The sequence below is a fragment of the Pagrus major genome, chromosome 19 (genome assembly GCF_040436345.1).
Source record: "Pagrus major chromosome 19, Pma_NU_1.0".
NCBI lineage: Eukaryota > Metazoa > Chordata > Actinopteri > Spariformes > Sparidae > Pagrus > Pagrus major.
In genome coordinates, this window is record NC_133233.1 from 22,155,291 (window position 1) to 22,295,693 (window position 140,403).

The window sequence follows — 140,403 nt, forward strand, 5'->3', positions numbered from 1 at the left end:
TATTTTTCCTCATAGTGAGGCCAGAAAAAGTGATGATAAAACATAAAGGGACTTCAGAGCATAGTGTCAATCTTTGTTATGTCAAGTCCACGATACAAACTTATAATAATAATAAAATAAAGTTAAGTTCATACCACCAGAGTAAAATGAGGGCATCTTGCAGATCCCATCTAATTGCTGATGCATTACTGGCCTCTAGTGGTGACTGGTGGTATGAGTGTAATGAATTGTGTAAACAGCAATAATGCTGGAATGGAGGCTCTCAGGCAGCATTGTGATGTTAAACTGTAAGTAAATTATATGTCACTTGACAGGGCCAGTGTTTATAGTGTCACTTCAACATTGACTGAAATCAGTGCTAAGGACTGTTGCCTCTAACGAGGGTAATCACCCGACAGATTTTCACTAATTTCCATCAGATAATTACACATTAGAGCCACACGAGACAGGAAATTCGGTATAAATAAGCATCAGTCTCAGACTCAGACCAGCTTCTTCTGCAATCTGTCAGGGTTGGGGGGGTGTGGCGGAGTTGAAAGCAAGTATCTTTGTGAAACTACAAACTGAATAATTCATGTTTCATGTAAGATCAAATGCATACATGGACAAGCTACACAACAAAGACGTGCGTGCAAGTTACAATATGGTGCTGTACATAAACGCTAATTGCATAATTACAGCTGTCTCTCACTTCAATCAATGTTATTGATTGACATATCACAGGAACAGTAATCAAACGTAAACCTGGAGGTCACTTCAGTTGGTGACAAAGAAACACGCCCAGTATGCAAATGAAGACAATCAGTGGTGATTACAGCACAGTAACTTTATTCACGATATACAGATACAACAGAGTGGACTTTTCTTCTGGAGCTCATTTGAAATGCATTTATGTATTCTCATTTCTTCTGGATCGGAGCGTCGTCCCTCTCCGCTGGGAATATTTCAATTTCCTTGATGATCCGATCAGCAATTTTCTTGGTGTTTGCCGAAATCATCCTCCGGGACATCAAATCGAACGGTCCACCTAAAGTGTCAAACAAAGCCTTTATTAAGACGGGTTTCCCCCAGAACACAAATCCTGGTTTTGGCAGCACAATTCACTTATAACCTTCTCACTCAGTAGTTTATAAGACTGTGACCACATCTGATCGACGTACCATCGACATCCAGTAGTATTCCTCCTGCTTCTTTGACGATAACCGCTCCAGCAGCAATGTCCCAGCAGTGGATCCCGATCTCAAAGAAGGCCTCCACCGCCCCACACGCCACCAGACACATGTTGGTGGCAGCAGTCCCAGATCCACGGAGCCTGTTGGGACAGATCGATCGGAGATGAATGAATACAAGGAGGCTGCAGTGACCTACATAACAATTGTAACCAAATAGTTCAAGAGGTTTTCGAGTAGTGACAGCAAAACCAAAGATTGTTACAATTGGCCCTGTTCTCCCCTTCTCTGCCAAGCTAGTTAGCTTTAGCAGGAGTTAAGCTAGCTGTCAACATCAAATGATCAAAACAGATATTTTACATTTACAGATAACAGCTGAAAAAACAGATGTGTTGTCCATTTTAATCAGCTTGTTTAAGAACTTTATTTTGATTATTTACAGCTCATAGTTTGGAAACTCAACTACTGAACTCAATATGATGAGTTAATTTACAGTGTAACACACCCGTAATGTGATTTAAAGTGTGATTTAAAGGTATCAACCACACCATATTGCATTAATTGCAGTGTAGATAGCTGAGATGGTTACTGATTGGGCCACTCTGCTAAAAGTCAGATTCCGGTCTTCTACATTGTTTTGGCTTCGTGGGGCAGCACATGATGAGTTAGCGTACGCGTGTTAAGACCACTTACCCGTGCACTGGGATGCAGAGGATCTTCTGCATGGTGGAGAAGATCTTCTTTACTTTCTCCGGGCTTCTGTCAGTCCCGTGTTCGGAGATGATAATGGACTTCTTGATTTCTGTAGTGACAGGTGTGACAATGACTGTGAAGGTGCACCCTCAAACAAACAAATATGTTTTATGTTATTTCTAGTTTTCATGACTTTTTTTTCCCACTTTCAAACGTGCAGAGTAATATGTCGTCGGACTGTATTACCTTCCACATCGGACACAGTAATCTTATCATCGTCGCAGAAAGCTCCCTTCCCCCTCCTTGCTTTATACATCTTGTCCTCCAAGCAGCTGTACACCACACCAAACTCCAACTGAGAAGACGAAATTCATTCAGCTTTCACATATTGAGAACGGAGAAACTATATTTATTGAACGGAAATCTCTATCTTGTTTGATTTGACATACCTCCTTGTTGACAGCAAAGGCGATCGACACAGCCACGAACGGGAATCTGTAAATACAGAGTAGTTTCATGTACTTCAGATGTTATTACCATAAGAAAGGTACTTTTTCATACCACGTGCATCTATTAGTTGAAATGAAGTATTTAATGATTAAGAAAATATGTTAAAGGACGGTATATTCCCAAGATGAGGATACTCTTCTGGTGGTCTGTTAAATATGAAGATATATTTAGCTGGGGCAAAGTAACAGTTAGCTTAGCCTAGCTTAGCTTAGCATAAATACTGCAAAAAGGGGAAACAGCAAGCCTGGCTTTGTCCAGAGGTAACAAAGTCTGACCGACAAAATAAAAGCACTATTTTGTTTGAACATTTTGAACATCAGAGTCCGGGTAGCTATTTACCCTCTTTTTATGCTAAGCTATGCTAACGGTGTCCTGGCTGCAGCTTCATATTTAGCGACAGTGGTGTTAATCTTCTAATCCAACTCTCTGCAACAAAACTATTAAGTGTATAACCCAAAATGTCAAACTATTGCTTGAGCGCTAGGCTAATGAGTAGGCTACTAGCAGGCCCGCAGAAATCGAGCAATTGTGCTAGCTACGTTGAGCTCATGAGTGAGTTATACCTTCAAACTACTCAGAACTTTGTATCTAACACCCTATTTACACATGTTTTTTAAAAAAGGAATATGTTTTCTGGATTAAAAATGATCCGATCCTGCCTTTATCTTATCACACCTCATATTTTTAATGCGTTCTTGTTATCCTCACTGAGCTCAGATCTCTGTCCTTTGTGAGAAATTTGAGGCAGCTGCATATCAGCCCCAGACTCCCTTAAGAAATCGCAGCGTTTAAGGGGTTATTGAGTTATAGGAAACTTTATAAACTTTGTGAAACAATGTCTGTTAAAAATTCTGAATTATTTGTCCCCTCTTGTAAATTCGGCATGAGTTATACATAAAGTTTTTCTTTTCTTCTCCCACTCTGTGTGCAGATCAGCTGCAAAGATGAGTCGAGCGCAGCTATTTCTTACTGTATATCATTCATTTCTCACCCGCATTCACTTTCATGGCACAGAGCAGACGTTTAATCAGTAGAGCTGCGTTTCTTTCAGCTTTCTCGCTTGCTCACTCTCACTCTCACTTTATCTAGCTAAAAACAAATATATTGTGTACGGGTGCCAGCACATTGTACTGACTGCATTTACATCTTCCTCAGATCCGAGCACAATGCGAGCCTTACTACCTCCTGATCCAATCACTTTCCTTTCAAGATTCATTGCAGTAACATTTATTTTCATCCGGATAACGTGTCTGGATATGGATCACATTTTAGCACCAGTTGTAAACGGGGTGTTAGCGTTTGACTAGATGTGGAAAAATTGTAAAACTTTTCCCTAAACTATGGATTTATGTTATCTGTGACTTTTCTCCGGCTGTGTTAGTAGCCAGGAGAGATATAAAACAGAACAGTGAGAGCTTCTCTCGGCTTATCCCTTAAATTCCTGAATGTCAAGTGATGAAATATTTAATTGAGGGTGAAGAGAAGCTCTTAAAAAGTAAGATCTAAAAGCCATATTCGGTATATTACTGTTTGGAACAAATGGATCTATTACTCGAATGTACTGATCAACAATATGCTGTGCAGATACTGAGAATAATTGGTGCTTTGCTGCAATAAGACACAACAAATGGTCCTTTAGCAATCCTGACATCTTACCCATGCACAAAGTTTGTGGTGCCGTCCACAGGGTCTATGATCCACGTGGGTTTGTCGGTCAAGATGCACGGCTCCCCCTTCGCGACCGACTCCTCTCCAATGAAGCTGCAGCAAAGAATAACCGGTGGACCAATATCACAAATATGACAGGGCAATGTTGTGCCTGCAAACAGTACGGGCACACAGAGATTCATACACCGGTGTGTATCTAGGTGCATGCCTCACCTGTGCGTGCCTTCACCGAATTCCTCCTTAAGAGACCCGATGATGATCTTCTCCACCCTCTCATCGGTCTTGGTGACGAGGTCTACAGTGGAGCTCTTCGTGCAGACCTTTATTTCCTTCTCCCCGGCTTCCCGGATTACCTAAATAAATGGGATATTAAAAGCACATGCTTAAGATGTTGGGGTTAAAAAAGTGCAACACCACAGCAGGAACACATTAAGAGACTTTTTACAGATGGCTCTCACGTACCGCTCCAGCTTTTCTTGCCACTGCAACAGCAAAGTCGTATTCTCTCTTCCACAGGTCTTCTGCCATTTTGTCGGTTACAGAGGAGGGCCTGTAACGTGAGAAAAGCTTGTAAAAGTGCAACAACGACTCATAAATGCATAAATATGAAACAAAATTCTTCAGAAATTGGTAGCATGTGTGAACAGCCTGTCTCTGCAGCCCACAAGACAATACGCCTAAACCTGCATGCTTGGCACACTTCCCTTACAACAGACCGAGTTACGCAACAACTTCCGCAGCTGCCCGTCCATCCTGCGTGAGTCTAAATCACCACCACAGGCCACAGGTTTTTCACTTAATGATTGTGATTAAGAAACAACCGTTGGCAAGGGCGTAGGTTTGACTTCAGAAGTGGTGGGTAGGGCACAAAACTTCAGATGGTCTCTATCAGATACATGCAAGTTCAAGCATGTGAATTCTTTTAAATTGTATTTCATGCATTTTTGTGTTTTACAATTTTGGAAACAGCACATTCTTTTGATATGTGTCATGTCATTTAATGCAATGATTTGCATTTCTGTTTATTACTTTGTTTAACAGTGTTCCTGAGCCCGTGTGGTAACACTCGTTACAATCATGTGTTTCACAAAGTGAATCTCGCCCCATTCTTACTTGAGAACAACTGAGCCTTTCGATGACGCCGCTTTTATAGCCAATCACAATACTGTCACCTGCAACTGTCCCTTTAACTGTGGAAGCATAGATTCACAAAAAACTCTTAAACATGTTGCTTTTGTACTGTTTTCATTTGAGTATATGTCAAAAAGAATTAGCAAATTTTCCCATTCATGTTGTGTTCATCGAGCAGAACGGCCCGTTTCAGATTATAATCATCGATGCATTCATGTGTAAGCATCACTCATGTTGTAGCTGGTACAGGTGGGGCTAATGTTAACGCCTCTTTTAAGGCAGCTTAATACATAATATTTCATTATAATGTATTAGTTGATTTATATTTCATGTTAATAATCCAAATCTGAAAAGTAACTAATAAGTTATCAAACAAATGCAGTTCAGTAAAAAGCACAATATTGGTAGAAGAGTAGAAGTGTTAAGTAACATGAAATGGAAATACTCAAGTAAAGTACAAGTACTTCAAAATGATCCTTAAGTACAGTAGTTGTAATAGCTGCTTCAGAGAGAATCCACCCTTATAAAGAGTTTTTGATGATAATTTGCACAATAACGATGAAAGAAGTGAGTAATTCTACAAGTATCCATCCTCTGTGATGATAAACAGACATTTAAATGCACATACACTTCATCCATCCACATGTAAAATGAAAGGGAACCCTTACCTTGTTCAGTCAGGTGTGGCTGTCTGTTGTATAGCTCCGAGACACTTTGTGCGCTTCCTTTTGAAAAACTTTAACCTTACGTTGCCTCTATGGTGCGATGAGGCAACCCAAAGAGCTGGCATGACAGAGTGGGAAAAGTACTAGCACCGCCCTCGCGTGTTTCTTCATAGCAACCCAAGAAAAAAACACATTCTGTGCTGATGAGACTTGCAACAACATGATGCCGCATTTACTGCACAGTGAGTGCATGTATGGCTGCATAATGTAAGTGGAATTTTTTGGTGCGTCTTCGTGATTTTCCTGTGCCGAATGAGTAGGTGTCACAGGAAGACACACCCTGCTGTGTATATGTCTGTCACATATGTCCCTGCAGCTGACATGAGTAGTGATTAAATGCTGTCCTGTGCAGCCTACTGTTGATGTCAGCTCATGAAGGTGAAAATCCTACATTTTTTCCTGAGAAATAAGTGTACATTCCTGCTCCTGGCTTAGTTTTCACATGGGATTTGGCATGACAAAACAAAGCTCCTGTCAGTTTTATATTTCCTGACAGTTTCACGGCTATTGAGCTTTTCCCTTTATGTCCTTTTATTGTATTCCACTAGTGGAAAAAAATACCTTGAGAGGTTCCCCCGGTGAGTCAACGCAGATTATGTGTGCACACATGCCTTGTTTCTCACTGCAGCTGCTGGAAGTTGGACAAAGACTCTGAAACGTCCTGATGAAGTGAGTGAAAGCGAAAACGCAGATCTACATGTAGCTGTCATAACTGTTCATGCGTGCAATGAATGAACATTGTTCTCACTTGTAAAAGCATGCAGTGATCACACCCCACTGTAACGTGAGAATCTCCGTGAGAGAATCATCCCAATCAGAAGATATTAAAAAGTCACAGTAATGTGTTAGCGGCTGTTTTGGTCCCAAAATTACATAATTTTTAACTCTCTTTCATTCATATACATGCTGCGCTTCGGTCCTCAGGGAGTATTCTCTGAATCTTCGAGGCACTCCCCTTAAAACAGCAATCATCTGTCTTGCAGGAAGCTGTACCCTGCTGCAAGACAGACTGTTTCTCAAGAAAATTACGTTATGCGTCTTAGATGTACAACCTGAAATGTGGCTCATTCAAGTGCTTGACAAAGGGATCGTGTGACTGAAGAGATAAGCATTTGAAGAAGTTGAATTACAATCTACATCATCTGATATTTTGCCCATGTTAGTAAAAAAAAAAAAGCAGACAGTCTGAGGGTTTTGCAGAGGCTTGTCTAGACATGCTGCTCATAACGGCCACACCTTGCATAACTCGGCTTTATGTACTGTATGTTGAAATACCCTAAACCTATTCGCTATCGCAACAGCAATGACAGGGTGGGTGCCCGAGCAAATGTTTTTTTTAAAAGTCTACCATCGGATCAAAGAAGAGGAAACAATGATAAAGCTGGAAACATCTTCCTGCTATACGAGTCACTGTCTCTGTTGAGCATCAGTGCGGGGGATCATCAAGGGAAAGTCTTGCTGAAAGTTTTGTTTGACCGGAGCAGCAGGAGAGCAGTTGTCACCCCGTCGTCCCTGTTGTGCACTCAATATAAGACGCTCTCTAAAATCTAGAGAGACAGGCTGAGGGAAGTGATAGGACAAGCAAAACAAATACATCAGTCCTGCCGTCTCGCTGGCAGGTCCGTTATGAATAATTTATCCGGGATGACGGATGTTTTGGATGTTTGGTTCCCCCGAATCACAGCTGTAACCGAGGCCTGCCACGACGCCGAAGTTGCTGAAGGTCAACGGTGCACCATGAAAGATGAGCAGGAACTTCAGACAGGTTGTTTCCCGTCTGCAGTCCTTTCATAATCTCACCACCGAGCCCCCTTTGGAGATTTGAGCCTACAGCCACGCTAGCAGCTCTGTGAGGCTGTGCTCGGGCAACAGGCTCGCAATGAATATGTTAACATGCTAAAGTTTAGAAGGTTATGTTTAGTGAGCGCTGTATTAGCTGATAAGCACTAAACACAGCTGAGGTGGATGAGAAAGTCATCACTGTTAGTCATAAAGTATTGAATGAAATGATGATGACGCTGGACTAAAAGTTTGAGAATTATGTATTTAATCCTGACTAGAGACCATGGTGCTGACTGTCACGTTACGTTAGCTAGCCAGTTAGCTAGTGTTTTGGTAACACTGGGTTCAATATAGACACACGTAGTACATAGCATAGACAAGTTCAACAGGAAAGAGGAAAGATGGCTGAGGTTCAAGTGTGTTCAACTGTTATTGGACCACAGAGCGAAAATGGGCAGGACTTTGGAAGGGTCGATTCATCCTGAAGGGAACATGAATGCATGTACCAAATTTTCATTGAATCTATTAATTAGTTGTGACAGTTCACTCAAAAATGTCATCCATCTAGTAGTGCTAGGGGATAATTATGGGAGTTGCCAAAGTCAGTAAGCATCATCCTCTGGTGACAATGAATGTCTGTACTAGATTTCATCGGCAATCCATCTAATAGTTGTGATATTTCAGTCGTAACCAATGTGATGCAACAACTGACAGGCTCATATTGCAATACCTAGAGCCATGAAAACATAAAGACAAGAGTCTCTAAAGAGCCAAAATGAATCAGAAGGAATTAAATGGGTATCAGGTTATGGGTTAAATTATCTTAAAGGGGCTCCGTGTAACAATTTGTACCAATTTACATGTATGAATCACTTTTTGAGCACTAGGAATGAGAATGCCATTAGTTTTGGGACATAAAATAAGGCACTGGACAAATTTTAGATCTGATGCTGGTGCTCTCTGGAAAGTTTAGTAGTCAACAAATGTATTAAAGTTTATCCTGAGGGGATCATGAATGTCTATTCAAAATGCCATAATCCAAACAAAGTCAAGGGATTTGAGCCATTTCACTGAATAAGTGAAAACTTGGCGCTAGATGAAAAGTCAGGGGAGCACCAAAGTCAGTAGGGATCATCCTCTGGGCACCATGAATATACTGAACGTACCAAATTCTTTAGCATTTCATTCAAAAGTCGTTTCAATCAAAAAATGCCAGTAGGCTCCATCCTCTGAGGACCCTGAATAAATGTGAATGCACATTTCATGTCAAACCAACCAATAGGTGTTGAGTAAGTAGTGGTCCGCCCCATTTATCTGACTATTAACCACACAGCTGGTATGGCTGAAATAAAAAAAGAAAAAGAAATGCACGATAATATGATTCAAGCTAGAGGCAGAGCACGAAAAGACATTTGTTGGAGTACAGAAAGAAAACTGCAGTAATTGAAACGGAGAAAAAACAGACTTACTAATAAGTTTCTACAGAGTCTGACTCTCTGGTCTCCAGGGATGCATTTTTTGGATGGAGCAGGAAAGCACAAGCCTTGCCAGTTTTACAGAACAATGCTTGGTACTTCCTCAGTACAGCTACCAGGATGTACAGAACAAATACAGGCTGTGCCATTAAAAAATCAAAAGATGGGGCTCCAACAAAAACGTGCTGAGCAGCCGTCGGTGTGAAGAGTTGACAGAGGTGGACTTGAGCTATCCGACTCTGGAAATCATTCCCAGCACTGGTGATTAGGTCTGAGCCCCCTGCTGCAGACTAACACGGACCATTGATTTCTGCAGAGCGGGGGGGGCGCAGCAGTTTAAGTCCTGGGTTTGCTCGAGTGAAGTGTTTTAAAACCATTTGTTAGTCATCAGCAAACACAAGCTGAGAAAGAAAGAGAGAGACAACGGTCCGTGGAGAGCAAAACTCGAGGCTATTTCATAGAGCACATCAGCCCGGGGGGGCCGGTCCACCGCTGCATGTTCAGTTTCTGCAGCAGTGAATGAAAGGGCAGGGGACATGCAGCAGAGGATTTTACATGGTGTAATGGCTGTGAAAGCTTTTATCTCACCACTAAATCACAACGGTAGCAGTCAGTTGTTTTTTTCTTCTTTCCCAGTGTTTTATGGAGTTTCGGGGACCTGTTTTCTGTTTATTTGGCTTCCTTCGCCGCAAGAGACGCTTTTCTTTCTTCGTATTTTTTTTTTTTACTTTATTGGCTTTATAAGACGGTTTATCATTTTTCTAGGTCAGAGCAAACACGGACGTTTATTTATGTCGGGAACACACGGCTGATTCAGGCCACTGGTCGGGTGTCGTGAGGGTGTTTAGGAGGTTTGCTGGAGATTGAAGACAGAGGATCTAGATAAAAATCAGAGTTCAGATATTATGAGCTGGTACGGCTGCTTTCGTTTCCTCAGCTGTAATCTGTAAGCTGGAGCTGTAATTTTGGAGGAATGATACAGTGACGTAACATTTTTATTGTGTATTGTCCTCTTTAACGTAGAATGTGTAAATTCAGCCACTATGAAAACAAAACATGTTCGCTGTTGGCTGCTCAGCTGCTTAGAGCCGACTAGAGATTCTGGATTAGAGCCAGACCCCTCTGGAGGAATAAACACCCGGAGTCACATCAGAATCTGCTCTGATCCAGAACCGTTCACCGACGAGAGGAGAGCTCAGAGATTACTTTGAAACATTCGGGATTATCTTCACTCCTGTTTATCAACCTGACTGCAGCAATGCACAGAGCTGACATCCGTCTTCGGGTGTTTATGTTCTGTTACGTTGACTGCTGACCGGAGCTGGAGGAAAAAGCGTGTACTGTTGCTCGCTAACGTTAGCTTACAGCTAGTGTAGAGTAAACTGACTGTTTGGGGCGGATAAATACAGGAGCTCCAAGGCATGTGTAATTTTATTTGTTTTCTCGAGACCACAAGCTATTTATGTTATAATCAGATATATCAGATAACAGGATTATTAATCATGAGACTTCATAAGATTCATAAGAGTGGACAATTACATACACACTGCTCTGTGGGGTAAGTTTTGCAGTTTCAAAGCAAACCACATGAACTTTTTATGATTATTTTGCCATTAATAATGTGTACGCCATTCGCTTTTCAGCTTAAATCAGTTGCAACACTGGTTCAGATGCCATGTATGCATACTGGCATGGCACTGCTGGAATGAAATAGACAATAAGTTTTAATAAGAGGGAACGATGTTTTGTTTTCTCGTGATGATGGATTAATTGTCATGTCATTGCGAAATACAAAACTTGTTTTCTCAAGAGAAAATGATCTTATCTCAGTAAAACAACTTGTTTTTTTCCATGATAATGACATAAAAGACTTGTGATCTCGAGAAAACACATATGATTTAACTTATCACAGGAAAACAGAGGAATTAACACTGTATGTTCGACCCATGACTGTTTAGGGCCTCCTTAGATAAACACTGCCTCAGTAGCGCAAATAAACAAATGTTCCTGCTGTCAAACTCACTTCACGGTCGTTCTCTGACTTCCCTGTCCCAGATAGCAACAGGGGAGTAAACTTGTGGATTTCTCTGGGTTCGACCATTGTTGGAAACATTGGGGATAATATATAATGTAAGTACACAACTCAACCAAATATATTACAAAAATCTAGCCCTTTTTCAAAACATTTTTATGCATATTATATCGTTAATTGTCCTGTTTTTGCGTATTCTGTATTTGTACAGGAGGAACAAGTCATGACACTGAGCTATCACATTTAACCAAAGACACGACGATGCTCTGTCAGCATTTTTTCTGCACAAAAATGTTCCAACCCAGGCTTGTCTTCGGTTGCCAGCGATTGTCTTCGGTTTACGAGCACCGCCGACGTGAATGCAGGCTGACACCTGTCTTTGCAGGGCTTTAATGACGAGGAGGCTGGGCACAAGCAGGATATATCTCTCGTAGCCTTTTATTTGCTGCCATCATTACATCATTACAAAAAGCACTTACAGTAATATTAACACACTTTAAACATACTGCTCCTATTTTCAAGAACACAATCAGTCTATTTAAGTCTGGACTTCATAAAGACGCAGATATACAGTGCAGTAGTTATATATACTCAGTGTTCTCCCATTAACTATAGTGCAAACTAGTGATGGCATTGAAATTCATTTTACATATGAAGAAATCTATCTTTAAACTTATACAATTGAACAAAAGTACATGATAAAGTAATATTATTGATCAAAACATGAATGCATTTACACTGTAATAACTGTAGCATAGTGCCGTATAGAGGTATTTTATCTGTGACAGTCTTTGATTGTGATCTGATTGAATTGTCCACGTAAATAAATACAAAACAACTTTAAAAATGGCTTTAGATTGTAAAAACAAGTGTGTACTAAGACATAAAGACTTAATTCTTTCATCAAATAAGTTATAACACAACAGAAAGTCTGAATTTGTGAATGTCTAAGTGTGGAAATACAACAATGACTCACAAAGAAAGCAGAATGAAGGCTGGAAGTCTGAATATTTCAAACGGACCCACTCGTTCTTCAGAGGTAAGTTTATCGTTTTGGTTCTTAAGGCAGAGATGGAATCGTGACCTGTTCGATACGAAAAACAGTTGCACGTTTGAAGAAACTGTTCAGTCGGCCGAGGAGATGACGGGGGGGGGGGGTTTACTAGCCATCTGTGTCGTCCCTGCCGACGTGAAACTCTGTTATCTCCTTCGCGATGCGCTCCGCTATCGCTCTGCTGCTGGCGACGATCAGCCTCCGAGACATCAGATCAAACGGTCCACCTGGATGAAAAGAGAAAATACTAAGTACTGTAATAAAATTGACTTTTTTCAAGTTGCAAGACTGTAAAATTACCATTTTAAATGTGTGTTGTATTAACCTGAATAAACCAGCTGAAGGCCCCAAAATTACTGCTGCTGATGTGGCCCTTTTTCAGAGCATTTCTCTTACATTTTAATCACTGAATCATTGTGCTGACGAATAGAGATTTTTTTTTATTTTACAACTTCACTTGTTTCCAGATGAAATGACCTTTAAATACTTTGTATTAGTTTTGTTTTTTTGCATATTGTTTGCTTCAAATGTCACCGTGAGCAGGCTTACATGTAGTTAAACCCCCAGCAAAGATGATGAAGCATCTGATATGGCATTTGGAAAGTTTCTTCGTGTCTCTGTTGTTGGTATGCACCGACAATGTCACTGACTGATCAGGTAATATAATGGCAAATGTATTATTTAGTGAGCAGTCAAAGAGGTCCCTCACTGCTGAGTAATATGATTTTATTTATTTAAATTGATGCATTCGTTTTCAGATGCTCGCCTGGAAGAACAACTGGTGAGTACCAATTGATTCATAATAGGGTAGAGAGTTATATGCTCAGTTTAAAAGCAGATTTCGAAACTCGTGATCATGCTTATTTTGAAATTGTACACCGTGTGGGATCCGTGATCAAACGGAGCTGAAAGTCACTACAAGAACTCTATACGTGTTTCTTATCCACCTGAAAACTCAGGCCGGTTGGTAAGTCTGTGGCAGCGTTGCCCAAATTCAACATCAAATTTCTCAAACCCTTCTGCTTCCTCTTTCAAGTGCAAAACCACTCGCTGCCCTGCTCCCCCAGCTTTGACAGTGTTTTCACAGGCGTCTGTGAGCAGACAGAGGGATGAAAACCAATAACAAGAATTACTAAGAATAAATAATTCATACGCATTAATAACTCCTCTTGTGTTTGGGATGAAAGCAGCGGTCCGTTCTCGCTGCTTTGCTCTGTAAAGCAATCACCTTCAGCAATCCTGCAGCTCCTCCACAAGTCAATCACCCCGTTGCCCACTTCCCTTCATTTCATCCGGTGACTCAGCGGCCTCTGAAAAGATGCTCTCTGAAGAGCTCACGTTTTCACAGTGACTCACCTGAGATGTCCATGATAACTCCTCCAGCTTCGGTAACTATCACCGCCCCTCCAGCCATGTCCCAGCAGTGGATGCCCATGTGGTAGTAAGCATCGGCCGATCCGCACGCTACCAGACACATGTTGACAGCTGCGCTGCCCGGGGAGCGGATACTGTGGATGAAAATAGAGGTTTACTCAGCACTGGACTGCACGTGACACGGTGCAGACCCCCAAATGGTTTAGTGAGAGTTTAGTGTGTGTTTGTCAGTGTTTTAAGCTGTAATCCTAAAAAACTGTCATGAAATCAGACCGCATTTGTGATGTTTTATGATATTTGGTGTTTAAGTTCTATATTTACCTCTCTAGTTGTTGTATTTCTTGCACTTTATTTTTCAAAAAATTTAGAAATTTACATTTTAGCCTGTTTTTAAGACCGAGGCAGTAGAGATATGGACAGATGGACATCCAACAACGGTCTACAAGCCAGAAATTGTTAAGAACGCACCTGTTTTTCACAGAACATTATGCATATTGTTCTCATATTGTCATAGTCGGTGGTGGTAATGCACCGTAACGCTGGTTGCCACCTGTCAAAAAACTGAAAATAAAAGAAGAACATGCAGCTAGTTTCTACCAGTGTGTGGCAATTACTGTTGCACAAAATCATGTTGAAGGAGATAACAGACAGGAGCAAGACGTCTACCCACAGCGTGAGAAGATGTTGCAATAATGTTTTTATTGTAAATTCTTCTGGCCACGATCGTGTTGTGAAAATCTGATACTGTGACAGCCCGACAGCGAGGTGTACTGTTTCAGTGCGCTGATGTCATTCTTGCCGATGAAGTTTATTGTTTGACTGTGAAATGTCCTGCTTCCGTCACATATCTTTGTCGAGTGTTTGACAACATTTGAAGGATCACTGGACAGAATATGTCTCTTTTTCACCTTCAACTGGCAGAGCACGGATCGCCTTTCATTGTGACGCAGCGACAGTGAAACACAATGTATTGCTTTCCAAAACAGACGGCAGACAACTTTTATTTCTCAAAAGCGTGCTCACAAAACCTGACAGTTGTCATTTTTCAAGCATTCTTCAGTGGCGGATAAAAATGTAATTCTTCAAAGGGAGTAATGGAAACGGGAAGGAGGCTCCGATAGGCTGCACACCTCCGACTCAACATCTTAACTTACAGTGACCTGCTGTTGTGTGGAAACCCACTCACATCACATATTAAGTTCTTAATGAGGACATGACTTTGTTTGGCTGCACTGTAAACAGATACAGTAGCTTTTTGGGTGCATTTCTGTTAAGTAGCTGCTTAAGGATTGTTTGCTGAAGTATTAACGATACTGTTAATGATTACAACTTGTGCATTAGTGTGTATTTACCCGTGCACAGGGATGGTGAGGATGGTCTTGACGTTGGCCAGCATTGTGTTGAAATGCTCAGGATCCTTCTTGAAGCCCATTTCTGTCAGCACCATCGACTGGCTAATATCTTGGATGGAAAACACAAAATGAAGAATGATCACATCTGGATACACAGAATCACAGTAATGAGCACCGTCTGTCTCGGAGGTTTCTCTGTGCAGAGCTGCTGGTACGAGCAGAGAATATTGCTGTCATGTTGCCTCCACCTGGTGGATTTGATGAAAAACTGCACCACTGAAGCCTGATGTGATTATCACTCTTTACCTTCCTGTCCCGACACTTTGATGGGGACTCCGTTGCAGAACGCCCCTTTGCCTTTTCGCGCCGTGTACATCTTTTCCTCGATGCAGCTGTAGACAATCCCGAACTCTATCTGAGGCCGAGAGGCAGCACAGAAAACAGCAGTGAATAATGCGGTGTGGGTGGAGGGCTAAAAATAGAGCAGCCATATAAAGTGAAATCCACTGTGCTACTCATCAGATATTCACTGGGGTTATCGGGGCAATTACTATTTTGATGTTTCTCATAATTACGATGTTACAGTGTCAAGAAAATCTGTGATTCACAAACAAGAAAACGTACCTCTTTCTTCACAGTGAAGCCAATTGAAACAGACACAAATGGGAACCTGCATGAAAAGAAATTAACAATATAAAACATTCATTTAATGAACTCCCTCTAGGTTTAAGCTCAGAGGAATCAATTTCTATTATCAGTTCAGTTTCATCTGCGTTGTCTAATTATCCCTGACAGAGAGGACAATCCAACAGAGAACCTAATTAAAAGATAAAAATAGTTAAGGAGCGACAGAGATAAAAGGAATCCAGTGCCTTATCAGGTTTCTCAATGGGGTAGACAGTATTTCAGTGCACGGTACCTGTGAACGAAGTTGGTGGTACCATCGATAGGGTCGATGATCCAAGTGGGATTGTCTGTAAGGACGCTGGGAGCACCTGCTGCTACCGACTCCTCACCTATGAAGCTTCAGAATCGGACGGAAGAAACAGAAAATAGACAAACAGGATGGGACTGGTTACCTCAGCTGTTAATGCATGATATTAATGCATTTGATACTGTTGACCTGCTGAGTTTACTTTCATTTTTCTGTTAAAGTCGATAATATGTGACATTGAGTATGCTGAGGTCATGCCCTCAGGCGATTTTCTTCGATTTCAGGCATTTGAGCATCCTGGTGGAGGTTTATGCTTTGCAGCTATGCAGCATGATTTTTTAGTTTTAGTCCAACAACAATATATAAATTAACAAATGAAGAATCCTACGGAAGCTGAGAACCACATTCGAGATCAAGACTTAATTATTTCATTAACTCTAGAAAACGAGCTTTGTTGAATTGAGCTAATGAGATAATGAACCCGTTTAAACAAAAGGTTGTTTCTCTTATTACTTTGAATGTTTACCAGAGCTTGGGGCGGCCAGGCCAGCATGCACAGATGGCTTCTTCCCAAGACTAACTGATGGAAACGGAGTACAAATTATTAGGGCTGCATGATGAGGTGGAAAAACCTTATTGTGATTATTTTGGAGATTGTGATATGTTGGAATTACAATTTCTTTTCAACAGAATTTACATTTAACAAAAAACAAAACTAAAATCATGATGATGTGACATCTAAATAGAATAGAATAACTTTATTGTCTAGCTGGGGCAGGAAATGTGTCTCTGGTCCCGGGAGAATACAAACACAAACACGTCCACAAGATTAAAAAGCGAAACAAGAAACACCACATCCATAAAACAAAGATCTCTCAACCGTACAACAGTCGCTGCATTCATACCAATGCTGTTAAGCTTACACTCTCATATCTAAGTTTGCTGTATTGTAGTTGTTTGACCACATTAATTGCATTTGGGATAAAGGAGCCCTTGTAGATCTGTTTGGGTTTGTTCCAAAGAACAAGATGTGTAGGTTATTGTGATAAGTTGTGCAGACTGTACTTCAGAATCTAACTTAAGTTTCTTTTCCAGTTGCCCTCTGCCAACAAGAAGTCTGTTGGTTGTAGTCTACCAGACAGTGACACGTCAGCTTTCAGTTGACCACTTAATGGAAGCCTATCCCTTACAATAATGAGTCATAATGTAAATACTAGGGTTGCACAAGATATTGTTTCAGCATCAACATCGCAATGTACGTATATGCATTTGCAGGGCCTCCCCCAGTCATTCTGGAATGATTAATGATTTCCAAACAGAGCTTTTAAGCATAACTGGTAAAAATTCCTGTATTTTTTAAAACCAAAATATTGCAATCTGATATTGTGCAGCCCTGGTAAAGAGCCTCATATCTAATCACTTGGGAAAACACTTTTAGAACAAAAGTTCATGAAAAGTCCATACGGCTTCCTTTGAAACTCCCAAACTCACCCACAGAGCAGTGTGTATGTCATGGTCTCTGATGGATCTTATGAAGTTATTTTCTTATCATTAATGAGCTTGTTAACTTGAGAAATCTGACTTTTGTTTTCTTGAGATAACGAGATAAATTTAACTGTTATCACGAGAAGAAATAGCTGTCATCTCAAGACAGCGAAACAATTAACTTGTGATCTTGAGAGATACTGGTGTTAAAAGAAATAAATAAGCTCAGCTTCCATAGGATTTAGTATCTCCCCCCCAGAGCTTATTTTAGGGTTGTGTAGTGGAGGCTTTGCAAAAGCATTTTGACCTTCACAATTACAGTTAACTGAGTAATCCAAATTATAAAACACTTTAGATGTTTTACTTTTGGTGTCTACTCCTTTTCTGTTTTGTTTTACAGTTAATGACATCAGTATTTCTAAATTCTTGGCTACAGCTCTGCCAGGATCAGTGATAAGAAAAGGTTGTGATCATTGTTGAAAATACATGTATATTATAACAAACTATTAACTACACTGCCAACAAAATAAGCAAAGTGAAATAAGTGAAATTAAGCATTAAACCTACAAAAGAGAACATTTTGAGAGACTGATTATACACACTGATAAAATATTCTTCCCTTTATAACCTACAGGACTATTAAGCAGTTCATATATCACCTCTCATTTCCACATTTGCTAGCAAGGTACCTGTGAGTCGGGTACTTTTCCTTGATGGAGGATATAATGAGCTGTTCCACTTTCTGGTCTGTCTCGGTCACCAGGTCAACCGGCGAGCTCTTATGCATGATGGCGATGTCCTTCTGGAGCGCCTCGCGGATCATCTGGCAGAAAGACAACGGTCACAAACTCAGCCAGGGGAATTTTTTGGATGACTGACCACATCTGTTACTTTAATTAGCCTGACATATTGTCTGTTATGGTAACATACTGCTGGCAATGACGGGTCAGAGACGATTACGTGAAAGCTCCACAGCCCCACATATCGTTATGTGTTGTCTTTATTACACATTACATAATTTTCTCCTTAAAGCATGCCCAGTTTATACAAAAGACAGGCGCTGGTAGATAACACTGCTCTTCAAACCATACATTGATTTAAATAAAGTGTTAAAGTACATGTATCAAATACAAATACCTTTGAATATAGCTGGATGACAATTTAACTTTCCATACTCAGAAAGAAATAAGGAAACCCAACTGCGGTTCTCTTTTTTTTCTTAAGAAAAGCTTTCTCTTTGCAACAAGAAAAGTCTGTTTAGTCTACTTTTGGTAACACTTTACAGTAACCACAATTAATAAAGAGTAAAAGGGTTTTGTGGTGACCAAAAACAGGTATTTTAAGCCAAACCATGATGTTACCCGAACCCTAACCAAGTGTTTTTTGTGCAGAACATAAGCACGTTTTGACAAGAGAGAAAAAGAAAATTGAACTGAAACATAAGTAAAGTTGCAACATAAAGAAAGCTTACTTTAATCTAACATTATCTGTTTTGCAGAAAAAGGACAAGGCTAACATTTCTTCCGGCGAATAAAAGTGCACAGGGTGTCTTCTGATTTTGAGTTGAAGGTTTGTATTTACCTTCTCCCTTTTGATGCCAATTTCCTGTCAACCTCTGTGAAATACATCCTTTTTCTGACACATATCGGATCCGATCATCAGAACCGATTATAATCAGTGTGTTGTCGGTCTGTTTTAAGCTTTGCAAACCTGCATGTTCATACAACACACCCTCAATTTGGAGCACGACAGACTTGATAGGCGACTCCAGCCATTTCAGGTAATTTGGTATTGAGCTAGCTATAGTATATGTGAAATGAATGTATTTGCATGACTGTAAGTGAATGCAAAGCTATTTCAAAGTTATTTCCTGACCACAGCACTAAAAAAAAGCATGTTACAATGTAGTTACTCACCTTCCCAGCCTGTTTGGTGACCTCCACACAGTGATCCATACATTCTTGCCAAGGATCACTCATGTTGACAGGCAGGAGGTGTCAATTTATTGACAGCTACAATTAAAAACGTTATGTTCCTGTTGAGAGGAAAAGGCGACACTCATTCACAGATTCACATTCACATCCACAAAAGCTTTCCGTCCGCTTCTTGATAGTTTAAGTCAGAGATAAAAACCTGTGAACTGCTGTCTGGACAAACGAGCTAGATTAGCGAGTAAATCTCTTAGCGACCGATGGCTCTTTAGCTAAGTTAGCTCTCTATGCTAGTTAGCTTTCACGGGGAATAAACGGGCCCTGAGCGTAATGGCAGCTACAGCTACACGCATACAATTAAATAAACGGTTTGTAATGTTATAATTGTTATTACTGTCGTTTGTTGTAAGGAAAATTAATAAGCTAAAGCTAGCTCAACCCACCTCTGTAGAGGGCTGGCTTCTCAGTGTTGACTTTTTAGCTACGGGAGGGTGGGACTAACGACAACTCTCGCTCTCATTGGTCAAAGAATGCCGGTAGATAAGAACTCGCCGCTCTCATTGGCTAGAGCGCTGTCATTCATCCGTACAGGAAACGGCATGAAAGTAAAGGAGTGTGATTTACTAAAGTCAACTTTTTTACAGAAAATGGCAGCAACGAAGGATGATTTCCGCAAACGTGAGTGTTTTTATCTCGTTTTAGTTAATTGCCACCCATAAATATTTAGTTTATAACGCTGTAGCTGCCTATTTGACAGGCCATTTATCACATTTATGTTCGACTTTTGTTTACAAAGTTGAGTAAAGTAAGTAAAAACTATATTCAAGTTCAGTTAACTATGTGTTCTTCTTTAAAACAAACACAACAAGACGTAAAGTTAACATAAACGACTTCTAGCTATGGGAGGGTGGGACTAAAGGCAACTCTCGCTCTCATTGGTCAAAGAATGCCGCTGGATGTGAACACTCCGCTCTCATTGGCTACAGCGCTGTCATGTCTCCTTACAGGAAAGAACAGGAAGTGGTTAAGAAAAACTACTTTTTTCAGTACAGGTAAAGGTAGGTGTCTGGTCTGTATGCATGGGTGTAATGGTGTGAGTCTGAATGTATGAAAAACAATCACTGAGTGTCTTTTCTTCTACTTTTTGTATCAGACTGGACAGATCTCACTCTGGACCCAGACACAGCCCACCCTGAGCTCGGCCTCTCTGAAGACTGCACTGAAGCCACATACCTCGAGCATCCTCCGCCGGTCCCCGACCACCCTGACAGGTTCGCCTACTGGGAGGAGGTGCTGTGCTGCCAGCCCCTGGAGGGACGTTGCTACTGGGAGCTGGAGTGGAGAGGGGAGCAGGTTTGCATTGGAGTGTCGTACAAAGGTATAGCCAGGAAAGGTGACGGCAAGGAAACTCGGTTTGGGATGAATCAGCTCTCCTGGAGTTTGGACTGCTCTGTCTTTGGTCACTCTTTCTGGCACAATGATGAGCATACTGACTTAAAAGCAGCTCCGTCTTCGAGGATAGGAGTATTCCTGGATCACGAAGCAGGGACTCTTTCCTTTTACACCATCTCTGAGTCGGTAGATCTCATCCACAGAGTCCAAACCACATTCACAGAGCCTCTCTATGCAGGATTTGAGTTTTATAACTACGGAGACCATATTAAACTTCTTCATCTGAAAAATCTGGAGTGATTAATGGCATAACTAGTTTGTGAAGGTCTGTGCTTGCTAAAATGTTTTGAATCTTTAGTATTTCACCACATCTATGTATGAAAAACAATGTTTCAACAATGTTTTATAACATCAGAACAGAATAAATATAAGTAGATATAAATAAAGATGCAAACACGTACCGCTTCAGGCCAGAAGGTGGCAGCAGCTGCACTGTATTTGATAAAGCATCTGTTGGCTGCCTCCTTGTGAAGGAGGCTACAAGTCAAACATGATGTTGTGTACAGTCTTTTAGCAGGCGGATTCAGGCGTTGTTTGTTGACATTTAGGGATGAAATTGGGATGAGGAAGAGACTCAGATCGTTCGGCGTCTGCAACAGGCTCCTGAAGACCTTCTATCAGTCTGTGGTAGCCAGTGTACTCATCTGTGCTGTGGTGTGGCATTAAGACTGGTGAGGTCAACAGGCTAAACAAGCTGGTGAGGAGGGCTCGCTCCCTGGTTGGACAGGAACTGGACAATCTGGAGATAGTGGCTAAGAGGAGGATGAAGGACAAAATCGAAGCCACCTTGGATAACCCCTCTCACCCTCTCCACGACGAGCTGTGGCAGATTGGCAGCACATTCAGCCATAGCATCACAGCTCCTCTGTACCCACCGCCATCAGACTCTGGCAGCTACAGTCTGTCATCCCGCTGATCACTAATTAAAGCTGGGAACTGCATGAGGCTGCTAAATAACAACATTTAGTGTCCGTTTGTGTGTAATTAAGGTCAAAAGAACACTGCAGCATGGAGCAAATGAGCACTTCAGCTCAACAAGTTAGCCTCAAAGCTATTTTTCCCACATTTTTGATACCTTTCAAGTACATCTCCTGAGGGGGAGAGACAAATAAACGCCTCTGAAGTCAAAAGAGCACCAAAAGTAGGTAATATCTGACCTGTTCTGCCATTTTTATATCATTTCCTCTCATGTTTCAACCAAATAGTGGTTAGTGAACAGTTATTATTGCTGTATAAATACACTGAGATTGTCAGGGTGATGATACCTGTGAGAATAAGACCTACTTCCTCCACTTCCCCAAATTATTTCAGGTTATCTTATTTTGAAATGTTTACATTGCGGGCATCAAACAGTTAAATGTATCAAAAATAAAGAGGAAGTAGTGTTTAGGTAATCACTGTTAAGTTTCCTTTTTAAGTTAATTACTTGTAAACATCCCCTTATGGCAAGTTCTGCTTCCTTGAACAAAACGCATTCTGTACGTTATACAGAAGTTATTATTAAAGTAAATGTGCTCTCTTTAGTATTCAGTCCTTGAGGCCTTTTCTTCGAGGCTGTATTCAGCTGCTTAACCTCAGAGTGTTTAATGTCAATAAAGCCGAGACATTCCTGCGGAGACGCTCTGTCCTCCTGTGCAGAGTGCTAACAGCGCAATTAGCTTTAAAATCAGGAGGGCACCATCTCATCCGCACTCCTACAGATTTAACCTCAGACGGCCTTTATCTCACAGACGAGGTGGCAGGAATTCAAAATGATAAATTCCTTCAGGAGTTAATGAGATGTCTGGCAACAGTCGGGCATAAATTACATCTAATTCCTCTGACCTTGAGTAGTGTATTTTTTTTATACTATATATATCTTAAGACCAAGAAGTATAATGAGAACAGCATTCAGCTGATGACAGTTTGACAGCAATCTTCTGTAGATCTGGTGATAAAGACCATGAGTTGAACGATGGCAGTGTAAAGGTCACTCAGGCCTCCTACGAGTGTTTGCCTCTCTGATGCTCTTCATTGTAGTCGGGCCATTTCACATGAAAAACATTCACGCTTTATCAGAAGCAATCTCAAGTGATCTGTAATCATTATTATTAGAGAAGAGAACAAATGAAGGTTTAAGATCCAGGGTACAACCCCCGCACAGCTGTTACTCACAGATATTATGTCACCTGGTTTGAACCGTTGATTGCAGAAAGCCTCTTTGGCAAATCAGTGATATTTTGAAACCACAAGACGTTAGTGATGAAATGTTTCTTTTCCTCATAACAAGTATACATATATAACAACATAACGCGCTCTGGCGTGTCTTCGTCATCAGAGTCAACTATGGAAACAAAAAGATAAAGCGGCTTTGGAGAGAGGCCTGAGTCCAGGTGGCAGGGTTTACTGGCTGGATACTTTCAAATCTAGTCTGGGCTTGACGGTTTTTCCAACTTACCGACCCCAGCTTTAACTGGGAAGATGACTAAGACTATTCGGCCTTCCTTGCAACTCTGCGAGGCTGTGGTTTTAGCCACAGTGCTGCTTTGAGCTGAATCAGCATGCCAACGTTTGTGGATAAGCATCAGACACAAAGGACAGCTGAGGCAGATGTGAATGTCAGTTGCAGGTATTGCACAAACTAAAGTTTGATCTGATGGTGGAGCTAGATGAAGAGTCAAGAGATCAAGGTTGTTATTAGTCATCCTCTGGTGATCATAATTTATTACATTTTTATTTTACTTTATTTTTGCCAAATTTCGCAGCAAGCCATCCAGCGGCTTTTGAGATATTTCAGAAGTTTGGCCTGCCAAATGTTTCAGGTGAACTTTTTTATTTTATTCATATTCTTTTAATTACTTGAATGTAAATCAGTTTATGCCACTTGATTTTTTTGGGAGATATGTAGGATCCCGTATCATTAACTGGTTTTCATAATCTGAGCATGGTGGGCAGTGTGACACTGGATGTCAGTCAGTTAAGGGAACTTCAGACCCTTGTGCCATTTTTGTGTCATAACACTACAATTCAATAGGTGTTTGCCTTTGGTGCATAGTCCACCATAGAGTTTTAGTTTTGGCCCTCCAAGAGAAAAAAACATGGACACAACTGGTCTAGAACAAACAGAATACGGATAAAAAACCTGTGAACTAAGCTAAAATGTAGTCTGTAACTTATGCAGTAATGGAGAGGCGCTCAAGTCCTCTTTTTCTTAGATAAAAGTATCAAAACTATAATGGAGGAATACTCATCTTTAAGAAAAAATCTTGAAGAAATGAAGAAATATGACATTATTGTTGCATTGACCTGTAAACAATACTTCATCCAGCCAGAGCATCTTTAAAGAGGAACTATGTCACTATGTTTTGCCTGTTGCCTGATGTACTTCTTCACACAATAACATCTGCTAACTTCAACATAATGCTCATTTTCCACCATGCATGTTGCCCTGAGTCCAGTAACACAAACATGTGTTTTCCTCCAGCCCGTCATGGCACAATGTCCCAGAGAACAGACACACACACTCTCTGTGGGGAGATTCTTAATGACACCATAATGGGAGTCATGCGGATCTACTCTTCGTCATCTCATCCGTCCTTTATGAATGTCTCTGTGGGCTGGGAAGGAGCTGTGTTGTGTTTGTCGACCTGTGAAGACTCGGGGCATGACAAGCATTAGCCCCTGAGAGGACATCAGATCACACCACGACGGACAGAATCTGACCCGAGACGCTGCGCTTCAACCCTCTGCACTGAAAATGGTGAGCGTTCACTTTACAAAACTGGGCATGCTTATTCACATATTTTATTAATTGCTCCTCGGAAATGCTAGAAGATATATTGTTTTCTAAAAGGTCGTGTGTCAGAATCTCCTGCAGGGTGTTTGAAAAGTTGCCAGGTTTGACAGCTCCAGACAAAAATATGGGACGTGGGAGGAAGTTTTTGTACGTGGGCCAAGGAAAAATTACATTTCAGCCTAGCACGCAGTGGCAAACAAACTCCTTGTGAGTTCCCATGAAGGCCTAGAATCAAATCCAAAATTAAAAAGAAAACGTGTTGTGCCGTTGATCCACAGTGAGGCGGGCACGTACACAAACGCATCTTTTGAAGTGGTCCAGGTTCTCGCTATCATGAGCTCCCCTAAAACATCTGCGTCCTTTGTAATGATCAGCGTGAGTCTATGTAAGTAACTCCTCCTGACATTCCCACAGTTGTTTCTTTTTGATGTGCCCCTCCCAAATTGTGAAAGATAATGTCCTCTTTCTTCTATCTTTGTGTCCATTTCAAAGGGTTTATTATGCTCCTGCTCCGTCCCGGTCAACTGAGAGCACAGCTCGGGACAACCCCCAACATTAAACACATCGTGGTTGGAAGGTGCTACAGTTACATCACGCTAGTTAACCCCAGCTTGAGGTAATGTGTACTGTGCCATTATTTATACTCATGTGTCATCAACATTTACAGTCCTGACCTTTGATTTTAACAGAAGTGACTTTAGCCTCGAAACGTGAATGACTTGTTTTTGGCTCTCTGGCTCCAGCAGCCTATCAAAGATTGAGTGAATTATGAAGCCAGTGCGGTAACACTAGTTTTGATGCGATGTTGATTGAGTTAAATGAGTCAGGAAGAAGAAAGAAAACTCAGACAAAGAAGGTTACTGTGGTACGAGGGCATGTACCAATGCCCTTTGTATGAAAAGATGAGATATGAGGGTGTATCTCATGGGAACTTTACACAACTTGATTTTAACTCAGCGATATTTGCTTAAGTTCCTTTTGATAGAAGCTTAAAACTGATCAAAGTGTAGTTATAGTTCAGTTTATCACTACCAAATGAGTCATTCAATGGCAACTCATCCAGAATTCAGAACTTTTCCCAGTTCGTCATGGATTTTCTATTGAAAAAAATATGAATTCACTGGCTGTAATATCACATTCAGTGGTTGTATTTCATTTGCACCTCTATATTTGTACTGTGTTGACTTCAAGGTTCTCTGACTTTGTGTGAAACCTGTTGAGCCTGTTTTTCACTGGATTCAGTAAATATTATACCTTGTACAGTAATGGTTTGGTCTGTTGCCTACTAGACGATGTCATCATGTCAAGACAGAATATTAAACTTAAAGAAAACAGCAAATATTCACATTTGACAAGATGAAACAAGACAATTTTAGCATTTAACAATTAATCGATGAGCAAAATAATTGATCTTCTGTCAATCAACTAATCATTTAGTTCACTAATCGCTGCAGCCCTGAAAAACATCAGAGATACATATTTTTAATCTTCATGTGTAGGTATGACTGTGAGGACATCTGGAGTCAGTTCGAAGAGGCGGTCATCCGTCAGTCCTCTTGTAATGTGACCGTGGAGGATTATCATCCCATGTTTTATGCGATGCCACAAACCTGGCCTTGTGATTCGGTGAGCAAGAGCTCCCAAATTCGATTTATGTTCATAATTTGTCACTTTTACCTCTTAAGATGGAAAATCCTTGAGTTAAGCTGCTTTATCACTGCCTTCCCTTCTGCTCAGTTCCTCTTCTGGAGTAGAACAAGGACACTGATGCACAGCTATGCAGCTGTGGTACGTCACTTCTGGACACTGGAGGACACGCTGGTCGGCTACATGTTCAACGACCTCATCTGGTGTGGACAAGAGGAAGACTCCGGTAGATCTTTTCTGGTTCTAACTAGACGGAGACAATTAAAATAACTCAAAAACACTAAAACATGATGATTGTTCTCGTTAATGAATTGCTCCCAAGCTCTTTGGCTTTTTGACATCTTAAAATTAAGCAGCAGAACAATAATTTCATTCCTTTCTGTCCATTTAATTAGCAAATAAAAGCCCTCCAAGGTATTTCTTGAGCCATTGAAAGGGTTCTGCAGTATCTAAATCATTGTAAAAGACTTGCTGTTACTCTCTTTGTTTTTTGTGACCAGATTGGGTAACAAAAGGAAGAGAATTAAACGTACGTATAAAAGGAAAACGTGTAAAAGTATGAATTATTTTGCTATTACTGGCTTGTTTGAGATAAAAGTTCTTAAAGCTGCACGAATCAATTTTTTTTTAAGAATGGAAGTGACCATAAAAGGTGTTGCTCATATTGACTCTGCAGCTCCCCTCATCTTTACAAAGCGTTTTAGCATCTTTCAGTTGATTGTTTCGGTTTTACAATCCATTACAGCAGCAGCAGGCAGCCGTGTTCAGTGAGGAAGCTAACAGAAAAACGTACCTCTTAAGCACCAAATGGCAGACAGACAAAGTTAGCGGCCATCTGGTCGCAGCTACAGAGCCAGGTATCTACCTCGGTAGTTGGTGGAGACCAAAAGCGGAGATTAAAGAGAGTGAATATTGCACTGATTTTGGGCCAGAAATGTGTCTGCTGATGTGTGAATAAGCAACAATTCACCATGTCAACTTAAAAATAAAAAATACTTTAATGTTGTCGTATTACTTGTTTATGTTTTTCCCTAAAGTAGTAAAACAAACAATAAATGCATTGTTAAATTGCTTGAAATAATGAATCTTGACTAAATGACCACTATAATACCAATTTCCTGAACTATTCTTTTAAAATCTTAACATTAACATTCAATGAGAAACACATTTTCTTTCAAATAAAACATCATCACTCAGGCGGCTGCAGCTGTGCTCACAGATATTTAACCTGGACCTCAGGATATTTTCAGCGCAGTGGTAGCGCTGAGTGATTAACCCGCCAAAATGCATGTCAACACATGTTTTCCTAACCCTTTGAAATAGTGTCAAATATTATCAAGGTGACGACACCTCTGCCTCCTTTTAACTGATAGCTGTGAATGTGACACACAGGTTTTGATTTCAGTTCTTGTCCGGAGTGGTCGGCATGCAGAAATCATCCCGTGTATTCCTTGTGGAGGCAAGCTTCCCAAAATGTGAGTTTAATGATAAAAATTCTTGTTCAGCACTCACAGCTGTGTTGTTGTTTATCATTTATATGCAACATACTGTTCCAGAAGCAGCAGTGGAATATTACGCTCATGTGATATTCTTCACCTCTTTGTTAGTTTGCAGAGATGGCGTGTGGCAACATCACTGTGTTACTGAACGGATCTATCGGCAACGCCTTCAATAGAAAAAGGTAAGCAAAAAGTACTGACGCAAATATTGAAGAAAGTGGTGTTTATTAAGTATCTGTAAAATAATCTCTTCTTGTATCTTTCAGCATGTTTGGAAGTGTTGAGCTGGACGGTCTGAACCCACACAGGGTGAATTATGTCAACATAAAGGTGGTGGCCAATCTAGAGGGACCCTTTATGTGAGCATTAAAACAGCTGATACTTTGCATTACAATGTTATTTTCATATAATACAGTACCACTTTCCAATTCATCAACCTTTATACAGGGTCTTTATATTGTAACCAGTTACTTACTAACCATTTCATGCCAATTATTTATAGATACAGATTCATAGATCATAAGCAGTGAAAGTGGATAACTTTTGTGTTGCCAGGTTGTGAAAGAAAACCCCTCTGACAGGCTCTGCAACAAGAAAACCATTCTTTTCAGCTCTTTAATCCATCGCAAGTAATATCTATAAACATTTGAAGAGAATCTGAACTGAAATCCATTTATTACCTTATCAACCATAACTGCAAACTGTATGGTTTATTAGTACCTTTAAAACCCACAAATATGTATTACCATGGTAGATAACCATCATTTATGGCTTCACTCTCTTGAAATAACAAGACCATGTTTTGTTGTATGCATGTGTAATGACAATAAAGCTGAATCATTACCAAATAGAAACGATAAACACCTTTCTTTTGCTTTTTACAGAACCTTGCAACCCAAAGCTTTTCTCATTAATGAGCCATTGATTGCCATTAGATACAGCTTATATCCCCATTATAAATGGTGTCTTAAACATTCATAACCACCAATCAAGTGCCTTGTTTTTCTCCTCTTCAGAGAATCATGTGGTCAAGGATCCATTTTAGACCTGATCCAGATCCTCAAGTCCAGAGGTTTCCGCTGGACCTGCACAGACAACGACGAGTAAGTGGCCGTCCTCCATTGAACCTCAAAATAAGATGTTCGTCCATGTCTTCTAGTTCAACACAAAAGGCATTTTGTTGACCTGACGTGGATCTGAGATTTGCTACAGATGTCGTGTATAGCTTTATAATGAACTTCCTGAAAGCACCCCGAGGTAACAGATATAATATTTGTCCACAGGACCTTGATGATCCTTCAGTGCATCCAGAACCCCAAACTGTCTTCCTGCCAAACATGTGCAAACAGCCTGTTGCACAGAAGGAGCCTCACACTTAACTGAATCACCCACAGATTCAGCACGTTTTCTGAAATTGTTCATTTGACGTCTTATTGTCGGTAAAGGTAAACGCTTAATTAAACTGACTGTTCAAAAGATGTCCTGAAGTGAAGTGTTTTCTTTATACCCTGCATAAAAAAGGAAAATCGGATACAAGCATTTGTTATTAACTTGTGAAAATGTAAATTAAAAAGTGTCCATTTTCATTCATATGTGAAAACAGCCAGAAAATGACCTGTTCAAATTATTTTATTTCCACAGGTTAAGATTTTAGTTAACATGTGAAAGTCAATCAGTCACATATTAAAATGTTTATTGCGTCATATAAAAAAAACAGGGGTTAATTGGGGCCCTGCAGCTCATTTTTGCCCCGGACCTCAAAGCTGTTTTATACGTCCATGTCTGAACTACCTGTCTGTGTTTATGGGACCAAAGTTCACAGTGGAGACACTGCAGGTCATGACCGTCTTGTGTAATCTAGATAGATTACAATAAAGTGCAATAATATGTCATATTTTTAATAGTCCACCAGTAAAAAGCAAACAGAAACCGAATCTTACTTATCTCAGACTAACTAGCTTTGCTGTGCTATTGTTTCACATGCTCAGTCTTCATGACTCAGGATAACACACCCATACAGATAAATTGTGCAACTTGACCAGTTTGTTTTCTCAGTGTAACAAAAGATAGATCCTGTATGTATCAAAGTTCATAGTTTGATTTGCACTCAGAACCGTAACATACTTATTACTAAACATGTAATTTGTTTAACGGTATAAGGCAATTAAAGCAGGAGACATCCACCAAATGATATACATGTGTTACTGTATCATTAAGTCATTGTACTTCCTGCAAAACAGAGATGAAGAACCTGTTTACTGGAATGATAAACTATCAGTTTTGATCTTCTTCCTTGAACTCACAGTTCTGCTGCATTTCTCAACATGTTCACCAGCGATAGCTATTAATGACTCTGACCTTTAAATCATTGCTTACAAGCAACTGTCAGCAGCTGATTTACACTTACTTATGCAAACTTCACCCTGCTACTGTAACAGCTCCTAATGATCTATGATAAGCGTACCTACCTGCGTGATACACAAAGGTGAAAGAGTGAACGCAGCCAGATTTAAAGAAAAAAACACATAGTTTGAATGGCCTCCGAGAAGAAAGGCCTTCAGACGTGTTCATACCTGAACCACAAGGGTATTTTTGATCTTTCTGGATGAATGTGGATGAATGACAGTTAATACCCAAGTGCAGCTGAGGACAATTGCAGTAGCTGATGGTTATAATAATAACAATAATAATACATTTTGGATGTGACCTATATTTTACACGTTATATATGAATTTAACTGATTTAGTTCAGCAAAACGATTCAGTATTTCTATACCTGATTTTTATTCTTTATCAAGAGATTTCTTTCTAGTTACATCATGGGATTTTTTTTAAGGAAATGAAATTGCACAAATCAAAAATGAGAAGTAATATATGATAAAGTCATAATATCATAATATATTTTGTAATTTCCTTTTAGGTTATTTTGGGAGGGTGTACAATGGGTTGGAAAGACTTTCTTTCTTTCTATTGACCTTATTAATGATGTATTAACATATAAGCAACTTCAATGCTGTAGGCTATTTGGAGGTGGAGCAAGTTTGAACTACTTCATATACTGCTGGGTTATTAGGTAATTTATAACTATCAAATCATATCATTTGATTGTTTTTATGTCTTATTATGAAACTTTTTTACTTAAAATAACAGCTTCAAAATCATTTTGATGGTACAGTGTGTTGTAACAGGATAATGGTGTCTCAATCACTCTTTTGCAGAGGTAATAGAGTATTTCCACACTTTTGTTGCTACTTTTACTCGAGTAAAATGATCTGAGTTCTTTTTCCACACATATTGATACTGAAGTAAAGTATAGTTATTCTGTTCCACACATATTAATACTGAAGTAAAGTATAGTTATTCTCTTCCACACATATTGATACTGAAGTAAAGTATAGTTACTCTCTTCCACACATATTAATACTGAAGTAAAATATAGTTACTCTCTTCCACACATATTAACACTGAAGTAAAGTATAGTTACTCTCTTCCACACATATTAATACTGAAGTAAAGTATAGTTACTCTCTTCCACACATATTAATACTGAAGTAAAGTATAGTTACTCTCTTCCACACATATTAATACTGTAGTAAAGTATAGTTATACACTGCTGTGTCCCTCTGACGTCACCCCGGCCGCTCCACTGTCTCCTGTCTCATATGAGACTCCTGCTGACTTTGGACACGAGCCAGCGCACGTGTGTGCGCGCGCAGTCGGTGCGCTCCTCCATAAATAGACGTCCGCGAGCGCGAGCGACTTCTCAAGAGTGTCAACAAAAACAGCGGCTTGGCACCAAACTCCCATTTTAATTTCGACCAATTTAAGACGCTGTGAATTTAAATGGACCGCGGTGAGTTTCTTCCTCCGGAGAAGAGACGGAGGAGGAGAGGCTGCCTGGTTTTAAGTGTCGTCGCTGTCCTGATGCTCGTTATTGTCCTCGCTGTCGTCCTGGGACTGACGCTCCGACAGGAACCCAGCTTTAAATCAACGTTTATTGACAGATGTGAGGAGTTTGAGGGGTAAGAGACGTCACTTACAACCGTGTGTGTGGATAATGTCATTTTTTAATGAATGGAGTCAGTGTCAGTGATGAGCAGGACTTCCCTCACACACAACTACGAGACTGACATTAATTAAATTTAGAATAAAATTCAAAATATGTCAAATATTTGGTGCGTTAAGATAGCGTGCAGCCTAGCTTACACTCAATACACCTAGCTTAAAAACAGGTGGTGAGTGTAGCCCACCCATGTAGGTGTATGTACTTTAAGTTACTTTAAGACTTTAAGTTGAGCTGTCGGCTCCTTTTCATCTTTTCGCTGCTGTGCAGCATCCTGTCTGTGTCTTTGAGCACGTAGTGAGAGGGGAGGGGAGGGGAGGGGGGGCTTCCTCGCGGTCAGTACGCGCAGGGTTTCTTGTTGTTTTGCAGTTACAGCCTGTGCCTACTGTTAGTTTTCAAACTGTAAAAAGTGGGGGGGACAAAAACATGATTTTGAAAAGTGGGGGGGGACATGTCCCCCCTGTCCCCAGTGGAAATTGCGCCCTTGCATGTAGGTGTATTTACTCAAGTACGCCTTTGAGGCACTTGTACTTTATTTATTTAAGTACATTTTATGTGTACTTGCACTCCACTACATCTCACAGGCACATATTGTACTTTCTATTCCACTATATTCGTCTGATAGTTAGCTAAAGTTACTTTTCAGATGGCAATATTTATTTCAAATGTTTTTAATGAAAGCTGAATATATTTCTATTATTATTTTTCTTTCTTTCTGTGTTCGTTTCTAACTAGTTAAATAATTGCTTTATAATCTAGCCTATCCTTTTTTTTAAAGGGGCAATATGTAAGAATTTTTTGTTGAAAATATTCACAAAAAAATCTAAAATAAGGCTATCAAAAGACTGATGTTTACATAAATGTTGCAGAAAGTAAAAGTGGAAGTCTCTCGCACAAACAGTATTTGAATAAAAGTATCAAAAGTATTTTTTCTGGCAATAAATGTACTTAAGTATCAAACTTACAAGTAAAAGTAAATTATACATTTCATACAATGGGTTGACTTATTATCAGCCTGGTCAATGTGATGATCTCATATAATATGATGCATTGCTGTAGATTAAACTACCCCAGATAGTAGACAGTACAGAAACAGAAACACCTCTCTGTCTAATACAGTGCAGCTCAACAGTACCACACACTACAGCCTCCAAAATGATAATTTGTTGAATCAACAGCTCTTTAAATGTTGGATTAGACTGCATTCAGCTTGTTGTAGCTGAGTGTGACGTTTACAGACAACCTCAGTGGAACAATTTGAAATGCAGAAGTTGTGATTGAATGAACGGGACTACGTGCGTGTTGGCAAAGCTTTTGCAATCTTGGCAAGAACAACTAGGAATGATTCACGTTTGGGGTAATGAAGCGGGAGGGGTGTAATAAGAGTAAGTGCAGCTCCACATGTGAAAGTAAATTTGATGGTAAAGTTGGAGTCCAGCCGAAGGTTTGGACTGTTTGATACTCCAGGCAGTGATTAAGAGGCTGGCCTCCTCTCCGGACTCTATTTGTAATGCTGTTTCTTAATTGCATGAAGCACTTTATTCTGGATTATTTATTGTTATAAGACAATATTGACTGGACATATAAATTGGACTAAACTGTTCTGTCTGACCAAAAATCTGCTAAAATATAGTGATTATGAACAAAACACGTCAGATCAGAGATACCTTGGTGAAACCACCAGGCTCCCTTGGCAATATTCAATCACCTGCCTGTTATTTAAAACCAAACCCACACCCAGTATCACCAGTTGACCCAAGATCCAGACTGACTAGTTTATTTGCAGCTTGTGAAATCAAGTGACAAAGTCCCTACGTGCTAGTTTGTCAGTAAATAGCAAATAAACTCTAACTCTCTCTCTCTCTCTATATATATATATATATATATATATATATATATATATATATATACATATATATATATACATATATATATATGTATATATATATGTATATATATATACATATATATATACATATATATATGTATATATATATATATATATGTATATATATAATATTTGTCTGCATTATGTATCATAATTAAACCGCTGTAATCTTACTAGAAATATTTTTTGTTAATGTTCAAGCAAGAAATAAATGTCTTGTTTCCCTTTGTTAAATGACAACTATCTGGTGTGTCTGTTTTTCAAACCCAATCTGTCACTAAATTTGGTCCTTTTCCACCAGAATGAGGCTGATCCACATTCCTGAGACTAAGCAGCACTGTCGTCTATTTTTCAGATACAACTGTGAGAAGATATGGGGAGCATTTGAACAAGCCTATGTGGGACGGGACCCCTGTCAAGTTCCCATGGAAGCCTATGACCCTTTCATTGCCGCGACACCTTTCCAACCTGCATGCGGCCGAGTAAACACCGCTCATCACAAGTGTGCACATTATTCACTCCTGACTTCAGGATAATACCTTTAATAATGTGATATAAACTGTTATTTTGGGTCAGATGATGTTCTGGAGCAAAACGAAGGATCTGGTCCACGACTTCACCGAGAAGAAAGATTGTTTTGTCACCCTGGAGGACACTTTGTTGGGACGCGTGGTGAATGATCTGACCTGGTGTGGAAAGGAGGGCAGTAGTGGTAAGACTAGTTATTTAAGTATATATGTAAAGCTTAAGACTGTTTGACATCTTAAAACCTGTTTTCAGTATTTAAGCAAAACACCTTACGTGCCCTTTGGGAGTGTTGCATGCCTCGATAAAGACTTCATAGTAATTACAGATGTCAAGTTCCAGAGGTGTTTTTGTCATGCCTATGGTTACTTTTACACAGCATTATATGAAAGCATGTCTAGTCATGTCAGGCTTTTTTTTTGTTTTTTCTGTCACCAAACAAAAATGAAGGCAGCATGTATGCCAAGGCTGCTAACTCATGTTTCTTATGATTTTAGCTTTAGATTTAGACGGCGCAGGCACATCTGTGCTCACCTGTGGCTGTGCGGCCGGTCTCTGCTGGTTGCCTGACAACCTGACCTTGATGATAAGATGTCAGGAAATTACTTCCTGTAAAAAATGAACTATGTCTTTACACTTTGGGCGGATTAAACACATTAAGCAAACCAAAAATCATTTAATTCTAATTAAGAAAGGGAATAACTGTATTCCCAAAGTGTTGAACTATTCCTTTAACTCCCAGTAACTCCAAAGTGATGGAGATGTTTTTATTTTTCTAAAGATATTTTACCACTGACCGTGTCAGTTTGGGTTGGTGATGTCTTGATGTTTTTGTTTTGTTTCAAGTGAGCAGCTCACTGAAGCAAATTCTGATCAACCACACTGAAAAGGCAAAGTGTTGAACTTTTGTGTGTGTGTCTGTGTGTGTTCTTCCAGAAACATTCACGACCGGCTGCCCAGGATGGACCTACTGTGAGAACAACACTGTTCGCTCATTTTGGAAAAGAGTCTCAGCTGCTGTAAGTGAACAACAAGAATTTGCTGTTTTTTGCCAAAAATGCGACCGTCCTGGGATCAGTGTTTAAAATAATACATAAGTGGAGCATACGGTGAGGCGAGTCTCTCCTGAATATAAGTGATTATGATGGAGAGGAGGGAAGAGAAAAAGGTCACCCGGCCTGGTTCTTCATCAATGAGGCTTTGTGCCGGTCTCCATGGAGCCACATTGCGTAGCTCTCTCCTGAGCGAGCAGAGGCAACCCACACATTCAGAGGAGCCACGGGTTGTTTTGTGCCGGTGCTGAAACACGAAATGAAGTAAAATCAACCGTGAACAGCTTTTAAAACAAACCAGGTGTTATGTATACAGCTGAAGCATGACAACAGAACAAAAACAAGTTCAGACACAGATTGTCATCAGCTTCTGCTGCTTTAAGAAAGTACAGCAGCTATTTAGTTGGTGTAATATGAGGCAAAACTAACCTTTTATCACTCACATTAGGAAGCCTAACACGTAGCAGTGAGGTGAGGCAGCATGCTTCTGCATCCCTGCTGCAAGACGACAACTTCAACCACTGGGGGTCAGCATGAGCAAGATTTTCAGCTGCTGATAAGCTCAAAATCATTCTGAAAATAGTGTAGTACCACAAAGTTAGAGAAATATATAGACAGTACAATAAAGGATGATTTGCTGGCTAAAATGTTATGGTCCAAGACACACAACCCCGACTGGTGGTGTTACTTGACAGAGAAGCAGAAAGGCCTCGGGTTGTTGATATGCCTGGAATGTGTTGCTGTTCACCTACTTATTATCTCCTCTGTGAAATATTTCCCTGCGTAGGAAAATCCTCCAAACAACCTGGTTGTTCAGATAGTAAATCAGTGTGAGGGCGGCATTCGGAAGCAGTTTGCTGAAGTGTTTGTGTAGTGTGTTAGTGAATAACCACTAGGAAAACACCTGGATGACTAATAAAAAGTAAAAGAAGAATTTTCACTGAATTCCTAATCGCAAAATATCTAAAAAAATCTAAAGTGCATTTCCTTGAACGTTTTCCTCTTGTCTTTAGTTTGCAGACGTTGCGTGTGGTGATGTCACAGCGATGCTAAACGGATCCATCGCCACCCCATTCAGTTCTGAAAGGTAAGTTGCTCTACACATTTCTTATTTGTGAGAACAGACAGAGAAGAAATATCTCTTTTCTAATAAGTCACCCAACCATGCATTTTGACGGTGACTGACACACTAAAGTGTTGTTAAAGCGATATTATACAAGCTCAAGAAACCAAAATTAACGGTCCATGTGTTATTGAAAAGTTATGGTTAAAAAAAGGCATCTTTTGATCTCTTTAGTTGAAAAACAGCTGTATGTCATGAATTTAACAGAAAATTGTTCATTTTATTCTGAAGCACAAGTTAATGTCATGAGATATAGTAGCTTAAGTCAGAACAACAACACAGAACTAAAGAAATTATGTCATTACCTGAGAAACCAGCAAATCCTGTGCAAATCAAAGTGTTTGATTACTCAGGTACACTGAACTTAAATAATTAAATCAGACCAGATTCTGTAAATAACTGTAAATAGTATTTACAGTATCTGATCTCTAAGGACGACTGTATTAATGTTTTATTGTCTTTACATGTTCGCTTGTTTGCTCCCAGCTAGTTTATCTGCTAGTATCCACAGTCCCTTGATGACTTGATTTCATGCAGTCTCTCTAAACTGTACTCTCTTCTTTATTTTCATTGTCAGTATTTTTGCGACCATCGAGGTGAAGAGGTTCAACTCCTCCAGGGTGAAAAACCTGAATGTTATTCTGGTCACACAGGAGAACTTTGTGTAAGGTATTCACATTGTACACAAGATTTGTGGAACAATGTTTTCTTGAATGTGATAAATGATCTGTATGTTCTTCATTTTAGTGGTTCAACACCTAAATACACAAACTTCTATTGTGAAAAATGATCCTAAAGTCATGTTTTCTGTGTCGTCTCCAGCACAAACTGCACAAATGCATCTTTGAAGAGCTTACAAAAGGAGCTGGATGAAGGAATCAAATACAACTGCAAGGAGGTGGCTGAGTAAGTCCAGCATGTGTGTGTGAGAGGTCGCGATCATCACGTATGTTTCTGTCCTCACAGTTTGTTGACGGCTTGTTATTCGTCTCTCTGTGCAGAGCTCAGATCAACGAGTGCAGCTCTGATCCACAAAAACCCTGTGGATCCTGTTGGTGAAGACTGTCTGACCTGATGAGACACAACAATAACCAGCTATAAGAGATATTTGTTCAGTTTTTGTAAATGAAATAATGTTTTTATTATGCAGTATGTTGGAAATGTAATAGTTTTTGTACCGGTGGGCCAGTTTGATTTAATGTGAAATGTGTATTTTTTATAAACTGATACATTTTTACAATATGACAGTGCACCTTTCTACCTTTTGATTACTACCTTTTGATTGGGAGGCTTTTTATCAAGTGTAGATGAGTTAAGTGTCACATACTGTAGAATCAAATACCAGTGCTGCTATCTAATAATGTCCATTTCACTCCTGCAATAAACTCTGGGGGCAGAACTTGTAATGTTTTTAAATAAAGTGTTAAAATATGAAGTTAAATTGTGTGAAGTTTTACTTTCATGCAACATGAGACAAAGCAAACATTTTACATAAATCACACAAAACAAAAAGGCATTAAACAAAATTATATACAATTTAATTAAACTTGAGTCATCTAAGACCTGCTGTAGAAACTTTTATATGATAGTGAGTTGAATTTTGACCTTTGATTATGTTTTGTTATGTAACTGTATTAAATATTAAACATGTATTAACTGATAAGCAGTTATCTACCCACACAAGGAAGTCATATTCTCTTAACCAATTTAATTCATTATTGTTTTGAAAACGGATCAGCAGCAATGTTTTATTCAATGAAAAGCACTTTTTAGTGTTTCATATGATTGTATATCATATATCTGCTGTATATAAATAAAATATATATAGATTGTTCTTGGCAGAATTGTAAACAGTGATATGTTTTCTATAAGTAAGACAACAATGGAAATATTGTAATATTGTAGGTGTTTTGCAAAAAATGAAATTATAATAATCTACTTCACCTTACTTGCTAAATACTGTGAAACAAGAATGTTTTCATGTTTGTTGGGGCTGTTCATGAGTCCAGTAACAACAAAGATGCACTGATAATTTGTAGTCTGCAGATTACGCCTGTGGGAAACTCACATCAATGGTAGATGTTCGCAAAACTGAACCCTTTGATCACCCAAAATGTGCACCACACATCCCGTGTCAGCACTTTCATGACCACTTACTGATGAGAAGAAGAAATGCATATCCCTTTTCTATTCTCATGCTATGTCATAAACACACTGACAGTGTCATTTAGTTCAAGTGTGGTTAAAACAACAGGAAAAAACGTTTTGTGAGAGAAGTGCATCATCTGCGTATTCAGTCAGTTTAACTTCACATGAATGTCCTTTGACCTGTTGTGTAATCTGGTCATCAACAACATAAGAAAGTGCAATTAACACAGCTCTATAACAAAGATCAAGGACGAAATCAGGAACTCAGTTGCTATTACATTATGTATTAATCAAATAAATTGACTTCCTCCTCTTTTAACAAGAGAACCACAAGTGAACGATCGATTGCGGACCTGATCCTAATAACTTAGTCAAGAGGTTTCACTGGACTTGTGCAGACAATGACCAACAACCTACCACTCCTTTAATAAAACAGCATGATGCACAGATGATGGGGTATTACAATATTAAAGAATACATATATATATATTAAAAATACAGCTATCAAGCTTCAGTTCTTGATGAAGATCCTTGTTAGATCCTCCTGATGACTCCAAGTCGTCCACTCCAACTTTTGAGCGCTCTTATGCTCAAACAGGCTTTTGTTGTGTTATATACTGTGCAATCATTCAGAAAGTATTCAGAAACCTTCACTGTTATTTGTAAAGCAATGTTGAAAAACTTTTTTTAGTCATTTGTTTTGGATGAGCTTGATTTCCCTTGATTCCTAAGAGATCAGGTGTAAAGTCAGTAAAGTAGATGTTTTTTTACGCGCCCTTAACTGGTTAAATAGTTAATTGTCAGCCTCGGTCTGCCACTGGTGCACAACCTTTGACCACTGGCGAGGAGCCAGTGACAACACTCCTATAAAACCAGGTCTGTGAGATCAAAACTCTCGCCGAGCTCTTGTTCTATAGAAGAAGCTTTAAAATGGATCTTAAAGTGATTGTGGTCATCATATCCCTCCTTCTTGTAGCTGTGGTTTTAATGGCAGTGATGATTCCTCGAACGGGCAAGTTCAGGGCAAAGTTCATGGAGAAATGTAAGAAGTTCCCGGAGAACAGCACGAAGTAAGCATTGTTTTTGCAATGACAAGAATTTTTTTTGTTCATTATAAGCATCTCTTCATGGATGTGTATGCAACAGAATTGGTCTGATTGCCATTTCAACTACTATGCACTTTTTCAGGTGTGAAGAGTTGTTGGCTTCCTTTGAAAAGGCTTATGTAGGGAAGAGGCCATATTACTTTCCTGAGACAGAATATGAGCCAGCCTTCGTTGTGGCCCCCTACACACATCCGGGCGAAAAAGTAAGTATCCGTGATCACATGAATGTCTTTTACACATTAATTATACCAGATTTCCTTAATGAAGAAATACATCTACAATATTATATCGTTTTTTCCTCTCTTTCTATTTCTTTTCACATCAGACAATGCTCTGGAGCGATAGAGGAGGAGAATGGGCCCATAAGTTCACTGAAAATAGAGGTTGTTTATTCACCCTGGAGAACACTTTGTTGGGATATGTGATGGATGGACAGACCTGGTGTGGATTGAAGGGCCTCGAGGGTAAGATATGTCAAACGCTGCAGTAGATAACCTTACAAATGATCAGTCTGGGTCAATAGGCTAGAATTTATCAACTTGTATGCATGAGATACAGCAAAAATTCAGTAATTATGACCATAATAACACAGACACAGGAGTAGCAGCAGTCAATGAACTATATGTGATACACAAAAACATTGGCAATACACCTGCCAAATGAACAGTTGAGGATATGTGAGAACAGTCAGACAGATGGACAGGCTTCTTGCTTTATAGTTAGACGAGGTCTTCTTTGTGAAGCCTGAAGTCTGAAAGCTGTCCAAGTAGACTGAAGCTTCAACAGTAGACTGGACTGGAGTCACATTTTTTAGCAATGTTCTTTGTGTGTATGTTATTTCTAGGAACATACGAGCCATTTTGCCAATGGTGCAGCAATAACACTGTTGATTCATTCTGGACAATAGCCTCTATGAAGGTAAGTGCCCAACAGGATATCAGTGATTTCACCACCAAAAACAGCGCTTAAGTTGACGTGTATAAGAAAACCTAAGTGCACGCAAAACCCTTAATATAATCCAGTATTGATTTACATTCAAATATGTTTTAATCTTTTAAATTGGGATTATTATTTTTTGGGACATGTATACTGTCTGGAGATGTGTTTTAAGTAAGAAGCATTCAAACAGGCTTTAGCGTAACCGTCAAATAATTAATGGCACACAGATAACTGATTTCCCTAAAACCTGCTTTAAAGGAAAGCACTATCAATATATAACACCAGAGTGGTACCAAAATTCCACGCTGATGCGCCTGACAAACGCACCCAGATAAGCCACTCCGCCCAGCGTTGGCATGTTCAGTTAGACCAAAGAAAAACCCCATAACCGGCAGACGTGCCAAATGAAAGCTGGAGGAAGTGTATTGCTTCCTCATTATATTCATTGAAAAATTCACCAGCATGACCAAACATGATCACCAGCCAAGAGGGCATTTGTGCACGTACCTTGTTGCTGATGGCATCTTTAGGAAACTACAGCAGCTAAACAGTCGGTGTGCCATGAGGCAAATCTGAGCAAATCGAGTTGTTTTAGTCGAGCATGTAAATGCAGAGAATAGGTGGTCATGCCTCTCCCAATATATGGAATAGGCTACATAACACTAGCTTCTGTCTGCACGTTTGACTGGGGGCAGGGGGATATCTACTACTTTTATGGTTTTGGCTGAAGTTTACCAATGAATGGATTCAGGGTTCTGATTATGTCTGCTCAATTTTATATGCCCTGGTACTAAACGTACTTACTATTATTTTTAGAGTGTATTATTTGAAATTGCACATGTCTTTAACATTCAAACCATTATATTCTTTTGTCTGTAGTTTGCACGACATGCTACGGGTGCAGTCACAGCGATGCTGGATGGTGATGCACGTGAACCATTCGATCCTAACAGGTAAGCAGCGCTACACTTTCACTCATTATGTTCACGGTTTTATGAAATCTTAAATGATGACAAGAATAATGCATGGCCCTTGTTGTTTTATGTAACAGTCTGTCTGACTTGATGATACTTCTGAATGATGCTCTTCTGTTTTTTGCTGTTAGTTTCTTTGGCCTTGAGACTAAACAACTCCTCCACCCTCGGGTGACGAATCTTGATATTATTCTGGTCACGAACAAAGAGTAAGATTTTGTTTGTTTTTTCCCCCATCTCCACTTTAATTGTTGGTATAGAGTTGTCATGTTTTATCTGTAAAAAGAAGAATAAAAGGATAAGTTTATCCGCTTTGGTTGTTTAACAAGACAAACTTCATACAAGTTAAGTTACACTGATAATAAAGCAATTGTTTTTCTGTATTTCTTTTATTCAGGGGAGTGTGTGAAAAAGCTACATCTCTTCAGGGATTGGAGAAATCCATCACACAACGAAATATTAGTTACTCTTGCACAGAAGTGCCGAGGTAAATTGTCCCAACACAGTCACATGTATGTTTGTTCCTTCTCAACGTTAACTCTTTATTTCATTTCATTGTAGCTCTCACATCCAGACGTGCATAGAAAACAACAAATGTGAAACCTGTTGGTCCAACCCTTCATCCTCCGCATCCCCATAAAATAACTGCTTTTTATTATTTTTTTGTTTACATCATTTATTCATCCATTCATACAAATTATTGATTTTGTTTTTTCCTAATGATACACAGCTGAATTCATGAATAAAGGTGATTTTAGCATTGGATTTTGACTCTCGTGTGTTTTATTGTTCATTGCCACCGTGACCAAGTGAACACGCCCACCTCCGACTCCCCCGTCCCAAATTTCCATTCTCACGTGGTCACTGTTACGTTTCCCCAGAAAACAAAACCTGAAGGACATTCTATCAAAATGATACACGAACGAAAAACATTGGACCCAAAAACAGTCTGATTAGTCATGTTGCTGCTCTGAATCATTTAGAGTGGAAAAAAAATTCAGGTGCTCTCCAGCAAGAGATTCTTTCTGTGAGATTTGTTTAATAATTAGCACTTTAGCAGCAGTTTACACCTCAGAATACAAACCAGGACAAAGAGATATCAAGCAAATGAAGTGTTAGTTGAGGAACGCTCTACAATGTTTAAGCTACGGGTTTTGGTGACCGTTTAACGAGACGACGTCAATTATGAATTTTCACAGTCTGATATTTCATTAGTTTTATGACAAACTTCAACAGGAAAACCCCAATGTAGAGGTGCACAAATCTGCTAAGTATGTCTCATTGTTCTCATTGGTTTAAATTAACACACACACTTTGAATTAAAGTTAAAATTCTACCAGGACTCCTGTGGATGTGACTCAAGTCATTAAAGGGTTTTCATTGGACCTGCACAGACAAGAAAGTAGGCTAGTTGAAAAAACATGTTCATAAAAGAATATAATAATAAAATTATAAAATGAGGATAGTTATTTCTTTATGGCTTGATGATTAAGCTCTTGACCTGATTTTTAGGATAAGGATACTGAAAAATGTTAAAAGTGTATGTATACATTATACGTAACACAATGTTGATTAATTTATCTTTGTGTTAGGATCTGATTGATTTTTATATTTGAGTGTTGACCTTTCAACAGCCACAATTTTATAGATCTCATCACCATCATTTACTTTCTCAAACCTTTTGTACTTTTATTATTATAGGACAGAGGGCAATGTACTAATAATAAATGATGGAGCAGCAAGTAAGACTTTGTTCCTCATTTTGAAAGACCTTGTTTAGTTCTTAAATTTGGTATATTTTAGCTGAATTCTACTTGGCAAGAAAATATATTTCTGGGAAAAATAACTAAACGAACTTCATTAATGGCTGTGCTGCTCTTTTGTGTTTGACAAACTTTGGTAGGAACAAATAACTTGCTGGTTTTAAAGGTGCACTTTGTAGGTTTGGGGAAGAAATTTTAATCAGAAGAGGTTTTTAGTAATGAAATCGCCTTAGGAAGTATAATAAAGTATACATGTGTTCACCGGTGTGTCTTCATGTCTCTAGTTTGCAGATTTAGCCCGTGGTGAAGTCATTGTAATGCTAAATTCGCTATAATGCTAACCGTTAGATCCCGAGAGGTGAGCGCTACACTTCCCCCCTCAACATTTTCATGAAAAATGTGTATTCCCTTCCTACCATTATGTGATTAAAACTTGTAATAATCCTAATTCACTACATTAGATATAACTAATTCTTTTGTTTTTACAGGAACAGTAGTACTTTTGCGAGGACTGAGATACAATTAAATTTTAATATTAAATTAAATATTAAATTTTTATTGATTGATCAGCTCTCTACCATACATGGAAGCCATATTCAACAATTTTGAAAGCTAAGTCACACAGCTTACCATCCCGTTTACCAATTTAATGAATCATTATGTTTAAAACTGGTCAACAAGACCATTGTATTTAGACACTTTTTAATGTTTCATGTCATTGTACATAACATTTGTTTTGATTTAGATTATACATGTATTTGTAAAATATTGATCATTCTTGATTGGCTCTCTGATTATATGCAAACAGTTATCATATGATTTATACAAATAAGAACACAATGGATATACATTTTGTATTATTCTAGATAATGTGCAAAAAATTGAATGAAATGAACACATTGAAAAAATATATTGCTTTTTTTGTTCAGCTTTGTTTAATTTTACAACATCAACATTCAGACGACAAGCATTTTACCGGGAGCTTTATTGTTTGTTGGAGCTTGATATGAATATGCAGCTGGAGCAATGTCAAATGTCGTGATTGCGATAAGTGGTAAGTTTTATAATACTTTGATGGCTGATCCATGACCTTTGAGCCCTGATTTATAGCAGTGAGCTGCTATAAGATATCACAGTGAGTGTTGGATCGTCAATAACACCTCTCATCTTCCTCAAACATTTTAGACTGGAGCATTTTGCCTCTTGTGATTGGCTTTTTCCATGGCTTTACTTGTCCAACAGCAAGTATGCAGGTAAGTCTCTGTCAAATTAAATACTCATCTATTTAAAAAAAATGTAAACATGAAAATGTAAAACAATTAAAACCAGATAGATTTTATCAGGTAAGAAAACAAGATTGTAGTTATTGCACTTTGCCTTTGTATTACCTATACATCTTTTACAGGTAACACAAAAGTTCAGTATCTGCATTTTTAGAGGGTTTTTTTTGTTTTAAGACATGAAAATTACTTTTAAAAGTTTAACTGATGATCTCATTTCTTATTTTGTGTGATTTGACACCCCCCACAGTGTAACACAACTATCGTAAACACAAATCCCAAAGTTATGTGTTGTATGTTGAAGTAAGTATGTATGTAACGCTGTGATCCAACCCTCTCACTGAAGTTACACAGTGCAGAAACAAGTGACAGAGACACCATTCATCCTGTTACAAGAAACTGTACCATCAAAATGATTTTGAAGCTGTTATTTTAAGGTAAAAAAGTTACATAATGTTGCTGGAAAGAATACGTATTTAATAAGATCATAACAGGTGTTCTAATACCTATTTGGCTGTACTGTCACATAACTTCAAAGCCATTTCTCTCCGTTTCATAATTAGCGTACTTACTGTGGTTAAACCTTGGTAGGACAGCATTATTAAAATGTTTTAACTTTTTTTTCCTAATCTAATTAATGTTTTATTCTTGTCTGGTTGTACACTTGCAAGTGTTGAGATAACGACCGCGAGATTGAATACTGAGGTGCACCAGGATGGAATCGTGTTGACCGTAAACTATAATGTGTAAGATTTTCCTCTCATTGTATTGCATCATATTTTTGCCAAATTACTTTTCTTATGATTCTAAATGTTGTACGTAACAATTGTAATTTTGCAGAGAGAGAGGAATTTTGATAAGGGAGAATATTGTGCAGCTGGAGCCCACAGGGCACAACCTTCAGAGCCTGGGCCCCTGCGACGAGGACACAGCCTCTGTACATTGGGCGCAAAGGGCTGCAGATCAGAATCAAACCCACGGCAGATGTGACGAGGAGACAGTGTCTGTACATGGGAATAAGAATAAACGGTGGTGGATCTTGGGTGCAATTAGTTGTATTGTTGTTGTGGTGATCATTGTGCTTGCATGTGTACTGCCAAGCAAAAACCAACAAACGTTCAGCGATCGTTTCATCGGCAAATGTCTCGAGTACAAGAAAGAAAACAACGAGTAAGAGTTTTTCATTTTGTCAGTCCTTTTTTTCAGTTTGTCAGGATGTCAAACTGTGCCTTTAGTCCTACACCTCATCAGTGTCTGATTCGCATTTCAGATTATATGTACTTTTACTTTTCAGAAGCTACTGTCAACATGTATTCGATGTCTTTGAACAAGCCTACATAGGAAAACCAGAATGTAATGTTTCCACGGGAGACTATGATGACTTAATGGCCGAGGTCACCTTCGATCATCCGTGCAACCAAGTAAACATCAAGCTCTTGCATATTATCAACAGAGAAGACTACTTTCATAATGTTAATGTTAATGTAATACATTTAACAACTGTTTCTGGTCAGACAATGCTATGGAGCAAAACTGATGAGCTGGTCCACCAGTACACTGCCAAGGATGAAGATAAAAAGGATTGTTTCACCCTGGAGGACACTCTGTTGGGATACATCCTGAATGACCAGAGATGGTGTGGAAAGGAGGGCAGTAAAGGTAAGATTCATAGATTATAGACAGCATGCTTCACACTCACAGTTAGCCACTGTGTACGTTTGCACCAATCATTTTCACTTTACATTGCATATTGCACTGATATAGTATATTTATATCATACTGTATATCAGCATACTGTATATTGTATATTGAGGTCCTGAGCACCAACCGGTGCAATTACCCCATACCAAGATAATTAAACGCCTCGCTTGGGGCAAACAGAGGGGGCAATCCACTGTTTTCCAGCAGGGAACCGCTGCCTTGGACTCAGAGGTGTTGATCCTCATCCCAGCCGCTTCACACTCAGCTTTCCATAGCTCCAGTGCCTGCTGAAGGTCAAAGACCGTAGAAGCAGAACCACATCATCTGCATAAAGGCTTAAAACACTTTCCTCCCCATGGCTGCATCTTAAGATCCTGTCTATGAATATGACAAACAGGATCGGGGGACATGGGACAACCCTGAAAAGTAAAAATGTGAATATGCTCTCTATGTGCATCTGTGTTTCTTTACTGGAAACATTCACTTATCAGTGCCCAGGACCAAGTGGCTGATGTGAGCGTATTATCAACTAACATGAAGTCGCAAAACTAAAAGTGAATTTGTGTGCGTTTTTCTAGAAACGTTCACTGCTGGCTGCCCAGGACTTGATGACTGTGCGAACGGTGCTGTTCGCTCATTTTGGGACAGAGCCTCTGCTGCAGTGAGTGCCCAACAAAAATAAATGGTTTTGGCAATAAATACAACAGGGCTGGGATCACACGTAGTGCTTAATATGCAACACTGGATCCTACTAAATATGCTTACATCCTTTATCCTATTTGTTCTCATTGTAGTCCAAAAATAAAGTGTGCATGGTTTCACCCTCACGTCATTATGTCTCTAGTTTGCAGAGTACGCCTGTAGAGCAGTAACAGTAATGCTAAACGGATCAGAAGAAAAACCGTTTTATCCCAATAGGTGAGCACTTCACTTCCTTTTTTGTTTTTGAGTGTTTTAATTTAATTCAACATCTTGCTTTCCATCAGTAAATTACACATCTAATGACACAACATGTGAATGTATTTTACAACAGAGATCCATTATTAATATGATTTGTTAAAATCCTTATAAATTATGTTCTTCCATGTTTTTCATAGTACATTTGCAAGGGTTGAGATAAAAAGACTAAAATATCCTAAAGTGACGAAACTGGACGTGATTCTGGTCACCGGAAACAACAATGTGTAAGTAAGATTGACGTTTGTTGTTTCACATCATGTTTTTATCCCAGTACTTTACTTTTAATTATATACGTTGTATGTAGGAATTGTTATTCTTCTGTGCATGTTATATACAGTATGTCACATGTTATCTCTGCTCAGTGAATGTAATGTTGTTTTGGTTTGGTACAAAGCAGGAAAACACAGGAAAACAAACTGGGCTCATAAAAAATTAAAGCTTTTTCCCTGTATTTCTCTGACTTAGGTCCAATTGTGCCACTGATAATTTAAAAATCGACTTACAGAACGCACTGGGTTCAAAAATTGGTTATTCTTGCACTGAAGTATCTGAGTAAGTACAGCATGTGTTAGAGAGAGGAAGTCCTCACTACAACAAAAAACCCCAAAACAGTAGATTAACTTCTTCTTATTTTGTCTCTTGTTGTAGATCTCGGGTCACAGAGTGCTCTTCATCCTCCTCCAGTACAAACGTGGGCTGTGGAGCCTGTTTGTTGAAGTCGTCTGAATAAAACCACACTGATTACACATTCAAATACAATAAGATACAGCAGAAAGCGACTATATAATCATCTGCCTAGTCTTTTCTTAATAAATTCTTTCTGTGTGTCAATGTATGGTCAAATATCACATGTGGAAGGCTGAAATATCGCTCATGCTATCAATGATTATGTTCAACTGGCTTTTATCTCGTGGCTTTTCTTTAAAATAAAATGATAAAATATTGTGTGTGGCCGTTAAATGTGATGGTGATTGTGTGAAATGATGTGGGGGTCGCAGCTTTGGTAAACAAAAAGCACACATCGTGCAGCTGTCTTGCGTTTGCATGGGCAAACATTGACAGGACGTACATCTAGCAGCCATTTACAACCAAGCTCTGTCTGTAGAAGGTTTGTTTTTAACACAAAGAGGCAAAACTTGAAAGCTAATTCTAGATAATAATAAATGTATCTTTATTGGTAAGTTTTAATGAGATTTGTGGGAACTTCTCTTAAACTATGCACCCACAAAACTCCTTAAATGACATGAGAACCATTTTTCTGACATTAATAATGCACTCTTTTCCTTTTTTACTGCTCAACACTTCATTTTTACTTTCTTTTTTGCTTCACGTGAAACCGGAACCTGCGACCTAAGGTTAAAATACAAGGTGTATGCAAATCTACTAAACCACTGAACCACTGAACAGAATAGAAAGTGCTCATAAAAACCAACCCACCTGCTTTTGTTTCTATTTGAAGGTGTAGCCCACAAAATGTCTTATCTGTAAGTGTGTGAAGCGAAGGCGTGTACACGGTGACACAGAAAGGAACTCAGAGAGTCTGAAGCTTTTCGAGTGAGACTGTTGTGGCAGGAAGAAGGAGGCTCAGTAATAACCTCCTCTTTCCTATCTAGTGACTCTGGTGCTGCTGTGTCACACGTACCGTAAACTCGCAGTGTCGGTGCTGGGAAGAGACGGCACAGGTGTCACATGAAGGAGGCCCCCTCTGTAAAACCACAACATGGGGTACTGTGACAAGTACTGTAATGTCGGAAAACGTCGTCACGATTTGAGTCACGGCCGCTGCCACCAGCACCACGGGACTTCTAATAATCTTCAGACAACAGCGAGGTGTTGGTGGTTACAGTGAAACATTCTAAGTCAGTTTTTGAGGGGGCATTTTTGCACATTTGTCTATCGTGGTCTTTGACTTAATGTAAATTTAAACCATTTGTTTTTAATGATTTAGCCCCGTCAAGGACTGTTAATGTAGGTGCTTTACCCCAGACATCCATTATCTGACAAGGACGCGAATGTGAGCGAATCAAGAGCTCAAATGATTTACATAGTTTTGTTCTGTCTGTGCGATCGAGGGGATTTTAGGGAGTGCGGGACTGTACAAAAACATCCATGATATCATTCATGGGTTTTTAAAAAGTCTGGATACCTCTAGGTTTACCACCGGCTTCCAACTAGAGACAGAAAACTGCCAAATATGATTCAAAAATAGTCGTTTTTATGGCTTAAAGTGCAAAATCAAACATTTGGACACCAGCCTCCACTGAAATTAATAGTTTGACCTTTTGGGAAATACACTAAATCACTTTTTTGCCGACAGCTTGATGAGAAGATGGTGCCAGTCTCATGTATCCACCTTATTCCTAGCTCCCGTATGTTGTGCTAATTATTGGCGCGACTTACGTCAGCGCAGTGCAGTCACTTAACCGGAACCGCCATTTTCCACGTTAGCGGGACGCTAATCCTCGTTCTTAGAGTGATCGGTGAAATAAGCGTTCACCCGGGTGTTGTGTTTACGTCACAGCCGATAAATACTCCTGATTTAAGGGATGTAGTAACTGTTGTTGTTAGCGCCACATCTTGAAGCTGTTTCTAGTTGTTAGCTGTAGGCTATTTAACCTTATTTCTGGTCTTTATGCTAAGCTAACTGGTTGATGGAGGTAACTTTATATTAACCATACAGAGATGAGGCGATGATATGAGGTCATAGCCAACATGTGCTTAGCTTAGCTTAGCATAGCCTAGCCTAATACCTGCAATAAGCTAACCTGGCTCGGTACAAAAGGTAAAAATCTACTTACAACTCACTTGTTAGCGCGTTGTAACTCATTTTTTTTAAATCTAGCTAGCTGTGTCACCTTTATTTCAGTCTTTGCACAAAGCTAAGCTAAGCTACCTGTCCTGGTTTTGATTTTTTCACACATCTTATCATCTAACTCTCAGCGAGAAGGCGCATTTTTTCCCCAAAATGTGGGACTTTATCTTTCTAGGAATTTCCTCTCACCTACAGCAGCTACCGGCACAAACCACAGAGAAATGCCACCAACAAACCAAAGGTGGTACCCTCTCGGTGAAACCAGATGTTCTTGGAAAATCAACCGTGAAAAACACCAGAGGTTGAATCGGCAATTCAGTGCAATATTACTGAAGGCCTACGAGGTTAAATTCAGATCATAAATCATTGCATTGATTTGCAACCTGATCCTGCCCGAACACTTCCCTCGCCTGTGATGGGATATCCCAGAATAACCTTCTCAAACCTCCCCGACATCTGCTAAAATTACTGGAGGTGGAAGCTCCAACTTCACCAAAAAAAAAAATCCACGTTCCCAGATGTTAAACTGCAAATAAATCACATTTTCTGTATTTTCAACAGGTTGTGAAAGAAAGAAAATATTGATTTACAGTTTAATATGTGAATAAATATAAAAAATGAGGCTTCAGGTTTCTATAACAGCAGTCCTGGGCCCTGGTGCGTTTACTGGAGGAGGATCAGCAGCGTATTTTCCCCACTCCTCCTTCCCTGAATAAGTCCGCTCTGAGTCAACACCTTTGAGAACAAGCTGTCAGACGATTGAGTAACACGATAAGCCTGCGAGATGTGTGGTTTTCCCATTACCCACATCACGTTATTTGACATCTTCTGGTCGGTGGTGGACACTTTCATCTCTTTTTAGTGGCTCTTCAACGTTTTCTGGCTTCTACTTCTTCTTCTTCTTCTTCTTCTTCTTCTTCTTCTTTGTGAGTTCAGCTCAAACCAGGAAGTCAACACTCAGCAAGTTCACACCACGGCTGTCCGCTGTAAAAAGTGACGCGCTGTAACCTACATTGTGGGAGCTCTGGTTTTATTTTGAAAATCTGACCTTATTTCAGTTTTATGTGATTGAAATTTGATTCTCAATATTTATTTTCTTTGTTTTACATTGAGTCGTATTGAGTAGTCCACTTAACAATGTTTACTTCTGGTTGTTAAGACATAAAAATAGAAATATTAAAAACTGTTAAATTTTATTTTTTATAGTTTTTATTACTTGAGGTCTTATTGTTATAAGTTTATGTGTGTTATGCTTTTGTTTGCATGTAGCATTAGCTTGTGGAAAAGTTATTTTCATTAAATGTGTATTTTTTATTTTAATGTATGACATGTTATTTATTATTATCATTATTATTATTATTATTATTATTATACATTTAACTTCAATCTACATTTTATTTTTATCTCATTGATTTATTAATTTAATTATTTATTTTTGTCTTTAGGTATAATTTTATTGTGATTATTATTATTGCTTTAAGTTTTGTTTGCATATATTATATACAGTATGAACCTTTATATTGCCTATTAGCCTATGAAAGAGTATAAAAAGTTTTTAAATTTTTTTAAAATAAATGTTTATTTTTCATTTTAATATATGACATTTTATTATTATCATTATTAATAATAATAATTTAAATGCTAATTTAATTTACATTTTATTTTTAGCATATATGACCATAAATATTGCATATTAGCCTATAAAAGCCTATCTAAAAAGTCTATTTATAAATGTATATTAAGAGCTGTTTTAGGCTAAATTCCCTTTAAACAATAAAAGCAAGGAAAAGAAATAAAGTATTATCAGCCATGCTGCATTAAACAAAGGAAATACATAGACATACAGCACATCTATATGAATACCAGGTAACCTGTGTGTCATTTCTTGCAGTGTGCTGTCAGATGTTTCTCTTACTCATCGATCCGTCCCATAAACACGTCGATAATTACCGCTCGAGCCGCTGATCGACTCCTTGTACTTTCCTTTCCTTCGCTAAAGCCTCGGGGGCCCGGCGGAGGGAATCCCGGCCGCTGATTGGTCAGCGCTGGTTTTGACACGTCACGAGGGATCCTCGGTATAACTGAGCAGCGGAGCGGGTCTGTCGGTTCAAACCCAGGCGTCTGCGGAGATCAGCACGTGTCGAGGACTGAAGTGAATAACAACATGGTGAGTTTATTTCATCTCACGCAGAAAAGCTCGTCTCTGTGCATTCTGGCTGGTTTGATCCTCAGTGTGCGTGTTTACTGTGAAGCTGTGCAGATGTTTGATGGAGATAATTCACATCCTCTGTGGGTTTGACTCAGATGTCTCATCACCAGCATGTCCAGATGCATGTGTCTGCAGTTTTTGATAAAGATTTCAACAACTTGTGGCTGATTAATTTTCTTTTCGCTCATGTGTCAGCACAATTTAATGTAACTTTTACATTTTTATTTCTGATTTATTGAGATTGGGAATGATAGAAAACAAGTCCAGACTTGAACTGTGGATGTTGTGGTTAATAGTCGACACCTTTACCCCCGAGACCACAAGGTCACCCAGTTACTGTATTTTACACAGTCTGATGATAAAAGTAAGGATGTTAAAGTCCCTACACTGATTTATTTTAATACATTATTATTATTATTTTCATTTTTTGGTATCTTTTTATTTATTTGGGGGTCTTTGGTTTGTTTCTTTATGCTTTATTATATGTTTCACATATTTGTTTATTAATTTAAATTAATATTCATGAATGTATTGTATTGTTAATGGGGTCTGGAACACCAGTTTCCCTTTAAAACGATACAAATTAAACACACAAGGAACTTTTAACTGGTTATGAAACACTCAGTTTATTACTAATGCATGTGTATGACCTATACAAGCCAACAGGACCATTAGTGGGAAGATATTGGCTATTTCCATTGGATGTTGTTTATTTTTATTACCTGTGACCGGGTCAGCTGTATGTTGCTTTTGGCTTATTTATATGAAGACATAACATTGATAACTTTAGGTTTAGCCCAACAAAATTACTATTAACAAGCAACCGAAATCTGTTGGCTGTAGACTTAAAAGTATCCTCCATCCAAGATCTTTACCGCTTTTGACCACAGGGGTCGCCAGAATCGACAAGAAACAAAAGCTCTTCGTAGCTTCTTTAAGTGCTTTTTTCAATGATTGATTGGAGACTGCTCTGTATAATGCGTGTCCTTCTGTGTGTTTTACAGTCCTTACATGAAAACACAATGGACAGACCACCTGTGGAGAGATCACAGGCCGGTGAAACTGACAGAAAACTGACCTACAGACTGTATCCGTCTCTGCCGAACGTAGACAGGTAAGGCACGTCCGTTCATCCGTGTGATTTCCCGATTCTTATAATTTACTTTCTTGGTGCCTTAACGGCGCAATATGAAGGAATTTTAGCTGAAAACATTCAAAAATGACCTAAAACTATCAGCAAATGTGAAGAAATAACAGTTTTGGACGTCTATGTATTGTATTCTACTGAAGTTAGCAGCTAGCTCAGGCTGGAAAACCTCTGGCTAGCTGCACGGCTAACTGAGCTAACAAGTCATGGACATATAAACAGAATACAGTTATATATTGCTGATATGCTGCCCCTGTTTGTTGGGAGTATTCTTACGTATTGCACCTTTAATTAAAGGATATTTACAACAAATGTGAACCTTTGCTAATGCGAGCAAATGTTTTTAGGTATGACATCTGTGTGGCGGACCCCTCCAGTGGAGAACGTCTTCGCACAGCTGCAGTTCATCATCCAGACACTCAGGTACTTATCACAGCTGCAACACTGGAAGATACGTGTGACAGCACAGCCGTCATTCCCCCGCTGTCGGCGTGTGAATCCCTGACCGCAAGGAAATGACCACGTTGTTTTGTTACTGGAAACACTCCAGAGTAAAAAATCCAAAAATATGTAAAGGGAAGTTAGTGAATGCGGTTTGGATTTCATCATCGCCCGTGTGCCACATTTTAATAGTTCCTCTTTTGTTTTTTTTTTCTCTCTCTCTCTTTTTATTTGCTTCAGTCAGAAGCTGCCAGCGCTGACGTCAGACTGAAAGCCCAGATTCTTATCTTGGAGGAGCAAAGACGAGAGGTGAGCGCATTTCAGAACTGAGATTTTACAATCATCCCAAAACACCCGGACCTTTCAGTACTTAAACTCTTTCTTTCTTTTTTACTCAGCTTCTTTCTATTAACGAGAAATGGGCCAAAGAGTACCGAACCATGAAACAGTACTACAAAAATAAGGTGAGAACGGGGAAACAATCGCTATTTTACGCATTGTTTTGTTTGATTGCTTTACTGAAATGTCTTTTGTCTTCCCCTAACGCTCAGGTTCAGGATTTAAAAGCACTACTGCATCACGCTCACTTTGACGAGGAGGCGTGTGAAGACAGAGAAAAGATCACATTCAATAAGAAAGTGAAAGATAAAGAGAGCACACAGGTGAATACATGAAGCCACGTTTTGACCCCAGACATAAATTAAAAGGCATTTTAATGGATTCAATCTGTGAAATGTGTCTAATAATTGAATCCTCTCACAGACCAGAGATGCTGATGTGAGCTCAGAGGTACTAAAAGCTGAAAAGGAGACGAAAGAGCTGCTCGCGCAAAACAGAAGTCTGACCCGAAGGTGGGAGCATCAGCACGAGGAGATCATACGACTGAACAAGGTGAGTCGAGGGAACGAAACGGTTTCCACGTCAGAGCGAGGGACTTTCGAGTGTTTGTTCCCTGCAACAACAGCGGGATAATAGTTGTTTTTCACGTGCTTGTAGGCTCTAGAGGAGGCACTTCAGACTACTCAACCTCTTGACGTGAGCAGTGAAACACTACATGACGTCTGGAAACATCAGGTGAGCTTTGGTCATCATCATACATGTGCATTTTTATATATATTCTTGCAGAGAGGTGTACATTTATGTTAAATAAGAAGGTAGAGGCTGGAGGTGCTTAGCTTAGCTTAGCATAAAGACTAGAAACAGAGGGAAACAGCTAGCCTGGCTCCATCCACAGGTTGGAAAATACACCTGGCAGCACTTTTAAAGCTAAAATGTCTAAAACAACCAGACCTGTGCTGAGTTGTGTACTTAAAATATCTTAAATGTTTTCAAACCCAAAGAAATATGCAGTTTTTTCAAGGTAAAGGCAGAAATTCTTTCACATTTCACTTTTAATACATGAATTTGTAAATGATTTCCGTCTGAGTCATGTCAAATGTCTTTTCATCCACAATGGTGGTTGTTAACAATGAAGACAACAACTCCCATGATGCTATGCCTCATCAGGACATCATCAAACTATGACTTTTGTTTTCATCGTTGTGATTGAGAGACCCCTAGCAACAGAAATTACATACATGGATTTAATTTGTACATAAACCGAATTGTATAAATCACAGGACTATCTCTTGGCCAGGAGCAGTAACCTCCGGACTGGCTCGGCAACTGCTCCCCGCCAAGAAATAGTCCGGCACATAACTCCCTACGAAACAACAAATTACTGCTTTTACACTTTGTTTTTTTGACAGATTAAACAAACAAGATATAAAATGTTAGTTACTGAGCATTTGTTGGTGACAGGTGGCTGTATTTTTTACCTTCAGACAGAGCCAGGCTAGCTGTTTCCCTCTGTTTTCAGTCTTTGTGCTAAGCTAAGCTAACTGTCTGCTTCATATTTAGCACACTGACATGAGAGTGGTATCAATCTTCTCATCTAACTCTTGGAAAGAAAGCAAGGAAGGAGTTTTTCTCAAAATGTTGAACAAACTCCTTATATCGTGTTTCATTGTCGTCCATTTTCAGGCGGAAGTCTACAAGGAAGACTTTCTGAAGGAGCGGAAGGACAGGGAGAAGCTGAAGGAGAAGTATCTGGAGCTGGAGACGAAGTATAGAAAAGTTCACAGTGAGCTACGTGGCCTCAAACCTAAGGTACGACAAACCATATGGAGTTTATGTGTTCATATTCTGCCATGTTTACTAAAATAAATATAGAATGAAGGCATAAAGACTTGACCACTGTGTCTCTGGTTTTTTTCCAGGTGGTTAAGACTCGGCCGCCACAGCCTGCACCTGAATGCACCTGCACGAATCGAGACAAAAGTCCGAACTGGGAGGCCCGCCCAGTTAACCAGCACCACATGCAGCTGGACAGACGATAACAAACTGTGAAAGACAGCCGGCCCCTCACTATTTGTGTGATAATGTATGTTGCACTTTATGGAAATCTCAGATCAGAGTTCATTATTAGGAGGTGTTAAGCTTCTTTATCAGGCGGGACGACATCCAGGAAGTGAGCTCTGTTCTGTTTAAGTCCTCTGCAGGCTCAGCCTCAGGTCGTAATGAGGCCGTTCCACCGGTCCAGGCCCGTTAGGTGACCTGTGTAGAAGAAGCAAACACTTGTGAGCCTGTGGAGGAGGAGGAGAGCAGCAAAGAGTGAAATAAAATACCTATTGCGTGCAAAGTTTGCTATGTGAGCCATTACGAGCTCTTTTTGTGACACAGGTCCTTCGGGAGATATCAATTATTGCCCTGCCCAAACACTATTGACACGGATCACGCTTATCAAAGGTGCAAAATGAATGAGGGATCTTCCTGTTTTCTAGTACCTGTAACCGCAGTGTGCCCACTACAAAAGGAGGATCTGAGATAAAGCAAAGCTGCATCGTAGTGGTGTTGTTGCTTTGACAGAAGTGGCTCCACTGTGCATCGCAGCTGAATGCTGAAACTCAGACACACCTGCATCTGCCAGGAGGAAGAGAAACAACTTCAGTGGCTCTGCAGCAGTTGTGTCTGATTTATTATAAAGCATGTTGACCTTAGTGATACGCACTGTCGCCTGTGTTCATTCAGTATCAGTTCATTTGCACCTGAGGCCTGTCAAAGAGGAAATATAAAGGGTTTCTGGAGAAGAGGAGGAAGTATAAATATATATAACTAGATAGTATATTTTACAGTGTATTTATGAATGTTTGAAGGAATCTCTTGGCACATATTCTATCCTGTTTCTTCTTTATTTATCATGAAAATAAAGCATTGATTGTTCATGTGTGTTGACTCGTGGTCAGTTGAGTAAATGCAGATAAAATGGCGTTGTTGGTCACATCATCCCTCTTGATATCTTAAGCCCAGCAGGGAGGTCCAAGGAGGTAATCACATGTACGTGTCAAACAAGAAGACAGAAAATTATTAGAGATTTTAAGGCACATTATAACACTGGAAACATTGTGCTATCATGGTTTTAGCTTATATACTGTCATGAATTATATCTGGATCATTGTAACAACAGGGTATTCTTTCTGAAAATGACAAAAAAAAGTCCTTATAAGTTAGTGCTAGACTCCTGCAGGCAGTAAAATGCAAAAAACAAACAAATCATGCATAAATACATAAAAGTTTTTGAGAGTTTTGCTGTGAGAACATCCATCCAAACTCTTGATTGGCGCAGGAAGTTCCTGGTTCATTTACAAACTTCCTTCAGTAACACCCAAAAAACCCCTTAAATAAATAATTCCCATATCTGTTGAGAGTGTATCACAATAATTAACATTTTACATGAAGCTCAGCGTGACAATTTCATGGTCTGATGATGGCGATCCCTAATGAGAGACGTTGGGCGCTGCACCCAGGACGCTCAAATTTAACTTTCACACTGATGTTGAGAAGACATGTTGTTTTAAACCTGCAGTAACTGATCTCCCACTTGGGGACACACAGTATCAATGCTTCCCCAGGCTGTCTGCTGTTTGTCATTTGTAAACCAGCTCTTATTTCAACAGCAAACAATTAGTCACTTGGTCGATTAGTCATTTCACACAAGCACACTGTCACTTGATGTTGTCATCAGCAGCCCTGGTGATAAATAACATCGAGGACCTCTGGGGACCTCTAGTGGCAGTAAGAAGCAGGTGCGGCAACTGACTTATCTGGTGTCTCCACCACAACTCAACACTTTTAGTGAACAACTTTGACAAATAATCTCTAGTAAAGACAAACCCAAGTCACATCCAGCACTAGCAATGGTTTTATACAGGAACAAGGAACCTAAAAAAGAAGGAAGGGTCATAACGTCACCGAGTCTCCCTCTGGGGCCAGACTGTGGGGCCCGTTGAAATTAAGCCAAAGGGAGATACATTGAGAAACACACTAAAACCCAACAACTAATTTGTTTGTCGACACTTTGTTCCCTTTTCGGAAATTTTGTAGGAAAGGCTCCTGTTTGCGCTGCTGTTCACGGTGTAGGTGCAGTCTCATCAGTCGGACCTGCCTCGTTGGATCACAATATCATCAGCCCTGTCAATCATTTGGAGGGAAGTCAGTTGTTGACCTACTCTCTGACGCGTGTTCCTCGTCAGAAAGGTCATACGACATAGATATGTTGGGTTTCAGTGTGTTTCCCAATGCGTCTCCCGTTGACTTCAATACAACCGGAACCGCAGTCTGGCCTCAAAGCGTGACTCGTTGACGCGCTGATCCTTCCTTCTTTTTTAGGTTCCTTGTACAGAAACAGGAAATATAACCGCAGGATTAATCACTGTAAACTTTCTTTAATCTACACGATCTTATAGCCAAAGTGCAAAGTTGACAGACAGGTGCAGATTTTTATTCAGCCGACTGAGGAAGCACCTTTGCAACTCACAAACCCACACATTTCAGTCCTTAAAGGTGAATAAAACACTTTACAAATCATCCCTTGATATTCCTCAGTTATACTGCGATGTCTCACAAAGGAGCAGGTTTAAATCCTTGAAGACTGTGTTGAAGTGAGGGTTTTAGTGAAACACTCAGTTGCGGAGGCGGATTTTTTGAAGAAATTTATTGGCACAGTTATAGCAGCAATGTGTTCTTGTCTAATTTTGATCCCGTAACAGTTTGGCAGTAAAAAAGAAACAAATCTTCTGTCTAATGATGACACTTTGAGCTCAGTTGAAGTGATTGTCAGCACAATTGCATAAAGTGCACATGCACACAACATGAAGAAAAAGTGAGACTGAGAAACTGCTTGAGTTGCTGCGTTGGAGCTACATTCCTAGTGGTTTAGTCTGAAGATACTTGCTGTTTATAAATAGATGCAGTAATGTATGATAATGGTTATGTTTTCAGGGCCTTAAGGAGGTGAAAATAAAATATATTACAATGCTTTTAAATGGTAACACAGCTGTACCCAGTGCTCACGTTGTTACATTGTGATGTTGAAGAAAAGGTAAGATACTGAAATACTGCACGTCTCTGCCTTTGTACAGATAAATATGTTAAATACATTCTGTGGAAGTATTTTTCAAAGGACAGCATTAACAGCCACCAAGCGGATTTAAAGAGACAAATTCTGGCCCGTATTGCACACCAGCGCTCAACTCGTTCTGACACATCAGCCGCTCGACTCTGCCAGCTCCATAGCAGGAATATTAGAACATCCACTTGTCAGAGGACCGGTCCAACAGCTTCCCCCCACGTCTCAGTAGAAAGCGGGGTTTGTGTGCTCGATGACGCAGCGCCGGCAGTGGCGTCGAACGAACCGCAGAGCCTCTGGCGACACCTCGCAGTCCTGCACGTTGAGCAGCTGCAGCTCGCAGCAGTTGGCTGCCAGAGCTTTGAGTCCTCTGCCCGTGACGCTCTCGCACGCTCTGAGGCTCACTCGCCTCAGGCCTTGGCAGTACATGGCCAGCTGCTCCAGCCCGCTGTCTGACACCAGCGGGCACTTCCCCACATCCAGAGACTTGAGTTTGGGGCAGCTCCTCGCCAAGTGGCTCAGGCCGTGGTCTGTCAGCCCCTCGCAACCCCTCGCGTTCAAGTAGCGCAGTCTCGGGCAGTAGCGGGCCACGTAGCGCATGCCCACGTCAGTGATGCGGGTGCAGTGGGCCACGCTCAGGTAGCGCAGGCAGCCCTCCAGGCGGGCGACCTCGCGCAGGCCGAAGTCCCCCACCAGGCGGCAGTCACTGAGACTAAGCTCCCTGATCGAAGGGCAGTGGAGAGACAGGTGGCGCAAGGCCTCGTCCGTCAGTCTGGTGCAGCGGCGCAGATACAGATGTGTCAGGCGCGGGCAGTGGGAGGCGATAGTTCGCAAGCCCTCGTCCTCGAGGGAAAAACAATCAGTCATGTCCAGGAAGTGGATGGAGATCTGCTGGCCGTGTAGAGGGGACAGCTGGAGGGAGGCCTCCTGGGTGAGGCTGATGCAGGTCACCTTGGAGCAGCCTGGAGGAAGAGGAAGCAGAGATCATCATCCAGGAGAGTGTTTTCATTTAAAGGACAATGACACAGATTTTTACTTGTTGTAATAATTCTTCTTGTTTCAGGGATGGGGGAAGAAATCTGTAACATTTTGATATAATTACTGTTTTACACATTCATAATAAGTGCTTTTCAGTCACGTCCATATTGCAATGAATCGCGGGTAGTCAAATCTTTGAAGTCAATTAAAGTATGCACCCCAGACGAACTCTCTGGATCTGTGCAGAAAGTCTGCTTGAGGGCCCTCTTGGACTGGATGAACTGTGGGTTTGGACTGAACTCAGCACTCGCAGACTTCCCACAGATGCATCCGCAAAGTCTGCAGGTCTGCGAGAGCCGGGTAGTCATCCAGACATTTGGATACAGCCTCAGATAAATCAAGAGAGACTTTTCCAAAGTAATGTCCTTTTAACAAATATAATATGATTTAGTAATGATATAATTCCCTGTTTGAATTACTGGTTGAGTACAGTGATTTTGGCCGAGCCTAATGTTAATACTTTTGAGGATCTGCCCGTAAGTTTTTCTTAATCTCCAAATCCGAAGCTGATTTCTAACTGAACAGACTGTAACGCACTCGATTAGATGAATTCAGACTACTAAAGCCTGATATTAGCTTCAGATAAAAAACATTTTCATGAGGGATGGACTGTGTATTTACATTAAAAGCACATCAGTGTTCCTGTTTAGAGTCTTCGTGGCAAATGTGAACAGTTTGGTTTTATTGTTTCCTGTTTTATTTTGTAAGGTTCATCTTTGTGTGTCATGTTGTGTTCCTTCCTGTCTTCTCTTTCTGTCCCTCCCTTGTGATTGTCCTGATGTCCTGTGTTCTTTCTGTCTGAGCTTTTCTCAGTTTGCACTTGGTTTAATTTCTTTTTTTTTAATGTTTTGTATTACCTTGTTCTTGGCTCTTCCTTCTGCCTGATTTCTTTTCATTAAAGCTCGCTTGTTGTGCCACCTTTTGTCTACCTGGAGTCTGTGTTTGGGTCCCTTTATGCTACAACTTACTCAGGTTGATTTTATTTTTGAAGGCTAAGCTCCATTATTAATAGCCACTTGAGGGCGCCAGAGTAAAACCTGCTCTATTTGACTCCATGCATGCAATTGTTTGAGTGCAAACAACTCCATGAAAAACCAGAATTGTGGCCATGGAAAGAAATCAAAGGCTGATGTCCTTAGCAGTTAGCAAAATATGACTTTGATTTCATTATTTTGTGCCTTTTAAATAAAAGCCAAAAGGTTTTTAAAAGGCTATTTTTACAACAAAGGCATTTCTTCCTGGTGCTAATGGTGCAGACGCTGCCCTGCCACCGGACTCCTGTCCAAGTCAATGTTATTTGTGTCACTTCCTTAATGAAAGCAGCAGACCGCTCGCCTTACTCACGTTGAGGTAAGTTCTGCTCTCGGCTAAAGAAAGCCTTTCTTCTCCCACATGGGAGCTCAAGGTTGGCAGAGCCTCTCCTCCTCCTCTAATGATTTTACCAGCTTTGGCTGAGAGAGACTGAGATGAGGAATTCTTTGAGGTAAAGCCACACATGTGCCTTAATAAAAGTGAGTCAGCCTGCCATGACATCAAGGTAAGATGGCTTTGATTCCTTGTGACAGAATATGAAAAGTACCTGAGAGGTTCAGGTGTTCCAGGCTGGGGCAGCGGGAGACCACCTCAAACACAGCGTCGTTGGAGATGTTGTAACAGCCGGCGACCTCCAGGCGGCGTAGCTCCGGGCAGCACTGAGCCACCACGTGCAGCCCGCGGTCGGTGAGCCTCTTGCAGCCGTTCACCATCACCGTCTCCAGGGTCAGGCACACGTTCGGGGTGTCCTGGCACAGCCGGTGGGTCAGCACCCTGATGGCTCGGTCGACGTGAAGCAGCTCCCCCGTCAGGCGCACGGTGCTCCACAGCCTCGGGTCCCACGCCAGGTTGTACCACCGCCGACACACCCGTGCGCAGCGGCACAGCTGATTGGTGGAGAGGTGGGAGAAGATCTGCAGGAGAGTGTGGTCGGGGAGGAGGTCGATGGGGGCGTGGTGGTGGCTTTTCGACTGGCGGGAGCGAGTGTGGGTGCCGGGTTGAGGGTGGACCACGGCGACGGTCTCGGCGGGGGCGGAGGAGGAGGAAGAGGAGTTGGTTTCATGGCCGTTGCTGGAGAGGGCGGGTGAGGAGAGGGAGGAGGACTTGGAGGGGAGGATGAGACCGGGGCTGGGAGTGCTCAGAGTCCGTGTGCTGGAGTCCAAACCTGAAGAAAAGGAAAGAAAAGAGAAAAGAAAAGGAGAGAATTAGTGTCTGAAGACCAAAAAAAAAGTTCAGTAATTCACATTTTTTTGGCTTATGACCCTTTAAAACTAAGAAATGTAGAGGTAAAACTATGTAGGTGTGGCTTCTTCAACTGTTTTCTTCTTATTTTCAATCTTTTTCATCATCTTACGACCCATCAGATTTATCTTTTGGGAGGTTCTGACCCTAAAATCTCTTCTCACGCATGCCTTAAACGATTTGACATGCCTACAGTTTTTTAACATGAACTGGTTTAATGTCGTCTGGTTGGAATAAAATCTGTGAAATCACCCTTTTTCTTACTTTTACAAACTTCTGTAGGAGTCATGATTGTAAAATTGCTCTTTTTTTCATTTGCGTCCATTTAAAAAAATAAGTTTTCATAAATCTGAACGTTAGTTTCAACCATGAAGTCTTTTACTTTGAAGTCTCATACTTTTTCACAGCAATAAATAGCGCAGAAATTGAAAATCGGACCTTAACTTTTTGTCTTAGACTGTAGAAACATTTCCAGCATATCATCAAAGCTTCCCAGGAATAAATTTGCAATGAACACTGTGATCTCTCCTTCATGTGACTCACGCACTTTTAATTTCCTACATTACCCTGAATGACTTCTGCCCTCAATGACTGTACTGTGATCTGTGGAGAGAGCAGTTCATGTTGATCCAGTTGGTAAGTTACCATAAACGAAGAGTTTCCGTGAGACATGAGACGGACTGAAGAAATAATGGTCAAAAACTGGAGCCGAGTGGCTGAAATATAAAAAACGTTTAGCCAAAACATATTTCATTAAAGGGAAACTTAAAGGTGCAACATACTTTACTTTTACAAATAGGGGGCAGTATATCGCTAGAGTAACCGCTAACTGCTGCTAACTGTAGCTGCTGTTAGCTAGTTAGCTCAGTGCTAACTTCAGAAGTTATCTCACAATGTCATAACTGTAATTTATTCACATTCTGTTGATAATATTAGTTCATTATATGTAAATACATACACATTGCACCTTTAATGTTCCAGAGGCCAAACTAGGGTCACGTTACAATAACACAGGATCCTCCACTTCCCATAATGCAACCTGCAGCATCTTTTCATTCGACACACCCTGCCTGGTAAATGCCAATATCTTTCGAACTCCTTGCCCTCAGTTCCTAATGCAGGCTTTCTGTGAAAAAAAAACTCAAGTCTCCGAGCCCAAGCTGAGATAACCCTCGGGTTATTTTCTCAAGACTCGTCAAAGCTCCCTTCAGAGCCACAGAAGACATCACACAGCTGTTTTCACAGGCTGACTGGAACTCCCCTCGAAAGACTCCTCCACTGATTGAGCAGAGCACAGATGCAGCAGAACGAGAGGTATGTCTCTTTTATTTCACATAACACCTGGAGCCTACACCACCCACAATGAAATGTGGTTCAGTGAGATTTAAGTGTGTTATGCGAGCACTGGATACTGTAGTCTTGACCTTCTGGCCTCAAGTAAAGATGAGAAGCAGGATACAGAGGTGTGGTAAGCTCGCTTCTTCCAAACTCCAATCCCTGGATTGTTCTCATTTTTAGACTTGTAGTCTTGAGACACAACCAGCTGATTTCAGTGACATTTGCTCTCAACAATCTGCGTACAAATAACACGACTTCACACTTTCAAATTGCGTGCGATGCATACTCCAAACTCCAGTTTCAAACTTTTGTGAAGAGCAGATCTGGGGCCGTAATGATTACAGAAATAAACACATAACGGTCGCAGTTTGATCAGGTTTAGGAAGACATGCCATTACATGCATGGCGCAAGCTAAATATGTTATGTCTGTTTATTTATGGATAAAAGTTAAAACAAGTCAACATCGACTTGTAGTTTCACACGGGACATGAACGACGGCCTCCTGGGTTAAAGTCCTGTGTTTGTTGGACCCATCTATGACCGCCACCCTCCACCCTACTTGGATGTTCTCATTCTTTATTCTACCTGACCGTCACACAACTTAATGGGAATGAATGCTGTCAAGTGCATGCAACATAGGACTCCTGCATGCAAAAAAGTCCCCCTTTAACCAGTAAACTGATGTTGATGCGTTGGAGTCATGGACGAGATGGCTCTGTTCATTGCTATGAGAGCTGCTCGGTGGTGCATGAGGCCAGAGAAGCTTGAGTTCCCGGGTATGGAAAAACTTCTGCATTGCGGGTCCATAGAGACTTCCACAGACCGAGCTGGCTAACTTGGATTGGGATAAATGATTTTATCTTGTGGCTCTTCTAGTCTCTCCAAATTTTATCGAACCGAATTGATCATATAATGACAGTGAAACGAGTCATTTTGTGGGGCTTGTGAGGCTCGTTTTACAGCCGCTTCTTTCACAATGTAAGCTTATGGGAAAAAAAGTCTTTTTGGGCCCCGGTGCGTCATGTGACAATGAAATTACACGGTTTGGCCGCTGTGAAAGTTGGCTTCAAATCCTGGCGCTCTTCATGGGGGCGGGGTTAAATTGGTGGAATGCCCCTTAAAAACACAACATGCGTCGTGGCTGCATTGTGGACGCTGGTCTCCCTTTCTCGACTGTGATTAATTTCTTTCTGTGTGACTCGTCAGTGACGTGTTGCTACATATTTACCGTTGCTGTTTTTGATCCCTGACACTCATTTATTCCATTAATATCCCCCATATTTATGTTGGATATGACATACTGTCACATTACTTTATCCAGTTATTTGTGAGGATAAGAAAAAAGCCAAGAGCAGGGTTCATCGTGATGGTGCCAAAGCCACACCAGCTTTTATCATCAATGCAGAGGAGTTTCCATGGATCCCGTTATCATGTTTTTCGGATGTTGGGGGGAAAAAATGTGTCACATTTATCTTCCAGGCGTTTCGGGCAGCAGTCACAGGGCCTCCTCATCAGATGAACTCTGTATCTTCAAAGAGACCAGCTGAGGACTTTGGTGCTGTGGCTGACAATGTTGCGTTATCCCTGTGTAAACACTGAGGCCCTCCTGACAGATGTGCGCTGATTGCCGCCGCGTCTGAAGACGCAGCTGTGAGAAGCGCTGGCTGGATCCCATCACCGTGGCGTGAGACGGCGGAGCCCTCCGCCTCGTAAGCCGGGGCGTCGGATCTGATTCCCGGGGTCGAGCCATCACACTGGGACACTGAGTGCTCTTCTCTGATGCTATCTGCGCCTCCTCGTCACCCCTCCGGCTCGTCTCGTCCGCTCTCGAGGAGCGCAGTTGGATTGATAGTCATCACTAAAAGCATTTCAAGTAGTCACGAGAATGATGTCACTTACAGATGTCCAACTGTGAGTCCGGGCAAAATATGATCTTTTAAAATCAAGATAATTCTGTTTGTTTGAGACTAACAGTGAGGTGATGATGAGGGAAAGTCGAGAATGAATTCATCTCTGTTTTCAAATTTCTCCAGTGACTTGCCTTCAAACAAAATATAATAATATGAGTCAAAACTATTCTCGAGACAATTATTCAAAAAGCAATAATAGATATATCAGTTTTGATCAAACACTGTTTTCTTAAGCATTCAATATTAAATTGAAATTTGATCAAAATATTTAAGTATTAAAAATCCACTGGACGTAACCACAAAACACCAACTGACCCTTTCCACGACAAGACCTTTTCAAGGAACTCAACAACTTCATCCACCTTTGGACGGCTGAAATCTTCTTCCAGTTTTTAATTCCTGAAATTTCCTGATCTCCTATTAAACAAAAGCCTCGCATGTAGAGTTCATTCAGACTTAAAGAAAGCCTTGATTGTTGCTATCAGTGTGAGGCCCAGGACCTATTGAGGTTGAGTAGGTATTGCCCAACATTGCTGACTTGTAAAGCAGAAGCTGCAACCATATAGAGTTAATTCATCTTGACGTAAGCTCTCGTCGTCTCTGGGATCAACAGAGTTTTATTCTAAACTAATATAAAGACTGAATATTTGAGACACTAATAGTTATGTGATGACAATGAATCATTGTTGTGAAATGTGTTAATCCTTTTGTTCCAAAAAAACTTCACCTCTTACTATTAAACTGTCTTAGACACAATAGACCAAACTCCCTTTTTCAGTGGTTGCTAGTTTGAGGTTCGTAGCCCTAAAATAGTCTTAAAGTGCTTAAGTACTTGATAGATGGAGGTTGAATTAGCAGTGTTGGACATTGGCTGACTGGTTGGACACAAGTTTTGAGCGACTGAAGGTATTTCAGACAGGCAGTAGTTGTCACTAAGCATCAATATCAGGACTTTGGGTGTGAATATCTGGTAATGTTATTGAGGTTTAAACAAAGCAACCCAATTTTCTGTTGTCACAATGCTGTGCTCATGCTCTGGTTAGGTTTAAGCACAAAACCACTTGGCTTAGTGTTTGGAAAGATCATGTTTTGGCTTAAAATACCAGTCTTGTTTGCCACAAACAGCGCTGGAAATTGTCCCGAGGTCTTTTTTAATAATATCCAATGATGTCGCGCATACAAATGTTGAAAACCCAGTCTTGAACTGTGGTCACTGGCTTGGCAACACTATCCCCTCCACCTCTCGATATGCGAGGCGGGTCATAAACATGTAGCATGAACTTTATATTATGCGTAATGTAGAAATGTCAATATTGCATGTATGACATGTACAAATGTGAACATATCAGTGGTTTGCAGGAACATTGCCAACATTTTATCCTGATGACTGGGCTGAACGAAGCTCATTTCCCAGCAGTGAGATGACGAGACAATGGAGGAAGGTTGGTGAGGATAGCTAAAGCAAAACAATGGAAAAAGTCACTCAGCAGGTTTTGTTAAGATATACTAAGCTTGTTGTTGAAACAGACAGAAAGTGTTGGGTCAACTCTGTGGTTATGTTTAGTTTTTCTACCTAACTACTATTCACGTGCTTCCCATAGACTTACACTGATATAACACTGTTTTAACCCACATTTCTAGTCCCAGTCATGCAGACAGAACCATGATTGAACCATGTTGGTTAATGGATGCTTCAGGACCGACAGTCAGCTGCTTCTACACACTGTATGTCAGCATCAGCATGACAAATGGACAGCATCCTGTCATGTCATGTGGATTTGTGTGCAGGGACTGACAGCTGGGCAGTGACAGCATCCTTACGACTGTCCTGCTGGATCTGTATTCCAGACCCTGGCTCGGTTCCGCCTCTGATGACATCCACAGACTCGTCCTCTCGGGAGCATGTCCACAGATTCACGGCTACCTGAAAAAAACGCCCTCTCGTGTGCCTTAAAAGTCCCGCTCGCATCCAAACTTGAGCAAAACAAAGCGTGCTGCTGAGCACGAAGCTGTGCGTGTTAATCAAACTCATTTCACTGAGCTTACAGAGGACGCTGGGATTTAATCATTCTTGTGGGATACAGCTGACCTCAGTTTGGGTTTAGTGCATCACGTTCTCCTGGGTGGTCTGCCTCTGATTAGTTAACCTTTAAATGTGTAGGATTATTTCCTCGAGGTCATCGAGCTTATTTTGGCCTGTGTTCTTCAGCTTCATACAAAGGATTTAATGGTCTGAAGTCATTATAAACACCTCATCTATTTCAAATTTCACACACCTGTCCAAATATGTCGTGACAATAGCGGTGCGGGGCTTTTTATGTTTATTCAAGTACACTGCAAATATTGCGAGATTCCTGAGTTAATACCAAGTGATTGTGGATTTATCATGCCGGGAACCACACACTACGCACCACAGAGCTATACAAACAAGTGGAAATAAGTTTATTTTTGCTGGTTCTATTCAATATTTTCATTAAATAATTAGTATACTAACTAGAAGTAGAGCGCACACCTTCTTCAAGGCCCAACAGTTCCCTTTTTTCATCAAGATCCTGCATCATTCCCTGAGAAATTAAAGAAAATGTTGAAAAATGTCCTATCACGTAATGTTAAATAAAGTAAGATCCTTTATCCGGATCCACACCAACAGTTAATTGGATCTATTCTGAGCCGAGACCCGTCCTCCAGTTTTGTAGAAATCCGTTCTATAGATTTTATGTAATCCTGCCTACAAACCAACAAGCAAACAAAAGTAGGAATTTTGGACTCAGCCAGTAGCTGAGTTTTGGCTTACACTAGTAAAAATGCAAACATAATGCCAACCAAAACAGTGGAAAAAGCTCAGTTATCTCCAACAACAACTTCTCCAACTAGCTAATTAATTACACAAAGATGTCGATGAAGTTGATGTAGGAGGGTTCAACTCTACAAGAACAAGCTGGCTGCAGGCGATTAAACACAGTACACTTTTTTGGCTGTAACTAAGATATTATTTATGTTTGACCAGGTGTTTCCTCAGTCCAGAGGTGTCTTTGTATTTTGCATTACAAATATTTCAGGGAGTGTTACCCTGACTCTCTATAACATTAACGTTACGCTGAAATGCGCTCTCAGGTGCCGATATTTAGCACTGATTAAAAATAAATCTGTACTCAGCTGTATGTAATTCGAGTTCGGTACCCAACCCCACCTGTGACATCGCTAGAAAACGAGTCTTTGTCATGCAAAAATCCCCACATCCAGCAGAAGATCAGATTTTCCACAGGGCCGTGTGCAGACACATTTCTTGAGTCATTAGTTTTAATGGATGAGGGAGGCGTTCCTTTATTGTCCAAGTCCAAACTAATGCATTCAGAAGACAAACTCATCTGCCACCGGCTCAGGAGCAACTTCCAAATGTCGTAATTACATGTGTCACTGATCAGAAGAGTGCTCCAAGCCCGGAGAAACACGGTGCTACTAATTAAACTACAACCACCCCCGTCCCTCCTCTCACTTCCACACAGCTGGTGGGAGAAGTTAAATGAAGACAGCTTTCAGGTTTCTCAGTGGGTTTTGGATACACAGCACCTGGATCTCTTTAAGGACGTGTAAGTGTTATCCGTCTATGTTATCGAGCATCTGTTTACGCAATCATCGCTGAGTATCGATGCTGTACGCACAATAAGAGCTGTCGGACTTCCAGACAATGATTTTATGACCAAAATATTCACTTTTCGTTCAGATTTTCACACTTCATCCCCTCTAGATTGAAATAACTTTTCCACTTGGCATCCGAAGAACCTCGACCAGGTTTTCAGTGTGTGAAGCTTTCTGTCTGATGCATTTGCAACCCACATTGTCTCATTTTCTCAAAAAACAGACAAGGACATGCAGTCTAACACACTGTTTAAAGGCCAACCATGCAGACACAGTCTAAATAGAGAGCTGTGGAGTTAAGACAGAAAAAGTATGAATGCAAAATGTTGCCAGATGAAGTTACTACTGTACCCTCAAGAGGAATAAACAGAATTCATCAGGTGCAGATAGTTTATAATCATTCCTGAGAAGGTTGAAATCCTCAAATCTGGAAGCACATTTTACACTGAAGTGCATCCTCCCCTACTAAATTTCACTTGAATGAAACACTAATACTTCTGGTATAACTCCCATATATAGTTGCACTGTGCATAACTTAAAAAGTAAAACTAGTTTTTCTCAACAAAAACTTGAAACATTCTCATTTATCAACGTCAGCGTTAGGCAGAAAAGTTCACACTTGACCTTAGAAACAGCAGTTTGAAGAAAAACAAGCCTACTGTTACTGTAACTGAGCTTTCAACTGTATCACCATGCAAGTGTCCCTTAGGTTATGATTGTTTAGTCTACTCCAATTTCTAGAGCTGTCCCAAATAACATTTTTAAAGCTCCGAAGCCTCAACTTTGCTGTTATTGTCACTACGAGTCAACATGGAGGCCATTTTCCTTTGACGTCACGCTCAGCGTTGGAAGCTGATGATGTTATGTTGCTGTTTTTTTAGGTTGTAAGTCATATAAACTTGCTGAATCTGACAAATTATCTTTTTTTTTGATTGATCAACAACTGAAAAGATGATGGATAGTGAAAATCGAGAAGGACATCGGGTCGTATTTTGATAACCAGCGTGTGTTTTCACTAATTTACGCCTTTCCTATCGTATTGTGTTACGCTGTCAAACAGCAATGTTAACTCAGAAGTAGTTAATGTTCAAATATGCTGCTTTACCTTGAAGTATGGCCTCTGGATTTTCACAATCATCGTCATTTCAGTCTCTCATCAATCAGGAAGCACTGATTGATAACAATCACAGAGTGTGATGTCAGAGGAAAATGGCCGTCGAGTGTCTATTGAGAGACGAGGACGCGACGGGAGACATCAGCCACTTTCTGTCACGGTGTTGGCCGTAGCAGTCGGGGTTATTTTTATGTTGATGTGTTCATTTCTTGCTCTGTTTATCAGCACCTTTTTTGGTGCAGCTGACGCAGCGTCTCCTTCCTCTGAATGCTGATTTGGACGTCAGTTATCATGGCAACAGTAAAAGCATTCGGGCCAGCCTCATTTCCCAAGGTCAAGAATGAACTTCATGCTTAACTTACAAGCCAACACACATGAGAAGACCACAATCATAAGAGCTACTGAGCTTGCATGTCAACAGATCTATCTCCATGACTCTATCTGCTAATGAGGACCATCTGATACGAGTAAAAGCTCCAGAAGACGCTAATAAGTGCACCTTGAGTTCGGAGCGTGCAGCGCGGAGCAATAAACCCCCTCGGATCTCTCGGTTATGGCTAAATTCTGTATAAGTCAACCAGTGGTGTCATGTTTTATATCTCTGCATCGCTACAAACCTATCATTAACAGAACAAATACCATGCAGCTGTTATACTGCTCTTGAAGGCAGCGTGAGTGCAGATGGTGGAAGATTCAGTTTGGTTAAGGAAATCAAAGGAGAAACAGTGGAACATCTGGTCTTTACGCTGGACAAAGAACAACGGAGCAGTGGTGAAATGAAAGAGAAACTCATGCATTTTGAATGTGCATATAGCCACAGCGAAGCATACTTGGCTGAAATCATTTGCCACTAATACCCAAATCTACGCTGATCCGCAGCAGTGCTGCAGCAGGATCCCATTAACATCAACTTAGCCTTCCTTCTGAGACACATCTGGAACGCGCTTTGAAACCAGAAGTTCAATGTAAATCAATTGAAGTGATCACTGCAAAGACAAGATGCCTCGCGTGATGAGGCGGCGCAGCTGGATGTTCGGAGCGATGTCGCCCTAATGACAAAAACCTGATGAACTTTTTTGAAAAAAGTAGCGCACAAAAACAGATTTCGGGGAGTCATTTGAGGGCCTCTTTAAAGAAAATACGGGCAAGAGGAAAAGAAAGAGGGAAGATAAATTGGCAAAAGAGCTTGCAGACTTTACCAGAGACAGAGACAAGTGCACAGGCAGGGTCAATCCAGACTTTGACGCAGCCTGGTCATAAACTAAAGCTATAGGGATTTTTTTCAGGATCTTGCAGTGCTGTGAAGCTCTGCTAAGACCCACGTCTGGAGCTCGCAGGATTATTACTGCTGCATCTGGCAGAACAGACCAATCCATTACCTCAATGCCATTAGCCCTGTGACATGTTCCTGCTCCGCTCTGCAAGCTTCGCCGTGCTTCCTCCCTGCCAAGACCGTGACAGGGGCGGCGTTGTGCATGCGAGGGAATCAGAGATGCTCATTTCCTAGTCAGGAAATCAAATCCACATCAATACAAGAGGGGCGAAGTGTAAAAAAAAAGTTGAAGTATCAGCTAATGAAAAACAACCAGGCAGCAGGGATTTGACTGAAAGAGAATAAAAAGCACGATTGATTTATCGTCGCTAAACGGTTACGTGCTCCAGTTATTTGAAGGGAAACATCCGACTGAGAGAGAGAACTCCTGGGATAGAAAACATCTGTCTGTCTTGGGTTTTATTGAATACATGGAAGTTGATATTACGGTGCAGTGTGGCGGCTGGGCTATCAGCAAAGCCTTCACTACAGGAAGGTCTTACGTCACTGGACAACCTGAAAGACAATAGGGCCCCGCTGGTTCCTTTACAATGTGCACACTTGGACAGGAAACAGACTCCTTAGCTCCACACAACCCCCAAAAACTACTTCTGGACTGCAGCTATTCTCACACTCACTCAGTCTCGAAGAGTCATCAAGAGTCATTCTTCGCGACACGAACGGTTTCCTCAAGGGAGTTTTCTGCCTCTTTTTAAGCCCTTCTGTCAGCTCAAAAGACACAAACGTCTCCGCGCTCTGCCCTCGTCACTTTATAAATCCTCAGCTGAGGAGGACAGCAGACACTCAGATATCTTAAAGCCAAGATTCACAGGCGTGATCTACTTAAAGGCAGTCCTTCAAAAAATGAACGTTTCAGTGCGACCATTCATCACGGCGCAGATTTTTCCAGGACAGAGATGACAGTTCAGATCCAAAAGCAATTTGGCATCGTGCAGAAAAATTCAAAAGTGATGTCACTTTTTACAGGTTGTTAAATCGCGATGTCAAAGATGGGGCGACACGGTACGAGAATCACGGGCATTGAAATGTCTTTCTGTACACTTTATCCTTTTTGGCAGAAGCGTAAGAGGAGGGCTAGGGCGCGGAGTGACAGTCGTGTTAAATGATTGAGGGTAACGTTGGCTGCACACAGCACGGAGAAGAGCTGCACATCAGACAGGAATGGAAAAGTGAGCTCTGGCCTAAACGGTTGATTTGGTTGTGATGAGGAGCAAATGTAGTGATCTCATGTGGTTGAAGCACCAGAACAAGGGAAGTGCTGGAACTTCTGCGGTTTTAAACTTCTGACCAAAAAAAAAAAAAAGGGTTCACTTTAACTTCAGAAAGAGGTTGTTTTGTCTCAAGTGGTAGAAGTGCTGAAACAGTCTTCAAAAAGATCGTTTGTAAGAAGAAGGTACAAAAACATGACAAAATGCTGATGAAGTATTATTTTATTTTATGTGGTTTGTAATGACTTGAAAGGAGTAGTTTGAAATCTGAGGAAATACACTTAATCATCAGGAGTTGGATGAGGAGTCTGATGCCACTTTCATGCCTTTATGCTAAATATGAAGCTACAACCAGAAGGGGATTCGCTTATATTAGCATAAAACTGGAAGAAGCCAAAACAGCACGGCTCTGTCCAAAGTTTAAAAAGCGCCACGTAAAACCAACCATTTGACATTTTATGGCCAAAGTCCTTTTTGGCAAGTCTTGCTACTCAGGAGCCATCTTGGAAACGTCCACGGGCACAAGACCAGGCCCCTGGTCTTGGAAACTTCACTTCCAATGGTTTTAAAAACAGAATAACCAGTCAAATCTGGAGGTTTAAAATGGTTTTCCCAACAGGTTATACTTCTATTATGCGCGCAAGTGTTATCGCAACAACAACGTCTTCATCCGCCATCTCTGGCTCAACAGATTTTTCTGTTCAAAATGCTTTAAATGGTTTTTCTCCTCTCTTATATCGTCTCCAGTTTGGTTGAGGTATACTGGTGCTGGTAGGTGGGTTTTTTCCAACCTAGCATGTCAGACTAAGCTAGCTGTTTCCCTCTGATTCCAGAATCTATGCTAACGTAACGGACTGGTAGCTGTAGGCTACCTTTATGTTTACTGTGCGAACGTGAGAATGGACACCATTCGGTGATTCTGTATTTTCAGTATTCACCCTGTAAGCTTCACCGCTAAAACATCCAGGCTCCACGTTGGCTATCTAGGACGGGACACGTGTGGTGTTCCTGGATGAGGCCGAGGTTAAACTCTGCACCGTGGCGAAGGCCGAAGGTTTGACAACCAAAATAAATGACTTTTGAGAGCGATCTTTTTCTTCTTCGTATGAAAGGGCCAAAAATTCAAACTCATGCTGGTTGTTTAAAAAACGTGGAGACCCTTTCAAGAACACTGTCTACTTTTTCCCCTTCAATTTCGTGCCATTGCAGCTTCAGCCACAACTGACACTTCCCGGCTTACGTAATGAAACAAACCACAGAATGAAAAAGAAGGGGAGGGGAAGTCCGATGTGTCAGTTCAGCTGGTTCACAACTGTAGTCAAATTGCCACATAAAAGTCCAAAGGCCCAGGTGTATCACAGTAAAAACATCACTCGCCAGCCAACAATCTTAAAGGAAGCGAGCGTGCGTTTCGGCCAGGTGGCGTCTTTCCCAACTCCTGTCAAACGTGCTCCTGTAGCACGACTGAAAAAATGTGACCCTGTTGAAGAAAAATGGCAAACGCATTCAAAACAACAGGGCCGGTTCTTCCTCCCTGAGACAGAGAACGAGAAGACGGAGCAGTAATCAGAGAAGAGTTATGAGATGGAGCTCGCTGAACTGCCTTCACTTCGCTTCCCCTCCTCCTTCGCCTTAACTGCTTTCACTTGTTTTTCTTTTTCTTTTCGCCGCCTTGTTCTGTGCTTTTTCGCTCAGATTTCCTGGCCCTGGGAGCGGTGGAGAGGAAAGGGGAGGAGCGAGGACAGCTGATGGAGAAAATCTGGGGAAAATAGCTTTGGCATTCTTTGCCTCTGTGTTCTCTCTTTACGTAGACAATTTCCAATGAGGTCTTGAAGTAAAGCACTGATATTTCTCATTGCAATTGCTCAAGGCTTGTTGAAAAAAAGTCTTAAAATAACTGCAGGCTGCTGCTTTAACTTAAAATGTTGAAAGGGGACTGCTTTTTCCCAACTTCTTGAGTTGAGCTGTTGACTTCTGTGCATACAAATCAGAACAATCTGTAAACTGTATCCTCTAATCCTCCATAAGATAGTTGATCACCTGCCAAGTATTTCCCTCCAAAAGCAGATGCTTCTTCATCTAAACAGACGTCTCCGCCTGTGTGAGAACCTCGGCAGAACAAATGCAGCGTCGAGTTTCACCAAATCTTCAAAAAAGATAAATTGGTTACACCGCCCTCGTGGTTTTGCCCACAGTTGTACTTGGCTTAAAAGATACACCGCTGTAATGTCACTGACGTATGATAAAAAATTACATGACAACAACTTAAATCTTCTCTCTGCAGCGACACACGCAAACACCCCTCGCAGCAGCCTCTTTCGTATTTGGCACGGCGAGAATCAACAGTGAAACACTATATATCCGCTAAGGTAAACACAAGTAAATGGGTCATCAGCGCGTGAGGTTAGTTTACAGACGGAGTGTGAGGGATTTGTTGCCTTTGGGAGGGCAAAAATATGAACATGTTGGAGACTTTTCTGCGGGCTGTTTAGACTGCACGGCTGACCCTCGCGCCGCCTCCGCAACAGCTAAGTGGGAGTGCTGTACTATGACTGATCGGTTTGAAGAGGGCGTGTTGCTGTAATATAATTATACCGAGGTCTGTCATTCCAAAGATTAGGTTTTTATCAGCCAGAGTACTTGGAAACACCCACGTGGGTGCGCAGAACATTTAATTTGCAAAGACTGTCTCCGCCGTCGAATGAATGTAGTGCAGTAAAAAGTAAAGTATGTAGTGGAGTTGATGTGTGAAGTTGCAAAGCATGGAAATACAAGTACAAGTACCTCAAAATTGCACTTAAGTGCAGAAAGTTCATTAATTCATTAAAAATATCTTCTTTTTTTTACATGATTTGAGTTTATTTACATTTTAAACATCACTGAATGTTATTCCTGGAGTACGACGGTAATGTTTACAAGGCAAAGTCACTACATACACTCAATAATTACTCGCTGGCAACAAAGCTAATGTCAGTAAGATAAATATTTGTACTGGCATCGCAATACAGAGCGAGTGAGGAGCGCGGACATTAGTCAGTGTAAGTATGTCGGAGCCTTCAGTCATTCCTCCTGTTCTCTGTCCTCCTCCCTCTTCCTGAGGTGATTCACTACCTGCAGGCATCCTGCTGCAGGTGGAGGGAGAACGGGCTGAATCTTCTGAACCAGCGGTAGTTTACAAGAATTTGCGTAATTTAAAGATCTGTGGCGAACTATGATAAACAATTACACTACATACAGACTTCTTCATTTGGTTTTTGGCAAGCTACACGCTTATTGGCGCCACTTTGCTGTTAGACATGATTACTGCTGCAGTACCCGCCACACAAAACGCATACAGGTCCTCCTCGGCCGAGCTGTTACGTTAGCTAGCCTCTCGTCTTTGAGTAGATTCGCGCTAATGTTTATGTGTTTATGATTTTGGGTTGAGCTGTCCCTTTAAGTTACTCTTTCAGCACAACAAACCATATAAAAACTTCCAGTCCTCCACATTAAATGACAAAATCCGTCTATTGTCTTTGTTACAAATATTTGGCTACAAAATAAATCAGCTTGATGATGTGACAATGCTCTTTAGTTCTGGGTTTTAGGGAACAATCATGGTTTTGGGTTAAAGTAAATACTTTGTTAAGGTTATGAAACATCGTAGCTCGAGTTAAAATGCAACCTTTTTGACATGCAGGTTTGAAAAGGCAAGATCGTATTGCCATGTTTACATTCTAACATGCTCATCTCTATGTCAGAGATCCCACATGAGGAATTAAAGAAGAAGTAAAAATGCATATAAATCATGACGTGTTTACTGTGTAATCTTTTACTACAGTGTTTTCTAGCGTGGAAAGACTAGACTAAGATTTTCCCCCCTCACTGTTATCACTGTTTCTTTGGTCCTTGGCAGACAGAAAGGAAGTCAGCATGTTCATTGTTCCCACCATTCCCTGTTTCCCAGCTACCTTCCTGGTGCCATTATAAATGGGTGAAGGAGCTGACCCCGAAGCATGGCTGCTTCGACACGATCAACGCCCCTGTGAGTCTGCGTTACATCAGTGGCTAAAGCTTGGCACGGGCTCCAGCTGATATAGGAGGATCAAAACCGGTGTTTTAAGAGTTACGACACGCAGGCCCAACATCTCAGGGTGTTGTCAGTTGAGCTCCTGCCATGTCTGAGCCACATTCCTAAGGTACCCTGAGTTGGGCCGTGCCGAAGCAAACCCTTGAGGCCCAGACAGGGTCACAGTGTAACCCCTGCTGGGAGATACTCAGTTTCATCCCACAGGAAGGATTTACTGTCCAAGACTGTGCCTTTCAGTCTGCAGCTAATAAGCAACTCAACTGGGTCAGGCCACCACAAGCCCGTCTAAATAATAAATGAAAACAGAGACACGTTGAAAAAGTTGCCAGATGACTGCCCGACTCGGTTTGTTTTCGGGAGGAGAATGAGTGTAACTTCCTCATGTTGATTTTGTTGGAATACATGCTGGAAGACAGGGAATGGCCTACTTTTCCATCTGTGCGCTGATATTAGAGCTGGATAATAATTCAATATCATGATTTATTGACTTTAAAGCCGCATTGTGAAGAGTTTTGAGGTGATTATAGCATCTTTTGGATTCTTCTGGTGGCATAAATTTTGAGTTGACGAAAAATGAAACAATTCTGGTTAGAAACGGTGCCGTCTCCAGCCATTCATTCTCACTGGCTCTGGTTTGGATCTCACACACAGAGCTTTTACAGAGAGATTGTGTGTCCCTTTTGAAAGAGGAATTAACAATGTTTCTCTTACAAATGAAAAGTTGAATCCTGAAGCATTAAAGCAAAAATCTTTCTCCATTCAATGCGCTTAAGGGTTTTGCAGATACAACCTTACTTGGTCTGGTTTGACCAGCAGCTCATGGTGGATGATGTTAGCTAACGTTAATTGACTTTAGGTAGATATTTCCTGTGTAGCTGACATTACTGAGGAAGTTCACTGACTCGATACTACTACTACAACTACTACAACCCCTATTTCGTCAACATGGCAGCTTTCTGTTCCGCTTTATGCGCCTAACTTTGGGTCGATTGGAGCATTGCAGCCAAATATAAATTGGTTCCCAGCTGGAACGAAAAGTGGGTCGTACTCTGCAGGTTGTTGTGCATTGAAAACCGATGGAAACACGGGCTGATTGAATCAACCAATCATGTTGTTGCCTATAAACATTAAATCTGTTCTCATTTCTGCTCTTGTCAGCTGTCATTTCAGCACAAAATCGTTCCGACCCTCCTCCACCCCATTCACCTCCAGTTCATCGTTTCCAACGACCAGGTCGAGCTAATCAAAGTCCACCTCAGGGGGTTTCCCAGACCACTCACAGCTTCACCTTCCCTCTTGAAATATAATGGATGTCACGATGGGGCCATGGCAGTAAAAATATTATTTATTCACTCAGAATGAAGTCTCTCCTGACTGAAATCTGATGTAATGCATAAAAGTGGAGCTCTGTTCATTGCACTGAACACCAGTTTGGCTGCTTCAAATGTGATTCTGCATTCATTTTCAGTAACCTGAAGTGCGACACTATTGAGAAACTTTTAGAAAGTCTTTTTTAAAATTGCGATATTGGCTTCTACCTTTTTGCCCCACCATATCTGATAGAGCAATGCACTTAAAGGTGCAATATATGTAAGAATTGGCCACCTGTTGAATTCATACTCTAAACAAATAGGGGGGCGGCATATCAACTGCTTTCTGCTGCTAACAGTGACTGCCATTAGCTTGGTAGCTCAGTTAGCGGTACAGCTAGTGAACCGGAACGGGAGCCTGGAGCACTTAAAGTGTTGTTGGGACGAGGATTTATGTTCTTTCTCCTGCTATCTGCTCATCAATTTCTTTGAAATGTTTCATAAAAAGGTGTTATCTCAAAGACTGTAGATGTAAATATATATGACATAATGACTGTTATGTGTTGCCAGAAAATGTGTTGTCATATGTTGATGTTTGATCTAACAGTGAACTAACTGTATAAATGCAGCAGTGACACGCCTGCATGCATGAGGACACTGTGTAAGACCCTAATATGAATGCTCCCAGTGTGTGGTGGGGGAAACAGCCCAGACTGCTTCCTGATTAGTTTAGTGGACCACAGGATGAGGTGGGCAACAACTGTGTGATCTGCCACTGGTGTGCGAGCACGTGAACGGGGGTGCATGAGTGTGCACTTGTGTATGTGTGCGCGTGTGTGTCTTTTTAAGGAGGGGGGATTTGCCTGTGGCCGTGGCGGTTCCAGACCATGTAATTACTCCCACTTAGCATGGAGAAAAAAATAACAATTTCAGTCATAACACAGGAGGCAAATTATGGTTGGGAAGCCACTGGCCACGGTCTATACTATATATTTCTATCTGCGCAGGTTCTTCTGAGCAGACACATTCAGAACAATTATCAATTTCCCTAAAAATACTCTCCTAAATGCACACATCCGAGTGCGTCAGCATTTCCAGTCGAGTCAAATGAGTGACGGTAATCTGCCTCGCAGAAGCGCGGTACATCTCAATCTATATTTAGTGAGGTTAATCAGTGAATTAACCTCACTCAAACAAACTAATTGACACACGTCTTGCGTGAAACCGAGAGCACATCTGACGTCTCGTGAGGAGCTCGTTCTCCTTCTCTCTCTGAGAAAACACCTTGAAATCTTCGGCTGACTGACGGCTATAAACACAGGCTGGGCCTGCTATTTGTTTTTCTTGTGGGCAGCTCCAAAACCACAAGAATACTACATTCATCACGCCAGAGCAAATTTAAGATTGGTGATGACAATGCAAGGAGAGGGAGCGGGGCGAGTGTATATATGTGTGTGAGCGTGCAAAGCAGCCGGTGAGTCACTGGTCAACTCGGAGAAGGACGGAGAGACCACAACACAAACAGAGTGACCCATAATGTATCTGCGGGGCGTTTCGATAACATTTTGATCAAAATCAGTCAGTCAGTGGTTGCTTCACGTGGTTCTTGGATTTCATCATCTCTGTCTTACTCATATTCTTTAAACATGTCAACCCAAAAATACACTCAAAGCCTGTAAAGCGCTGTGAGATAAATGAGCTGTAAAATGCTTTAAATCTATTACAGATTAGCAAAAACATATTTAAAAAGGTGCTATAAAGCTAATGAAACATAGCCTGCCGTGCTGAAATGCTTAAAGGGGAACTCCACATTACAACTACATTACCCACAATGCAACTATCACTGGAGGCAGTTTATCAGATTACACGCAGCGTCCTCTGGAGCCACACGAGGGTTTATACTACTTTTTCACATGTGCAGTAGTGCTCTCCAAGACCTGTAAACACACTTTAATGTGTAACAACTGGTGGGGTTAGTTAGATGGTTAGTTAGTTAGTTAGTTAGTTAAACTCAGAGGTTACTGGATAATGATCATGGTTAAGCTTGTAGATTCAGTTCAAGAATTTCCTCTGTAAACAAGTTTATTGTAAAAAATAATTGTGAATCATAAAACAGCCACGTTGACACCGTGTCTTTTTTTTTTTTTTATGAATCCATAAAGCAAACTTTGTTTTCCTAGAGAGCACAAGCACCTGTCATCGCCGTACTTTCAAGCTATGAATTTCAGAGATTTTGCTCTGTCCCTTTAAAAAATAAAGGAAACTTCCGCTTTGACAGGATTGTTAAAAGTGTATCATACAGATCCGCATCATGACGACTGCTGACAGGAGGCTTTAAAAGGCATCCGTCAGCTGCAAAGTATTTTTGAACCATTACAGCGAGCATCCAGTTTACACTCGTAACACACACACGCTCCTGACAAAGACGAGCAAAGTCAGTCTGCCAGGTTTTGAGCGATCGCCTGGGCAGAAAAAGGAGGCTGGGGAGGCGAGAGGGAGCCAGAGAGCTGCATGGAGAGGAGTAACAACAGCAGTAGGCGAAGCTCTCTTTCCCCATTTTCACTCCCCACACCTTCTCCAGCTAAAAATCCCTCTCGAGCACATGTACCTCCCCTCTCTGGCAACGCTTTGAGCCTGATACGACCACAGTTTAGATAAGCATTCTTCCACAATGAGAAGCCAGAAGTGTGTGTTTTTTTTCGTTCTTTTTCTTCTCAAACAAAAGCCCCGAAGAAATGCCTTTGGTTTCTGGGTTCTGATGAGGAGCTGTGAGTTTGTTTTCAATTTCGGGTTATCCCAGGAACACACAGGTTTCTCTCCAAAAATAGGCAGCACAGAAAAGTGGATGGTGGGGGGAGAAGAAGAAGAAGACGAGAGGAGGGAGAGAAGAAGAAGGGAGGGGAGTTTGGTTAATGAGCACCAGATGCCTTACCTTCGGTGGTAGCCACATTCTTTGGAGCTTTAGTTGGTGTATGATCTGTGCTCGAACTTATGTCAGAAGAGATGCTTGAGCTCCCTTTACCTGCAGGGGGAACGGGAAGAAAAACAAAACTGCTGAGACACAGTATAGAAACTTTAAGATGACAAACTGCAGGGCGTGATTTACCGGTTTTACCCTTTTCATTTAGGCGACAACGCCTTTTATCCTTAAATCCTGAAGAGCGTCTAGCAGAGATAAGCTGGAATCTCACTTTGATGATGTCTTAAATACAGTAAGAAGGTATGAAGGGTAAAGATATATAAAGCCCATCAGTCTCTGCTTTCATGACTTTTATGCTCCTCAGTTTTGTAGGGACGGTTAGCCTTGGCACACGCACAAAGTCCTTGCTGGTTTGTTTAAGTTAGTGTCCATCTTTCTGATATTTGGAAGAAGAATAAAGTCTCCCGAAATCCTCTTTCAGTGCAGAAAACCCTCCTGCGCTAGATACAAGCAGTCTGTCTTTAGTGAATGATTTGCAATTAAATGTTTCATTCTTCTAAGGTCGTGCAGTTCGTACAACTGCCACATGAAAGTGCTTTTTTATTACGTTTACGTGAATTTACGGCTCCTTACAACCTTGTATTATTAGATTGAGGATTTGGATTCCTACGCAGGCAAACAGGAGAGCTGCATTTCAAAGAGATATCCTCTGAATGTGTGCCTCCGCTGCCAGAGCACGACAGGGCCCGACTGCCATGGTGACTGCAGGCTGCCTGCGGAGTAGTTGTTTATGGCATTTCATTCCTCAGTCAGATCATAAATGCAGCTTTGTGGCTTTCCTGAGACTAAGTATGCGCCTTTCACCCAGCACGACAAGGCCGAAGAGGTACTCTCGAACAGTCGCAGCCACATGCACATCAAGCGCAGCCACCTAAACAGAACCGACAGTTTCCCGAAATAAGCCGTAAATATAAAGGCTTGTGTCGGGAGGGGGAAATGCAGACGGTGACGCCAAACTCAGGCGCACAAAAGACAAATGATTGCGCAGATAGGGCTGGGCGATATGGACTAAAAATGAATATCGTGATAGTTGTAGGCTGTATCGCGATACATGATATATATCTTGATATTTTGAAATATCCTCAAAATGCTGGGACTGGGGGACAAAATCAAATATGACAATACTCTAGCATATTAAATAATATAGATCAATATATCGCCCAGGCTTACACGGATGGAGAGATTATTTTAAACTGATGCAGCTCATATGGTTTGAGTATGAATGACATTTTGTGGTGACATCACTGAGCCGGCACATCTGCTAAGGCTCCTTCAGTCCACAGAAATGACTCAGAAATCCATGAAGAGCTTGCAGATGTCAACCTAAGACCATTTTTCTAATATCTAAGCAGAGCAGACGGCACAAACACAAGTAAGTAAATATATTTCAATGTTAAACTGGTTACAGCATTCCTTCGCAGGGCCGTGTGCTCGACGCATGTGGAGCTGCCAAAAGCCAATTGTTTTTCTGTCTTTCTAGAGAAACAACCTTCACAAAAGCTGCTGCTTCCTGTCTTGTGCTTATATAATGTGTTGGTGTGGAGAGTTGCTGCATAGCTGCGACCAGTGTGTAATTAATTGTGGAGTCACACTTGAAAACAGATGTGGACAGAATGAAATTGCAGAAATCCGCACTTTTAACTAAGATAATGGTGTTTAAACACTTTCAGAACTTTGCAATATTTTCTTTTGTGAAACGACAAAACCTGAATAAATGTAAAATAATGCAAATATTAAAGTTACTTTAAGATTTTTCAGAAGTCGACCGCAGATTTGATCGCTAACACTTTCTCACCAACAGCGATTCAATGTACTTAAATTCTGTAATTACCTCACTTTATAGTAGTTTTCATTGTTAGTGGTGGGGTCCGCCATTCCTTACTGCCTACCTATGTGTATGGGATTCAGCAAAAAACACTTGTGTGCAGAGTGACATCAGATTGTGGTTAGAAAATATCAAAAACTACATTTTTTAAGGAGAAAAATACAAATATTCTCTATTTCCTCCGTCTCAGATATCAGCATTTACTGGTTTCTTCAGTCTTCAGCTCTTTAAAGGTGCAGTGTGTAGGATTTAGGGAGATTTACTGGTAGAAATGGAATATAGTATTCAAAGTTATGTTTGCGTTAGTGTATAATCACCATAAAAATAAGAATTGTTTTGTTTAGGTTCCTCTTCCACAGTCCGCCATGTTTCTACAGTAGCCCAAAACGAAGAGCCAAGAGAGTGGTTATTAAGTTGGTTGCAATCTTCAACCACACCACTAGATGGCACTATATTTTACACACTGGACCTTTAAGCTGAATATTTTTAGGTTTTTAGACAGCACAAAAGACCTTTGAAGACATTAACTTGAGTTGCGTTGGGCATTTCTCACTATTTCCTGTCAATTTATAGACAAAATGGTTAATCAGTTAATTAGCTGGATAATCAATCACGAAAATAATTACATATAGTTAATCATATGTCTAAAAATGAAACAAAAAAGCTAAAAAATAATGTTTGTTTGGCTGCACTGTAATGAGCAGCAAACAGTTGCTCAAACAGCTTCTAGTAACACTGTTGACTCAACCAGGACTGAATTTTTACAACTTTTAGGTGCAATACTTCCAACAACTGGCGAACATCTTTGAGTGTTACGATAGTAAACAGTCTCAAAAATGTGTATTCACCACTAGGAAATCCCGAAAAACCCTTAAGCTGATAATCAATAGCGCCTCCATCTGAAGTTTCACTTCCATCTGCAAAGTTATTCGTAAGAAAATGTATCAAAGCACTTTTGGTTGCTAGAGGCTTACTCCAAAATGTTTTCATGTATCCCTGCACTTAAAACTTAAGCTGCATCACTGCTGATGGTCATTAAAGTGATGTTTTCATGGTTTTAATTGGGAAAGTAAGAAATCAAAGCACAAGTTTGCACTGAGTTTGGAGTGTAATGCTTCATGTTGTACACCAAAGACTTGCAATGAAAGGGAGAATTACAATCTCCATAGCTAAGATCATATTTTTCCCACCTGACTAATGTCTGTTAACCTGAGATATAAGTAAAACGTTGTTGCGAATTCAGCTCAAGAAGAGCTCAAATCTTGTGGTAGAATCTGCTCGTGTACCTCAACAGGCTGGATTCCTAGGTGGAGCAGGTCCACTTGTTATTTTTAACATCATGAGCTCCAATCTTTTCTCTGCAGTTATTGACTTAGGAAGAGAGCACACTGGAATGTTATTTATACAAACATTTCTGCTCTGGAGACAGAAGTAATGCGTTAGGTAGAGTCGGACCAGTTTTTTTCTCTGAATAAGTAATGTTGAAGATTAGAAGTTAGATGAAAAACACAGAGGAGGTTGGGGGGTAATATGAAGGCTAATATTCTCGGTACTGAAGTTGATCCATGCCTATAGCAATGAAGGGGAGTTTGTCATGGTTGGAGATTTTATCAGAATTATGGTATGTGATTCTTCAAAAATGGATTTTGGTTATAATAATATCACAAAAATGCTGTTTATCCTCTGGATTTAAGCCACATTCCAGTGGAGGGAAACACTTCTCTGAATACATCTGGTAGCCTTGTTGCTGTCCCATTACTAATATTGAGGTAACTGGAAAAAATGGTGGTGATTTAACTCGTCTTTAGTTGCTTTCTCCTCATAAATAAGAGAGGAAATCTGGATTCTCACGTTTGCTGTGAACTTCACCAAGTAACTCTGATTCTTCGGCTCTGCCCGAAGATCCAAAGAGGAGCTGTTTCCTTTTCACTAATAAAGCTATTTTGTGTCTTTTCAAGGTCCGACTACCTGTCTTTGTTTACATGAGGATCATATGGCGTTGACCAAATGTGCACAAAATGGCTGCCAGACAACCTAACAACAAAAAGTGGACAAAAATCTCAGGAATGGCTACTTTAGAGATAAGACTGATTACACGTGCCCAAACACTGATGTCCTTTGACCCACCTCCGCTAACCCTGCAGCAATACACCCCACACACAACCTGCCATGAGTTAGGCTACTTGGTGCTGTCTGATGAACTCCCTGCCCTGCCAAGTCAGCTACTTTTGACTAATTGTGTGAGGTGGTGTATGATTTAAATTGACTGCATGGCAGGTCTTAAACATCAGCTCTGCTACTAATTTAAACTGAAGAGGCTGATACTTGGATTTCAGAAAAACATCATCCACACGTCCTTAAAATAAGAGGATTTTTGAATGGAGTCTGGTGTAAGTTCAACTCTACACAGGGGGACAACCCTTACAGTAACAAAGTTAAAAGGTATAGAGGAGATAGTGCTAGTTTTAGGCTAGCTCAGACAAACTCAAAGAAGCTTCAAGAAACTGCTGCATTGTTTTATGTGTTAAGTTGGACACCATTGAGAAACAATCAACTTAACAGTGACACAGTTTGTTAACTTTAACTCTGTTTTATATGAAGAATATTCAGTAAATGTTGCACATCTTTAAAAAGTAATGAAAAGTGGACAATTAGAGTCAAATGTTGCTATCAGCTCTACATCATCCACACATCCTCAAAATTCGAAGATTTTTGAATGGAGTTTGGTGTAAGTTTAACTACACAAAGAGAGACACTTAAAGTAGGAAAATTAAAGATATAGAAGGAATTATGCTAGTTTTAAGCTAGCTCAGTCAAATGTAAGAAGCTTAAGAAACTGCTGCATTGTTTTATGTCAGTTTAGTTGGACATGAATGAGAAACAATCAGCCTAACAGTGACACAGTTTGTTAAATATCACTCTGTGTTATATGAAAAATATACAGTAAACGTGTCACATCTTCAAAAAGTAATGAAAAGTAAGAAATTTAGAGTCAAACGTTGCTATTAGCGCCACATCATCCACACATCCTTAAAATAAGAGATTTTTAAATGGAGTCTGGTGTAGGTTCAACTGTACTCAGAGAGACTACTTAAAAGTAGGAATATAAAAGATATAAAGGGAATTATGCTAGTTTTAAGCTAGCTCAGTCACATGTAAGAAGCTTAAGAAACTGCTACATTGTTTCATGTTGGTTTAGTTGGACATGAATGAGAAACAATCAGCCTAAAGGTGACACAGTTTGTTAAATATCACTCTGTGTCCTTAAAATAAGAGATTTTTAAATGGAGTCTGGTGTAGGTTCAACTGGACTCAAAGAGACTACTTAAAAGTAGGAAAATTAAAGATATAAAGGGAATTATGCTAGTTTTAAGCTAGCTCAGACATTTAAGAAGCTTAAGAAACTGCTACATTGTTTCATGTTGGTTGAGTTGGACACCATTGAGAAACAATTAGCCTCACAGTGCCACAGTCTGATGAGAGAAAACGACTTCCAAGCGGAATTCACATAAAACGTGTATTTAAGGTCGTAATTGGAGCACTTACCCTCGCTTCCATACTGTTTTCCATTGTTCGCACCCATCTTAAAGAATACATAATCTATGCGCAAAGCTCGGTTTATCAAAACACAGTTAAAATCCCAGAGAGAAGTGCAGTCTTTCCATAAAGAAAAAAAAAGCTAGACAGTCGAGAGTTTTTGCGCAGGGCCGTCAGCTCCGACTCCAAATAGTTAATCCAGATGTTGAACAGAGGGAAGAAGAAAAAAAAAAACCTAGAATCCGGACTTCCAGCGGTGCAGACTTTCTATATGTGCACATCCACAGCGTTGAACACACAAACAAACAAACAAACAAACAAACAACAAACAAAAATCCCGGTTCGCTTTTGGAGAGGAAAAGTTTGGTGGAGTGGCCTGTGGATGGTGAGCAGCTGTTTATCAGGCTGAGTGCGGCCAGACGACTGGAGCGAGGACGCGCAGCTCGCAGTCCTCCGGAGCTGGAGCTGGATTTAAAGAGACCGCAGACCAGAGAGGGAGATGTGGAGGTTTAAAAAAAGATAAGGCGAAGAGACTGCAGGCCGAGACTGTGACTCACACACACAATAAAACAATAATAGTCTCCTCTGAGGATGACATATTAGTTACTTCAAAAAGGTAGCACTCCATAATAAGCATCATTAATACATGTTAAATGTATAGTTAATTAAACTTGGCAAATAAATTACACTCAAACTACAAGTGTAAGGAGATAGGAAGAGAGTCTGTGACCATAACTGTAAAAATAAATAGTGAAAAGGCACCCAGATGAACTGATAATCAACACATACACAAGGTCCAACATCTGCGCTGGATTATTCAAATCGATATTATATAATATCATGGGTATATCATGACACCCCCCATCTGGATGGCCTTTATAAAGCTGCAACTGATGTTTATAAACCTCTATATTGCATAAAAATGGTTCACCATGCTATAATTAACTCTAAATTCAGGCCTACCATCTATTAATTATGGTTATTATGTATATAAAGTGTTACAGATTCAGATTACATACAAAGCGATGTATAAATTATGGAAGCGTTAACCATTTCTAATTAAAATGCAACTAATAATTATTTCCATCATGGATTCATCGGCCTCCAGTGATGTTGCATTGTGGGTAATGTAGGCGACATGTTTTGGAAAGGAAGAAGGATGTGTGGAATAAAAATGGTGATATCTCCGCTGCTGTATCAGTCGTGATCATTTGTTTCTAAACCGTCCATAATGAGCGCACAACGCTAGACCTAAACCTGGAGCCTACATTACCCACAATGCAACACAACCTTTAAGTTTGGACTTTTACTTATTATTGCAGCTTTCACTTCAGTAAACGATCCGACTGCTTCTTCTACATTGCTCTAGGGTGAGTCACAACTCCATTTTTTTCCCATCATGCATCTCATTAATATGTAAGTATGACGTCATCACAGGTGTGAGTTTTATAGATTCGTACCGAGCCAATCGGACGCCGAGGACACATAATCTCTCGCATATTCAGGAGGATATAGACGGACTGAAAGAAGAGAACGGTTTAACGGCACATGTCGGAACGTTTCTATGAATAGCAGTCGTACAGGTCATTGGATATCTGACCAGTAACGGCTCGGGACAAACCCAGTTGTCTGCTGCTGACAGGTGACTTCATATTCTGGATACAGGCTGAAATTCCTTTCTAAATGCACACAGATAAAGCCCTAACCTTCACATTATGTCTGTATCCAGCAGAGCTAATCTTAAATTTCAACGTGTAGGACTGTGTCGATCTCCAAGAATGCATCGCGTACTTAAACAATGTTTGATTGGCTCACATGGTACCAATCAACCGGGCTCTTGGCTGTCTGCGAGAGGTCAAATGCCAAACCTCAAAACCTTTACAGCCGGCAGTCTCTGCCACACTGGAATGCAAAGTGAGAAACACGATGAATGTGATATAAACTCAGAAATAAACTCAGAAAAATGAGCAAATTACAAGCTACACACCACTTCTTTCACGGAAATCCTGATTTTATGTGTGAATAAAACCAAAACATTTATTTAATTCTAAAAACCGACACATTTTCAAAAAAAGGCCAACACGTTTATAGCTCGCACAGTCTCAGATCAGCTCTGACACTTGGCCGTTACCGGTCATCCAGTGTGGAAACACACCCACAGGAGCGAACGGGTAAAGGTTGACGGCAGGACTCGTATTTATTTCAGGAAGCAGCTCAGATTTGGCTACGGACATGGCGTAGCAGGAGGAAGCGGAGACACTGAAGCCGTCCTCTGGCACAGACGCGCTCTGGGGCAACGTGGCCGAGGCGCCGCTGGTGTCGTTCACAGTGGTAATCGAGGGAGCCGAGTGGTCATTTTGGGCCTCTGTGGTGGCCGGGCGGAGGGGAGAAAGTGGAGCAGAGGTTATCTCCTCGAGCTTGTTGTGTAATGTCGTCAGGGTCAGAGGGATGGACATGCACCTGAGACACAGTCAGAAGACATTTACATCTTTTAACTATATATTACCCCCTTTAACTGTAGACAGAAGTGGTAGATACGAGTCATGATCCATACCTCGTCATGACAGTGGAGAGGTATTCATCCAGAGAGGGATCCTTTATTCCTGCCCCGAACAAAGTGCAGCTGATCTGATGAGACTCGGATACGTTCACCAGCACTGTGGCAAAAAGACACCAAGTTTCAGTATCATCATCTTAAAATTAAACACCCTATGTTAAAAAAAAGTCCAATCGGATTAATAAAGGCCACTGTTCATACTGAAAATAGGGACGTGTATGATTAGTCGACTAGTCGTTTAAACATTGCTTCCCTCACTAGTCGACACCAGAACTCGTAGTCGGTTTAAGTTATTTAAACCGACTGTCCTTACAATAATGCAATTATGAGGCCAAAGAAAGCAAGTTTTTTCTTGCTTTTAGTTTAAACATCGGGGAAATGAATCGTGAGGAACGTCCCGAACTGAGACGTTGAAGCTCTCAGGCTCTGTCTAACAGTCACACTTGAGCCTCGTTAAATATTCTGTAGTAAGTGCTCACAAACAGCGAGGGAGTCGGTGTCAGGTCGGTGGAAGGTCACAGAAAAGCTGGTCTCAGACTCTGGAAGGACTTCGTAGTGCAGGTCACAAACTGAACCTGAGAGCAGAATGATTACTGACACGTTTTCATTTTTCCCACCTGAGCGCGTCCATTTTTCACAGATTTCCTGATGTTAATAAACTCTCCCACCTGTTCCAGCACCCTGAGGAGCGACACAGCTCCTCAGCAGGGTGTTGATGGCGCACTGATGTCGAAGCAGCTCCAGCAGGGCCGGGACGTGAGCAGGGTGGGTGAAGGGAACGCTGTCCACTACAGTCGCTCTGTGGGCGGACACCTCCCATGCAAATCCAGAGAGCGTATAACTGTGCATCACGCCGCCAGGAAGAGGCTGGACAGAAAAAGCACAGATCCCTTTAACATCACAGTATATCTAAAGGTTTGTCTGATAGTAAGTTGAGCTCAAAACAAGTGTTAAACACACGTACCACTTTAAAAACAGCATCCCGCTCATCCATCGTCTCCTTTTGGCCGTTTGCACTTGAACGCCTCATCAGAAGCTGGGGTAAGGCTGCCCACTGCAGGTCAACATCTGGTATGGTCACATCTAGGAAATCTCAGAGGGAGAGCAAGCGAGCACGTGATTGTGTGATGGTTTTAAACACTTTTCATACAGTTTCTATGTTGAAAAGTTGCCTGACCTGTAATTTGGCTGAGCTTGTTTACAAAAGACTCCATCATCGTGATGGCCGGACGCAGTTTGAGGAGGAAGCAGGCCGGCAGCGTCTCATGCGGCGCCTCACTCAGTGGCAGGAACACGGGACAGCTGCCACAGGACACTAGATTCAACAACGCTGGCACTAGGACTGAAACTATCATCAAAATAGACGGTTGAAAGCAATTAATTTCTTTCGGTTAATTGTTGCAGCTCTATCTGGCGCTGACATTCACTGTGGGATGTTAAACGATCATTATCCCGTTGAGTGAGAGATTAAACAGGATCACGTTACCCCCGGGGATCCAGCTGTGCGGGCTGTGGGAGCACAGATCCTGTCTGAAGCTTGCGAGTCACGTCACTGACACCTACAGTCACCTGGGCTTCCTGGACGACTGTGTCTGTCATTTATTCAAACAACAAGAGCTTTCAGGAAGTTGTTAAAGACTTTATGGGAATATGAATCATGCATCTAAAAAAAAGGTCTATTAGTCTGTGATTTAAGCTGTTTCGAAGGGCTTTGACATCTCACGTAGATCTGAGGTCTTGAGTCCATCAGTCGGGCTGATGTAGAACTGGATGGTCAGAGGGCGATCTGGGATGATAAGTTAAATCATCAAAATGGAGAAAAGATACATGCGTAACTTATGTTTTGGCTTTTCTGTGTCGAGTACCTTCCTTTCCAGCCATCAGACACCCAATCCTGCCGTTGTTGATCGTGTCTACCTGAGGGTCAGAGTCCTTCTGCGCCCTGAAAGCACAAAATCTGGGCTGATTGTATTTGTATCAGAGCCGCAACGAACAAGTGTTTTCATTAATCTGATGTTTATTTTCTGGATTTCTCAATTGTTCAGTTCGTGAAGTTTCCTAAACTGTCAATGAATTAAAGCAATCATCGCAGTTTTGAGGCCTTCCTGACTTCACTTACCTCGGCAGTCGTGATATTTGCTGCAGGTCTTTCCCGAGGCATTGTAGAGACGCAAACAGCTTTAATTTGACTTCACTGAAACAAAAAAACAAAAAATAGCTGAATGACTGCAGGAAGCCCCGCATTTCTTAAAGTCAGAGGATCATTTAGGTACTTGTCTCCGGGGATGTTGTACTGCGTGAAGAGGCCTGCCAACTTCACGGAGAACTCGGCAAAATCTTTTAACCTGTGGCAAGAAAAAAGGAAAATTAGCATTTATCTTCAGGTCATAACTTTAACAGCGCCATCATCTTTATATCTATAGTTGAGGGGGTAAAAGCGCTGCTGGATGGAAGCAAAATGTCAGCATTTAAAATTTACCACGGCTTACCTCAGCAGCTGAAGAAGGGACTCGCTGGGCTGCAAGACAGTTTTTTATTTTACTACCATCATGCAGAGTAAAAAGAGGAGTAGTGTGAACAAGGTGTAGTCCACTCACAGCAGGGGATCCTCCATGCGGGGCCACCTTCACCTCCTCCACCCCGCCACACGGCAACAACACCACCTCCAGGTAGAACAGGTCTGCTGTCAGGTAACACGTGGCCTCGGCGGTGTGGAAGCCCAGTCTAGGGAGGACAGAAGACAATGTGAGCCTCTGCTTATACTATAAAAAAGGAAATTAACCTCTTTAACGAGGCACCTGCTGATTAAAAACCACTGAGAGAGCTGCGATGGCCGACATGACAGCGACAGAAGAACTCTACCGTTGTTGTTTGGCGATCATCTCTAGACGAGACTTCATGGTGTTCATAGAAGTCACTGAAGAAAGAAAGACGGACTTACTCACAGGCAGCGAGAGAACGACGCTAAATACATTTACTCAAATACTGCACGTACTTTAGTTACTTTGCAGCACATGTAAACATTTTTAGACTTTTACTTCTGTTACTTAAGTACTTTCACTGCCAAAGTATGACTTTTGGATACTTTTACAACACAACTTTACAAACAAATCTATTAAAAACACATAGAGAGGGGTTACTATATTGTTTGTTCACCATTAAACACTTGCTGGAGCCTTTCCAGACATCTAACCAGCGGCTCACAGGGTTTGGATTCATCTCTGGATCTGTCCTATTGGGGGACAAAGGGAAGAAAACAATGGGGCGGTTGTAAGACAGTGTCATCCTTGTGTCAACAGTCCCTCCGCCGGGCCCATCCTGCAAGACACAAACTGCATGACGCCACCGCAAAGAGGGGGGTTGATTTGGATGAGGGTCACATTGTTTCACCTGAGTGTTGGAAAACACCTGAGCTGACCTGGATCTACTAAACTCCTCTTCAACGCCACCGCTGGCAGGAAACTGATCCGACCATAGCCCCAGCTGCCTGATCCCTTTGGACCACACATCACTTCAGACCACCAAAGTAAATCGAGTTCATCTGACCCCAGAGACCGACCGCTGCCAAGCTCCACTTTGTAATAATCCACGAGTATTATCTATTCTGCGGCTCCACCCGTGACGAATCTAAAGAAAACTAACACGCCCTCTCGCAGACCCGCCATACGAGTTAGTACAGCAGTGCCACGTACACTTCGCAGCCTTCTTGTCGAGTCTGAAAGGAGTCTGTGTCTGTAAGGCTTTGCGTGTTTGGACTCGCCAAAAAGGTCTGCGAGGTCAGATATCGCAACAGTAAGAGACTGAGGCCAACATATCGGGGTCGCTGTGCCAAAACAGGAGGGCGCTAAATGCACTGGCAACGAAGCCAAGGCCATAAATGCAACAACAAATCCTGAAGTGAAGTGAATCCAAGTCACCATCGATGCACAGACTGCTGATCCGACAACAAAGGCTGGTGTGTTCCAGGAGGGATGAGCTCATTTTCAGTGCATCACCACGCCAGTTCCTGATTTGTAACACATCATCTTGTTGGAGAAACCACCCAGTGACGAGAATGATAACTTTAATTCGAGCATTCGGCACTTTTTTCTGCGTTAAACTAACAAAAAGCAGGGGGATTTTGTGTCGTTGCCATGATTTGCGCTGTAGTAGCCTGATGGAAACAGGAAAAAGGAAATGAAAACTGTAACGGGGGATGAAAATGTGTCTTACCATGCATCTTCGGACGAGTTTAAACGTCTCATTCCAGGTCTTCTCTGCAAATTTCAGGCGCAGGTCAGAGATTATGGACTGTGCCTTCATCCCTGAAGCATAGAGAAGGACAGACATCAATAAATAAACTTATAATTGCATTTGTTTTTCAACTTTAGCCAATTTTAGAGCATATCTTGGCAGCAGACAGGCATTTAATTTAATTGGAGTTAAATAAAGCCACTTGTTTGGTCTTTTATCTTAAAATTAATGTCTTAAATCAACATAACCTGGCGTCTGGAAGTCTATTTCACTCCTGCTGACTTGACAAAGAGCCTCTTCCTGAGCAAACCTGGCAACATTTATGTGGATTAGCCAATTAATCAATTATCTGCATGTCCAACCCCACTGCCCTAATCCTTATTTCACCTAGCAAATATAACAAAGGGATTGTATCATCATCTGTAGCTGTGGGTGTTTTTAAAAGTGAGATGTTTGTAATACTGACACAGAAAAAGTAAAAGTGTGTGCTGTCTGGTTCTCCCAGGCGGGCGGGCGTTGTCAGACGGAGCCAAGCCCACAGGACGCGCAGTCAGTCTGCTGCTAACAGGAGCCTCTGGAGTTAGCTCGGGTAGCTAGCCATGAGCTAACAAGCAAGCTAGCTGAGTCTCTTTTTTTCATTTCGCCACCCTCATACAGCCGCCGCCAAACGTCGTGCCAAGGCGAACACTCGTTAATATACAGGTAGGTGATATATTTAAACGCATGCTGGTGTTTTTAGCTGCCTCTTGTTTGCTCTCTTTTTACGCTGCATCATTTAGTTGTGATTAGCTGCTCGTTATCGCTTGCTAGCCCCTTTTTCGCCCTGTTGTGGCTGCTGCTGCTGCTAGCTGCTGCTGGCTAGCGAGGAGGAGGAAGAGGAGGAGGAGGAAGCTGCTGAGTTTGAAAGGATCGACCGAGCATCTGTTGCTGGGTGTCTGAATTTGAGGATTTGTCATCTCTAAAAACCTACCTTCATTTATTTTTTTAGTGTTAATTAAAAGGCCAAGCTGCTTGCTAAGGGTTAGTTAGCTTGTTAGCCACATCGCCAACCTGCTAGCTTAGTCTACCTGCAGGTTGACATGTCTCCAGCTAACTTGCTATTAAGTTAACGTGATTATTAGTGTGTCGCTGTTCGTGATTTAAACCGTCTGTTTTCACAATGACTAGGTGAAATAGTCTCTTGAATACCGTGTTATTATATTATTGACGTGCCAGTGTTATTAACCTTATTGAGTGGCTAATGTGATGATTAGCAGAGGTACTACTTGTTAAGCGAGTGTGATGACGCATCTAATTACGGCTACACCTGTTTCTGAGGTCACCATTTTAACAATTACACCTGTTGTTAGTGCCTTTTGTTCATTTTCCTGCCACATTGAAGACTTAAACATGTCTAATATCACCTTAAATGTCACATATGGATAGATATGTATATAAAATCTCCTTAAACTATCTTTTAGTAGATATTTTCCTTCTGTATGAGTCTAAATGGTTAAAGTAAAAGGACATTTCCTTCAGTAATAAATCGTATTATTGAATTTCTCTACATGGATCTCTTCCTTTAATTTGTGTAATGACCTATTGGCTGCATTCCCATCTTTATCCCTGATCCCACACACACTTCAGGACATCATGGTATTCCCATAGTCTTCTCTTGGACGACCCCAGTGTGGGAAACTGACCACTAAATCGCTTCGGCATGTGTCACATTTTATCCACCTGCTGTCAAAGTTTGTAAAAATTACGGCCAGATGTTACCCAGAAGCTTTTTTTTAAAAAAAAAAAAAAGATATATGTGTCTTTGGTGAATGGTTTCCACAGGTTGCTCTCTGAGCGAGCGAGTGTCGTGACGTTCAGGAGTTGAGCTTGTTTGTCTGTGTGTTGTTGACTGAATGTGAAAGATGGGAATGACTCACTCGTGGTAGGTTTTGATTTGGCAGTTTGCTCCGAAGATCGAAAGTGAAAACACAATTTATTAGATTGTTGGACTGAAAATCAATATTTGGGACCGATACATTCGTTTGCAACTTAATACTTCCTCTCCGCTACATTTATTTGATACATGTAGTTACTAGTTACTTTGCAGATTGAGATTTTTCAGTGTTTATAGGCTTTTAATTGTGATGTGTAGCCAATCAGATAGTGTCGTGGGCGGGAAACGGTGCGAGAGGATGCTGACTCAAAGCCAAAGTAGCACATTTTAGTTGACATTAGTTTATCTTATCGGCGATCTCACAGAAAAATCACTGATACCCATTGTCAGGGCCAATAATCGGTCTACCCTTCACTTTTCTCACCGACTTTTTCCCTCTTCAAGCTCTTCTGTTCATGCAGATGTCTTAAAGGAAGAAATAGTAGCTGAAAAATGTACAAAAAAAATGTGACATTGCCGAGGAGAGAAGAAACAAAGGAACAATGCTTTGTTAAGGGAAATGTAATCTTTCTGCGGTCACGCAGCTGCAGGGAGGAGTGATCATGAAAAATACTGATTATTGCAGTTTCCAGAGGTCATTAGAGCATTTTATGTTGCTGTAGTCTTAACAAGGTACAGAGTGATCCTCTGCAGTTTCTCCTGGTTTCATTTTATTGCTATGAGGCACAGTCCTGGCTATGCGATCTAACATGGAAAAGGAATCTAGAGCCTCGGAAATGATGATGAAACATCTTTCTTCTCTCTCTGTTTTTTTTTTCTTTCCTCCCCAGGAATTACCGTTCTGCCCTCCGCCGCAGCTGGAAATCCTCAGACTGATTTTTACGGTCTTCATTTCACAATCATCCCCCCTCCACCTTTTGAACTTCCTCCGTCTTACACTCGGATCTCCCGGTGCACAGAGCCATGGCAGCTGCTAAGCCAAAAGGGCAGAACTCTCTAGCCCTCCACAAAGTGATCATGGTGGGCAGCGGAGGCGTGGGGAAGTCGGCCCTCACTCTCCAGTTCATGTATGACGAGGTGAGCGTCTCGCGTCGCGGCGATCGAGCAGGAGTCACAACGAGAGCTGTTCACGTGACCTTATCTCTTCTCCTCCCTTGTAGTTCGTCGAAGACTACGAGCCGACCAAAGCGGACAGTTACAGGAAGAAGGTGGTGCTGGACGGAGAGGAGGTCCAGATCGACATCCTCGACACGGCTGGACAGGAGGACTACGCAGCCATACGGGATAACTACTTCCGCAGCGGCGAGGGTTTCCTCTGCGTGTTTTCCATCACAGAACTGGAATCATTTGCAGCGACGGTAGACTTCAGGTACAGCAGTGCGTAAACATTTCGGAGCATCCTCACAGGAATGTGTTTTCTACAGTTTTACCTCCAGTCACTTTCAGTCTGTTAATAATTCACGGCTGAAGGACATTTCCTGTTTTCGCAGAGAGCAGATCCTGCGAGTGAAGGAGGACGAGAACGTGCCCTTCCTCCTGGTCGGTAACAAATCAGACTTGGACGACCGACGGCAGGTAAGCGCGGACGAGGCGAAGGCGCGTGCCGAGCAGTGGGGCGTGTGCTACGTGGAGACTTCTGCCAAAACCCGTGCCAACGTCGACAAGGTACGCTGGACGAGATAAGATCAGATTCATGTTTTGATATCAAGCAGAGAAAAACACGATCTCCTCACTTTGTTTTTTTTTTTTTTAACCAGGTATTCTTCGACCTGATGAGAGAGATCCGGGCGAGGAAAATGGAGGACAGCAAAGAGAAGAACGGGAAGAAGAAAAGCAAAAGTTTGGCCAAGAGAATTAGAGAGAGATGCTGTATTTTATAGTGGTAAGAGAGAGCAGGATACGCTGCTTGTGTACATATACATTTCTCAGACTTTTGCATTTATTTTGTGCCCATACCTGACCATGACTTTCTGTTCCTGGCTAACAGGACATCTGACCGTCAGCGTCAGGGAGTAGTAAGGTGGCACTCCATACACCATTTATAGCTCTAACTTTTTATGTGCTGACACTCCAAATAATTTATGTACTCTCTCTCTCTCTCTCTCTCTCTCTCTCTCTTACTCTGACCACATTACAGAGTGTAATACATGGATGGTGTTTTTAATTTAGGCCTAAGCTTGACAAAGAGGCTGAGCCCTGAAATGTTCCAAAAACCTTTTCATTGTAAAGTTTGATGTGTATAATATATTCAGACAACTGTGCAGTTCAAGAGAAAAAAGACAAAGGTGTCAGAGCCAAGGTTTGAATGGGGGGGGGGGAGATGTAACTGGAGTCGCCGGTGAGAAGTTTTTAAGTGTAGTGTCAACCCAGAATTCATCAAGTGCCACCGAGGAAATGTGCGACCGCACTGGTGAATCGAATTGAGAAAGATTGTTGCGTTAATTAAGCCGGAGCAGAAATTTGATGCCATTCCTGTTTGTTGTTTTACGTGATGAGGTTATGAACACTTATTTTTTATCTGTGAAGTCAAACTTTTTCCTTCTCCTACCATATCAACCAGTGTAAGACGAGCGCACTAACGTTTCTGTTTTCTTTCCCCCTTTTCGCGTCACTTTGTTGAGTCTTCTTCTCAAAACTGCACAAAAAACCACATTGATCGTTTACCCTGAAATCTGTGAGGGATTTTTTGCAACACTTGAACTTTTTTCAAATCTTAACATTTCAGAAGTTTTTACCTCACTCGGCTAATGACCCTCATTCATTGCCTTTTTTTATTTTGCGACTAAGGAATCCCTGGTGCTCTGATAAAAGGCGATTCTGTGACACTACATCCTTTACGTGCTGTCGTCAGCGCATCCTAACGTTGACAAACGAAACAGCTTCCAGTCGTGTAAAGACTTCTTTTGCCAATTTTTTTTGCTTTTTTTCCTGGCTCAGACTTTTAATCACCAACCTTGTGTTTTTAAACCTACATGTGTTTCTGAATAGGGATTTAAATGGAAATTTAATTAATGGATGGATGAATTTTAAAGCAAAAAAAAATAAAAAATGAATGCAGGCTTGGTAGAAGTGAGATGGTACCTGTCCCCAAAAAAAAAGGTTGCTCTCAGTCACCAAAGAAAAATGCTAGCTAGTACAAACAAGTGCCCACTTATTAATGGAAGTGACAACTTGCTTTAGTGAGCATGAAAAGTCAGCACAGCGAACCGACGGTGGCAAAATGTCGAAGGGAACTTCACTGCGAACGGCCTGAGAAGGAAATGCGAGGGTTTTTTCGAGGGATTTACTAATTCATGTACAGTGCATCACTGTTGCCTCTCTGTCCATAGTGAATGTGAATAATCCTTCCAAGCCCATCCTGTTCGCCTGTAATCTTAGGCTGCCGACGATGTGCAGAGCTTAGAGGTCAGTGACCGTCTGCTTTGTTTACCTTTTGTGCAAGGCTACCCGGTGTTTTTAAAGCTGTAGTAACATCTTACTGGAGTCCCTGGTGTGTTTATTTGATCTTGAAGCAGTGTAAAACAAAAAAAAATTGGCAAAATGAGAACCTGATAACCGACCAAAACACACTGTGAAACCTGCCCCTCTTTTCTCTTAGTTTCCCTTTTCTGACTGAGCCATGCTTTAAGTTTTTAACTACAAAACTTCTAACTTATTTAAAATAACTTATGTTTTTTTTGTTTTATTTTATGAAAGTTTAAAGTCTGACCACCACTCAGAGTGTTGCCACATTTCACTGGGATCCAGTTTAAGTCAGGATAAGTTCCCCCCCACAATGAAAATGTAGTCGTTAACTGCTTCCCCCCATGTTGATGGAAAGTCAAGTGAAGTTTGGTCGTCAACAAAACATTTCTGGAGTTAAACAGCAAAACATCCAAAAAATAAAAACCACACTGGCTCAGTACGGCTCGTCTGATGTAATCCAAGTCTCCAGAACCCCCCGAGGTCCAAAATTGACCTGAAAAGATGTTATTCGCACCCTCGAGGTGTCGTCGAGCTCATGCACCCACTTCAGATGGGCTGCGAGCTAACGCTTTTAGCTTAGCAGCTACAGTGGAGATTTCGGCTCAACAGAGGGTGTAAATAATGTCTTTTTCAGATCACTTTTGGATCTTGGGGGGCTTTCGTATACTTGGATTACTTGGACTAGCTCTACGGGGCCATTTCATGTTTTTTCCAGTTATTTTTTAAAAGTATTAAAACAAGTCCCCATCTGCTTTAGTTGTGTAGAAGAAAGCCGCACCGCTGTTTTGCCGCGAAGCCTCCAAAAACGTTTTATGGACTAACAAACTTCGCCTGGCTTTCCCTCGGCATGACGACGGCTAGATAACGACTACATTTCCATGTTTTTTGGGTGAACTCATCCTCTAACAGAAGAGTAAATGCGTGTACGGCAGCCGCTCACCGAAACCCAACGCTGGAGTCTATGCAAAAATGATCATTGTAATTGCAAAAGAGGACGAGAATATGAAACCTGGAGACGACTCTCGTCAGAGAACTGAGTGCAGTAGAAGCATTTAAGCTAAACATCATGTAAAGATTGTGAACACTTCCTCATTGATCCCCTGAGTTAATACGTGAACACTAAAGAACCCCTGGCATTGATCTACAGGCTTCGTTCGTCATATAGGTCCATGGGTTCATTGTACAGAAATAAAGGAGTTCCCGTGGTATTTCTTGTTAACTGAAAAGCACACAGACGGGAGGGCGAGACGGGGATGTATGACGCAAACCTGAACCCAAAATGTTAGGACGCCACGGCACCGGAGAAGTAGTAGTTTTTCTGGGTTATTTACGTTCTAAGGGCTAACCTCCAGCACGCCGCGCCGCGAAAGTCAACGAGACGGGCGCAGAAAAAACCGACACGCGGCGCAAGAATCACGTTACCTTCCTTCGCTCACAGCCATCGCATTAACCCGCCGCGCGTCTCCGTCGTCGAGGATTTGCAGAAGCTTACTGTACTTAAAGCGACCACCGCAGTGCTTGCTTACTCTTAACACTGGCTTAACACAGTCTGAGTCTTGCTTTTTTTTTCAGAAGCGTATTCATAATAAACTTCTTTTTCTTTTGTCTTCGTCACGTTTTTATTTAAGAGACTTGATGGCCCAAATATTTTCAGCAGGATTTAAAGGGGGGGTGATGCTAAAAAAAAACAAAACAAAACAGATGTTTGTGTGAACGCTATGAGCAAACTGTCCTACCCGGTATTCAGATAACTTGTTTTGCCTTTTTATATAAATGCCCTTGGAATAAAAGAATACAGATATCTATGTGTTTGGATCGGGTGGTTGTATGTATGCCATCGATTTAAACGTTTCCTTCTCGTTTACTTACTTTTGAACATAACCACTAATGTAGCCTATCTGTTTGTGAATGCAAGAGGTGAAGCTTACATTTCAATTCATTTTTTTGTGAGTTATTTGGAAATGGCAAATAAAGTGGATATTACTAATAACATGCTCCAACTGTATCCATGTTTATTGTGTGAAGATGTACGTTCTCGGCTCTGATCGGCAAAAGGAGGGTTTCCTTTGCGATGTTTTGTAGCCTGATTATGATTTTAGTTACTCTTTCCAAGCAGTTTTTACTTTATTATCGAACTTTCTTGCGACTTAACCCCACATTTTCCACGTTCAGGTCGTTTTCCAAGGTGGGATCTGACCGTGCAAAACTGCTGTTGCACTATAGTGTGTGTGCAAACACAGACGGCTTATCTCTGCGTTACACAATCACACTGCTTCTTTGTGCTGCGTATACGGTCCTCCTAATGCATGCTTTACCCCAATGACACGGAGGAGGGCGAGGGGAAGTATTGATTTACCATAGTACAGAGGTGGATGTGTCGTAGCTGCTGTTTCGTAACGGCCAAACTTGAATGTAAAGAAACGCATTTAAGTTTTGACTTCTGGGAACTACTGTTGATTAGAGGGGAGTATTTATATAGCTGACGACAGGCACACAGCTTTTATATAAGCATGTGTTTTTAAATTGAGGATATTGTGTTAAAATACTTGATATATTTGAGTAAAAGTATTAAAGTATCTAATATTAATGTGTATTAATGTACTTTTCTGGCTATAAATGTACTAAAAAATATCAAAAGTACAAGTAAAAGTAACTTATTCATATATTTACATGTATTTGTACTCTACGGGTCAACCGTTTAGTGGAATCTGTTTGTTTTATCCGATTGCAGATGAATAAATAAATACAATTAATTGTCTGTTTGCTCTAACGCAGCACACAATCTGCAAACCAGTCACTCGTGACTCAAATGTAATCGAGTATAAAGTAAAATATTTTCCTCCAGGATGACAAAACGAGCGGTTCTGGTCCGATAAACAAGTTTTAACAACGTTAACGCTGAGGAGCAGAGGAGGGGGGGGTCCACTTATTATAGGAAATGTGTACTAATTGTGTAATATGATTAATAATTACGTTTGAATGACACGACGAGACAAAGCAGCACATTGTGTCAGCGACTCAGAGTGCTTTACCGGGACATTAAATACATTAAAAACAAGTAGGAAGACACAGCGGTGGCAAACAAACTGTCTTCAGCATCGATTTAAAGGCAGTTTTCTGGGAGTTCGTTCCGGATATGTGGAGCATAATAACTGAACGCTGCTTCTCCATGTTCGGTTCTGGATGCGGACCTGTACCTGACGACCTCAGAGGTCCGGATTGGTTCAGGAAGCCAGCGTGAAGATAAATGCACGGACGAGTTTTTCCAAATCCCGCTGAGATATAAATCCTTTTAATCCTTGATATATTCTGAAGGTGATAGGAGGCTGTGACTGTGCACATCCCATCACTGATTTGACACATTTTTAGCAACTTGGTCCCAATAGTTCCTACATGAATGTCTTTTAAAACCATTTTTTTTCAATAAATATATCATGTTGCTTATTCAGAAGAGGACCACACTGAGTTAAAACCCTGCTTGATGTGCAGATGTTCACTCTCTGGTATATTTTGAAGGTAGGGGTTTCCCTTGGCGGTGACGTAACCGCTGAGCTGGATTACGCACACGGGTATCATTGGTTCACACCGACGCACCAGGCCTGTAGTTTGAAAGCTGTCTGGGCCCAGGCGAGTAGCCACATTGCCGAACAAAGTTACAATATTTTGAAATAAACCCGAGGAATTACTGAGCCGTCTCACCCGGAGAGGACGCGCGCTACATCGGGGGCACCATGCGGCGGTGAGAGGGAGCGGCGACCCGGCAGGAGACGCGGAGGCGGACGCGCTTTTTGGGTTTTTTTTTTTTTTTTTTTTTTGAGTAGCATTGTTTTATTGCATCTTGGACCGAGTTGCATTGAACTCCGCGCAAGGAGAAAAGAAAGCTAGCTGGCTAACGGTTGCTAGCGGCGAGCTAGCTACCTAGCAAAACGCGAAGCTAAGCGGCGTGCTATTTCACTTCCTTGTTGCACACCGGAGTGTGATGGCAGGCGAGAAGAAGTTTGCGAGAGGGAGACGGGAGTTTATTACTTCGACTTTAACACTATCCGATTAATGGATGTACACGCTCGCACGAACTGCAACGACTCGGAACAACTGGATCTTACATTTGGAGGCGCTTTGGGCCTGCGCGTTGACCATGAAGTGGAATGTCTAGCCGGACAGTTAGCTATCGGAGGCTAGCTGGCTAACCCGACTAACCATTTAGCTAGCAAAATCTGGGAGATGTCCGTCCTGGAGTACAATGGTTGAGTACCGACTGGGTCTATAACCGAGCAGCATATTGTGGATTTTGTGTAGCGGAATCTGCAGGCACCAAGTGTCATGAACTACCGTCTTGGGGTAACTCACTTTTTCTGGACCCTCATAGCGAGCTAGCTTTGTAATGCTAACGCTAAGCTTGTGATTTAGCTAGCTAGCTGGCTGGCTGGCTGTCTTTTTAATTGTGAATATACGCTGTAGCTAACTAGCCTGTTAACGCAGCTAGCCCCGATGTTTTGTTCCACGACACGGCAAGGAACACGGCTTAGGCAGAGTATATAATATAAGATATTTCTCAAAGTGGCTATAGCATTTAATTTGTAGGTAAATGCCTAATTCGGAGGTGCTTCGCGAAGGTCGGGGACGGAGCCCCTCCGCACAGAGGAATGCTAACAGGCAGGACAGGCGCAGCAAGCCGGGGAGCGGTGCTGCTCAGCGGGACCGACACCGCGAGAAGAGGCGCTCGTCGGCTTCCAGGAGGAAGAGACGCAGGCAGGCCAAGGACAGAAACTTGTGGCAGGGCGGTACAACAGGGGACCCTGACAGTGACCGAAAGAGCACTTTTGAAAAAGAGGCTGAACTTCGGACATTGGTGGAGTACGATGACGTGAGCTCCCAGTCGGAGCGATTTTCTGGGAGCCCCTCTCCCAAACATGACCCCGGTGCTGACCGGCTGTCTGCGGACCGACTCAGCGATGCAGACTTCGGTGAGTTCAATGGACCAGCGTCCCCGGACAGGAGCCAACCGAGAGACCGGGAGGCGGCGAGCAGTGGCAAGGACGAACAAATCAGAGGACCATCTGAGAGGAGCAAGCAGCAGGAGAAGGAGGTGGGCAGGAAGAAGGAGCGCCAGAGCCGCGAGAGGGACTCCTCAAAAGCCAGGAGCGGAGGCAGCCTGGGTGGCTCCAAGAACCACAGAGACACTACAAGGAGCAGTGACAGGAATGGTAAGAGGACGTCTACGTCTCAGTCCTCGCAGTCTGCAGATAAAAGGGATCCCAAAGGGCACAGGAGTAAAACCAGATCTGACAAAGAGCCCCCGTCTGCATACAGAGATGCTCCACAATCTTACAGAGATGACCGCGAAGACCTCAGGGCATACAGGAGAAGTCCTGGTTTCAAATCAGAAAGTCCCTATGGGACGTATAGCTACCAGTCCCCCGGTGGTTACAACCAGCTTATATCTAGAAGAAGTCCAACGTATGGGAGCAAAAGACTCTCTCCCAGTTCCACGTACTACGGTCGGGATGCAGATGTGTACGGGGCATACGGTATGCCGAAGTCACCCAGTTCGTATTCAAGCAACAAAAGAAAGCGATCCCCCACCAGCCCAGCCAACTGGCGCAGGTCCCCGAGTTACGGCCGACACAGCCCCTACGAACAAGGAGAGTTTGGGTCAAGTCCGTATGGAAACCGCAGGAGATCACGGAGTCCGTACAGAAAGTCCTTGAGCCCAAGTCCAGACGTCAGGTGAGTCCTTATCAAGCAGCTAAAAGGATGATGTGGGTTTAAGTTGTCAGCCGTGGTGTGATTGTGTTGTGTTTTTATGGTGGTTTGGAGAAAGGAGACTCTACTTCAGATTTGATGGTGTGTGATCGTGATGAAATATTTATGCACACAAACCTTGCTATCAAATTCAATCAGGCGTCATCCATAGCCTTTGTCCAGACTGTTAAACGAGAGAACGAAAAGACCTGCAGGTGAAATTGTGCAATTTGTGGGATACGTGTAGCAACTTGCCTTTTTAATTTTCTATTCAGGACGAAAGTTAGATATACCAGCAAGTAACCAAAACCCCACATGAACTTTGAAATCTAAAAATGTGTCCGTGTCCTTTTCTCTCCAGGCGATCTGCTCGGTCGCGCAGCAGAAGTCCATATTCATCCACGAGGCATTCGCGTTCTCGCAGCCGTCACCGTCACTCCCGCTCCCGCAGCCGCCCCTCCAGCCTCTCACCGAGCACGCTCACCTTCAAAACCAGTCTCGCGGCTGAACTCAGCAAGCAGAAAAAGGCCAAAGCTGCAGAGGCAGCTGCCAAGGCCAAGAATTCCAGCAACACGTCTACTCCAACCAAGGGTTCCTCATCCACCCACCAACCCAGCCCCAAGTCCAATCACTCAACCAGAAAGGGCCGCCCTCCCTCGCCACCTCAACCGGAGAAAGGTCCCAGAACTCCCACGTCGAGCCAGCCTCAGTCCCCCTCCGACAAGTCGTCCAGGAGGACCACTGACCACCAGACCAGCAGGGACAGAGACGCAAAGGGGAAGGACGACGCTGTACATCGGGATAAAAGGAAAGCACCAGCATCTGGACCGAGCAAAGACAGGGAGCGCGCCGCTGGTCCACTCATCTCAACTCTATCATCCCTCCCATTGCCCCAGACAGTACTCGAGCACATCGACAAAGGAGAAAGGTATGAGTGTGTTCTTGTGCTAATTGACCTAGAATTTACATGCAAGTTTATACTTGATTTAACGACTTACTCACATTCTGTGTGTGTTTTTGCTGCTCTGTCTCCAATCAGCTTGAAGGACAGCTCGCACTCAGGGAAGAAAAAGTCAGATAGAAAGGCTCGACAGCTTCTCACCGACCTGCCTCTGCCCCCTGAACTTCCCGGTGGCACGTCTTCCCCGCACAGCCCACCAGAGGACAAAAAGTCCCAGACGCTTCGCAGAAGACCCAAGTATGCCACCGCACAACTAGAAATATATTTTATTGTCGTCTGCTGTTGTTTTTTCTTCATTCTTCACTGAAATATTTTCATTTCATTCCCAGAATTTGTGGCCCAAGATACGGCGAGATTAAGGAAACTGAGATAGATTGGGGCAAACGATGTGTGGACAAGTTTGAGATCATCGGGATCACAGGAGAAGGCACCTACGGCCAGGTGTACAAAGCTAAAGACAAAGACACCGGTGAGTGTTTTGAAGGTGGACCTCCGTTCATAACTCCTCAGCATTGTTCTTTAGAGGTAAAACACGGGTCGGTGGAGATGATTTCTCTTAATTCTGATGGAAATTGTTCTTTCTTCTGTTTCTCAGCTGAAATGGTGGCACTGAAAAAGGTTCGGCTGGACAACGAAAAGGAGGGCTTCCCCATCACCGCTATTAGAGAGATTAAGATTCTGCGACAACTCAACCACAAGAGCATCATAAACATGAAGGAGATCGTGACCGACAAGGAAGATGCTCTAGATTTCAAGAACGATAAAGGTACGTCGTGTTTTTACTCGCAGTCGCTCCGCGTTTCTGTTTAATGAGTGAACTTTTACGACGATTAAATCTTTGTTCCTCTCGTCTCAGGTGCTTTCTATCTCGTGTTTGAGTACATGGACCACGACCTGATGGGTTTGCTCGAGTCCGGCTTGGTCCATTTCAACGAGAGCCACATCAAGTCGTTCATGCGACAGCTGCTGGAGGGGCTGGATTACTGCCACAAGAAGAACTTTCTGCATCGAGACATCAAGTGCTCTAATATTCTGCTCAATAACAAGTCAGTCATTAGTATTTTTATGTTTTATTACATATTCATACATGTTCCTGCGACGTCATTTAATGTGTGTTTTTCCCTCCTGATCAGAGGTCAAATAAAGCTCGCAGACTTTGGTCTTGCTCGGCTGTATAACTCTGAAGAGAGGTGAACCTTCTATGTTTTCTGCACACACACCTGTTAATCTTTACAGTCATTTTCACTGTTGTGTGCATGTGTGATAATACTAACAAACATACCCCTCTTGTCTTTTTGTTCTCGCGTTCAGTCGTCCGTACACCAATAAAGTGATCACACTGTGGTACCGTCCCCCAGAGTTACTTCTGGGAGAAGAGAGGTACACGCCGGCTATTGACGTGTGGAGCTGCGGGTAAGAGCTCGACTAATATTCACTTCAGTTTACTTACTTCATGTTCTTTTGGAGAATAATACTGATTTTTATCTTGTTTTCTGTCACAGATGCATTCTCGGAGAACTGTTCACAAAGAAACCAATTTTTCAAGCTAATCAGGAGCTCGCCCAGTTGGAGCTCATCAGGTAAGATTACGCTAAAAATGTCTAAAATGTATGTTTAGGTCTGAACTCCTGACTAGTTCTGGTGCCCCAGTCCGAGCCAGACACACAGGACGAGAAGTAGCTTCCACATTTCAAAACGAAAAGAGAAAGCATTACTCATTTTTCCCACTGATCGGCTCGGTCGACCGTAATGCCTCACAGCCATAAGATGTGTTTTGAGTAACAGGCCTCACTTGTTTTGTCATGACTGCTTTTTGTTAGAGGAAGTGCGAAGGTGGTGATTAATTGTGTGGAGGCAGATCGTTCTTTGCTGCGAGCCGTTTCGTGGCATGAAGTGGAAAAAAGAAACAACTGTCTCGTTGTACTTTATATTAGTGTAGGTGAAGGAGGTGAGAAAATACGCTTCAGTAAAAGCTAATGTGATAAACTTAAACACGCCGAGCCAGTTCTCCGGGTGTTGTCAGAAGTGAGTGTGGTTATTATGTAAGAAATCAGTGCTGCTTATTGTGTTGACACATTTGTTCCGTTCTGCTTAAACAAATAATTTTCCGTCTTTCAGCCGAATATGTGGCAGCCCCTGTCCCGCTGTGTGGCCAGATGTCATAAAACTCCCCTTCTTCAACACCATGAAACCAAAGAAACAGTACAGGAGACGCTTACGAGAGGAGTTTGCTTTGTGAGTATATGCCGTCTGATTGAATATTCAAGGGTTGGGCCCTCTAGCAGTGCATTATACCGTAAGATGGATATAACTTTATTGATCCTGTGCCGGACAATTCACTTGTAGCAGCAGCTCAAGAGGGAATACAGACATGATGGATGATTGTACCCTTAATAAACATAATTCTTGTGCTTCTGTCATCCAGCATCCCTCCGTCTGCCCTGGACCTGTTTGACCACATGTTAAACCTGGATCCCAGCAAACGCTGTACAGCTGAGCAAGCTTTAGGCAGCGAGTTCCTCAAGGACGTTGACCCAGACAAGATGCCCCCACCAGAGTATGTTCTGCTTCCTGTTGCGTCAACATATTTATTGGTCAGGATTACAACATTCTTCATGTTTTTCTCACCATGTCGTTTCCATCCCTGCAGTCTTCCACTGTGGCAGGACTGTCACGAGTTGTGGAGTAAGAAGCGGCGGCGACAGAAGCAGATACCGGAGGAGCTGGCAGCCCCCAAGGCGCCGCGTAAAGAGCTGGGCCTTGACGACAGCCGCAGCAACACCCCCCAGGGCTTCCCCGCTCCTGGAGGTCTCAAAGCTCAAAATGCAGCTGCTTCTGCGCTGCTGGGTGAGTTGAACTGCTGTTTGTTTTCATTCGGTGTTGTTTATTAGCTTGAATTGCACTTACCTGAATGAAAGGTGAGACTCACTATGATTTGGGTGTCGTGCAGAGCAGCCAAAACAAGTACAACTTGTCCACTTGATAAACAAGTAGCTCCATGCGTGTTGTTGCTGAAAACACGGATGCAAAATACTGAAATTTGTTTGGACTTTTGGAAACCGTTTCTGAGGTCATAAAAGCTCATTCTTTCATTTACTCAGTTGACTTGACTTGTAGATTAGTCATGAAAAATAAGAACTATGCAAGTTTTTTGTCATGGTGTGTTTAAGTTAATTTCCTTTTTTCTTGACGTTGCACATCCTGAGACGTGACTATTGTATGTGCACACATTGAGATGCTGAAATGAGCAGCCCTAGTACGCAGAGAGCTCAACAGCTATTGTGAAATCCTTGTGATATTATTTTAGGGCCGTAGGGACCACCTCTAGTGCTTTGACAGCACGCTGAACCACACCTTACTCTGTTGGTCCTTGTTTTAGTGATGAATCAGTTTGGTCAGCTGGACCTGTGGTCTAACATGTCCAGCTTGTTTTCATGTACACATGAATCTTGTGGGAGTGCTTGTCATTTTAATTAAAAGGTATTTCAGAGTGTTATAACTTGTTGTGATTTACAGTACATTTTTCTGTGACAAAATAATTTAAACTGGACTGAACTTATAGTTAAGTCAAGTGATAGGCGGGCGGAGTGGCTGAGACAGAGACACCATTCATCCTATCACAAGACACTGTACCATTAAAATGATTTTGAAGCTGATATTTTAAGGGAAAACGGGACATTATGTGTCCCCAGGTTAAGATTGAACCTCCATGCTCAGTATAGTTTTCTGTCTTACAGACCCAAAGGGTCCGAACTCTCAGTTAACCCAGGAGCAGCTGGCGGTCCTCCTAAACTTCCTCGGTCAGCCCACGGGCGCGGTCAACACGGCCCAGTTTGTCCAGTCCATGAGCACAAAGGTCAATCAGGAAACGTTACAGCAGCTCTCCAAAGCCCTCGCTCCCACCGACCCAGCTGAGCCTCCTCCTCCTCAGCCAACACCCGCCAAGCCTCCCCAGCCCGCCGCTCCCGCAGGAGTGCCCCGCACACCCCCGATGCCCAAGCCTCCCTCACCCCCCATGTCTGCGCCTTCGGTTATTCCAGAAGGAGAGGCAGCAGCTGCAACGCAGACAGCCATGACAATGCTGCTGGCTCAGCTCCTCCAGGCTCAGCAGGGTCAGAGGCAGGAACCGAGTGAAGCTGGAGAAGGAGCGGAGAGTACTAACCCTGCAGGAGGAGCACCAGGGGGGCAGCTGCTAGCTCCAGAGGTCAAACAGCCTCCAGAGCCCAGCCCAGTCTCTCCAGGTAAACCCTCACCCTCATTTTTTTTTTTTTTCCTGCTTAATTGTGTTTTTAACAAGTTTTTAACCAAATGTCAATGAGAGGATTGTTTGTCATGAAGTAAAAGAAACGGTCTAATTAGTTTTGAAACAAAGAAAATAATGAAAAATTAATAAATAAATCAGTAAGAGCTGAATATAAAGGTACAATTTCTGTCTTTCAGTGTCTGAAGTAGGTGGAGTGTCGATCCTGCCCCCAGACCAGAGACCACCTGAGCCTCCAGAGCCGCCTCCTCATGCTGACTTGGACTACCGCCAGCCTCCACCTGAGCCCAAGACTGGCCACGCTCCCCCGATTGCATCTGCAGGTGGAGGCGATGGAGGGAGACCGCCAGAGCCAGACTACCCACCTCTCCCTACTGCAGAGGGGCCTGGATACGGGGGAGACTACAGCCACCCACCTCCTCCACCCTTCACCCCTGCAGGGTTCGGGGACGGCTACATGGGCCACATGTTAGGTGGAGGCCTGCCTCCTCACGCTCTGAGAGAAGTGTTCAGCGGACCAGGCCAGGCGGCCGGCTCCTCGTCTGCCGCGGGTGTTCTGGCCCCGGCCCACCCTGACCCCTTCCCTCCAGGCGCCGGGGCCACCGGTTCCAGCAGCATGGTGTTCACCGGGGACAAGGACCACCGTTTTAAGTACAATCACAGCCCTTTACCTGTTGAGGGACAGCCTAACCCCAGTGCTATCCACCTGTACAACCACGCCATGGCTAGAAAGGATGGTGTACCTCCTCCCCCACCCATCCCGGCACCAGGACAACCCTGGGGCTCCCCTTCTCAAGTCGGGGCTCCACCACTACCCCTCGGCTTTGTCCCACACGTGAACTCGACAGCAACAATCAGAGGACGAGGGCTGCCTTTCTGAGAGACTGGAAATATGAAATTGAACAGTTTGTGACAAAAAGGCTCGAGGACTCGGTGTTGAGCCTGGAGCCTCTCAGGCCAGACCAGACAGACCTGGAGATGCACACTCAGTTTGTAATAACTTAAATCTGTGTAAGGCATTGTATCCCTCCTCAGTCTGGAATGTGGAGTATGTCGCAGAAGGACAGCTGAATAACACCGGAGGAGCTTTTCTTGCTCATACCATTTTCATATTTTTTTGTAATCTATTTTGCTGTCTTTTAAATTAAACTTTTACCTTTTTTGAGTGTACATTTATCAGGCCCGGGTAAATTTTAAACCTCTACCTTAGCCTTTCTGTAATTGCTCCAAGGGCAAACTAGTATTAATGTTTTGCACTACTGACTGAAAGTAGGCGGAAACTATTTTAGCTATGAAAGGAAATGGATCATGTGCTCTATCTGCACAATTAGGAATATGACCAGTAATGTAGTGTCCTCTTTTTTTATGGCCCATGATTATGTTGAGACAACGGTGGCTCAGTTGAATGGGTTGATGGCTTAGGTATCAGCACACAGGGAGCTATTTGAGGAAAAAAGGACTGTTAGTTCTGGAGAGACTGGTAGCACTTGGGTGACTGCAGCGAATCTGATCGGACTTCATGCAGAAAGGCTGTTTTCACTTTAAATTCCACATGCCTTTTTGACAATAGGTGTTGTAAAATCACGAGCGAAACAAAAACACACGTAACCCGAGTTCAAAAAGGAAACAATGTCTTTTTTTTTTTTTGTACTAAAATGATTTTGTCCCCCTCCCTCCTCCTTTGGCAAATGTTTATTAAAGAAATGCCAACAACACGTCAGTGTCTGCTTCATTACTACGAGGATTAATCTTCTTTTGTTTCTCATTCCAGCTTCTTAAATGTGAATATTTTCTGTATTTCTTTAGTCGTCTATGACAGTAAGTGAATATGTTTGGGTTGTGGACAAAACAAGATATTTGAGAACGTTATCTTGGGTTTTGGGAAACACTGATCAAAACAGCTAACGATTAATCAAAGAAAATAATTGTTAGTTGCAGCCCCAGATTGTTCCCACATTTTTACACACTCTCAGCTCTGCCATGAGTCCTACCTTTAAGAAGACAGTGCTCAGTTTTGATTGACACTGTCGGAGGTATACATTTAATATTTAGGTTAGGCTCTCTTTCCACCTTTTTGTATTTTGTGTAACTGATTTGCTTAAAGAAAAACACTGTTAAAGTAACATGAATTTGAGCGATAGCATTATTTGTTTCCAAATCTTGTGTAGATTTCACGATAATGTGAATTTGTTTATCAAAAGCAGAAGTAGAATTCATGGCAGAGCTGTCGTACTGGATTGCATTGGATTATTTAATGAAGTGACCACTGGCCAAAAGCAAACACCCACTGTATTGTATTTTTAAGATGCAAAATGTTTCTACACAGAAGACCTGAGAGGCAAGTGAGAAATGATCTGAATTATTTTATATCCTCTGTTTATGAAAAACAAAAGGATGCCAGGATGATTTTTTTGAAATTCTTGAATTGTCTTTTTTCAGTTGCCTTTGCTCAGATTATGGAAAACAAACAATAATTTGGTATCCTACGTATTATATATTATTTAAACAAAATGTTGCTTTGTTTTTTTCTTCTTTCTTCTGTGTAGCCTTGGTATATACTGATATAGATGAGGTGAGGTTGTCAAAAGTTACAATACTTATTTATATGATACCTTGAATTTAAAATATTCGATGGTATCAAACGCTTTAAAAAAATAAATAAAATAAACAGATCTCCAATAACATTTTCAACCCAAGGTGGCAAAGATATTAACATTATTACAAATGTCTTGGTTTGTGTTTTTGGACTATTTCTGTACCAGCATTGTGTGCAGGTTTGATAATTAATAATAATAAAATTATTTTGTGCTCTTGGGACTTCTTTGGTATCAAAAGAGGTACTGAGTATCATTTTTTAAATACTAGTATAGTATCTGAGTAAAAAGGGGCACAATGTAGTTTTGGAGAAGAAATTCAAACTCTCTTTACAATATTAATTATATATTAATATTTTTTTTATAACTGAATAAACAAGCTGTTCTCAGAGGAAAATAAGGTCCCCAGAACAGTTTGAAGCTAGAAAGGTGGCAGGGTCCGCCACATATAAACAGAGTAAAACAGTATGAAACTGTGTTGTCCTTTAAGCTCAGTTTGTTTATTCAGTCATGAAAACAAAGAGTTTGTTTGTTTATTTAGTTTGCTTAGGCATGAAAAAAACCAAATCGGTCAGTTAAGATCTTTCTCTTCTGATTAAAAACTACAAAATGCACCTTTAAAATTCTGGCATAGTGACAACCTCACTTCATAGATCACACCACTGGATGGCAGTGTCATGTCACACATGAACACACTCCCACTTACCTACTGCAGCAGATGAATAGGGTCTCTGATGTAGATTGACATTCAGTGCTGCAACTAGAGGCAGATGTACTCGCTTTAAAGTCTGACTGAAAACCAGCAGACCTTAGCAGCCACGATTTCACCGCTGCTAAATCTTGACACTCTGAGCGTTTACACCATTCAGAAGATGACAAGCTCCTTGAGTAAGTCAGAAGAATGCAAATGGATATGTGTTGGCTGTGTTCGTAGCATGAAAACCTGTTCCTTTTTATATATATATATATTTATAAAAAGACTCTGCCAGGTCTCCCCTGATAAAGAGTCTCAGCAGTGCTAACCTGGCGCAGGAGATAGCAGCACCCATCAAGTTTCAGACAACTAATACGCAACCTCGAACGCCGATACAGAGCAGCGCGACTGTCAGGAAGAAAGAAAATGTTCCACTAGCTGACAGCTCCCAGTGGACTCAGTCTTCAAGCACTTGAACTCGTGCTTTGAAGCTAATGGAAAACAGTTTCTCAGAGATCACATACCAGTCCCCTTCAATGCTCCCTCTTAATACCAACTTTGATATGAGTGTTTCTGGATGTCAGTGGACCTTTTGCTGCTTTCACCTCTATCAAATGAAATGTTGCTCTCAGATAAAGGCATGGAAATGGAAGGATTTTTCCAATGCTGCTGAGCTACAGAGAAAATCTAACTTTAAAGCAAAGAATCTGTCCGTCTGTTTGTCTGTAAATCGCGTATCTCGACAACTGTTCATCAGATCTACTTCACACTCGGCAGGTTTGCCGCTGAGGACCCAGGGAAGCGCAGTACCAAATTTGGTACAATATGGACACGTGGTACAAAAGTGGTATTAGGAGACAGGATGTGCAGGGGCTAGCTGGTTAGCATGCTAACTTTAGTAGACATCTCTGCAACAAAGCACATAGACATTTTTGACATAAAATCAACACTGTTGTTGATGTCACATCATGGCCATATCGAACTACAGGAAAGGAATCTCTGTCCGTGTGTCTGTCTGTGGTTCGCATATCTCAAGAACCGCTTATCCAATCTGCTTCACACTTGGCAGGGTTGTTGCTGAGGACCCAAGGAAGTGCAGTGTTGAATTTAGTGCAATTTCTACATTCCACACTTTCAATATGAATCCATTTTGAATAAACAGTGAGCACCGCTCCGTGCAGCAGTGGGGCCGAGGCCTCACCTCTCTGGCTTCATGACTCTGTAGACTGAAGCTAGCCTCATATGTGATCCCTCTCATGGTGAAGTAGACGTAAACAAAATTGGCTCATTGGTTGTTGTGGTCCAGTTTGGAAAGTACTGATGTAATCATCCATTTCTAATCGTAAAAACATGTTTGATATTATCGTGTCGGCCCCCGATGAGTCTGTTATAACTTTGGGAGTCTTAAGACTGGATCTGTAAACCCCCTCACGCTGCCAGATAATCTGTGTCGAACAGCATGTTTTGAACGGCAAAACCCTGAGACTACACTGACTGTTTTGTAATTTATCTGATTATTACAGATTATTGGCAACGTAACATCATGACATTTCAATACGCTACATTCAGTAAAGAAATTCTGTGACTAGAAAATATTCTGATATTGGGAGTGCACATTTAAATAGACATTTAAGGCTGCCAAACTGCCCTGCTGTACTACACCCCATGACGGACAAACCATCCTGGAGCCACTAATGGAGGCAGCATCGTCCATTGATTGATATTCTACATGCATGAACAAAGAGACACACATCTGTCCTTTGTTTTGCCCGTCGTATCCACATCTGAATTTGCCCCGCGTCACATTGCTGGTGATGAAAAAGTGATTATCTCAGAGGGGTTCCGTTCTGCAAAGCTAATTCAGAACGCGGATGGCAGCTAGTCTGTGATTAATATGGCGTGGATGATGGATTGCTGAAAATTTACGGTAGCTTCAGCGAGACCGGCGACATCATTTTTTTTTTTTTTGAAACAACAGCGAGAGCAAATTTAAAGAGAAGATGAGAAAGAAGGAGACAGGGAAGGTTGGGTAGACAATGGCTTTTTAACCACAGCACCACTTTTCACGTTTTGGTAAATGTGGACTTAATTGAGCTTTTAAAAATACAGAATCTTATTTTTCAATTATGTCACAATGAGGAAAAACAAACCTCCCATCTCCCATTGGATTAAGGGTGAGATATTGCCAAAAATCTAATTTAATTATAACAATCATATCTTCCTTAGTCTATAATCTGAAACTAAGAATAAGAAACTAAGATTTTTTTTTTAAAACCTTCAAAAATGAACTAAAATTAGCAACAAAATGTAAATAAATAACAGTTTTGATGTTGTGTTGCACAAATATCTACTGAAGTTAGCATGCTAACCTGCAAGCCCCGAGCCACTTTGCACCTCAAGAGGTGATAGTCTGATTGTAAATAACACCAGCAGTCCCCTTGGAGCCCCGAGGTCCCAGTCTGGGCAGAGTCAGCTAATAGCCCTTATTCACACGGTGGCCATTTTCCTCCAATGTCACGCTCAGGGTGGGAAACTTCAGTGCTCGTTTGCAGTTTGCAGTCGTGTAAATGTAAGTAATCTGACAAATTGTTGTTATTTTGCAGTTTCTCAATTGATCAGCAACTTAAAAAATTATGTATAATGAAAATGTTGAGGCACATTCGGCCATATTTCAAGGTAAACCAACATATCTGATAACTTTTAGCTGATATTAGCATTCAACCATTCCTAGCTAACATTACCTGTAGATCACTTTCAGGTTTAGGCTGACAAAATTTGCCTTAACGACTTTAAAACTCAGAAATTTACACACATCTTTTTTGTGAAAAACTTACAAAGCCAGGCTGGTTCTCCATGTTCAATTTTTGTACAAAGCTTCAAATTTACCCCCACAAGCATGAGAGAGGTAATCTTCTAACTCTCAGCAACTGTGTAAGGATATTTCCTAAAACAATTCCTTTAATTGAAGCTGCATCATTCAAACGACGGTAAATATTTTAAAATAAGCAAAATCCCCCCAAAAACACTTCTTAAAATAAACTTTTGAGTGATATCTGGCTACAACTGGCAGGACTTAAGACCTTTAAGAGTAGGAAACCGCACCTGGGATGAGGACAAGGTCAGTAGGAATGTTTTCTGCTTCTGCTACTTGTAAACTTGAAATGTCAGACAAAAAGAAAAACAAACGCAGATGGGATTAATATTTTCATGGTGCATGTGGTTGCAAAGAGGGGCGCACAACAACCACACTGACAGGAAAATTGGCATGAAGGGAACAAACAAAAGCGAAACACAAGCCTTCTCATTGCATAATTGGTCACAGCGTGGTCCCTTTTTTGTTCTCTCTCTCACACACTATATTTGTGAAGGCCTGAAATTGTCTCTAATTTCACTCACTAACTAACTAAACCTTTAAAAGGTGCAGTATGTAGTTTTTGGGGAAGAAAAAGAGAAAGCTCTTCATTGACTGATATTTTTTATTCCTAAACAACCTAAATAAACAAACTCTCTTTGTTTTCATGACTGAATAAAATAAATACACAAACTGACCTTAAAAGAAAACACAATTTCCTACTGTTTTACTTTGTTTACATGCGGCGGACCCTGCCACCTTTCTAGCTTCAAACAGTGTTCTGGGAACTTATTTTCCTCTGAGAGCAGCTTGTTTATTCAGTTAAGGAAAAGATAAATATTTCTGAGTTTGTATTATGAAGTATATGCAAAATAAATGTAATGTCTCCAAAACTACATAGTGCTCCTTTAAGTCCTTAAGTAAAAAAAAACAATCATGAGGATCAGCAAAACTCCACAAACACCTAATTTTAACACACATGGCAGGCGTTCACACACACATTTTCACAAGTGTACTTCCCTGCCGAGGCACAGTGTGGTGCTAAAGGTCTGGAGAGAAGTGGACGGAAATGAGAAGCATCTCAATCCATCAACTGGATTTCATAAAACTAGCAAAAAACAGAGAATTACGACCAAGAAACACCTCTCATCCCTAAACCAACGCCTATAAATAAGGCGACACGCCCATTAATAGTGATGTCTGACAAGCGGAGCTGACAAGAGTGAATTCATTCTTGCATGATGCCCTCAGCGGATGAGGGAGGTTTTAACTTCTTTAGCTGCTGGCTGCTGGTTAAAGTGGAATACAGCCAACTTCATTACGATCCACGAGCTTATCACATTTGGATAATCAGAGATTTAGCTGGACTCCAGCTTGTTAACTCATTACTGTTACCAAGGTGGCTTGGGGACAGGAAGAGACACTAACCTGTGTGAATGTGGAGGGGAAATAATTGAGGGTGATTTATTGTTGAATTAACACGCTGACTTTGAATTAACCTTTGAGATTTTGCCGTAACTGAACCATGATGTGACCCGCAGTGCATCACAGCACCCTGGGCCATACCGCTCGCTTGAAGAGGTGAGTCAGCCGAACTAACGGCTGTTTAATGGCCACCGGTCAGACCTTTGTTTTCTTTTCGTCTGTGTGTGTGGAAAGGGAGAAAACACACAGCTGACATTTTTAGATAATGTTTTGTTTACATTTTTTCAGTTTTTCTTCCTGAGTGATTTCCTCCCGGGGGCTGCGTTCAAAGTCGTTAATTAAAATGTGAAATCTAAAAGTAGTGGCAGAGAAACAATAGTCGTGCACTCTTCCACATGCATGCACAGCAGAAACTTTCATCATGGTGTCAGTAATTACGCCGGCTGCACATTACTTAAGCTTAGGTAGAATAGCAACCATTAGCCTTCACTACATTACAGGGTGTTAATCTCTCTTAATGAGCGGTTTCTTTTTTTAAAGCCTCTGTGTAATTTTCGGAGATAGCGATTTACCTAATATTCACCGAATGAGAGAGAGAGGAGAGTTAAGCCTTCAGAGACGATCAATCATGATGGAGTGGTAAAGGGCAGCTCCTCCACCCTGCTGCTGTGTGTCAGGTCTATGTGTTCAGCAGCGAAGTGACACTCTGCAGAACGGGTTACGCTGCGCTGACCTTTATGGTCACACATGGTGGCGAAGACGGCCTCTGGTTAGAGGAAATCACATTACATCACCATCTCCTCAGCTGATATGGATAGCCAGTGGTGGAGGGTTATTTAAGTATATTTCCTCAAGTACAGATTCGAGGTACTTGTACTTTACTTGAGTGTCTTTACTTTATGCTTCTGCTCCACAACATTTCATAAGGGATTTTCAGATGCTTTACATCATTTGATAGCTTTAGGTGCTAGTTAGCTTTGTTGTGAAACGCACCCAAAAGTCATTACTGAGTAAAAGTTAAAGTAATATTTAAACATGATATCTTAAGTGAAAGCCATTTCAACATGGGGTTTTATTTATTATGTGGTATTTTACAGTGTGGTATTAGTACTTTTACCTCAGTAAAGGATCTGAAAACTTCCTCAACAGATGTCAGTAGTCACACTTTCTGTCAAACTGTACGTTGCCTTCCCGCTTTGTCTTAACGAGGAGAATCAGCGACGTCACACACTCGGATGTATTACTTACCATAAGCACGTGTTCATCTCTGTGTTCCTTCTCTTCCAGTGTCAGACGTGGCCTCACCTTCTCCCCTGACATCCCCATTAACTCCACCCATGAAGACAAAGGGCGCTCCAATCATTTACAACAGATATGACCCATAAATGTCACGCTCGGCTTCACTTCACACCTTACCTTTGACATGTAAGGTCAGGCTCCGGTGAGTCATTAAGGAAGTGACTCTGGCCCTGCCAATCTGCGCCGAACGCCTCGACCCCCAGACTTGTTGTGGAAGGGCACATCGGCGCCGAAAGTTGTTAGAGAGCATTCATTCAGAAAGTTCGACTGCGTGAAGCTTAAACACACAAACATCTCTGCAGCTCGGCAGCTGTGCGTTTGCTCCGAGAGCTTATTGCGCTTTACAAATGTAAAGAATATGAATGAATGAGGACGATGCTCTCGTTGAGCTATAAGATGGTGTTTGTATATTTACAGTATCTACGCACAGACACCCTGTGTTAACTGCTTGCAGAGGCTGTCAAAGTTTAAGTGCCCTAAACCTGCAGTCTTTCTAGTGGCCAGCAGGGGGCGAGTCCACTGGTTTCAAAAATAATTCCTAATGTATGTAAGCTTATGAGAGAACGACCCTACTTCTCACTTGATTCATCACCTCAGTAAACAGTTTCCTGATGAGCTCATGGTCTCAATCGCTAGTTTCAAGTCTACTTCAACTTTGCATGATGTTCATTTTGTACATTATGGGCCTATTTAGAGTAAAAGAAGGGTTCTCAGTCAGATCCAATCAGGATTATCCTCCCCATTCCTCCCTTGTGTCCAAATATGGTCAGTCCGGCTTAAAAAACCCCCCACAATGCCAGACTTCAGTCTTCATAACGAAATCCTCCACAGGAATGAGTCCTAAAACCCGGAGAGTTAGCATTTTTGCACTTCTGGGTTCCTCTTCTCAAAGGTCAGTGGGTTTCTTTTGAATGGGTTTTTGGTTAGGTGCCCGAAAAATAGGTCTGTGTTTACGTGTCTTTCACGTTAATAACAAAACAGAGGTTGTTGTCATTACGCTGCACAAGGAGAATTATCTACTCACTAGTCAAACAACATGAAAGTGGTGTTTATTTGCAGGATTAAAACATGTAAGTATCGTAAACTTTCACCAAAGAGTTTATTTTCTGCCGTCCAAAATCCAATCCCGTAGGCTTTTTGTTGAGGGAACCAGGGCGATGCTAATTTCTGGGTTAGTCTACAAAAATATGTGATCTCTGGCAGCTCTTGACTGAATGAACTCAACTTTAGCACAATGTTAGAGTGGTCATAAAGCTACCAAACCGATTTATTAATATAATTTGTACGACATCCAAAGTAAGCTAACACTTGCCGACATTAGCCGCAATAGGCAGCACTGGCATTGGCAAAACTGCTAAGCGTAAAGAATTGAGCAAAGCTGCATGTTAGTGCTTGTGTATTTAACTCTTCATTCATAAAAGGACGACTGTGCTCTTTATTCTTCCAATAAAAACACACTGTAGCTTTAATTTATTCTGTGTTTGCTCTAATTTGGAACACAAAAAGGATAGCCGTGCTCTTTGTCAGCTCACTGAAAGAGCAGAACTCTTTTGTCCGTCGATTTGTCACGACTTTTCTTTGAAGTTTAATCATTAAGCAGCTTTTGTAATTCTTTTTCCTGTTTGTCTGCATGGGGTTTTTATTTCTCTCCACTTCTACACTTCTGAACAAACTTATATTTTTGTTGAGGTGGTTTGTCCCTGAGCTTTGGCTCTGACTGCAGCAGTTACTGTATGGCTGTATGAAAAGAAGCTACAGTAACAGCAGCAGATGTAAGTCTGTGTATTCACCTTGTAATGACGTGTTTTTTTAAAAGGACTATGGTAGATAATGTTCGCAGAGTGGACGGTCAGTAAATCCTCTGCTTTATGTCATGTGAGATCTCGCATCTCCCAGGTGAAACGAAGCCAGGTGATGTGTGACAAAGGGTACAACTGTTTTTATAAAGCAACTTCCCCGCACGTTATGGCTGTCCGAGCCGTGGCAAAAACAATCTCCAGAGACCATTAACGCAAATTGCGTAAGCAAACACAACTGCTTTTCCATAAACGTGGAGAGAAATGTGAAATCAAGTGTGAAATGTGAGAGTCGCAGTCCAGAGAATTATTGTGGCTCAAATTGAAATGGCGTGCGGGGGGGGGCGGGATGGATACAAAACAGGCAACCGCTTTGACGTGCGTAAAAGGTCGATAAGTCAATAAGACATCTTGTTTATGATTCATTGCTTGCACTGTAGATTAAGCCTTGTCAAAATACTGCACAGTCTGCGCTCAGCAGTTCTGTTTGCCGTACTGTAAAGCCTCGACACCGCGCTGGAAGACAGAGCAGATATTTATAGAGGAGTGTGCAGCGCATCTTGTTCTGCAGCTCGTCTCACCACCGCCACGTGCAGAAAACATACCGTTCCCATGTCGAGCTTTAAGTGTTGTTTCAAAATAAATATGCTGCAGATGAACCGCAGACATCTTCCTGAGCAAACAGCCTGTCAGAGAAAAAAACATACCACCTCACGTCTGCAGCGTCTTCCAGGAATTTAAATACATATTGGCTGTTTTTTTATACATTCATCTGTCGTGGTAATTTCTGGAGAACAAAGGACTGAACACAGGAGAGAGCAGTCTTTTCTTTATTCAAACACTTGCAAGAGGACGCCTCGACCATCAACATGAAATGCTCTGACTGAAGGCTTGAAACATCTTCTTGTGGTTTAGTTTTATACATGCACACAACCTAAACTTACACCCACACCTGTAGTTCATACGTCACAAATAAGACAAAGGGGGTTGGTGACATGAGAAACACAAAAACAACTTTGTTCAGGAATAACTCTTTACCCCTGTCCATATAGGAACCACGGTTATGTGTCCCAAATAGCATTCAAGGTCACGTAAAGAACGTCACATGTGCAGTATTTTCCCACCTTACATCCAACAGGTGACACAAAAATAAAGAAAAGAAGTGATATAACTTTGCAGCAACATTTGTGTTTATACTCGTAGAGACATGAAGAGATTTGAAGAGAACAGCAGGATGATTCATGTGGCAAAGCAAATAAATCTGAATAGCTTTCAGTATGAAGCTTCTTTTGGTTGAGCTCTACCACGGATGAATTTTTTGATGAAAGAAGTAAATTTTCATCTTGAATATAATGGTAGCCTTTCTGTTATGTCTTCTTTGTGTGTATTTGAGCAATTTTCTTGAAGGTGTTAAGGCTGGGACTTTGTGACAACGATGCTTATGCGTAACACTTTGCCTCTTTTTCCACTCGCATTTTTTAATAAAAAGAAGAAGAAGAAGGTGGTTCAAGCCTTTCTTACTAAAATTGTATGTTTTTTTATGCTTTACACATTCACACAATAAAGAAAAACTCAAATGATAGTATTGCACTATTATTTTTATGGTCAAAACCACAGCAGCAAAGGCAGATATATATCTGGACTTCTAGGCTGAAGGCTTTGTTATGCTCCGCAAGCCATAGATCCTACAAATCCCATAATGCAACCCGCTGCCTGCACCCACGTTTTTGTTTCCATCTCTCCTCCTCAGCCTGAGCTGTAGCCCAGGATTTCTCGCATCTATTCAAGTGAGACTCAATAAACAGACAGAGGATATTATACAACTGTTTTAACACACTGTGCAGTATTCCCCGTGACTAGTAAATCTACTCTGACGTGAGCTCCTCCGAGGGGCACAATTCCCAGATTTCCCAGTGGAAATAATGAGTCTTGCGCTCATCCCTGTTCCTGAGAGACGAGGATGAATCCGAAAGACAGATTTGTTATCCAATTTGTGCTCACACCTGCAGTCGTCGTAGTGGATATGTTTATTTTCCAAGAGTTAATTGGCGGGTAGACATTTTGCATTTTCTTTAGTCTCGTCAAAGGCCAGACATTTGATGCTGAAAATGCAAAACAAATCCACCTTCACAGAGAACAATGTCTAAAAATGAGGGTTTGGATTCCATTAGTGAAGCGACAGCTCCGACCTCGTTGTGTTTACTTGTGAATCATGCTGCAATAATGGCTTGTAAGTTTAGGTTGCAGGTAAATGATGCCCCTAGGTTGGTTTTTGAACATGGAGGCCCATCTGAAGCAGAATAAACACTCTTACGGTGTCCTTGTTTTAATAAGTCATGGGATATTAACGTGTTTCTTGGTAAAGTTTGTTTGTTTTCCTCCCAGGAGACCAGATTTGACTCGGCATTTGAGCGGTTAACGACATCAGGCATATTGCCAATTTATCTGAAGTTGTGGTGCGGGCTGGCAGTCTGTCGAACTGATGAACGCTCCCTTCTGAATCACAACTATCCTCCTCCGTCGTTAAAACTGTCAAAAATCATTGGTAGCAGCGAGGCTGGAAGGGTGAATGCTGTCTGCCTTTATTACTGGAGCTGTTTTTTTTCTCATGCAAAAAAATAAAAGTCCTCATTTGCATCCTCTGTCACCCGTGGGTTTAAAAAAGTACATTTAAGTGCTCGAGGTTTAACTTTGTGTTGATACTGGCACACAGTTTGCATTCTAGTCCGGGTGATGTGAGCCGAATGTGAGGTGATATGTTCACTTTTCATAAAAGAATGAAACTTGGTACATTTGAGCCATTCATGGCGCCGTGTACTTGCAGCCATAACTGAATCATGTCTCCTGAACCAGACCTGATAACAAAGAATTACATTAAAACAATTAAGGAGGATCTATTGGCAGAAGTATTATTACTTGAAACTAAGATTTGTTTTGCTATCGTTGCCTTAGATTGAGCTTTTTGTATCTACAGAGGGAGCAGGTCCTCTTCCAGTCCGCCATGTTTCTACAAATAGCTTTTTTAGCTGCCACAACAGGGCAGGGTGAGACGAGGGGTGTTCAGTTGGTTGCAATCTGAGACTTGGATATTTAGTGGGTCAGAGGTGATGATGGAGGTGAAATACTTTTGCATGAGTCCTGCATAGTATACCTTTAAACACACAGGTTACTATTTAGGATATGTAGCTTATTTAAAATTTTGGGGGGAAAAATGGCACATTTTACCTCACAACATCCATTTTTTACGAAGCTGATTCTTCTAGTTGCTCAGATCCATAATTTTGCAAAGGTTATGACCTTTTTTATGATTTTTTTCCGCTCTGGTTTGCTCACCACTTTCTCTATGTGCTTGAGTCCAAGATGGACTGAGTAACGTAAACTATATTTCCTTAATTTGTCACATGGTTGCTTTTTTTATGGTTACCTAGATACAAAGGGTGGATCATTTTACTCTGTGGCACGACTTACACGTAGCTACCTATGAAGTTGTCGTGTATTGATGGTGAGGCTTTTCAGGTGTGACTGGGCATCAGCTGAAATACTCTCTTGACTCTTGTTCATGCTGCCTGGAGATTTGCTGTCTGTCGCTGTAGATTCATTGGCTTCTTCTTCAGGCAGAGCTGAAGACTGATCCAGAAACATACCTCTTCGAGATAAGATAACAACTTTTGTTTTACTGCCTAGTTTATAAAAGTTTGTTAGCCATTCTAGATAAAAACTTATTTCTGGGCTGTGAAAAAAAACATCCTTGAAAATCTTATAATATAACAGCTGTGCAGACCCACCTAAGTGCTGTTGTTATTCACGATCTTGTTTTTAATGACGGTAAGATTTAAGTAAATGGCTGGGAGTTTGTTATGTTCCTTAAATATTGGTGGGGTAACAATAACGAGCCCTCGCCAACTCGTAGCCCTGCTTATGAGTCATTTATGACCCTGTGTGGTTTTCTGCTGTAATAGCACTTTGTGTGGAGTGCTGAGATGAGGACAAACTGTATATTTAGTGTTCGGCCCAGTCTCTCGCTGTGTGATTAATGAGCAAGCAGACAGACAACCAGGGTGCATTCTAATCACCCACAAGGACAAAGAGTGATAGAGAGAGACAGAGGCCTCCTTACTAATGGACCAAACAGCCTGTAATCTGCAGGAAATTTAACTCAATCTGTAAAAGGAAAAAAATCCACCCTAATGATCATAAAAATAGCATCAAAAATCTGGATTTAGTCTATTTCTCTGCCATAAGAAGCAATACTGTGGTGTGTGAAATCATTATGAGATAATGTCTTGACCTTCTCTGTTACAGGGCATATCGAACAGCCCATTTACACGAAACATGCTCATTATTATTTCTTTGTTTACTTACCGTGAAATAAAACCTGCCTGAAAACCTGTTTTTTTGTGTGTGAACCCCCCCCCCCCCCAAAAAAGAAAGTAACTAAAGGTCCACTTACTTGTTTGTTTCAATCTCTCAAGGCAGACCAATAACTAAGGTAGTGATGCCTCAAAAAACTCAAAAGTGGACCTTGATTTGAGATTATGTGTCTGTTTTTATTTATTTATTTATTGGTAAAATAATAACACAGATGCACCTTTCTTTTCATTTTACAAATCATTACAATAATATAGAATAATATTTCTTGCCACCTGATAAATACTTGATAAAGTCAAGCCTTCATTTTCCTTTTAGCTCCGTTTTTGGTCTCCACCAACTCTCAAGAAAAATATCACCTACTTTTGTTGGTAAATGCTCAAATTGTTTCCAATGCTAAAAATATAGATTAACGCAGCTTTAATCTTTTTATATATTTTTCAATGTATACTGCTTGCTGTATACTACTCTTGTGCATGCACATTTCCTTTGGGAGGACGACATTTCTATGTTACTTATTTTATCTGACCTTATTCTTCTTCACAAAATGGGACTCGAGCTTGCCAAACAACGGTAAATCACAGACTGTTGTGAGACCTGTCTCCACCACAACATCCCAGATTAATCTGTTGCACCCGACGGACAGATTGTATTCCAAGCCGATGAAGTGCAGGACGAAGAGAGGTGGACTTTGCGTTTACGTCATTGATGCTCGGTCAAGGATGATGATGGACAGTGTTTTCCTGATGTCAACTTTTTAATGTGAGACCATATTATCTTTACAATCTTGTTTACATACCCCTACGCAAATTAAAAACACTTAATCACTTAATATGTAACTTTGCTGATATTTAAATTCCACCTCTGCAGTATTTTCAAGTCAGTTTTGCACAACAGTCAGCGCTGCTTTTCAGGCTTCACTCACTCTCAATGACTCCAACATGCCACAGTAAACAACAACAACTGCCATCAATCACATTTTGCAGAGCTGCATTTAGAAAAGCCAATATCAGGCAAGACATTTTCAAAAAAAGAAACTCTGTTTCAAATTAATGTGCACATTTGGGAGCACAGCGAGAGCCAGAGGCATCTTACTTCCAGTTTCTGCCTCCCTGCTTTCCCCCCAATTTTTTCCTTTTTTTTTTTTTTTTGTGGCTCCAAGATAAATATTCAGCTGTCTGTCACAACCCAGTGAAGCCAACCGGCAAATCAAAAGCAAGATGCTTCCATTAGCTGTAATCTGCAGGATAAATGTAAAATAAAGCATGATGGCATAAAATCGACTCAAAATTGGTGGCCTCTTACCGACTGTGAGGGAAGTCTTCAAAATATTTACTCAAAAGTACAATTTAGGTGCTGGAAAATGTGATGTGATAAAAGTGCAGGGAAACAGTCAAAAGCAAATCAATGTTAGAGGGCACCAAGTGCATGGAAACCCTCCAATCATGCTGAAAGGCTGATTTCATCCTGACATGGAAATATGGTAAAAGCTGAAAATGAGTTTTAATGGTTCAAATTCATAATCTTTAAATACGTTCCCATTATAAAGTTTCTTGGTGGTTTCTAAATCAGCCAAATTAAGACCAATTGAATGACAAACAGATTAGTTCTACACTTTGGTTTTATTAGTTATATTAGAAAGAATAACTCCCCGTCACTCTGATTATTTTCTTATTAAAAACCATTTAAAAAACTTGAAATCAAAACCCTTTCGAGCCAATAAGAGACTTTTGGAGAAAACAGGAGTGATGAGAGACATTCGGAAACTGGAAGCGCACAATGAAAATTGAGTGTCCGTGTGTGGGATGTATTGCCAAAAGTCACCATAGATTTAGGTGATGTATCTGCTGTCACTTTGTGCATTAACGCCGTGACCTTTTCTTCCTATTTCAGAAGCAGTGTGGCCCAAGCTGGTAAGAAAGATGGATACGTAGAGGATGAAATCTGTCACAAGGAAAGAAATTGAACAGGAGGTCGCTCCGCTGCGGCGGTAGCACATATAAACCACCGCAAATAACTCTTGAGATGTGAAACTAGTACCACATGCTATCACACAAAACTGTAATATACTGATATTGCACGAGGAAAATGGACTTGAAGTGATCTGGAGGAAGAAGAGCCGATAAAGGAAGAGAACACGAGGGAAGGGACAAGAAAGTTAGAGCCGAATGAAGATAGAGGAGGAGAAATCGACTTCTTTCTTCATTTGTGTTCTTCTGTCTGAGCTGGTACATAATAGATCAGGCCAAAATGTGGATTGATTACGCTGTCATCGCCAGTGTTATCCCCTCTTGAACGAATTTAATATTTGATTCAGTTTGTTATTCTTGCTCTCAATTCTTTGCAATGTCATTTGGCTGCAGCGTCACTGTCAATTCATCTTGTGCTGTCGCCACTGTCATTAGCTGACTCCGATACTGAAGAACTGGCTTTTCTTCTAAATGGTGCGGACAATTATTCAGCTTTATAATTTACGTTTTGTTTTGTTTTTTCTAGAATTTGTTATCGAGAGGAAGAAACTTTTCTAGGCTTCTTTTTGACGGCAAGTTAAAGATCGATAGCTCAAAATTTTACATAGGTACATCCATTTTATGCTTCTCTTGACCTATTCCACCACATTTTAGTCCACTACATTTAAATCAGAGCTCTAGGTACTGCTTAATCTTATAAAAAGCTTATAAAATACAACGCATTGCTGAATATTGAAAAAGTTCCCAACCTTTTTGCCGTATGAATCCTGAGAAAACATTGTCTATTCTAGTTGTTAGCAGACGCACCAGCCACTCCGCCCCTTTGGTCAAGACGGAAATATCTCCAAAACTATTGGATGGATCAATTTTGTACAGACATTCATGATCCCCAGAGGATGAATCCTGATAACTTTAGTGATCCCCTGATTTTTGTCCAACCATGAAGTTGACCTTTATGTTTTTTTAGAGAAATGCCTCAACAGCTATGAGTCTTTGGCCCAATCCCAATGCACTAATAAGCCCTGACCCTACTAGTTTGCCGATGCCTTGGTAACTAATTAGCTGGCTAGCTAACGTTACATTGTTATTGCTCCTCTAACATCAGTGCAGACTGGCAGGGTAGGAGCACAGGTTGCTAATGTTAGCCTATAAAGCACCGCTAGTGGCCAGGCAAAGAAGCAGTGCTCTTCTCTCTCTACCACGTACCCTTGTAACTCAAAGAGCAAGTGGGCACCTGAAAACGAGGAGTAGTGGGTTAAAATTTAATTGGGCCTTTGACTTTTCACCCTGGAGCAACGTCAGGGCAAATTTTACGTCTCACCAAAACTTGTATAACTAAATACTTGCAAAACTAATGAAATTGTATTGAGTGCTAATTAGCAAATATTTACCAGAAGAAAGATTAAGAAACAAGACTTTTACAGGGTGTTGTAATTGAAAGTCGCTGTTGTTGTTTTTTGTGTACCTAAGTAAAGCATCCTGGTACGTGTGCAAATACTGTTAACTCTAACTCAAACACTGGAGCTGAAATCAACCTGATTCAACTAAATCCTGTGGGTTTTTTTTTTTTTGCAGGAAGAGGCCCTGAACAGCCTGATATTTCCTTGTACTTATTATATGCTGTTTATCAACTGCAGGCTCATCCTCCTCTGAACCTGTCCTCGGTAAAGAAAGCTGTGTGAAAGTGCTGTATTATTATTTTTTTCCCCCTCACAGCCCCTCCGATCATCGTCTGCCCCCAGCACCAGACACAGAGCCACATCGTGACGCACAGCGGCTGAGTCAAGCACCGTCGGAAACTGAAGAGAAGATTATTAATGTAGGAGCATCGTGAGGCCTTATTATTTCTGTTCACAAATAAGTTAAATAAGTTACATTCATGAAAATGTGTGTCCGTGGTGGTAAGACTGGAAAGAGGAGATATCTAATGCGCCTGGATCAATCTAGTGCAAAATAGACAGGTGCAGTTTCAGACCACACACCTTGTGATCTTGGCTTTAATGTTAGAGTGGAAGATCGATGTTTTACCTGGGAAAAATACCAAGGATGAAAAACTCAACAACACAAAACAACAAACAGATAAATCCTGAAGTCGTAACTTTGTGGATTTTGAGGGGATCAGGCAAAGAAAAAATATCCTGTCGAGGCGCACACATCAGAGATATGGAATCTTTACTTTGTGATGAATAATTAATGTGTTTTGATCATTTCATCCTGTGGGCGACTTGCCAAGAGGGGAGAGCTGAACTCTTTCATTGCGGCAGCTTTTTCTTCTTTTTCTGGTGGATTTCTGCAACGAGCTGGAAGGGACGTGGATACGCGGAGCCCCAAGGACTTGGATGCGTAAGAGATGCGAGCACATGCTGCGCCGGTCTCTTGGCACCTGAAAACCTCTACGTGAGCATATGTACGTTGGAACGGATGCGTCGCTCCAGCCTGCTGAGAGGTGAACTGCATGCTGGGACGGCTGATGGGCTGAGAGATGCCTGCCTGCTCGTGTAGCCATGGCAGCAGCGGCGGTGGAGGTAAGAGGTAAGGTCGCCGTCTCTTTGGATGACCTCCATTCGCTGCGGTGCAAAAGCGCGTATGCCAGCCGCCGTCATGGCATCGGGGCGGGAAAAGTTCCCCTCGTCAGTTAACAGCCGGAGGGGAGGAACCGCTCAACAACACGAGCCGCAGCGAGAGGCTGAGGAGTAGCTGTGAACCATCCACCGAAACACACTGCATCAGGCTGCTTAAACAAGATATGACACATGCCTCATTCCCTTATGCCAGCGCATGACAAGTGATCAGGCAATCTCATAACTCATGCAGCGCCGCGGTGGCTGATGCACACATTTAAATGTATCACCATATACAGTAGCTTCATTATTTCAGCATTTAAAAAACTGTGAGCTTTTACATGTCTCAGTCTGAAAATAAATAAAAAAAACAACGCATTTGTAAACTACTTCTATCCGACGGCGTCAGAAATAAACCCAGACGATGTTACCAAAAGTGTTTGGGGATGCATGAGCTGCGACCTGGAATTTCAAATGTGATCTTATAAACTGCAATTCATATTTGATGGGGTAATAGAACATGAATTTTTCACTCGACGAGAGAGACGAGGGGGGGGAGAGAGGAGGATCCGTGTGGTTTGTATTCATTTCACTCTGCATTTCACATTTGGATTTCAAGGCTCTGTAGCGTGCCGACACACAGGTACATGCACACAAACACACAAACACACACACACGGTCATAGCTGGTGTCTGTGTGGCTCAGATTTTCTCTCCATTTGAAGGATACTTTGGGGAATCATTTTGGGGGAAATGTGTTTATTTGCTTTTTTTCCAGGAGTTTAAGGGCCTGTATCTAACAATGTGGCGCAATTCACATGTATTAATCACCTTTTTATTGGCCCTATGTGAGCGGTTGACTATGCAAGCCTGTGGACGATTGAAATGGAGACCGCCAACAAAAACCAACAACAGGCTTCCATGACAACACAGAAGATCCGTGAGCCCCAAGCGGTTGGCAACAGTAGCCAGTTAGCTTAGCTTAGCGTAAAGACTGGAAACAGGGGGAAATAGCTGGCCTGGCTCTTTTTCCGCTCACCAGCACCTCTTAAGCTCACTATTTAGCCTGACATATTATATGTTGTTTGTTTAATTCATACAAAAACTGTGGTGTGAAAGTTTGGCCAAGAAATAGTGCAGTCCTTCTTTTTCTACAGATTAATAACCAGTTGATTAATGAGCTCTACACGATGTTCTCCCTGTTCCCAGTCTTTATGCCAAGCTAAACTAACCGTCTCTTGGCTGTATCTTCATATTTACCCTGCACACATGAGACTGGTATCAATCTTCCCATTGAACTTTTGATATATATCCCAAAATCTGAAATTCCCTTAATGCCACATCACGCCTAGTGATAAATAATGTATGATGTGGCATTACTGTACTGCTTGGTGTTGCGTTGCGTCTTTAAGAAGCATAGGTTACCGAGGACAGAGCATTTGTTTTTAGATACGGTTCCACGAGGGAGACGACAGCCGCAGATTGTCTTCCATGAGGAAGCTGTGCCATAGTGGTTTCATAAAGAGAAATATTTATACCCAGGCTGCTTATCAGCCAGCAAATGTCGAGAAGTATTAATATGTAACATCCTGCAGGGCTCTCCAGGACACTTGCCATAGCTCCAAAGAAGGAGAGAGCCTGGTGTTATCGAGGCTTGGCAGTGTGACTTGGTGATGGTATCAGCCATGCTGACTGGATTCCATTAGGCAATGCCCACATCTATGTCTACTGAACATATTGGCTCACACTGCGGGGGGAACGCAGCGAGTGATAGGCCTGCAGTCATGACACATGAGCTATCATCCACCATCCAGGAACGCATATCGGCACATACACATTAGTTTACTGCAGACCTGATGCTGCGCTGCGAAGATTATAGGAAGTCTTTCTCTCTCGTATGAATCATACTTTATTGGGGGAAAAAAAGCAGCATTTAGGATGACGGGAAAATTCTTCTGAGCCTTTTTCCCTTTTTAAAACCCTGACTACTTCCCCGAGAACCCAGATTTCTCAACACTAATAGGATGAGTCGTTTTTTTCTCCCTTGCCTTTGTATACACAGAGCTGCTGATTTAAGCAGAAGATTTGCATTGCAAAGACTGTAATAGAAAAAAATCAGAAAACAGAACAAGGGTATAATGAGACAGCAGATAAAGGATAAGTAATGAGAGGCAGCTCACAGTTAAATGCTGTGGTCCTCGGAGGTCACGGATGCGAGTTCGACTGCGTTAAGCTGTGCATCTGCATTGCGCTGTTGTTTTTAATGAGGCGCGGACTCACACAGTCATCAACAATTACATGAAAGTCAATGGGTTTATATTAAAGTCTAGTCACCTACTACAGTGTGGCCGGCTTAAAGATGCTACATGGACAATGAATACTAACAAATTTCATGGGTGAGATGTTTTATGAGTGATATTTAAAACATGCATTATGTATTTTTTTTGCCACTAGGGTTCTCTCAATCAAAACAATGAAAAAAAAAGACTAGTTTAATAATAATGATGCAGCATGGGAGTTGTTGTTTTCATTCATAAACAACCACCATTACTGATAAAAATGTGTCTGATGTGACGAAGGTTCAAGTTTTGTGTTATATTTAGTCTCTAGTTTCCAGACTTCTTTCCTCACTCTCCGATGTAGCATCTGGTGGTTAGCCTTACAGGAAGCTATAGCGACAGGCGACCAAGTGAAAAGCTCACTGTATGAACTCAAACTCAAACAATTTTATGTCTTTTTTCCTCCAAATGATTATTCACTTTCTTGACGAGTGGCTGATAAGATCAATACCACTTTCATATCTGGCCGTTAAATACAAAGCTGGCCACAAGACTGTTCGCCAACCATGCCGTAATAGGAAAAGGGGAACAAAGCTAGCCAGGAGAGCGTTAGCTTAACTTTGCATAGTAGGAACAGGCGAAAAAGCTAGCCAGGAGACTGTTTGCTTAATTTAGCATAGTAGGAACAGGGGGGACGAAGTAAGCCGGGAGACTGTTAGGTTTATTTGGCATAGTAGGAACAGGGGAATAAAGTTGGCCAGGAGACTGATAGGATAATGTAGCATAGTAGAAAAAAACCAAAAAAAAAAACCAAAACAAAACAAAGCTAGCCAGGAGTCTGTTATCTTAATTTGGCAAAGTGGGAACAGGGGGAATTAAGCTAGAGCCAGGAGACCATTAGCTTAATTTAGCATAGTAGAAACAGGGGGAGCTGGAGGGATAATAGATGCAATATATTTGAAAATTATCTGCAGATATGACAAAAGCACAAAAATGATAGAACTTTTCTAAAAGTACAACTGTTGGTCAAATACAGGCCTGACTAGACACACATACGTTTTTCACACAAACAGTCTCCAAGGTAATTTCTCAGCTGGAGAATTGGAGCAACGCTATGTGTCATCACTTGAATAACCACCTTCCTGCCTCTGTTTTTCTCTCCCTGCCTCTCTCTTTCTCTTACAGTCTGCTTTGTTGTGAATGTGGGTGTTCATTCATTTTCTTCTGTGGCAGCTTACAGGCTCAGGCTTGAGTTCACAGTTCTCCCACAGCTCAGACAAACACATTGTGTAGCCTTTTAGGATTATCTACAGAGGCAACAAGCTTGGGAGACACTGCCAAACAAAATCCTAATTACGCCGAATGCACTGTGCTCTCCTACCAACATGGTGTGTCCAGAATGTTCCTACATGACCAACTGGGCCCAGTGAAGTGTTGTGAAAAGAGATACGAATCTTAGCGGATCCGTTCTTTTAACATGAAACTTTTTAGCTTTTCATTAAAAAGTTTGAAAATGGCCCAGCTCACAAACTTTGCACAAACTTCGGCCTATTTTTTTTTTAAATTTCAGTTTCCTTTTGCTATGCTCATTGTTAAATAAATACAGCATGCTAATGTATAAACCGTAAAACCCACATGGAAATGTTTGACAGAGGTTTGTCTTTGGATGAAGTGCAACACAGTCAGGGAGGATGTGGGTTTTGCAAATTCAGGCCTTTAATTGCCCAGTGAACTGTTCAACTGTTTGAAGCTTCACCAGCTTAAATATTTAATACAGGGAGTGAAAATGTGTAGGACTGTAATAGTGACACAGTTAATGTATAGGGGCACAAGCGCACTTCCGATTCTGTAAGTATAAACGGGTAAGACCCTAAAATATCCTGGTTTACACAATGAAATGGGTGTTTAATATTGATGTGTTTAAGTATTTGTCCATCTTGACTCCTTTTTCCAGGCTTTTGAGATAGTTCAAATAGTATTTATCAGGATTACACAGTATGTGGACACAAGGTCTGAAAAACTAATTGTTAATGTTTTCTTAATCGTTTCGTTTCTTTATTTTTGGACTTTGTAGTAATGCTTTCAGACAACATAATCCTTTACAGATCCCCCAGAGAGGGAATCTGGGTGTTACAGCAGCACAAGGACAAACTAAGTCCAGATAAAAAGAGAAACTTAGAGAGAATAAATTATTAAATGTGTAAAAAAAAGCTACTGGCTGTACACCAGAGTATCATATATTATAAAGACATACATGTTAACTTAACACAAGTTTCTATGCTGTATAACATAGAAGTACAATGTAAGTGATATCATATAACATTATAAACAGTGTAGCAATGTATTTAAGAATAAGATATAAGTAAAGTACGAGCATAATATAGTGCAATATATAGTGACATTAGCAATAATAATTGTCATAATAAGCATATTGTACTCTACGGTAACAGAACTTATATTAACTTAACTGAAATGCACAATATGTCATTTTTGCAGAGTGTTGTGTGGGGAGGGCCACTGGGTCGGGTGCAGAGCCAGACCTTGTGGAGGAATAAACACCAAGAGTCACATCATATTCTGCTCTGATGCTGAGCTGTAACTTAAATCCACAATATGTGATTTTTGCCACTAGGGGGCTCTCATCAAAACAAAACAAGAGGTGGTTGCGAGTGTTGTGTGGGGAGGGCCACTGGGTCGGGTGCAGAGCCAGACCTTGTGGAGGAATAAACACCCAGAGTCACATCTGGTTCTGCAATGCCTTGTACCGACAGGAGGAGAGGCCAAAGATTACTTTTAACTTTTGGGAGTAAAAAGTGGATTTGTCTTCATTCGTATTTATCAACCTGACTGCAGCAGCTATCCGCGAAGGTGATCAGGTGTTTATATACTGTAATGTCGACTGCCAACTGGAGCAACTTTACGTCACGAAAGGAGGTAGAGGTAATATTTAAAAGTTTTATTCACATTATTTTTTATCTTGTTCGCTGACTTCCCTATTCTGGAAGTAGCGACAAGCGACCAAACGAAATGCACCATTACCAAAAATATAGATATTTCTGGGTTTGAACATTGTTGGAGTACACAACTCAACAAAACTTGTAACAAAGGTTAAGTCAGTTTTACACATTTTAATACAGAATTCTTGCATATTATATCTTAACTGCACTTGACCTGCCTTTATTCACTCGCTCATTTATTTATAAAGTAACTTTCTATACACAAAGTACACCCTGTGGGGTTTTTAACACTAGCATAGAGCAATACATGATGTGCAGGTTGTGATATTATTCGTGATGTAACATTATACACATTTCTGCAGAACAAACTATGTGGTGTGCTGTTTGTGCTAATATAAAGAGGAGAGGAAGACTGCAAGCTGATTTAAAGGAGGCACTCTGCACATGTACATAAACAGGAAGAAGAGCCTTTGAAAATGTTTTATAAGGTAAGAAAACCAGGCTGGATGCACACTCTTTGTTTCACTGAGTAACTCTGAATATAAACAAACCCTGTTTACATACACTGATTAAGTGGTTTAAGCGTGATGCAACTTCAGAGCACCTTTGGTGAATACATAATAAGTAGCATTATCTGGCTGCTCTCTACCTCTCAGTGTGGGCTCTCTGTTTCCAGGTGTTCTCAACACCAACACATGCTGCAGCGCACAGACATGCCTCGTCCTCTCTTTTCTTATCTCTCATTAGGATGGTCTCACTCGTGTCCCCCAGACAGCCAGGCAGCCAAGCACATCAGCCATTGGCAGGCCTGGGAGCAAGGTAACCTGATACCTTCTGATACTGTCGAGGCATTTTTCTCCAAGAACGGAAGGCTGGTGTCGGACACGTTATCCAACAGTAAGCTGAGCATTGGCTACAAGACGTGGTGTGCTCTCCCGTGTTGGTTTTTCATGTTTGCTTTGCGGACTGTCAGTAAGGGCGTAGCGTCTCTGATATCAGCCACTGGTCTGTGAAGAGGCTGAAATATGAATTTGAAGCGTTTCTAGGGTGGCGTTCTTTTGTTCATTAGCCTTTACAGAACCAAAAACGAAGCTGCAGAAGCTCAAGGAATCCTTTAAACAGTGTATTTATAATGCAATTTATAATGTATTTTTACATTGTTGTGTTAGTACTTTTACTTAAAGTGGCAACAGGCAACTTTTTTCTCCCTAGCGTCCCTAAGCGGTGTCGTTGGCGCCGCTGTTGCAAAGACAACTGGATCATTTCTAGTTTTTCCTGGGTCGGAAATAACAACAACTTGCTGGGTGACCATGCGCCTGGTGGCAGACAAAACTGTATAGTGATAGCAAGGTTTATAGGAACCTATCTTAACGCAGATGGTTTCATTGTTGTGTATCCATTACGTTGTGCAATCAACATTTACTTCATAATGATGCGTTGAAACCGACAACTTGATTGTAGAGCATTTTCTTTCCATTGTTGTGTTGGTACTATTACTTACACAAGAGATCTGAATACTTCTGAATGGGCTGCTATGAAAAGAACATGCACGTGTGGTCACTCTCGATGTTCGTGGAAAAACTACATTAAGGAAACGATCTGGTAAACCCATAAAAACGGTCCATTTCAAAGCAGAAAGCGAGACAGCAAAGAAATATTTTTCTGTTTACAAAGTGTGTGCAAACTTCTATTAATTCTGAAAGCCTCCTAAGATGCACTGATGTGGCAGTGAGCAGGAACCAAAAAAAAAAAAAAATCAATAATACATAAATGTGACTCACCGTTGACTGACTGGAGAAGTTTCCCTCTCTGAAGTTGCTTGTTTTGTACATGGCTGAGGGGAGAAACTGTCCAGTCATCCAGGAAATAAGAGAGCAGCCATGTGATTTAAAGAGGAGAGTCTGTCAGGCATCCAGTCCACCTGAGACTGAGATCATTCTTGGTGTTCAGCAGCCCGTTGATGGATAGACACACTTCTTTTATTGCTTTTTCTGCCCTTTGATCATCCCATTGTGGACATACTATTTCATGTTTTATCTGCACTGCAACATTATTTGCTATATATTATATTGTGTACCAAGAGACCTGCAGTTTCAGAAGGTAACTTCAAGGAGAGTTTGGTCTTTTCCCCACTGGTTTGTACTTTTCCTGTGTGTGTGTGTGTGCGAGAGAGGGAGAGATCATGCCTCTGGTTGATTAAACCTCCACAACTCAAACCACCTCATGGCCTTGGTGTTTATTGGCAGGCACTTCAGAAAGATGCACTCATAGGTGCACTACACACAAACACACACACACACCTACACAAACCATACCAGCACCACCAATTCTATCGAGCTTTGCTTCGTAATGAGCATCTAACAGTAATTTAAGGCCATAGCACTGACACCCATATTGATCCGGGTGGACGGGGCATGAAGAACATCCACAAATCAGCGCAGAAGTGTTAAATTGCCTCTTTCGTCAGATCAATCAGCGCTGTAGAATGGCCACAAGTCCATGTCTTCTCCATGCATCTCAGCACTTCTATTTCATGTCATGTTTTAATACTGTGCCTCAAACTGATTTCCTTCCTTCCCCCTGCTTCCTGTCAGTGACTTCTATATTCATTAATTTTTCGATTTAGGTGCAATTTTAAGTTGTGATAACAATGTGCTTGTTGTCTGGTTAAGTTTAGGCACAAAAAAACACTTGGTTAGAGTCAGGAAATGATCATGTCTGGCTTAAAATAAACACAATATGTGTTCGTGTAGAAAACACTGCTCCTGCACTGCCTGAAACGCCGGGTTTGAAGTTGAGCCTTTACTTTCGTGACTTATGTGTGTCACTATTTAGCAGGGTTTATATAAATATGTATATTTATATCATTAAATATATGTGGCCGTACCGCAGCCGTGGTTACCAGCTGTAGCAGTGTTATTTTAGATCACACTACCTTACCCGGCATGACCCACCCTACTCTGCCTCTGATTGGCTGCATCCTGCCCGTAAAGTAATGCGCATGTGCAACTCTCATCAAAGATTGAACAGAGGCGAGATGTCTCACTCTGTAGCTTAAACGGAGCGTTCAAGACACAGTGTGTAGAGGGGTGCTGCAGCAATGCACCGTATGAGAAAAATAATGTGTGAAAATTAAAGTATGTAAACCTTTTCTACTAGGACCCCCAAATAAAAGTATGAATTTTTAAAAACAAATCTTGGCATGAAATCTCCCCAACCATAAAAAAAAAAAAATCACTTTCTTCAGTTCACCTGCAGCCACCTTTTCAGATAATTTTGTTGACAGTTCACTGTTCATCGCACATGACTAACTATTAATTCTGTATGGAGCAGCTTTGAACACTGGCAGCTCCAGATGGTAGCAGGAGGTAAGATGTTTACAAAATGTGAATATACAGAAATCATGTAACCTGTTGGAAGCTCACACTGCATTTACCCGTGTTTGCTAATTAACCGGTGATGCTTCACATAACAGGGACAAGGAAGGCAAAGTGTTTGACGTAACAGTTTTCAGTGTATCCTCGAGGCCTAATAAATATGTTGAGCAACATTATGTAACTGTTTTACCTTAAAATAACAGCTTCAAAATCATTTTAATGGTACAGTGTCTAGTTATAGGGTGATAAAGGTCCAGTACACCTGTTGCTGGTACGCCGCAACGGTCATATTATTTTGGGAGCAGTGATACATGTCGTTGTGGCCTCAGCAAGGCTGTAGTCTTAAAAACACTAGCTGAACTGCGGCAGAAACATGGTAGGAGGTGTCTTCTCAGGCCTGTGAGAACTGACCAATCCAAGCAGACTGGGCTTTTCAGGAGGGGGTGGGCCTTAAAGAGACAGGCACCTAAGTGGCGTGTTCTGACAGAGCAGACTGTTGTCATCAGGAAAACGACCACATAGGTTAGCCTTACAGGGAGCTTATTGTGACCCATATTGACATCTCTTGTTAAGGGGCGACCTCTAGTGGCCGTAGTTATCAATTATGGCAGAAAAAGAGGAAGTGAGGCAAAGCAGTGTAAAGAGCGGTAAAGTCCGCTTAGAGAGGAGGGTGGGGATGGATAGTTGGATCAAACAAGCACAGGACTTTCACCAAGGAGACCGCTGTTTTTGTCCCATGTATAACCAATGTGGGTAAGTTTGTAACTAAAGTTACATAAGTAATGTAGTTATTTGAACCCAGATGTTTTCCTAAACTGAAACCAAGTAGTTTTCTTGCCTAAACCCAACCATACTGCGATCGTACTGGTTCCGGGACACGTTTTGCTGGTACACTGCAGTGGTCATGTTGTTTTGGGAAAGGTGGTGTGTTGTTTTTGGTGTCACAGGCAATCAGCTTATTCAGTGTGTATGAGGATGTGTTGGACAGAGGGCAAATAGAGGTGAGTATGAACATGAAAATGAACATAATATGGGACCTTTAACATGATCAAATCACTTCAATATAATAACTGTTTGTACAATTAAGCTGTGCAGTTTATGCACAATAGCAGACTAGCAAACTAGAAATGCCATACTGTAGAGCAGTGTTTTTCCAAGCGGATCCATGATTTGTCTTCATCTTGTGCAGACACACAAGGATGCACATGCACAATGCAACAGTTTCCTGCTGGCAGTTTTCAGGATATTGTACTGATCGATGTTTGGCAGTAGGAACACACCAAGAGACATAGCAATGCGCAAGCAAAAGGCAGGGAAAAATAATCTAAAGTAAGAAAACAGTGAAAGTTTCTCAACAAAATTGGTTTGTTTACAGAAATCCCTCATGGTACCCTAAAAAACACCTTTGAATATTAATTTCTGACGATGATAAGGATTCGACATCAGAGCTGCACTGTTATCTAAAACTGACGCACACCCTCCAGCTAATCAACTCCTCTCCATGGCCGTTATATAAAAAAGGGACACAATCGTCTCCCATCAGGACATGTAATTAATTTGCAGCATTGCGACGCCGGTATAAACATGTCATTTACGACTGTGTGCCTCCTCTTGGAACGCGATGACTGTAAACACTGTGACACATTACTGCGTCTGGTAGCATAAAATCTCTCAACACAGAGCTTCTCTATTTCTCTGCAGGAGTTTTCTCTTCACCTGGAGCAAAGCTCATTTCACTGGAAAATTGGCTCTACCACTCAGCTCCCCACTCCCCCATTCTCTCCGCCTGCCTCTCTAAATTCAGCCGTTATTGTAGTGCCTTAAGCGCTAATCCAATTAGCTATAGGAAGCAAATGGAGCTATCTCTCATTTTAGCTTGTCACCTGCACAGGGGGCAAGGGGAGGGAAAGCAATGAGTTTTATGGGGATTGTGACTTGGGGGAATAGATGATACCTGGCATGCAAATTTTTCAAGCCTGCAGACGAGGAGTTTTGACATTAAAGTGAACCATCAACAAAGAAATGCCTTGGCGGTTGTGTTAGACAGGGAAGTGTAGTAAAAAGGAAAAATCACAAACGTGGCTCTGAATACTTTCCCCATCATAGCTTCAATTTTCTGTCCAGCCTTCAACACTTCACCACCTGCTGATTAAACCTCAACATTTCACTCTGTTGACTTGTTCGACCCTCGTCCATGGCCTCAGGTGGACGGTCGGATTCCTGGCCCCGCGCTGATCTATTAGACACTGTAAACATATCTTCTACTACGGAGCGCTTGCCCGACTTGCCCTGGGCAGTCAG

The 140,403-nt window shown here is 41.4% G+C and overlaps 12 protein-coding genes across 16 annotated transcripts; 8 read left to right on the forward strand and 4 right to left on the reverse strand.

Annotated features, from left to right (window-relative positions):
* Positions 1-805: 805 nt before the first annotated feature.
* LOC141014554 (inositol monophosphatase 1-like) lies at positions 806-5,948 on the reverse strand. The gene is made up of 9 exons (XM_073488395.1): positions 5,840-5,948; positions 4,503-4,590; positions 4,254-4,393; positions 4,029-4,133; positions 2,312-2,357; positions 2,109-2,217; positions 1,863-1,971; positions 1,161-1,312; positions 806-1,027 (listed from the first exon to the last, which is right to left on the reverse strand). Exons 2-9 carry the CDS (start codon positions 4,566-4,568, stop codon positions 900-902), a joined length of 855 nt encoding a protein of 284 aa, XP_073344496.1. The 5' UTR covers positions 4,569-4,590; positions 5,840-5,948; the 3' UTR covers positions 806-899.
* A 6,306-nt stretch (positions 5,949-12,254) lies between these two features.
* LOC141014880 (inositol monophosphatase 1-like) lies at positions 12,255-19,607 on the reverse strand. Its single transcript, XM_073488817.1, has 9 exons — positions 19,518-19,607; positions 19,301-19,419; positions 18,074-18,207; positions 15,885-15,989; positions 15,590-15,635; positions 15,272-15,380; positions 14,966-15,074; positions 13,596-13,747; positions 12,255-12,466 (listed from the first exon to the last, which is right to left on the reverse strand). Exons 2-9 carry the CDS (start codon positions 19,361-19,363, stop codon positions 12,348-12,350), a joined length of 837 nt encoding a protein of 278 aa, XP_073344918.1. The 5' UTR covers positions 19,364-19,419; positions 19,518-19,607; the 3' UTR covers positions 12,255-12,347.
* A 337-nt stretch (positions 19,608-19,944) lies between these two features.
* Positions 19,945-21,109, forward strand: LOC141014806 (tripartite motif-containing protein 16-like protein). 2 transcript variants are annotated; one of them, XM_073488719.1, is made up of 3 exons: positions 19,945-19,993; positions 20,323-20,373; positions 20,469-21,109. In XM_073488719.1, exons 1-3 carry the CDS (start codon positions 19,963-19,965, stop codon positions 21,005-21,007), a joined length of 621 nt encoding a protein of 206 aa, XP_073344820.1. In that variant the 5' UTR covers positions 19,945-19,962; the 3' UTR covers positions 21,008-21,109. The 2 variants fall into 2 exon arrangements, with proteins under 2 accessions (XP_073344820.1, XP_073344821.1); XM_073488720.1 differs by lacking the exon at positions 20,323-20,373.
* Positions 21,110-24,245: 3,136 nt separating this feature from the next.
* Positions 24,246-29,166, forward strand: LOC141014669 (ADP-ribosyl cyclase/cyclic ADP-ribose hydrolase 1-like). Its single transcript, XM_073488558.1, has 10 exons — positions 24,246-24,506; positions 24,821-24,927; positions 25,035-25,158; positions 26,042-26,168; positions 26,280-26,415; positions 27,582-27,664; positions 27,797-27,870; positions 27,955-28,047; positions 28,705-28,791; positions 28,972-29,166. The coding sequence occupies exons 2-10, from the start codon at positions 24,876-24,878 to the stop codon at positions 29,069-29,071; spliced, it is 876 nt and encodes a 291-aa protein (XP_073344659.1). The 5' UTR covers positions 24,246-24,506; positions 24,821-24,875; the 3' UTR covers positions 29,072-29,166.
* A 2,258-nt stretch (positions 29,167-31,424) lies between these two features.
* Positions 31,425-37,773, forward strand: LOC141014899 (ADP-ribosyl cyclase/cyclic ADP-ribose hydrolase 1-like). Its single transcript, XM_073488840.1, has 8 exons — positions 31,425-31,709; positions 33,994-34,120; positions 34,215-34,350; positions 35,100-35,182; positions 36,229-36,302; positions 36,916-37,002; positions 37,161-37,244; positions 37,340-37,773. Exons 1-8 carry the CDS (start codon positions 31,531-31,533, stop codon positions 37,395-37,397), a joined length of 828 nt encoding a protein of 275 aa, XP_073344941.1. The 5' UTR covers positions 31,425-31,530; the 3' UTR covers positions 37,398-37,773.
* Positions 37,774-39,350: 1,577 nt separating this feature from the next.
* On the forward strand, positions 39,351-42,270 carry LOC141014484 (ADP-ribosyl cyclase/cyclic ADP-ribose hydrolase 1-like). Its single transcript, XM_073488295.1, has 8 exons — positions 39,351-39,556; positions 39,675-39,795; positions 39,918-40,056; positions 40,437-40,510; positions 41,411-41,484; positions 41,637-41,714; positions 41,903-41,992; positions 42,067-42,270. The coding sequence occupies exons 1-8, from the start codon at positions 39,417-39,419 to the stop codon at positions 42,143-42,145; spliced, it is 795 nt and encodes a 264-aa protein (XP_073344396.1). The 5' UTR covers positions 39,351-39,416; the 3' UTR covers positions 42,146-42,270.
* Positions 42,271-45,162: 2,892 nt separating this feature from the next.
* LOC141014702 (ADP-ribosyl cyclase/cyclic ADP-ribose hydrolase 1-like) lies at positions 45,163-48,154 on the forward strand. Its single transcript, XM_073488593.1, has 9 exons — positions 45,163-45,294; positions 45,389-45,718; positions 45,843-45,969; positions 46,063-46,207; positions 46,828-46,910; positions 47,094-47,167; positions 47,347-47,433; positions 47,675-47,761; positions 47,858-48,154. The coding sequence occupies exons 3-9, from the start codon at positions 45,934-45,936 to the stop codon at positions 47,937-47,939; spliced, it is 594 nt and encodes a 197-aa protein (XP_073344694.1). The 5' UTR covers positions 45,163-45,294; positions 45,389-45,718; positions 45,843-45,933; the 3' UTR covers positions 47,940-48,154.
* Positions 48,155-52,101: 3,947 nt separating this feature from the next.
* On the forward strand, positions 52,102-57,077 carry LOC141014826 (TNFAIP3-interacting protein 3-like). The gene is made up of 10 exons (XM_073488749.1): positions 52,102-52,188; positions 53,235-53,344; positions 53,725-53,800; positions 54,059-54,127; positions 54,217-54,282; positions 54,370-54,480; positions 54,581-54,709; positions 54,815-54,892; positions 55,841-55,966; positions 56,077-57,077. Exons 1-10 carry the CDS (start codon positions 52,186-52,188, stop codon positions 56,194-56,196), a joined length of 888 nt encoding a protein of 295 aa, XP_073344850.1. The 5' UTR covers positions 52,102-52,185; the 3' UTR covers positions 56,197-57,077.
* Positions 57,078-58,833: 1,756 nt separating this feature from the next.
* LOC141014517 (F-box/LRR-repeat protein 7-like) lies at positions 58,834-87,398 on the reverse strand. The gene is made up of 4 exons (XM_073488342.1): positions 86,850-87,398; positions 81,431-81,520; positions 61,882-62,499; positions 58,834-60,226 (listed from the first exon to the last, which is right to left on the reverse strand). Exons 1-4 carry the CDS (start codon positions 86,884-86,886, stop codon positions 59,490-59,492), a joined length of 1,482 nt encoding a protein of 493 aa, XP_073344443.1. The 5' UTR covers positions 86,887-87,398; the 3' UTR covers positions 58,834-59,489.
* A 1,432-nt stretch (positions 87,399-88,830) lies between these two features.
* med1l (mediator complex subunit 1-like) lies at positions 88,831-94,169 on the reverse strand. Of its 3 annotated transcripts, none has more exons than XM_073488858.1 (17): positions 94,097-94,169; positions 93,610-93,701; positions 92,554-92,629; positions 92,260-92,314; positions 91,995-92,121; positions 91,887-91,915; positions 91,671-91,742; positions 91,517-91,591; positions 91,263-91,339; positions 91,121-91,183; positions 90,884-90,989; positions 90,575-90,699; positions 90,362-90,480; positions 90,066-90,264; positions 89,877-89,972; positions 89,395-89,497; positions 88,831-89,300 (listed from the first exon to the last, which is right to left on the reverse strand). In XM_073488858.1, exons 2-17 carry the CDS (start codon positions 93,697-93,699, stop codon positions 88,943-88,945), a joined length of 1,770 nt encoding a protein of 589 aa, XP_073344959.1. In that variant the 5' UTR covers positions 93,700-93,701; positions 94,097-94,169; the 3' UTR covers positions 88,831-88,942. The 3 variants fall into 3 exon arrangements, with proteins under 3 accessions (XP_073344959.1, XP_073344960.1, XP_073344961.1); XM_073488859.1 differs by lacking the exon at positions 94,097-94,169 and adding an exon at positions 93,879-93,927; XM_073488860.1 differs by lacking the exons at positions 92,554-92,629; positions 94,097-94,169.
* Positions 94,170-94,241: 72 nt separating this feature from the next.
* On the forward strand, positions 94,242-100,962 carry ralaa (v-ral simian leukemia viral oncogene homolog Aa (ras related)). 2 transcript variants are annotated; one of them, XM_073488862.1, is made up of 6 exons: positions 94,242-94,332; positions 96,334-96,580; positions 96,664-96,872; positions 96,994-97,168; positions 97,261-97,385; positions 97,491-100,962. In XM_073488862.1, the coding sequence occupies exons 2-5, from the start codon at positions 96,467-96,469 to the stop codon at positions 97,381-97,383; spliced, it is 621 nt and encodes a 206-aa protein (XP_073344963.1). In that variant the 5' UTR covers positions 94,242-94,332; positions 96,334-96,466; the 3' UTR covers positions 97,384-97,385; positions 97,491-100,962. The 2 variants fall into 2 exon arrangements, with proteins under 2 accessions (XP_073344963.1, XP_073344962.1); XM_073488861.1 differs by having other exon boundaries at positions 97,261-100,962.
* A 1,615-nt stretch (positions 100,963-102,577) lies between these two features.
* Positions 102,578-111,647, forward strand: cdk13 (cyclin dependent kinase 13). The gene is made up of 14 exons (XM_073488857.1): positions 102,578-104,695; positions 105,072-105,638; positions 105,750-105,908; positions 106,001-106,140; positions 106,267-106,437; positions 106,528-106,717; positions 106,805-106,861; positions 106,983-107,084; positions 107,174-107,251; positions 107,790-107,906; positions 108,097-108,228; positions 108,322-108,518; positions 109,409-109,912; positions 110,112-111,647. The coding sequence occupies exons 1-14, from the start codon at positions 103,554-103,556 to the stop codon at positions 110,810-110,812; spliced, it is 4,257 nt and encodes a 1,418-aa protein (XP_073344958.1). The 5' UTR covers positions 102,578-103,553; the 3' UTR covers positions 110,813-111,647.
* Positions 111,648-140,403: the final 28,756 nt, after the last annotated feature.

Coding starts and splice junctions, on each gene's coding strand:
- LOC141014702 (XM_073488593.1), top strand. CDS start 45,934: ATGGCCGAGGTCACCTTCGATCATCCGTGCAACCAA. Junction 45,970..46,062: donor TCGATCATCCGTGCAACCAA/GTAAACATCAAG, acceptor GTTTCTGGTCAG/ACAATGCTATGGAGCAAAAC. Junction 47,168..47,346: donor AAACCGTTTTATCCCAATAG/GTGAGCACTTCA, acceptor TGTTTTTCATAG/TACATTTGCAAGGGTTGAGA.
- LOC141014826 (XM_073488749.1), top strand. Junction 54,283..54,369: donor AACAGTACTACAAAAATAAG/GTGAGAACGGGG, acceptor CCTAACGCTCAG/GTTCAGGATTTAAAAGCACT. Junction 54,893..55,840: donor ATGACGTCTGGAAACATCAG/GTGAGCTTTGGT, acceptor GTCCATTTTCAG/GCGGAAGTCTACAAGGAAGA.
- med1l (XM_073488858.1), bottom strand. CDS start 93,699: ATGAAGGCACAGTCCATAATCTCTGACCTGCGCCTGAAATTTGCAGAG. Junction 92,630..93,609: donor AACTCGTCCGAAGATGCATG/GTAAGACACATT, acceptor GTCCCCCAATAG/GACAGATCCAGAGATGAATC. Junction 90,700..90,883: donor GCACAGCTGGATCCCCGGGG/GTAACGTGATCC, acceptor GTCCTGTGGCAG/CTGTCCCGTGTTCCTGCCAC.
- LOC141014899 (XM_073488840.1), top strand. CDS start 31,531: ATGGACCGCGGTGAGTTTCTTCCTCCGGAGAAGAGACGGAGGAGGAGA. Junction 31,710..33,993: donor AGATGTGAGGAGTTTGAGGG/GTAAGAGACGTC, acceptor TCTATTTTTCAG/ATACAACTGTGAGAAGATAT. Junction 34,351..35,099: donor TGGAAAGGAGGGCAGTAGTG/GTAAGACTAGTT, acceptor GTGTTCTTCCAG/AAACATTCACGACCGGCTGC.
- LOC141014880 (XM_073488817.1), bottom strand. CDS start 19,363: ATGAGTGATCCTTGGCAAGAATGTATGGATCACTGTGTGGAGGTCACC. Junction 15,990..18,073: donor GAAAAGTACCCGACTCACAG/GTACCTTGCTAG, acceptor CCGATTCTGAAG/CTTCATAGGTGAGGAGTCGG. Junction 13,748..14,965: donor CTCACCATCCCTGTGCACGG/GTAAATACACAC, acceptor TTTCATCCACAG/TATCCGCTCCCCGGGCAGCG.
- LOC141014554 (XM_073488395.1), bottom strand. CDS start 4,568: ATGGCAGAAGACCTGTGGAAGAGAGAATACGACTTTGCTGTTGCAGTG. Junction 4,394..4,502: donor TGGCAAGAAAAGCTGGAGCG/GTACGTGAGAGC, acceptor CCATTTATTTAG/GTAATCCGGGAAGCCGGGGA. Junction 2,218..2,311: donor CCTTTGCTGTCAACAAGGAG/GTATGTCAAATC, acceptor TCGTCTTCTCAG/TTGGAGTTTGGTGTGGTGTA.
- LOC141014669 (XM_073488558.1), top strand. CDS start 24,876: ATGAGCTCCCCTAAAACATCTGCGTCCTTTGTAATGATCAGCGTGAGT. Junction 25,159..26,041: donor CTAGTTAACCCCAGCTTGAG/GTAATGTGTACT, acceptor CTTCATGTGTAG/GTATGACTGTGAGGACATCT. Junction 27,665..27,796: donor GGAGGCAAGCTTCCCAAAAT/GTGAGTTTAATG, acceptor CCTCTTTGTTAG/TTTGCAGAGATGGCGTGTGG.
- ralaa (XM_073488861.1), top strand. CDS start 96,467: ATGGCAGCTGCTAAGCCAAAAGGGCAGAACTCTCTAGCCCTCCACAAA. Junction 96,581..96,663: donor TCCAGTTCATGTATGACGAG/GTGAGCGTCTCG, acceptor CCTCCCTTGTAG/TTCGTCGAAGACTACGAGCC. Junction 96,873..96,993: donor GCAGCGACGGTAGACTTCAG/GTACAGCAGTGC, acceptor CTGTTTTCGCAG/AGAGCAGATCCTGCGAGTGA.
- LOC141014517 (XM_073488342.1), bottom strand. CDS start 86,886: ATGGGTGCGAACAATGGAAAACAGTATGGAAGCGAGG. Junction 81,521..86,849: donor AAAACAGTATGGAAGCGAGG/GTAAGTGCTCCA, acceptor TTCCCCCTGCAG/GTAAAGGGAGCTCAAGCATC. Junction 60,227..61,881: donor GGAACACCTGAACCTCTCAG/GTACTTTTCATA, acceptor CTCTTCCTCCAG/GCTGCTCCAAGGTGACCTGC.
- cdk13 (XM_073488857.1), top strand. CDS start 103,554: ATGCCTAATTCGGAGGTGCTTCGCGAAGGTCGGGGACGGAGCCCCTCC. Junction 107,252..107,789: donor GCCCAGTTGGAGCTCATCAG/GTAAGATTACGC, acceptor TCCGTCTTTCAG/CCGAATATGTGGCAGCCCCT. Junction 108,519..109,408: donor AGCTGCTTCTGCGCTGCTGG/GTGAGTTGAACT, acceptor TCTGTCTTACAG/ACCCAAAGGGTCCGAACTCT.
- LOC141014806 (XM_073488719.1), top strand. CDS start 19,963: ATGGCAGCAACGAAGGATGATTTCCGCAAAC. Junction 19,994..20,322: donor GAAGGATGATTTCCGCAAAC/GTGAGTGTTTTT, acceptor GTCTCCTTACAG/GAAAGAACAGGAAGTGGTTA. Junction 20,374..20,468: donor TTTTTTCAGTACAGGTAAAG/GTAGGTGTCTGG, acceptor TTTTTGTATCAG/ACTGGACAGATCTCACTCTG.
- LOC141014484 (XM_073488295.1), top strand. CDS start 39,417: ATGGATCTTAAAGTGATTGTGGTCATCATATCCCTCCTTCTTGTAGCT. Junction 40,511..41,410: donor GGACAATAGCCTCTATGAAG/GTAAGTGCCCAA, acceptor TTTTGTCTGTAG/TTTGCACGACATGCTACGGG. Junction 41,715..41,902: donor ATTCTGGTCACGAACAAAGA/GTAAGATTTTGT, acceptor TCTTTTATTCAG/GGGAGTGTGTGAAAAAGCTA.